The sequence below is a fragment of the Amborella trichopoda genome, chromosome 8 (genome assembly GCF_054954075.1).
Source record: "Amborella trichopoda isolate Santa Cruz 75 chromosome 8, AtrichopodaSantaCruz75HAP2 v2.0, whole genome shotgun sequence".
Lineage (NCBI taxonomy): Eukaryota > Viridiplantae > Streptophyta > Magnoliopsida > Amborellales > Amborellaceae > Amborella > Amborella trichopoda.
Window position 1 is genome coordinate 19647743 of NC_142343.1, and position 121896 is coordinate 19769638.

The window sequence follows — 121896 nt, forward strand, 5'->3', positions numbered from 1 at the left end:
TGCGCCTAAGTAGGCTCACTAGGGTGAAGAAGAGGGTACGTGCCCACAAATGGGTCAGTTAGGGAAAGCGTGCGCGAAGATGCACATGAAAGGGGTGTACGGTTAATGGGGGCATGTTTTAAGGTTGCACCTCCTAGACCTAGGTAAAGCAGTTTAATGTTATGCGTTCAGGATGCGCACTATGATTTAAGCTCATATAGCTTGGACCGTGGTTATGCAGTTTTAGGTCATGCAACCAGGACCGTGTAGTTTAAGATTGTGTAACTAGACCTCCACTATAGTTTAAGGTCATATAGTTTGGACCATGGCTATGTAGTTTAGGTTCATGCAGCATGGACCGAGTACGAATCGCCATGTTCGTAGGGCTGCATGGGAGGTTGGTACGTGGATAGTAATCTGACTCCTTGGGAATAAAGATAGTTAAGGCTATACACATGCGAAGAGATGTAGATGAAGGTGGTGACCCTACGAGGAGTAGTAAACGGGAGAGGCTTTAGTGGGGATTGGGAGGGCCAGTGTGACTCCATGGGGATAATGAATATAGGTGTGCATGGAACTCTGACAAGCCAGAGCACAGATGAACCGCAATGTGGGTTGTAGGGGTAAGAATGGCCTTAACTCTCTGGAGATGACAGGGTGAGTATGACCCTTGCATACACTAACTCCGCTAGGGGTCTAGTTGGAGTTATGCGTATGGACTATTTCTCGCACTGCGTGTTACAGTTTTAGGGTCTTCTAGCTCGGACCATGGCTATACAGTTTAAAGTCTTACAACTAGGACCATGCAGTTTGTGGTCGTGCAACTAGACCTCTGCTACAGTTTAGGGTCATGTAGTTTGGACCATGGTGTTGAGCCTTTTATCTTCATGCGGCTAGGACATGCATAATGGTTTAAGGTCACACATCTAGATCAAGGTTGTAAGTTTAAAGTCATGTGACAAGGACTTTGCAATTTAAGGTTGTGCAACTAGACCTTCGCTATAGTTTAAGGTCATATAGTTCGGACAATGATCGTATAGTTTTGAGTCATGCGACAAGGACTTTGCAGTTTAAGGTGGTGCAACTAGACCTCTGCTATAGTTTAAGGTCATATAGATCAGACCATGGTCGTACAGTTTTGAGTCATGTGACAAGGACTTTACAGTTTAAGTTCGTACAACTAGACCTCCATTAAGGTCATATAGTTCGGACCATAGTTGTACAGTTTTGCGTCATGTGACCAGGACTATGGCTGTGCAGTTTAGGGTCATGCAGCATGGACCATGGCAGTGCAGTTTAAGGTTATTCTGCACGGACCGTGGTAGTGCAGTTTAAAGTCATGCAGCACGGACCATGGCAGTGCAGTTGAAAGTCATGCAGCACGGACCGTGGCAGTGCCGTTTAAAGTCATGCAGCACGGATCGTGGTAGTAGCGGCGAGGGGATGTGACTCCATGAGGGGATAGAGCCTTCACCGGAGACTGGGCTCCCTGAGGAGTGAGATTGTGATGCAGGGAATGAAGTTCTTGAGGATGAGAGACGATGGTCTAAAGGGAAGTGTCAAGGCCAGTGCGTGGCACTAAGTGTGGAGTGGCACATTCATCAATAAGCCTAAGTGATGCGTTAAGTTCCTTGGTGAAGCACGTGGGAGTAGCCCTCTCTTGCGGTGGTGATCTGTGGACGAGTCGCACAACGATAATCTCTGGACGAGATGGGCGACGATAGTCTCTGGTCAAGGCGCTTGGTAAAAGCCTTGATTGAGCGCACGGCACTAGCCTTCTGATGAGGCACGCGACGCACGTCTTGACGAGGCATGCAACGATGATGCTTCGGGTCTCGGGCTTGGCCTGCCCTAGCCTGGTCTTATCGCCATCAAGAGTTAGGGACTAGAGCATCATTCCTTGTTTGTCGAGGGCAGTTCGTGGTACTGCAGGGTAGAAACCCTAGTTTACTATTTTACTGAAGGGTAAAATAGTAGAAAGAATTTTTAGAGAGAGAGAGAGAGCCAAAGCTTTATAGCAAGGGTTTTACTACGAGCACTTCCTGGCCAAAACTTGCAGAGATAGGTCCTTAGGAAGTTTTTTGGCGAGCTTCAGGAGGTGCGAAGCTTCGCAGCATGATTCCAAGGACTTTTCAGCAAGTGTTGAGGCTTTCTGAGCGAGGAAGAAGGTCTCTTGGAGCCTTAGTAGAATTTGCAGAGGTGCCACGCTGGGGTTCGAGTGCTGCTTCGGCTGTTCAGCTGCTAAAGTGGAGGTCGCAGAGAGTTCAGAGGGCTTTGTCTGCTCTCTGGCTGTCGAAGGAGAAGGAGAAGGGGCCAGCAGCCTAGGAAGCCATGGATAAGGAGTTAGGCCAGAAGTTACTGGACCTTGAGACCTCCTTGAGGGAGCAACTAGCTTTAGTGGACCATGAGGCCAACATGGTGGCTGGATTGAGGGCCGAGATTGAGAAGGTGAAGGCTTCAATCAAAGAATGTAGAGGGAGGGTCAATGAGATTATAGACTTCTTCTGATGGTGCCTTCTTTCCATTTTATTTTTGTAAAGAAAAGACACTTGTAATATTTTTTCTTGATGAATGAAATGACCCTTTTTCTTCCTTGTGCATGGCATGTCTTTTGTTCCCACTTTTTCTTCTTCATGTCATTACTTCCGCCCTTTCATGGTTTGAGACGAGAAAGAGTAGCCCACTCCTTGCTTCATCAGGTGGTAGCCTGCTGTGGCTTTAATGACCTCGAATGGGGGAGCAGTTGCTACCTCACCCCTGAGTGTTTGATTGGAGAGGGGCTCATAATTCATGGTCCTCATGATTTGATGAGCCTGCTCGTTGTAAATGCTCTAGTCTGGGGAAGCTCTAGCTTCGATTTGAGGTACATTGCTTTTGAGCTCGTCATAGGTCTTAGTTTTAGAGATAAACTCCTTTAAGTGTTTTGAAGAGACACGCATAGCCTTTAGCTGATTCTAGAGGTTACGCACCTTGCTTCTCAGCTCCACCATGGGGTCTTGTTCCTGAGAGCCAGAGGGTTGACTCTTGTCAGTTTGTACCTCCTCAACAACTCTAGAGAAGTGTAGAACCTTCTTTGGCTGTCGGTGATCTCCTTGTTCAAGGAGGACAGAATTTGGAGCACCTTCCATGGCGGTTGGTGAGCCAGTTCTGCCTCTAAGAGAGCGATGGGGACATGCAGAACCTTTTGCTGGTCTGATGTATAAGTGACCCTTAGTGTTAGAAGGTCCACTTCTGGGGCTTCCTCAAGCTCAAGGGCTACTTCTGACTCGTCGTTTTGTTTTGGTGAATTAGAAGTAGAGGAAGAAGCTTGGTCTTCGGGAGAGGATACCATGACCTTGGAGAGGTGGCAAGGCATATTTGGGCGAATGGGGGTCAAAGGGAGGATCTTGCCTTTTCTTTCCTCTTCTTTGAACATATTCGTGATCATTCGCCTAGATCCTCAACGTCGTCATGAGACGAAGGTCCTGTCTCTCTCACAGACATCTAATTATCATCTTTTGGCTTTTCTAATGCTGGAAGGTTTGTGAAATAGTATCAGCTATAGTGAGTTTCAGCTACGGGAAACCATCTTTTGTCAACATATACCATGTGTTTCCTTCCATCTCGGCTGTACTTGAAACATTGGTGGAGAGTGGAAGGAACCACTCCCTGATCGTGAAGCCAAGGATGACCAAGCAGAACATTGTAAGAGGTATCGGTGTCGATTACGTAGAGCTGAGCATAATCGTTGAGATCACCAATCTTGAGGTGAAGACGCACTGTGTCGGCTCTTTTCTCATGATTGGTTGAACCCTTGCACAGTGACGTGGGTAAGAGTGAGGTTGTCAGACCCTAATCCCAGAAGGGTGAGAATCCTTCTTGGGATTAAGTTAACTGCTGACCCTCCGCCCAGCATGATCCAATTGAGAGGGTAGGCGTGCAGTTCACCATTCACGAAGAGGGAATGATTGTGGAATTTGCCTCCCAACTGAAGGTCATCTTCGGAAAAGGATATTGCCAGGCACCCACTTAGAATGGTTGGGTCAACCTTAATAAGTTCCATCTCAGTCTCGTTCACCTCTGGGTTAGAAAGAGCTTAGACTAGAGCCATACAATAGTCTCTAGACAGCACGAGGGCATCATAGATACTTAAAAGGGCTAGAAGCTTTCTCAAATGCCCAATTACATCGGATTTTACTTTATCTTCATTCGTCTTCTGTGTTCCTGATCCGGTCACTAGTGTAGGTGCTAGGGTTAGCTTAGGAACAGGCTTTGGTTGAGTTCTAATTTGTGACACTGGCTGACTTTATTCAGCCGGTGCGGTCTGAGTTGGGCAGTAATATGAATTTATACTAGGGATGTAGAGGTATGAGGTTTAGGCTCAGAGGAAAGTGAAGGATCAAGAAATTTGAGGATCTTGATCTTTTGAGGTGTGGGCTGTAGCTTCTTTCTCGATCTTATGTTCATTTGCCATGTGCTAGCTGGTACTTCCAAGATATGCACCACGTGGGAGTCTTCTTTAGAAGAGGAGGTCGAGGATGACTCGGCTTTGGCTTGGGCTGTGAGGGCATCGGTGCCTATCAAGAATCCTGCATTTCTTTGAGGTGCTCTTGCTGCGACATGGTGAGGCTGGTGCCTCTGAACTCTTTGTTTAGAGTGTCGAAATATGGGCATCGTCGCGCAGTACCTGCAGAAGGAATAGAGGAGGGGATAGGAGAAGAAGAGTTATAACGTTTTGGGCAGCTTTTTATGTCATCACCAGAATTGGACGTTTGCAGGGGGTATTTAAGGTCATGCCCCAGCTTTGACCATTGTGGGGTGCTTTTAACGTTGTCACCCATTTTGGCCGACTCCTGAGATATTGATAACTCAGGGCCATCTGCCTGTTTGGACAATAAGATGGGCGAGCTACACCTGGGATGAAGTCTCGCAAGGTCGACAGTGGAGGAACCTGAGGAATTCTTCCTCGACTAGTGGCTGAGGAAGATGATTCCTTCGACGGGCTGACCTAGGTGCTCGTCGCCTCCTTTGGGATCCCTATGGGGGTGTTTAGACTGCCCTATCAGGCTGGTAAGTGGCCCTAGCTTGGTAGACTACCTCATGTTGCAGGGATTTGAGCCTTCTTCGCCCATGGTAGACTTCCCAGGGTTGAGAGGTCGAGGGCTCTGAAAGGTCCAGTGCATGCTCATGAGGGAGGCTTCCCCTTGAATGGGTGCGAGGGCTTGGACATGTTCTAAGAGAACTGCACCGACGATGTGGCCTTGTTGAACTTTCTCCGTGACTGTTGCCTCGAGCCCAGTGCACTCCTTGAGTTCGTGACCCCACACTCAGTGATAGGGGCACCAGAGTTTTTTCGTGCCCTGGGCAAGAAGCTTAGGCTATCTGGCTGACTTAGGGGTGATAAGACCCTGCTGGAGCATTGCCTCAAAGAGGGCCTGCAGAGGGTCTTGCTCAGTATTTTGCTGGGCTTGCGTCAGGGGGTCTTCTTACACAGGCGGAAGAGGGAGCTGAGGGTGTCTCGCCAGGTCACCCTGAACCTCCTGACACTGCTGCATCTTTTCTGCCAAGAGTTTGTGGAAGCCAATGCACTCGCTGATGTCATGACCTTGTATCTGTTCTCGGTCCCTGGAGGCAGGAACTTGGGCTGCCTTGTAGGCTTTGGGGTGGCGATCCCTTCTTCAAGCATTATAAAGAAAAATGCACAAAGGATAGCGGGTGCCCCGTCATCCTCTTGGATCGTGACTATGTGAGATGCCTCAGCTGTCCTGCATGCCTTTTTCAACTCTTCGAGCTTTATCTGACCCTTGTTGATAAGGGCCTCGATAATGTCGTTGAGCTTGTAGCAATCGTGACTGGGGTGAGCTACTCTCCTATGATAGGCACATTACTTCTCATTCGACTCCTGCCCCAGTGACTCTACAGTGGTGACCTTTAGCAGCTGGATAATGTTCTGTTCTAACAGCAGTTGGAGCAATGCAGGGGTCCACTAGGTGTCAAAGAGGTAAACCTTATTCTGGTGTTGGGTCCAGTAGTCATTTTGCTTACTGTTTTTAGGAGGTGGGACCGCATTGTAGGACTGCTGCTTGCCCTCGGTCTGAGGCTCCTATGCTTTAGAGAGGTCGAGAGTTTGGGGAGTCGTGCCTTTAGTGCCAGCCACGGTGAAGGTCACACTGATCACTGTCTTTTGATTGCCCCAACTGCTGGAGCAAGAGTTTGAGACGAAGGATTGCTGACGAGGGCTGCCGTGGTGCTTGAACAATCCCTTGATATGAACTACCTTAAAGATGAGCTCTTACATGGAGGGTGGATTGAATGCCTCAACATGTAGGGCGATCTCGAGAAGCATGTTTAGTATGGAGGTCTGGACTGCTTCTTTCCCAACTCTCTCCATCGAGTGATGAACTTATCAACCGGCTCACCAGGGTCTTGCATCAAGGTGAGGAGCTCGATGGTTTCCACGTTCCTTTGTACTTCGTAGAAGCGTTGGTAGAACAACTGCTCCATTTCTTGCCAAGTGTGCATCGAGTTTGGCGGCAGCCGAGCATACCACTAGAAGGCTGGTCCTTCGAGAGTCTCGACGAACTGGTGGAGGAGGAGACGTTTGTCAATTGTTGTCTCCTGGCAGGTCGCTTGGAAGTGGGTCGTATGCTGGTGAGGAAACGTGCTACCATTGAACAGGGGGAGTTTCCCTTTTTGGTAGTTCAAGAGAAACGGTACGAAGGATACGGCTTTTGGTAGAGTGGCGTCTCCTGCATGCCCGGAACCTTGTTCTTCAGGCTATGGGTCACCATAGCATCTATATCAGTTTGGGAGACCCCGCGAGAAGAGGAGCTATCTTAGGAGACTGAAGGGGGAGTCTGCCTTGGAGCTGTGTCCTCACTGGTTGGGGAATCAAACGAAGAAGGGGACCTGAAGGCCTCCAAGCGCTCCATCTTTCTGAGGATGGCTTGCATCATTTCTTCTATCACGACCCTGCCCCCTGACCCTTGTCGGAGGGCGACAAAGTGTGGGATTACGACCGGAGGTTGTGAACATTACTCAGGTGGGAGTGGCTCAACGTATGAAAACGTGGAATCAAGAGAAAACTATGAAGAAAATCTAGTATAAAACCATTCATCAAACATCTAACAACTCAAAAGTACCACCAACTCATTCATATCAGTGTTAAAAAGTCTTTACAATTCATTCAAGGCGCTACTGGCCCAAAATGCACAAAATGAGGTACACCACGCATTACTGAGACATCCAAAATATACAATGAAAGTCTTCAAAGGGAGGCTTTTCAAGCTCTCGGCTTCTAGCTCTAAATCCCCAATGATCACCCACCTTAAGCACAGGTGTCAACACTCTTCACTCTACAGTTATGAAATTAAGATGGAATGAGCTAACAACCCAGTAAGCAGATCTGCACCATTGCATTCCAACTAGCATGATAGTGATAACAAATATGCAACACACACATATGTACATATTCATATGTATCAAATAAAGTCCCTCGACATGCTTCTCAACACTCTAACAGAATTGTGAGAAAGGCAGTTCAATATATATATAATGCATAAGTCACAACCACCTTTCTTAAAGTAGATTAATAATGACAACATATCACAATTACATTAAAAGCTCGTGCAAAAAGTATAAATAAGTCCAGCAAACAGATTTATCTACTCCTGAAGTATAAGCCACATCGGTCAGGCTAAGCCAATCCTGAACTTGGGACTTCTACCCTCACTCAAGAGGGTGGACCATGACAAGTGGAAGACCCACTTTGTAAGGCCCTCACACACACACACATCCCCAATGCACTTTGGGGTTTTCAATAGGCAGAGGCCTTGCAAGATACTACCCTCTCCTTGCACCCTTTTGGTGAGAGGGCATTATACTACCATTAAGTGACTCAATGTGTAGTGCCCACATAGATCTGGGAGGTGCGACCCTTCCAACTACTCACATCCTGAGTCTCGTCCTATCATAGGAAGTTAGGGAAAAATCGCAGCACTATCCTTCACACAGTAGGTGTCGTTTCACATATAGCATAAGCATCATGATACCATCATTCACATAGTAGGTATCCATTCATATATAGCATAAGCATTATGATACCATTATTCAGACAATAGGTATCCATTCACATATAGCATAAGCATTACGATACCATCATTCACACAGTAGGTATCCATTCACATATAGCATAAGCATTATGTTACCATCATTCACATAGTAGGTATCCATTCACATATCACATAAGCATTATGATACTATTATTCACATAGTAGGTATATGTGAAAAGCATTATGATGCCATTATTCACACAATAGGTATCCATTCACATATAGCATAAGCATTATGATACCATCACTCACACAATAGGATTCCATTCACAATATAGCATAAGCATTATGATACCGTTATTCACACAGTAGGTATCCATTCACATATAGCATAAGCATTATGTTACCATCATTCACACAATAGGTATCCATTCACATATCGCATAAGCATTATGATACAATTATTCACACAGTAGGTATCCATTCACATATAGCATAAGCATCATTAAGATCATGCAATTCATATCGTAATAAGGCATTCATCATAATCATGCTTCCATGTCATAGCAAAGCATAACTTCATTATCATTCATGCATACGTGCACTCACAATTGGGTCCTAACTTTTGGACCATTTAGAGTTTAAAGATGATTCCAAAATCAATTTCGTACCAAACACACCTATCCCTCACTTGGGAGTGGTTTAAAGACAACAAGATTCCGTTTGACCTCTTAAAGGTTCAAGAAAACGAGGGTTAACTAACTGCGCCCTGCTGTGTACAGTGGATAGAAACGTGGCCTGCTTCAAATCATTATAGCATTCAAACCATAAAGCAACTTGTGACGATTTCAAAATAAAATTTTAAACCAATACGTATATATTTCTAACAAACCAAACTTTAAAGCATTTGGATTCCATGTGGTGGTTCAAAAATTAATGGAAAATAAGGCGTTAGTTCTGATTTTTATCAATACTGCCAACAATGACATACCTTCATAAAATAAAGCATAATTTTCAATCTAGGAAGCTTTTCAAAATAGTTTCTTCATAAAAATTTTAGCCTATTAAAATATGTTTCAAATGGCTATATCCTGGCCAAAAATGAACTTCGTTTGGCTAGCTAAAATTCGTGACCACAGTGGTATAAATGAAAAAGGGGGCTTAAGTACTCTTGGGTTGAGGTGGCTGGCCACGTGTCACCAAAATACTATAAAATCTAGACATGTGGCACTCAATCAGCATGCATTTGACAAGTGGCAAACACAACTCATGCTTGTTAGAAACACAGCCGGCGCTGGCTCTTCACCCGGCGCTGGCTCTTCCAACCAGCGTTGGCCTCTTCTTCAATTCACCCGGCGCTAGCTCTTCCAACCGGTGCTGTCCTCTTCACACAAATCCACTTGGCACTGACTCTTCTAACCGGCATTGGCCTCTTCTCCAACTCACTCGACGCTGGCCTCTTCTCCAACTCACTCGACGCTGGCCTCTTCTCCAACTCACCCGACGCTGGCCTCTTCTCCAACTCACCCAGCGTTTGTCTCTTCACCCGACGCTAACACTTCCAACCGGCGCTGGCCTCTTCTCTAACTCACCCGATGCTGGCCTCTTCTCCATCTCACCCGGTGCTGGCTCTCAACTTCAGCCTCCCTATCCCACCATACATTCTAACTAGCTGGGAAAATTTTGGGTCGTTACATCCTCGAACTTGTTCATTCGCTCCTCCTGAGCGTCATTCTAATCATTGATCACCATGACACTGACCGTTTCTCCTGGGAGGTTAGAGTCAGGTGATGCAACAGACTGTCAAGGCTGGCGAGTCGTGCGTGGCAAGTCAGTCTGGAGGGGCTCAGCTTGCCCCGACTAGACTCGGGCTTTGTATGCCGATCTTTTGAGGACCGGTTCTTGACGGTCTTTGGACCGTGACTTCTGGGTGGAGATCACCAAACAGTATTCTTGGACTTGCTCAGGCTCCGGCGTTTGAAGAGGGAAGACGGGATTACAAGGAAGGAGGTTTTCAGGGGTGGTGACCTCAACTGCCTTGGAGGTTTCCCTGGTCAGGATCTACATGCCTTTTTCTACTTGATCCTGAGGCAGCTGTGGACCTATTCCATAACTAAGCCTGAGACCTGGACTACCCTGTTTTCTTCGAACAAGCGAGGGCCATGTCTATGAGCTAGAGCAGGGAGTGGGACCCAATGATGGAGGGCAACTTGGGTTCTTGTCTTGGAGGCTGGAGGCCTCTGTTTGACATCAAGTAGTTGCCCCAAATTCCTTTGGGGTGTTCAGTTGACCCGGGGCTGGCTCAAGATGATACTCTTAGGGAAGATCATTGAGTACCAAGACTCGTGGTGCTTGCCTGGAGTCAGGGAAGCGGCAGAGGAAGAAGCTGGTTTGTGACTCCGCTCGAGTCTGAATCCAAGAGGGACCTGCAAAGATGGTGCGTGTGCACCTTTAGGGTTAGCCGTTCGGGTGACTTAGGGATGAGCCCGGGCTCAGTCAATGGGTTCGACCTGAGGAGGCTGAGACCCACGAGCTTGTGTTTGTGAGGGACGAGGTAGGAGCTTGTCTCTCACAAGGTGAAGCCGTGTATGCCTGGAGGGAAGACGGAACGGTCGACCCTCCTGTGCTCGAGGTGGCATAAAGCTAGCGCTGCCCCGAGCTGTGGAAAGCGAATGCATGGCGCATGTAAGGTTTGGCCCGAGAAGGCCTGGCCCTGGATGCGAGCTCAAGGCGACATGAGGGTTGCCCTGAGGTGTGGCTCGAGTGGATAAACCACGAGCCTTTCAGTGTGTGTGAGGGGTGAAGATCTCAAGACCTCCGCCTTTGTGTATGACCCTCCAGGTGTGGATGCTCGGAGTAGTGAAGGAGTACAGGGGGTTGCCTTGCAATGAACCTCAAGAGCAACGACAGTTTGCTTTCCTTTCACAAGGATGGATGAGGCAGCCTTTCACCGTACCACAATAGTATGACTGGCAAGAGATTTGCCAGTAGCAGGGTGCGCGGCAGCAAGAGTGCTACCCATGCAAGAGGCCTTGGTGAAAAGTTCACGAGGGCGAGAAAGCGAAGAGGCAAGGACCTTTAAGTACCCTCTCGCGTCGATCCAGGTGAGAACCTGGGAGCTGAATCGTGAGTCCTAACTTAGAAGGAGAGTAGGGAAGGAGGCTTGAGTGACTCGCTTCCTTGGGATAGCCAAGAGTGCAGGGATAAGGAATTCCCTGACCCAGATGAATGGGTTGAACAACCCAAGTGCCATAGAATATGTGCAAAAAGTAAAAAGGAAAGTGGTCAAACAAGAGCGAACCGACTAATGAGTTAAGTCCTCAGTGGAGTCGCCAAGCTGGTTAGGTGCCTCGATCTCGCCCTCCGAATCTAAGTCATCTGGCGGCATGTGTCTCGGGTTTCTGGTGAACTCGGGGATTTGAGATTGCTCTCTCAAAACCTTTCTCAAGGGCAAGGGCAGGTATACCAACCAATGAGAGAGAAATTTTAGGTGGGTTCGGGACTTACTCGGGCTGGCTCTCATGAGCGCCCTCTTAGATCACGAAGAAAGCCCCCTAGTTGCTTGAGTTGGTTCGGAATTGCCTCCCTTGACCTGTAATCCTCTTGTTTTTCCGCACAACATTTCTATGGTTAATTTGTAAGACAAGTTAGTCAAAGGGTGTCATGACCCTGCTCCCTGACCCCTGCCGGTGAGCGACAGAGCGTGGGATCGCGACCGAAGGTCGCGAATGTCACTTAGGTGGGAGTGGCCCAACATATGAAAACACAGAATCGAGAGCAAACCACAAAAGAAAACTAAAATAAATCCAACAATCATAATTCAAAAATACAACGAATATATTTCTTTCCAAATCAAAGTCTTTACAAGTTCGTTAAGGCCCTACTGGCCCAAAAATACATAAAATGAGGAATACATCATATCACTGAAATCACCAAAACATCCTACAGAGGTCTTGGAAGGCGGATTCTCAACTTCTTAACCTCAGGCTTCGGTCCCTCCATCTACCGCCCACCTCGAGCACAGCTGCTACCACCATTCACTCTACAATTATGAAATTAAGATGGAATGAGCTAAAGGCCCAGTAAGCAGATCACTACCCTTGCATTCTTGATTATTAGTACATGATAACATGCTCATAGTTCATCAAGAATCGCATTTCGTCTTACAGAGTAAGGTCACATATCAGAGTACACATGAAGGCCATAAAGAATCAAAATCAGTTAATAGATCATTACTTGCATATCACAGTTGCAGTCAGATAATCTTACAGAATATAGAATTCAGACAAGCATAACAGAGTAGTTAACTCTCGAAGTAGAAGCCACAGCGATAAGGCAAAGCCAATCCTGAGCTTGGGACTTCTACCCTCATTCAGGAGGGAGGACAATGACAAGTAGAGGCCCTACTTTGTAATGTCCTCACTCACGCACACATCCCAGTGCACTTTGTGGTTTTCGATAGGCTGAGGCCTTGCAAGACACTGCCCTCTTACTCTCTCACCACTAGAGGACATTAAACTACCAAAGGGGTCCCGATGGATAGTGCCCCTCCCAAGTATAATCAGAGCCTAACTCTCTTCCTATCATTGGGAGTCAGGAAAAGATCATCTGGCAAGTCCATGCTCACACTTACAGAGTCTGACAAAATATCACATATATAAATCATTGTGCCGCAAGTCCATGCTCACACGTACAAAATCAGAGGGATCACTAGCAATGGAGGATCCATTGTGTAGCAGACAAAATCAGAGTCCATTTAACAGAATCAAAGCTCATATAACAGATTCAGAGTTTATATAACAGTAGTCAGAGCTCTTATAACAGAATAAGAGTTCATATAACAAAATCATAGTTCATATAACAATAGTCAGAGCTCTTATAACAGAATCAGAGTTCATATAACAAAATCAGAGTTCATACAACAGAATCCGAGTTCATATAACAGAATCAAAGTTCATATAACAGAATCAGAGTTCATATAACAGAATCTGAGTTCATATAACATAATCAAAGTATCGATGTCAAGCGTTGTAAAAATTAAGGCAGTGACATCCAAGTCAAAACAAGGCTATAGCTTTCAGCTCATTTGAAATTTGAAGATAGCTCCAAAATTAAATTTATGTTAAACACAGCTATCTTTCAATTATGGGTGGTTTGAGCACAATTGGACCTTGTTTGCCCCCTCAAAACAACCCAAGAACAGAGACACTTAGTCTGAAATCTGTTGTGCAGGAAAGACAGTGACATATCTTTGAAATTCTGCTCATGTTTCAAAATCAAGAAGGAACCTTGAAAAGTGCCCAATATATGAATTAAAGAGGACTCATGACCGGTTCCAATGGCAAGGGTTTGGGCTAAAATGGATACTTTTGGTTTGTCATCAGAGGCATTAAATCTGTGCTTTCGCTAAAACTGTCCAAAGCGACATACCTTCATAAAACAAAGCGTAACTTTCAATCTAAAGAGAATTTCAAAACATTTTATCGTACAACTTTTAGCCCATTCAAATATCTTTAAAATGGCTGTGGTTTGGGCAAAAATGGATGTCGTTTGGTTAGCTAAAATCAATAAACACAATGGTATTAATGACAAGTCTAGGAAAACAGTCTATAGTGACCTACCCTCTCATTTCGAAATATAACTTCATTTTTGTAAAGAATTTTAACAGTGGGATAAAACAAAAATTTTACTAGGCTCATGTATCTCTCCAACTGTGGTAGTTTGAGGTCAATCGGACTCTATTTGACTGTTCAAAAGCCTCATTGAAGAACACACATATTCCTGAAATTTTATGGTTTCATTTAACATGTGTCAAGAATGCATTCCACAACCATCATTTCATAATGAAGAACATGATAACCTCCATTCTCTCACAATGTGAACACACATAACGTGCATTCTGCCTTTATTTTTTCCTAGCATTCTGACTTTGTAATACTAGCATTCTGACTTTGTAATACTAGCATTCTGACTTTGTAATACTAGCATTCTGACTTTATTTTGTTCTTATGCATTTTTCCCTTATGCATTATTCTTTGTATTTCATGTGTTACCTTCACCCAAATTCACTGGTATTTTTGGTTGTGTATTTGCTCAACATATCTAGACAGTGTGGAATATGTTCTCATTTCAATTCTATTTGGTAGGGTAGGTGTCGGACTTGAATGGCTAAAGTGGCAAATGCATATGACCTTCCTGCGAGGTAGCTATTTGAAGCTTGACATTTTATTTTAAATGGTTGAGTTACTTCCCTTATATCATTGTACTTAATTCTTGTTTCTCATGCAACTAATTGCTTTGAAAAAAAGATTCTAAATATTTTGAGTCATTGTTATGTGGATGTATTGGAAAATGAATTGCTTATATGCTCTTTGATTTGGCAGGAGGGTCATTCACACAGTAGGTCCTAAATTTGTTGTCAAATACCATACGGCTGTCGAAAATGCTCTCAACCATTGCTATCATTCTTGTCTCGAGCTTCTTATTGAGAACGGACTTCATAAGTGGTCATATTAGCTTTTGTAGTGGTTAGAGTGATGTATAATATTCTTTTCTTATGTTTTGTACTGGTTGGACTAACTTGAGAGTTTGGTCACGGTATTGCTTTGGTAGCAGTTTGTAATACTAGCATTCTGAATTTATTTGGGCAACATCCTAGCTGGTATGTATGTGTAAATGTTTAAAATTATGGGGTTCAACATTAGCCTAGAGACTCTTGTATGTGGTTCAACGTTAGCCAAACAATATTTTATGCCTCAATGAATTATGGTGATAGGTTGGTTAGTTTGGTATGGCTCCCGGTATTTAGCCATGTTGAGGGAACATGGCCTGTTGATTTTGATTTAGGAGGAAAGTGAGAGAGAGAGGGAGAGATTACTAAAAGTTGCAGTGAGAAAAATAGGTCTAAACACTTAACACTAACTCGAACTAGAAAGAGAAAGAGAAAGAAACATCATTCAAAAAAATTTTAGCAAGAAACCAAAGTTTGGAAAATGTAGGAAAATGAGGGGATTATCATGATGGTATACGCCAGATGTAGGGTCTAATACGATGGCATAGAGAGTGAGAGAGAGAGATGAGAATACAAAATAGAGTACAATCTCTCTTATCCATCTTTGACCCATCCCTCACCACCACCTCTTTTTTCTCCTCTCTCACTCTCTCTACAAGGTATTTTTTCGAAAATAAAAGGACTTAAGCTTATACCATTACAATAGAATTAACGACTGCTCTTCAAAAACATAACCATGACTGCAAAACAATCTCTCTTATCCATCTTTGACCCATCCCTCACCACCACCTCTTTTTTCTCTTCTCTTACTCTCTCTACAAGGTATTTTTTTGAAAATAAAAGGACTTAAGCTTATACCATTACAATGGAATTAACGACTGCTCTTCAAAAACATAACCATGACTGCAAACTCCAGTAAACTCAGTTGAACATAAACAAGCTTTAAACAATACAAAAAGTTGAAGCATCAATACAATACTTAATATGAGAATCCTACTTCAACACCTACTCATTCAGCTTTCACCATTCAAACCACAAAACCACAAATAATTAACACCAACTCATTCAACTTTCACCAAAACCACCAAACCACAAAACCACCAAAAAATCACTCACGATGTAATATAAGCAAGTAAAGTGTTCACCGTTCAAACCACAAAACCACCAAAAATTAATCTGCAAATATACTAAATTGAAAATTGTTATTCCATATAAAATAGATATCAATAAGTGAATACAATTATAAGTATATAGATACCATAAAATATATACCCATTCCTTTCACACAAAAAAGGAGGGCAAACATCAAAGTCATAAGTAAAATTACACATATGAGATAAATTTTTTGAACGTCTACTTTCTCAACGACCACAGCATCAGATTTGCGCTTGTCTTTCTCAGACAGAGATGCATAGGCTTCTTATCTTCACCTAGAATTTCATCACACCACTCTAAAAGGCCGCATCCAGTCTCATTGTGTGTTAGATATATGCTTATAATGGAAAACCAATATGCTTCTACATTATCTTAATGAAAGAATATTACATACGTTCCGGTTAGAGTATTTATAGAAATTCCTATTGTAGTTATCATGTGTATTTGCTATAAACGCATGCATCCGACCACATCCTGGTTTGCATTTACAAATCCTTTGAGGGAATTGGTTATCGAGATTCATTCAGTTAAAATTATCAGATGAGCTCAAATGCCTTATTCTCACTATATTACATCCATGGATTGCATCAGCCATTGAAGTGAACATATACAAACTACTTTATCAGATAGCAAAAGAAAAACCAAATACCAAAAAGTAAAGCATGACGGGGAATACAGTAAAGGAAAAAAGGTCACAATTTTATCATAGTCGATCTACATAAACTCATTTTAACTCATTTTTGTCATGCACAACCTTGCCTTGCCAGCCCTAACCTGAACAGCACGACTCCTCTCCCTCGCCACTTTGTTGACATGCAAGTCCACCTTTAGAGTTAAGCCTACCATCTCAGTGACCAAATTATCAGTTAAAGGATTTAGAACCCTCTAAAAGCAGAGCCAATAAAGGCTTGACATTAGAGGTGTACATAGGTCGCATTAGTAAGTGATGCACATGTTGGTGTGCCAATCTTAATTCAACTTTCTTGTTTTTCTTTCCTTATTCAGATAACAAGCAACTCATTAAAGAACACAAGACCTCGGCCAACTAAAAATACGTTTTAGGAGCATCAGATGATAAGCAACACAACCTCAGGAAAAAAAAAAGAGTATGTGAAGCTTAACAAGGACACTAATTGCATTAAGGTTCTAACCAACTTTGGTATTGAAGAATCCAATCAAATGCATGTTCCTGCCATGAAAAATAAAATGAAATCAATTGTGTTAGAGTATGGAGATTATGTGTTTGGATTGGACATGTACAAGATGGATCTTCCATAAAATAATACTCCTCCTAATTTATCCACTATAATAGGCACTCGCAGCAATTCTCACAGTGATAAACGCCCTCTTGATATAGTACCAGCATTACTTGAGAGTCCACCCTTGGCCACTCTCTCACCATCCATTTCACCTATACATCAAATAACCTACCCAGAACATAATACATCAACCCCAGCTTTTACACCGGCTCAATCTAGGCCATCTCAAAGGCCTAATTCAAATACTCCTCGTTCCACATTCATAGAAACAGCTTTTCTCATGGATATAACTGTCGAGGACCAACATGCCCATATGGACCCTACCAAACTTGCTCCTCGTTATTTGATCAACCATCTCAATCCCACAAACGGGGTTAAGACCCGAGAATATTATGAAGCCATACTAATAGAAACAGGGTCTGTCTCTGTGGTCCATTATTATAAACAAAATACAAGAGTTATTGCATACTCTAAAATGTAAATAAAAAAGCTTTTATCCTATGAAGAGTGGGGTTGCAACCCCACTCAGGGAAAAAAATTAAATAATTCAGATTTTTTCTATAATATTATAAGTATGAAGAGTATATTGATGCATGACATAAAATATTTTCTTCTCAAAATCCAAATAATTCTCATAGTTGGTATATCCAATTTCGGATGCCACTCTATGAGCGTTTTCCAAGTTGGTTCAAAAACTGGTTTCTTATATGGGGTTCTACAAGTACTATTCTACCTCCTGCTTTTAAGAAAGTACAGGAGCAATTTGAAATATTCAATAAGATTGATAGTAATATTGATCCACACTTATACTTTGTCACTTTATATCAACTCCCATGGATTATGAAATGGGAATACACTATGTCTTCTAATAATACAACCGATTATACCTATATCCCTCGCTTGGGAAAAACCATCTCTGTAAAATGGTGGGATATTTTCAATATGGATCCCAATAGTATTGTGCCCAAAAGAATACCACCAGAGAAACCTATTTATAATCTCAATCCTGTTGCTTATAATACTGCTACTGCAAACACTTCATTTGACTTCCCTACATATCTCGGAAATATGTTCCAAACTAACCCAAATGCTATCAAATAAACTCTGGAACAACAAATGAGAGAAATATTTGCTGAAGCAGGCCGCAAGCTAGTCTCTTCAGATGAAACAGTTTAGTCATCTCCCAATCATGCCAATAGATATTTTCCGTTAGAAGAAACAGACCTGGATGAAGAAGATGAAGAAGAAGACCCCAATGAGTTCAGCTAAAAGCCATAAAGGAGTCCGACCCGCTTAATGACCCGAGGAAAAAGGTTCTCACCGACATAAAGATTCTCAGCCGTACCATGTCACCATCAAGATATTGTACCAGGATACCCTCTGTACCAAATCATTGTGCTGTCGACATAAAAAACAAAAAAGTCACTATGCTGCCGACATAAAAGACAAAAGTTACTATTACAGATGCTTCTCTAAGTCAAATCAAGCATCTTTCTTTTTCCTTTATGTCTTTTCTTTCTTTTCTTTTTTCTTTAAGTCCCATCCATGTCTCTTCGGCATCTTCTCTGCCTTAGCCTCTAAGTCTTCCTTTGCCTATAAAAGGAGGCATACCTCCTCATTCTCTTCAGGTCTCGGAGCCCTCGAAAGCCTCTCTGCTCTCTTCTCCTCTCTACTTCTCTTCTCTGCTTTCTTCTCCTCTCTGCTTCTCCTCTCTGCTCTTCTCGCTTCAGTCTTTAAGGTCTTTCATCATAGACCTTCACTTCTGCTCAACTGCTCTACCTCTGCTATCCTGACCTCACAGCATTACTCTATCAGCTTGAACCAGTCTTATGTTTTCCAGGCCATTTACCTTCCCTTTGCCTCATCATAACCAAGTTCTCTCTTGTCCTCTCCTTTGATTTTCTCTGTTTTATTATGTGCGACTGTAACTTCCACACAGTCCCATCATATTGCCCTCACAAATGAAAGTTATTCTCCAGTTATTGTATATGTAAACTGTAAGTATTGTTTTCCGTCTTTCTTTTTGAAAAGTTTGTACTGTGTATAAAAGTGTGTACTATTTATACAGATGGTATTGTAATAAGTAATACAGTTGGTTTGGAATGCAATTTAAATTGATGTTCAATATTAAAATAGGAAATTATACACATACATCGTGGTTTGTAATTGATATATATGTTATTCCTTTTATTATAATCATTTTATTTTGTTTAAATTATTATCGCATTTTACAAGAATTAATTAAATATAATAGTATGATCTTTGCTTACCTTTTATAAAAAAAAAAAAAAAAAATTGAACGCATTATTGAACACTGAAGATCTTGGTGCGTTTGAAGTGTCTTCGGAGGAAGAGTCATCTGAAGAATCGGTCCATTCCAAATCATCTTCCTGTATATTTCCTAATGATCCATTTGAATTGATAGTAGATGAGGATGCACTATCATAATTGATAATCTTATATATTTTGTTTTTTAATGATTCATCCAATTGTAAAGCATCTATTTTTTTTTTTAGTTTACATTGATGCTTATAATGTTCATGTTTTCCACATTTATAACATACAGGTAGTTTCTTTTTATTTTTCTTATCAGTGTTAAATTTGTTGATATATTTATGTTTTTTAGAATTTTTATATTTGTGATGTGATTTGTCTGTCCTAAATATGTCTTTATGATATTTTTTCTTTTTCTTATACAATTTTTTTGGTTTATTCTTATTATCTATATGATAACCAAATTGTTCGCAAAAATCACCAAGCTCTTTTCCTTTAGTAATTTGTTGTTTGTCAAGTTGGCGTTTAAGCTTCAGGTCTGTATATAAGACTAAACCTTCAGCACATATTTCTGCTGATAATTCTCCTAATGTATAAGTAGAATAAATAATAACACCATTATGTTTCTTTCTTAATATTTCTTTGACTTTTTTAACAAATAAGTAGGGAAGACCAACAATAAACTTTTCCTTCGAATGATCAAGCAGACAGTCTTCTCTTATTAATAATCGTGAAAAGAATACATCTTTATACCATTTGTAATGGGATCAGGTAGGACATCGTAGGTTTGACAGCAAATCTTTTGATCTTGCTGCTAGTAAAGCTGTACTGCCTATAAAATGTGGGGTGATAGTATAAATTAAAGTATTTACAACATCACTTTCTGTATATATTATTTCTTAATTATGTTCATTTCGGGCCGTCCACTGTCTAGTGTTAGTGAGGATTTTATTTTTGGTTTCATCATCAATATAAAAATCCCATCAGCCTCTTAGCCATCCTGTGAATCCATTGATTATTGATTTGGTAACCTCTTGATCAGGATTGCCAGCCATTTTGTTTGTTGATGCAAACATAGTCATATGTCTCATGACATCCAATATTTTTAAATCAGATAAATCATCAATAGTCCAATTTACAATTGATCTGCCTGAATATGATACTGCCTGTTGTATGGCATCTTCTTCTAATTAGACATCAACAGGTGTAGGTCTTTTATAATATGGTAAGGCTGTAATTGGTTTCCATGATTTACCATATGCGATTCTATTGAGATCATTGGTTGTGGTATCCATAAAGGCTAATTCTCTATTATGCAGATTATCTACTATTGTTGGTTCTTCTTCTTGGAGCATTAGAGTCTCATGCTCAGGTATCTGTTGTTCACCTTTATCGGATGATTCTGGGATACTAGGTATAGGTACAGGGAGATTTATTTTAGGAGAGGGTATTCCTTTGATATCTAATTGAGCTAATTTAAAGATTAATTGATCCATTAATGTTTTGTTATCTTCTCCAATATGAAATTTAGTTTTATTAAGTTCTGGAGGAGGTTTGAAAAAGACAGCTTTAGGAATAAGAGGATTTACTATTTGTGGTTGAGGAGTGATTAATTTTTCTATGCGTTCTGCCTGTTTTCCTAAAGATTGCATAAATAAGTTTATATAATTATTTTGTTCCACAATATGCGGTATTAATTCATATTTTTTTACCCATATCCTTTGGTATAACTTTATAAGGTGTTGCAATAAACTCATATAAGGCTTGTGGTGGTTCGCCTTTTAATGGTGGAGTTTTTACTCCTTTGAGTACTATAACTTTCTCAGGAGGGTGAACACTTGCAGTACTTGTACCATTTTTACTTATATAAGTTTTTTCTTCTATTGTTTGAATATCAAATTGAGGAATTTGGATGTTATATTGAGCACAGATTTCTTGTAACCATATGAAAAATCCTTTAGTTTGTTTTTCTTTCTTTAAGAATTTATTATATTTTTTTATGAAATAATTCTATTAATCTGAGTTGAAACGCTTTGAGATACCATTCTCTAATTCCTTGGTTTTCTTTCGCCAAATAATCATTTTTCAGATATTCAATATTGACCTTTTTCTTTTTTGATGCTAGGAGGTAATCATCTATCTCCATGTCTTCTTTTTGTAGAGTTAATATCTGAAATTCAGCTATATCTGGTTCAAATCTATAAGTAGGTATAACTACATGATCTACTGTTCTCTTTGTTCCTTGTAATTGTAAATCTGAGAATCCTGTAGGTGTAGGTGTTGACGGAAGAGAAAGAATAATGATTTCAGGGGTTGTATGACAAGATTTTCTTGTTGGTAGTATTGGTTTTCTTATTCTTTTTCTATTTATGTCTAAGTCATCTTGTACTAATGGTTTATTGTTTTGAAATTTTATTTCTATATTACCATCCTGATGTTCAATTATTTGATTAGGGATGTTATTGATGGGTACCTCTTTTGGTTGGTTTTCATTTTGAATTGACCATAACTGAGGTAGAGTAATTTCTCACCAAGCTATAGTTCTTGGAATAATAGTATTTGATTTTTCTTTATTAGTTTGAAATAGTATAGTTTGTTCCTTTGTATCCGTTTGCATCATAATATTAGGACAAAGAGTGTTCATAACTTTGTAATATATACGATATACAATGATTAGATTTTGAGATCCAGGAGTCATACTGAATCCATGGGTTTTAAGATTTATTGTTAATATATCTAGGATATTAAGATCTGTTAATGAAACAAAAAAATTTGGAAAACAATTAAAATAAATGGGTCTACTACATAGGCTCGATTCAACCATGCCTAGGAGTGAGTTTGAAAACTTATTGTGCCTTGTATCTCTTCGGCATACAAGCACTGAGTTATTTAGACCCAACTGAGTTAAAGGTTTTATTGCAATTTGTATTAGTCCAATATGTAAATATTTATAGTTTTGCTCTTTATGTTTTTCTATTATTTTTCTGGATAACAGTTGGAAGTCTTCCTGATTTTGTGATACTGATAAACTTTCTTCCACTGTCTTAATTGCATATCCTAGTTTTAATTTGAATGAATCCTTTTGATAAATATCTGATATAGGTACCTTGGGAATATTCCAATTTTGTATATGTTTTTCAATATCATTTATTACTATTTCTTCTTTATTTTTTATTCTTAAAGTTTGACCAGTTTGAATTACTGTTTTACCTTTAAGAATCCTGATTAAATTTGCCATCTGTAGGTTGCGGATAATGACAATCTGGACGACCAAGGGTCCAGCATTTTCCCCTAAGCGGCTCTCCTGGCCTTGGCGGGTACTTTGCCTAGACTTCTTTCGTCTCTTGCCTTAACACTCGGACCAACTTTCTTAGATGGAAATTTAATTAGGTTTCTATGGTATTACTGTAACTTTCTATATTGTACACAGTACTACAATGATTGGCTCTGATAACAAAACGCACCAAGATCTTCAGTATTCAATAATTCGTTCAATTTTTTTTTTTTTTTATAAAAGGTAAGCAAAGATCATACTATTATATTTAATTAATTCTTGTAAAATGCGATAATAATTTAAACAAAATAAAATGATTATAATAAAAGGAATAACAGATATATCAATTACAAACCATGATGTATGTGTATAATTTCCTATTTTAATACTGAACATCAATTGAAATTGCATTCCAAACCAACTGTATTACTTATTACAATACCATCTGTATAAACAGTACACACTTTTATACACAGTACAAACTTTTCAAAAAGAAAGACGGAAAACAATACTTACAGTTTACATATACAATAATTGGAGAATAACTTCTATTTGTGAGGGCAATATGATGGGAGTGTGTCGAAGTTACAGTCGCACATAATAAAACAGAGAAAATCAAAGGAGAGGATAAGAGAGAACCTGGTTATGATGAGGCAAAGGGAAGGTCAATGACCTGGAAAACATAAGACTGGTTTAAGCTGATAGAGTAATGCTGTGAGGTCAGGACAACAGAGGTGGAGCAGTTGAGCAGAAGTGAAGGTCTATGATGAAAGACCTTAAAGACTGAAGCGAGAAGAGCAGAGAGGAGAAGCAGAGAGGACAAGAAAGCAGAGAAGAGAAGCAGAGAGGAGAAGAGAGCAGAGAGGATTTCGAGGGCTCTGAGACCTGAAGAGAATGAGGAGGTATGCCTCCTTTTATAGGCGAAGGAAGACTTAGAGGCTAAGGCAGAGAAGATGCCGAAGAGACATGGATGGGACTTAAAGAAAAAAGAAAAGACATAAAGGAAAAAGAAAGATGCTTGATTTGACTTAAAGAAGCATATGTAATAGTAACTTTTGTCTTTTATGTCGGCAGCATAGTGACTTTTTTGTTTTTTATGTCGGCAACACAGTGATTTGGTACAGAGGGTATCCTGATACAGTATCTTGATGGTGACATGAGGTGACATGGTACGGTTGAGAATCTTTATGTCGGTGAGAACCTTTTTCATCGGGTTGGACTCCTTTATGGACTCATTGGGGTCTTCTTCTTCATCTTCTTCATCCGGGTCTGTTTCTTCTAACGGAAAATATCTATTGGCACGATTGGGAGATGACTGAATTGTTTCATCTGAAGAGACTGGCTTGCGGCCTGCTTCAGCAAATATTACTCTCATTTGTTGTTCTAGAGTTTCTTTGGTAGCATTTGGGTTAGTTTGGAGCATATTTCTGAGATATGTAGGGACATCAAATGAAGTGTTTGCAGTAGCAGTATTATAAGCAGCAGGATTGGGATTATAAATAGGTTTCTCTGGTGGTATTCTTTTGGGCACAATAGTATTGGGATCCATATTGAAAATATCCCACTATTTTATAGAGATGGTTTTTCCCAAGCGAGAGATATAGGTATAATCAGCTGTATTATTAGAAGACATAGTGTATTCCCATTTCATAATCCATGGGAGTTGATATAAAGTGACAAAGTATAAGTGTGGATCAATATTACTATCAATCTTATTGAATATTTCAAATTGCCCCTGTGCTTTCTTAAAAGCAGGAGGTAGAATAGTACTTGTAGAACCCCGTATAAGAAACCAGTTTTTTAATCAACTTGGAAAACGTTCATAGAGTGGCATCTGAAATTGGATATACCAACTATGAGAATTATTTGGATTTTGATAAGAGAATATTAAGAAGCCATACTAATGGAAACATGGTCTGTCTCTGTGGTTCATTATTATCAACAAAATACAAGAGTTATTGCATACTCTAAAATGCAAATAAAAAATCTTTTATCCTATGAAGAGTGGGGTTGCAACCCCACCCAGGGAAAAAAATTAAATAATTCAGATTTTTCCTATAAATACTATATGTATGAAATGGATGGTGAGAGAGTGGCCAAGGGTGGACTCTCAAGTAATGCTAGTACTATATCAAGAGGGCGTTTATCGCTGTGAGAATTGATGTGAGTGCCCATTATAGTGGATAAATCAGGAGGAGTATTATTTTTATTAGCTTCAAAGAGCTATAGTGCTAATGAGAGTGGTGTATCGTCGTTGGTGTTAGTGTGGCCCCCCTGCAAAAATTCACGGGTAAGAAAATCAGGTAAGGAATTAGAAGAACCGTGCAAATGTTCAATAGTGAAATCAAAAGCAGAGAGAATCGCTTGCCAGCGAGCAAATATTTGTTTGAAAACAAGATTTTGAACATCTTTTTGCAGAATATCTTTAACTGCTTTGCAATCAGTGCGAATAAGAAATCTTTGATTGAGAAAATCGCTTTGAAATTTGGTGACACAATGAACAATGACAACGATTTCCTTTTTTACTGTAGAGTAATTTTGTTAAGTGGAATTCCAGGCTTTAGAACTATACCTGAGTAGTTGTTCATGATTATCAACTTGTTGTTTTAGGATTCCTCCGAAACCCAACTCTGAAGCATCACATTCAATTATTTTAAATGCAGTAGGGTTAGGAAGAGAAAGACAAGGTAAACATTTTACTTTTTGTTTAATGATTTGTACGGCCTTGGTATGAACAATTGTCCAAGGTGGAGGATTCTTTTTCAGGCGATCATGCAATGGTTTGGCATCAATAGCAAGGTCTTGATAAAAATCAATGACATAATTTAAACAACCTAAAAATCTTTGAAGCTCTTTTTTGTCTAGAATTTTATCTGGAAATTTATCAGCAAATTGAATTGAGCGATTTATGGGAATAATCGTACCATGATGAATATTATGTCCTAGAAATCTAATAGTAGTTTTGAGCAAAGTAATCTTTTTGGCCGATAATACTCCTCCTGATTTATCCACTATAATGGGCACTCGCAGCAATTCTCACAGCGATAAACGCCCTCTTGATATAGTACCACCATTACTTGAGAGTCCACCCTTGGCCACTCTCTCACCATCCATTTCACCTATACATCAAATAACCTACCCAGAACATTATAATACATCAACTCCAACATATATATATATATATATATATATATATATATATATATATATATATATATATATATATATATATATATGTGTTAATCACACGATCATAGATGTTTGATAATGTTTGACTTTTAATAATTTTTTTACAAATTTTAATGATCTGAAATTTTCTAGGCGTCTGTGGCTTAGTGAGATTCACATGAATAAAATATAAAACAATTAATTTGAATGATAAAAATTAAGAAAAATACCCCTATAAAGTTTCAGAGGTAATTTTATCATTTTATTTGTTTCTTAATTTTTTAATATTTTATTTCGATGCAAATTGGTCTCATGTACACACGTCCCAAATTTTAGATAAATCTGGTTAGTACAATAATTATAAAATTTCAAATACTACTTAACAATTGTGATCATGTGATGAACTTTGCAAAGTGCTAAGGCATAGATTAAGTACGGTAGAACTTCACTTATAGGCGTTTTGTAGATGCTTCCATACATATATATATATATATATATATATATATATATATATATATATATATAGGGAAAAGTTTATATAAAGCCAAGGCCTTAAACAATCAAATTTGAGCCTACACTAAAAAATTTATTAGAAAAAGTTGTTTTGATACCTAAATGTCCTCAAATTGATCATCTCGACGTCAAGATGCATAGATATGAAAACAAAAATGGATTTCAAGTTTTGGAAATAGTGTATTTTGTAACGCAGTTTTGGACCGTCAAGTTTCAAGATTTTCAAGATTTTCAAGTTTTCATATATCTATCAATCTACACTACTTTTGAAGCTTTAAAATTTATAAATAAAGATGAAAACATATATTAAGGCTATCACAAAGATTTTCAATATTGAAACCACATTTCTCGATACTATTTGAAGGTAGGCTCTAATTTGATTGTTTAGAGCCTAGGCTCTATACAATAGGTAAAAATGAACAGTGATTTCGTCTATCCTCATCACCGTCAAAATTTTATCGCTGTTTTAATTTTTATTTTGTTTCTACAAATCAGAATGACTTGAAATTTGGAGAGTGTATTCATCAAAAATTAGTTAATCTACAAAAATATCAAGAAAATATTTTACATGAAAAAATTGATCAAACTACCCCTGAAACATTTCAAGAGTATTTTGATCAATTTATTTTTCATGAATTAGTTTTTTATATTTTTATTATGTGTACCTCACTATGATGTACACACGCTCCAAAATTTAGATCATTTTTTTATTTATAGAAAAAAATGAAAAATGAAATACTATCAGACAATCGTAACCGTGCAATGAACTTTAGACGGTGATGAGAGCAGGCGAAATTACTGTTCATTTTCGCCTATAGACATTGGGAAGACTTTTTCATATATATATATATATATATATATATATGGGTCTAGAGTTAACAACTCCTCAAATACAAAAGTTAATGTTAAAAAGGGTTGTGATGGGTGTATTTATCAAAAAAATCATTACTTTTTATTTTAAAATAGGTAACTTAACTATTAAACAAGGAAAATTTTGAATTTTTTATAAAATTATAATGGCATTTTGGAAGATAGTGCCTTAGAACTTTATTTGTAGAGTACCCTTGCCTTTTAAAAAAATTTCAATTTTACCCCTAATAGAGATGACAAAAGTAACATTGTCTTGTAAAGATATTTACAAATTACATTTACTTAATGATCAAGATATCACAAAAAGTAACTTTTCTTAAAAAAAAATAAACCACAAAGTTAGTAGAACCACGCTTCACAACTTATTATATCATTAACCTTTGTAATTTGAAGGGTTATGAACTATATATATATATATATATATATATATATATATATATATATATATATATATATATATATATATATATATATATATATATATATATATATATATATATATATATATATATATATATATATATATATATATATATATATATATATATAAGGAAGATACTACAAAACACTTATAGGCGAAAATGAACAGTGATTTCGCCTATCATCATCACCGTCCAAAGTTCATTGCATGGTCACGATTATCTAGTAGTATTTTATTTTTCATTTTTTTTCTACAAATTGGAATTATTTGAAATTGGGAGCATGTATTCATCGAAAATAGTCGAATCTACAAAAAATAACCAAAACATATTTTACATGAAAGCATTGATCAAAATACCCCCAAAACTTTTTGGGGGTATTTTGGTCAATTTATTTTTTACAAATTATTTATTTTATATTTTTATTAGATGCGCCTCACTAAGATATACACACACTCCAAATTTCAAATTATTTTGATTTGTAGAAATGAATGAAAAATAAAACACTACTGGACAATCGTAACCGTGCGATGAACTTTGGACGGTGATGAGGGTAGGAGACATAACTGTTATTTTCATCTATAGGCGATGGGAATAATTTTCTTATGAGTAATGATCCTATGAGACCCTCTCACACCCATGTATGCAGGACCCCAAAGGATCACCATTAAATTTGGCACAGATATCTAGAAAAGTCAAGTCCCATACTCATGTGATAACTTTTCTAGAGATATTTGCCAATTTTAATGGTGATCTTTTGGGGTCCTACACACATTGGTATGGGAGGGTCTCATAGAATCATTACTATATATATATATATATATATATATATATATATATATATATATATATATATATATATATATATATATATATATATATATATATATATATATATATATGGAAAAAGTTCTTGTACGCGTACCCCTACAGTAGACGCCCAACGGCCCAGAATGAATCTGGACCGATTTGACGGTCATGATTGTTTGAGAGTGTTTGAATTTTATATATATATATATATATCTCATACCATAATATAATATATATTATCCACATTCATATAGTTAATTAGTTATTTCACATTTTATACTGAACCAAAACAATAAAATGCAAAGCAACAAGAATATAATAAACAACACAACATGAACAATAGAAGCAGGACTAATAAAACATAGGAACAGAAAACTTCAATAAGATAAGCTTGATACACCATCAGGGTAGTTCACTTTTGCTAAAGCCAATACACTCAATACATAGGTACTCAAACCAATACTGAAACTCTCATACTCAAACTTAATAAGCACTCAAAATCTTACTCGTACAAGCACTCAAACACTCAGACTCTTCCACGCCCTCTTTATATATATGGCTTCCTCCTTTATATATATGGGAAATAACCAGATTTGAATGGTTTAAAATCTGCACCGACCTCTTTAATAATGCATCGACACCTTTTGAAAAAGTAAAATTCCATTTGTATAGTGGAAAGGTATCACGTATTCTTACTACAGTAAAAAGTTTGTCTGTAGCTATAGTAATATGTCGATGGCTATAATACCCTTGTATTTTGTTGATGGTTTGAAGGACACGTGTCCTGAGTAAATTTGGAGTCGTACCGGAATTTATTTTAGGTCATTGGAGGAAAATTGATTCATGCACAGTCATCACCATTTAGAAGGCTATAATCCTCAGTCTCCTCTTCTTCTTTTGTTGAAGTAGACATTTTATCAACATCTTCTTCAAGTGCTAATAGTAGCTTCCTTTTAAGCTCTGCCTTTGATAATTTTGGATTCTTCTGTTGCATTATTGCAACGTATTCTATTACATCTATAATAGAATTTTGTGAGGAGGAAGGTACTAATTTCATATAAATATTTTCCAGATCCAGGGAGTTATTTTTATAGTTGTCCCACCATTTTACCGATATTTGTCGACTTAACTCTGAGATATAATCCCATTTGTCGATATCGTCTTCTGAGAGTTAATATGTCCATTTAAGAATCCAAGGGACCTAATATAAGGCCACGAAGTATAAATGATAGTCTCTTTTAAAACAATATTTATTGTAGTTAGAGAACTTTCTCTGTGATACTTGCATTTTTGAATGAAGTATCTGGCTGCATGATCCCTATAAAAAGAACCAATTTTTTAACCAGTTAGGGAATTCTACAAATTTAGTTATTTTAAACTGCACATACCGACTATGTAAATTCTTATTAGTTTGATAGGCAAATACTTCATCCCATGCTTTTATATATTAAAAATAATGATCGGATTTAATTTTAAATCCTCTGGTATTTAACATCATTGGTTTTAAAGGATCAAGTCCCTAGTCTCTATAAGAGATGATCTTATGAATTTGGAATTTTGAGTATACAATTTTTGCGTCATTATTTCTATAGTAGTGAACTATAGTCATCGATCCTGTTTCCATGAGTATGGCCTCATACCATTCTCTACATTTTTCTCCCATATTGGGATGCATGTGGTTTCGTAAATATATTGCTACTATTTAAGTATGATTTTTGTTTTGTGATCATTTTCAACGACTATGAGTGGTATATAAGTCGTCTCAAGAAATGGAGTTTTATTATCACTCTAACCATGACTATTAATGCTTAAAGGAGATTGCTGGGGAGAAATATCATTCTATTGAACTTGGTTTCTTATTAAAGCACTTGGAGATGTTGATGGTGTAGCCAGGCCTTTACCCAGACTGAGAATTATATCCATTGGGTGCTTTTGATTTTGCTTTCTCCTGCGTTTCCTGCAAAAATTATCGGGTCAAAAGTCAAGAAGATGGTTACTTTAACCATTAATTTGTTCAATTGTAAATTTAAATGCTAAAAGGAAACTTTGCCATCGAGCAAATATTTGTTTTGAGACTATATTTTTTACATCTTTTTCAAGAATATCTTTAGTTGCCTTACAATCAGTACAAATAAGAAAACATTGATTTAGTAGGTCGCACTGGAATTTAATTACACAATGAACAATGGCAAGAATTTTTTTTTTAACAATGGAATAGTTTTATCGAGCTGGGTTCCAGGTTTTTAAAGTATATCGGACCAATTGTTCTTCAACATGAAGTTTTTGTTTAAGTACGCCACCTAGCCCTTGTTCAAGGGCATGGTTTCAATAATTTTAAAAGATGTAGGATTAGATAATGCCAAGCAAAGTAGTTCTTTGCCTTTCAATTTTAGTTTTCAGACTGCTCTGGTATGTTCATCAGTCCAATCAAGAGGGTTTTTGTTTAACCGCTAAAACAAAGGTTTAGCGTCTATAACAAGGTCCTTATAAAAATCATAGAAATAATTTAGGCAACCAAGAAACCGTTGATGTTCGGTTTTGTCCTTAAAGATATCTAGGAATTTGACTCAAATTCAATTGCCCTATCGATGGGAATAATCCTTCCTTGATAAATCTTATGTCCAAGAAACCTTATTTTTGTTTGGAAAAATATTTATCTTTTTTGCTGATATCACCAACCTAGCATTTTTAGCAGCTTTTAAAAATGTGCTTAGATGTTTCCAATGTTGATCAATCGATTCGGAAAAAACAAGTACATCATCAATGTATACAATCATGAATTTGGTATAAGGATTGAATATATCATTCATAATGTTTTGAAATTCAGATGATGCATTTTTAAAACTAAAAGGTATAATGTTCCATTCATAATGCCCGAAAGGGACATTAAAAGTTGTTTTATACCTATCCTTTTCTATTATTTGGATTTGTCAATATCCAGATTTTAAGTCAAATTTTGAAAATGCGCAGGCAGTTACCAATCTATCTAAAAGATCTTTTTTATTTGGAGTTGGATACTGAATCCATCATAATGCTTTATTTAATAGTTTATAATTTATAACCAATCTAGGGGCTCCTCTTTCGATTTTAGAAGCTTTCTCAACATAAAAGGCTGAGCAGCTCCAGTGTGACGTACTTTTTCTGATAAGTTTTTTATCAAGTAATTCTTGTATTTCTTTTTTACAAATTTCAAGGAGCCTACTATTCATTTGAATAGGCCTTGCTTTTGTAGGTACTTTTGCTCATTGGAACTTGGTTAATAAGGAAGTTCAACTATATGTTGTTTTCTATTCCAAAACGTGCTAGGAACATCAAAGCATATTTCTTTTATAATAATCGTTTTGAAAGTGTTAATTGTATTTTGTATTTCTGGAGATAGTAATTTTTCTTCAATGGTTTTTTACTTGATTTCCTCTTTTAGATAAAAAAGGAATTTTTCCTTAATAGAGATTTTATTCTTAATGTTGTTTATTTCAAGAACTCTAGGCTTATCTATGAAGGTAAATTTTACCTCATGTCCCTCAATGTTAGCCTCAATACCGGTACCATCAATTTTGATAGGGTAAAGCATATTTAGGAATGGGGTTTCAAGAATAACCGGTTGGCTTAATCCTTTAACCATGATAAAAGGAAATTTAAACCATACTCCATTATTACAAACTTCCGAATTAGATAGTTTATAGTTTATTAATATTTTACTTCTGTTAGCCATGTTTAAAACTTGGGTAGTTTTACTAAAATATTTTATAGGGACTAAGCCCTCATTTATACAGTTTAGATCTGCTCTAGAGTCAATAAGAGCAGTGGTTTGGAAACTATATTTCTTTTGTACTACTATTTTAACGGTAGTAAATCATCGTTGAGTTATGACTTTGTCTAAAAAGTTGATATATTCACAGTTTTGAAGTTTGATTTTTTCTAGCATGTTACATCAGTTTGAAGTTTCAGGGTCATCATTTTCTAGAACTTTCGGAAGTATATCTTCCGCTTCAGGTGGTAGAAGATTATGGTGATATTCATACATCAAGTTGTTGAATTCTACTTCAGTATTTTCATCATGAATACCTTCTTTTTTATTAAAAGTTGCAAATGCCATTTCCAAGATTTGAACTCTAGTTTTCAAGGTTATCAATTCATTGCGAACTTCATTTATTTTATGTTTTAACTCAGGAATTGAAGATTCCCTGATTGTGAAACTGTATTCTTTTCATGTCGTGGAAACTGTATTCTTTTCTTGTTGGTACGAGAGAAGGTTTTGAAATAGTAGGTCTAGATGGATATTTTGCCATGTCGATATATTGAACCAAGGCTTCCTTTTTAGCCTCTAGGTTACTAATTTTATCAATCAGGTCAATGATTAAACTTTCCTCTTTTGTAAGAGTATTAAGCTTTAAACCATTCATATCAATGATAGCCTTGTAGAAAATTACATTGGCAAGCATTTCCAGGATTATCATCATCATCTGAATCAGAGTCAAAGCTTGTGAAGATCAAATCATCATCATTTATTTCTCTAGTTAAAATTTCTCTATCGGAATTAGAAGAACTATCAGAATCATCTCTATTCACTAGAAGAATATCAAATAATTTTTTTTGATATCTTTGTCGATTTCGAGTGCATTGATTTATTTTTTAACTATGCATTTATTCTTATAATGACCTACCTTCCTGCAGTTTTAACAAACAAGTATCTTTCTTTTTCCATTTTGTTTGAAAGAGTGATATTGCATATATCTTTTAGGAAATGTTTGTTTTCTTCCCTGCGATTGTTTAAATTTTTACTTTTGTAAATTCTTGTATTTTTCTTTGTGAGAGGGTTTAGAAGAGGATAAAGTATTATACTCAAACTGTTCACAAAAGTTTCATAGTTATTTCTTCCCCATCATTCTTTGTTTTTCTAATTGTATTCGGAGTTTCAGTTCTGTGCACAAAGTTAGGCCTTAGGTGCAGATTTCTGCTGATAATTCTCCAAGGGTATAAAGCGAATAGGGAATAATTCCTCCATGTTTATATTTCAGCCATGTTTTAACATTTTCAGCAAAAAGATGAGGAAGTCCAGCTATAAATTTTTCCTTCCAATCATCTGCCTTACTATCTTTCTTAAATAATAATCTAGTGTAGAAAACATATTTATACCATTTAAAATGAGAAAGTGTTGGGCAACGTAAATTTGAAAGCAGATCTTCTGATCTAGCTTTTAAGAGAGTCATACTTCCAACAAAGTGAAGGGTGATAGTGTAGATCGGTGTATTAACTGCATCACCTTCGTCAACTACATTTTCTTGGAACTGTCTAGGGCCGACTTCAGTTTTAATAATCCATTGTTTAATAGTATTTAAGATTTGATCTTTTGCAGTATCATCCATATGAAAATCCCACCATCCTCTAAGCCATCCTGTAAAGCCACATATGATAGCTTTGACAATTTCATTATATTTGTTTCCACTTGATTTACAAGTGGTGGCATACATTGTCATGTGTTTCATAAGATCAAGGATCTAATTTCAGATAAGCCATTTATATTCCAATTTACAATTGACCTTCCTGAATAGGACACAGAATTAGAAATAAAATCTTCTTCTATTTGGAGATCAACAGAGTGGGTCTAGTGTAATACATTCATGTTTGGGCAATTGGCATAGGTTTCTTCCCATAATCTATTCTGTTAAGATCGAAGCTTTCTGTTTTAAACGCATATTTTATCTCAAAAATTTCTTGGTTTGTATAATTTTGATCTTTTTGTAGGACTTGTAGCTCACCGATGAGAGGTTTTCCCATCTCATTAACATTCAGTTTTGCAAGTCTTTTGACTAACTCATCGACCAATTCTTTATTATCTTCATTTTTTTTTTATTCCTTGCAGGATGAATTTTCCTACTTCTATACTTAGTGGTGGTTTGAATAACATTGCTTCCTTTTGATTTTCTTCTTTCTTTTCTTACCGTACAGATTTCAAATTATTCAAGATATTTTCAATTCTAGTGGTTTGTTTTCCTATAGTTTGTAGAAAGAGATTTGTGTAATTATTTTGTTCTATGATGTATGGAATTCCCTTTAATTTTGCCATATGATTTTCAGATTCCTTAGGCCCCAACTTAAAGGGTGAAGCTTTAGTTTCAAGCTTCTCTCCTTTTAATTGTAAACTCATTTATGAGGGATGGATAGATTCGACCGTTTCACCTTTGATTGTGGGAAAGGTCTGAAAGTCCTGTTCAACCATATTTATTTTAAACTCTAGAAGCTTAATCCCTTCTTTTTTGAGGATATACTTAAATCATTTGAAGAATTTCACATTCCTTCCATGTTGTATCATAAATTTATTAAACTTTTTATGAAAAACATCGCTTAATTCTTCATTAAATTATTGGAAAAATCATTCCCTTATTTGTCTATTTTCTTCTGAAAGGAAATCTCTTTTAATCCATTCTTTATCAATGACAAACTCGTCTTAACTTTGATTGTATGGTATCAAAGCCACATTCTATTCAGTGGTGAACTGATTAACTATGCAAATTTAGATTTTTCAGTCAAATCTAAAGTCACTGTGACCCAAAGATCGTCGTTGAGCCAGAAGATAGGGAAGGTGTTGGGACTGTTTCCAGTTGACTCAGATTTAGACTGTAAAATCGAATATGGTAAATTTGTTCAGGACACTATCTAGTAGGACAGCTTCTACCAGCACACTTCGTGTAAATAATAAGGAAGAAGTTATTATTGATAATATCGAAAAACAAATCCAAAATCGGAACATCCCAAAAGTTCCTATAACGGATGTTCATAAAAAGGGGACTTTTGATTTCAAAAGTAGCTTCTCAATTAAAACTATTGAGAAAACTATTTCTGTCATGGAAACTCAAGATAGTTTCCAACTCCTATCCTCAGTGATGGTCAAAGAACATAAAAGAAAAGATTTTAACTATCTGCATATTGACCTAGTATAGAAAGTTGTTAAACCCTTACCAAGACAGGGTTAAACAACTTTGTTTTGTTTGGCTTAAGGGATAACAGACATAGAAGGTTCACCGATTCTTTAGTAGGCATCGTCGAATCAACCATTTGCAATGGTCTTATATATTTTAATTGCATTTCGAATTTTTTGGTGGCCTTATCTGATCCAAATCTTTTGAAGGTTTTAACTCTGAATCTAAAAACTCAAGGTTTTGATATGGATCCTGGATCTCAAAACTTAGATTTTGTTTATAGAATATGTTATAAAGTTATGAACACTCTATGTCCAAATGAGAGGCAAATTGATACAAAGGGTCAGACCATTTTCTTTCAAACAAATAAGGATAAATCTAATTAGGTTATACCTAAGTCTGTATCTTGGACACAGGTTAAATTACCAGAAAGATGGTCTCTTCAGTCTGAAAATCAGACTAAGATTCTTGAAAATAGAGAGCCTGAACAAATAATCGAATACCCGGATTGAGAAATTGAAATGCAATTTCCATCATCAAGAAATACTAAACTAAGTATTTCTAATACACTTCATAGAAATCCGCCAAGAACCTCAACCTCCTCTATTCCTCAATCAGATTATGAAAAAACCCATAATGAAAGAACAATCTTAAAAGGACTTAGAAAGGCTTCAAATCAAGTCCATCATCCAGTATATAGAGTTAACACTCCTAGTTCTTCTCAAACTGAACAAGAAGAGTCAACCCTATAAGAATTTGATACGTGGCTCTGATACCATAATATAATATATATTATAATCATTCATATAGTTAAGTAGTTATTTCACATTTTATACTGAACCAGAACAATAAAATGCAAAGCAACAAGAATATAATAAACAACGCAATATAGACAATAGAATCAGGACTAATAAAACATAAGAACAAAAAACTTACATAAGATAAGCTTGATACAGATAAGATAAGCTTGATACACCACCAAGGTAGTTCACTTCTACTCAAAAGCCAATATACAAGTACTCAGACCATTACTGAAACTCCCATACTCAAACTTAATAAGCACTCAAAATCTTACTCAAACATGCCCTCAAACACTCAGACTCTTCCACACCATCTTTATGTATGCGGCTTCCTCCTTTTTTATATGATAATATAATATATATTATCATCATTCATATAGTTAATTAGTTATTTCACACTTTATACTGAACCAAAACAATAAAATGCAAAGCAACAAAAATATAATAAACATCGAAACATGAACAATAGAACCAAGACTAATAAAACATAGGAACATAAAACTTACATAAGATAAGCTTGATACAGATAAGATAAGCTTGATACACCACCAAGGTAGTTCACTTCTGCTCAAGGCAATACAATCAATACACAAGTACTCAGACCAATACTAAAACTCTCATACTCAAACTTAATAAGCACTCAAACTCTTACTCAGACAAGCACTCAAACACTCAGACTCTTCCACGCCCTCTTTTTGTAATTGGCTTCCTCCTTTTATAGATGGAAAGTAGCCGGATTTGAAATGGTTTAAAATCCGCACTGACCTCTTTAATAATGCACCGACATCTTTTAGAAAAGTAAGATTCCATTTGCATAGTAGAAAGGTATCACGTATTCTTACTACAGTAAAAGGTTTATCGTTAACTATAGTAATCTGTCGGTGGCTATAATACCCTTGTATTTTGTTGATGGTTTTAGGGACACCTGTCTTGAGTAAATTTGGAGTCATACCGTCCTTACTTAAGAATTTATTTTAGTTCATTGGAGAAAAACTTATTCCTGCACAGTCATCATCATTTAAAGAGCTATAATCCTCACTCTCCTCTTCTTCTTTTGTTGAAGTAAATATTTTATCAACATTTTCTTCAAGTGCTAATAGTAGCTTCCTTTTAAGCTTTGCCTTTGATATTTTTGGATTCTTCTGTTCCATTATTGTAATGTATTCTGTTACATCCATATTAGAATTGTGTGAGGAGGAAGGTACTAATTTCGTATTAATTTTTTCCAGATCCAGGAAGTTATTTTTATAGTTGTCCCACTATTTTATCAATATTTGTCGACATAACTCCGGGATATAATCCCATCTGTCCATATTGTCTTCTGAGAGCTGATATGTCCATTTAGGAATCCAAGGGACCTGATATAAGGCCATAAAGTATAAATGATAGTCTTTTTTAAATAATGTTTATTGTAGTCAGAGAACTTTCTCTGTAATACTTGCATTTTTTAAGGAAGTATTTGGCTACATGATCCCCATAAAAAGAACTAATTTTTTAACCAGTTAGGGATTTCTACAAGTTCAGTTATTTTAAACTGCACATATCAACTATGTGAATTCTTGATATTTTGATAGGCAAATACTTCATCCCATGCTTTTATATATTCAATATAGTGGTAGGATTTAATTTTAATTCTTTTGATATTTAACATCCTTGCTATTAAATGATCCAGTCCCCAGTCTCTACAAGAAATGATCTTATGAATTTGGAATTTTGAGAACACAATTTCTACGTCCTTATTTCTATAGTGTTGAATTATAGTCACTGATCATGTTTCCATGAGTATGGCCTCATACCATTTTCTACATTTTTCTCCCATATTACGATGCATGTGGTTTCGTAAATATATTGCTCCTATTTCAGTATGATTTTTTGTTTTGTAACCATGCTTATGAGTGGTTTATAAGTCGTCTCAAGAAAAGGAGTTTTCTTATCACTCTGACCAGGACTATTAATGCTTAAAGGAGATTGTTGGGGAGATATGTCAATCTCTTGAACTTGCTTTCTTATTAAAGCACTTGGAGATGTTGATGGTGTAGCCAGGCATTTTCCCAAACTGAGAACTATATCCTTTGGGTGATTTTGATTTTGCTTTCTCCTGCCTTCCCTGCAAAAATTCTCAGGTCAAAAAGTCAGGAAGATGGTTACTTTTACCATTAATGTGTTCAATTGTAAATTCAAACGTTGAAAGGATACCTTGCCATCGAGCAAATCTTTGTTTTGAGACGAGATTTTTTGCTTCTTTTTCAAGGATATCTTTAGCTGCCTTACAATCAGTACGAGTAAGAAAACATTGATTTAGCAGGTCGCTTTGGAATTTAGTTACACAATGAACAATGGCAAAAATTTCGTTCTTAACAGTGGAACATATTTGTGGAGCTGGGTTTCAGGTTGTTTAAGTACCCCACGTAGCCCTTGTTCAGAGGCATCGATTTTCAATAATTTTAAAAGCTGTAGGATTAGATAATGTCAAACAAGGTAATTCTTTGGCTTCAATTTTAGTTTTCTGACTACTCTGGTATGTTTGTCAGTCCAATTAGGATATTTTTTAACCGTTGAAACAAAGGTTTAGCGTCTATATCAAGGTCCTTATATAAATCAGAGATATAATTTAGGCAACCAAGAAACTGTTGAAGTTCGGTTTTGTCCTTAATGATGTTTGAGAATTTTGGCACAAATTGAATTGCTCTATAAATGGGAATAATCCTTTATAAATATTAGGTCCAAGAAACCTTATTTTTGTTTGGAAAATATTTATCTTTTTTGTTGATACCACAAACCCATCATTTTTAACAGCTTTTAAAAATGTGCTTAGATGTTTCCAATGTTGATCAAAGGATTCGAAAAAAACAAGTACATCATCAATGTATACAATCATGAATTTGGTATAAAGATTGAATATATCATTCATAATGTTTTGAAATTCAGATGGTGCCTTTTTTAAACCAAAAGGCATAATGTTCCATTGAAAGGGATATTAAAGGCAATTTTATACCTAGACTTTTTTATTATTTGGATTTGTTAATATCCATATTTTAAGTCAAATTTTGAAAATACGTAAGCATTTACCAATCTATCTAAGAGATCTCTTTTATTTGGATATTGAATCCATCTTAATGTTTTATTTAATGGTTTATAATTTATAACCAATCTAGGGGCTCCTCTTTCGATTTCAGAAGCCTTTTCAACATAAAAGGCTCAGCAGCTTCAGAGGGAGGAACTTTTTCTGATAAGTTTTTTATTAAGTAATTCTTGTATTTTGTTTTTACAAATTTCAATGAGCCTACTATTCATTTGAATAGGCCTTGCTTTTTTAGGTATTTTTCGCTCATCGAAACCTTATTTATAAGGAAGTTCAACTATATGTTGTTTTCTATTCCAAAAAGCGTTAGGAGCATAAGAGCATATTTCTTTTTCTAGAATTATTTTGAAAGTACTAATTTTATTTTGAATTTCTGGAGATGGAATTTTTTCTTCAATGGTTTTATACTTGATTTTCTCTTTTAGATAAAAAAAAGGAATTTTTCCTTAGTAAAGATTTTATTCTTAATGTTGTTTATTTCATGAGCTCTAGGCTTATCTATGAAGGTAAATTTTACTTCATGTCCCTCAATGTTAGCCTCAATACCAGTACCATCAATTTTGATAGGGTAAAGCATATTTAGGATTGGGGTTTCAAGAATAACCGGTTGGCGTAATCCTTTAACCATGATAAAAGAAAATTTAAAACATGCTTCATTATTGCAAACTGCCGCATCAGATAGTTTATAGTTTATTAACATTTTACTTCCGTCAACAGTGTTTAAAACTTGGGTAGTTTTACTAAAGTACTTTATAGGGACTAATCCCTCATTTATATAGTTTTGATCTGCTCTAGAGTCAATAAGAGAAGTGGTTTGGAAACTATATTTCTTTTGTACTACTATTTTAACGATAGTAAACCATCATTGAGTTATGACTTTGTTTAAAAGGTTGACATATTCACAGTTTTGTAGTTTGATTTTTCTAGCATGTTACATCAGTTTGAAGTTTCAGGGTCATCATTTTCTAGAACTTTCGGAAGTGTATCTTCCGCTTCAGGTGGTAGAAGATTATGGTGATATTCATTCATCAAGTTGTCGTTCAGTATTTTCATCACGAATACCTTCTTTTCTATTAAAAGTAGCTGATGCCATTTCCAATATTTGAACTCTAGTTTTCAAGGTTATCAATTCATTGCGAACTTTATTTGTTTCGTGTTTTAACTCAGGAATTGAACGTTACCTGATTGTTTGAGTTTTGTTTTGAACCATTTTTAGGATGCATCGTGGAAACTGTACTCTTCTCTAGATGGATATTTTGCCATGTCGATATATTAAACCAAGGTTTCCTTTTTGCCTCTGGGTTACTAATTTTATCAATCAGATCAATGATTAAACTTTCCTCTTTCGTAAGAATATTTAGGTTTCAACCATTCATATCAATGATAGCCTTGTAAAAATTACATTGGCAGGCATTTACAGGATTATCATCATCATCTGAATCAGAGTCAGAGCTAATGAGGATCAAATCCTCATCATTTATTTCTCCAATTAAAATTTCGCCATCAGAGTTAGAAGAACTATCAGAATCATCTCTATTCACTAAAAGAATATCAACTAATTGTGTTTTGATATCATCATCGATTTCGAGTGCATTGATTTTCTTTTTAACTATGTATTTATTTTTATAATGACCTACCTTCCCACAGTTATAACAAACATGTATCTTTCTTTTTCCTTTTTGTTGAAAGAGTGATCTTGCATATATCTTTTAAGAAATGTTTGTTTTCTTCCCTTTGATTATTTAAATTTTGATTTTTGAAAATTCTTGTATTTTTTTTGTGAGAGGGTTTAGAAGAGGGTAAAGCATTATACCCAAACTGTTCACAAAAGTCTCCTAGTTCTTTCTTCCCTATCATTCTTTGTTTTTCTAATTGTCTTCGGAGTTTCAAGTATGTGCACAAAGCAAGGCCTTCAGCGCAGATTTCCACTGATAATTCTCTAAGGCTATAAAGGGAATAGGGAATAATTACTCCATGTTTATTTTTTTGCCGTGTTTTAACCTTTTCAACAAAAAGATGGGGAAGTTAGCTATGGATTTTTCCTTCCAATGATCTACGTAACTATATTATCTAGATAGTAATCTAGATTAGAAAACATCTTTATACCATTTAAATTGAGAAAGTATTGAGCAACGTAAATTTGAAAGCAGATCTTCTGATCTAGCGGCTAAGAGAGTCGTACTTCCAATAAAGTGAAGGTTGATAGTGTAGATCAATGTATTAACTGCATCACCTTCGTCAACTATATTTTCTTGGACCTGTCTAGGGCCGACTTTTGTTTTAATAATCCATTGTTTAGTAGCATTTAGGATTTGATCTTTTGTAGTCTCAACCATATGAAAATCTCATCATCCTCTAAGCCATCCTGTAAAGCCACATATGATAGTTTTGGCAATTTCATGATCTTTGTTTCCACTTGCTTTACAAGCGGTGGCATACATTGTCATGTGTTTCATAAGATCAAGGATCTGTTTTTTAGACAAGCCATCTATATTCCAATTTACAATTGACCTTCCTAAATAGGACACAGAACTAGAAATAAGATCTTATTCTATTTGGAGATCAATAGGAGTAGGTCCAGGATAATACATTCTAGTTTGGGCAAGTGGCGTAGTTTTCATCCCATAATCTATTCTTTTAAGATCGAAGCTTTCTGTTTTAAAAACATTTTCTACCTCAAAATTTTTTTGGTTTGTATAATTATGATCTTTTGTAGGACTTGTAGCTCACCAATGAGAGGTTTTCCCTTCTCATTAATATTCAGTTTTGTAAGTCTTTTGACTAACTCATCAACCAATTCTTTATTATCTTCATTTGTTTTTTATTCCTTGGAGGATGAATTTTCCTGCTTCTATACTTAGTGGTGGTTTGAATATCACTGCTTCCTTTTGATTTTCTTCTTTCTTTTCTTACAGTACAGATTTCAAATTATTCAAGATATTTACAATTCTAGTGGTTTGTTTTCCTATAGTTTGAAGGAAGAGATTTGTGTAATTATGTTGTTCTATGATGTGTGGTATTCCCTCTAATTTTGCCATATGATTTTCATATTTCTTATGCCCCAACATAAAGGGCAAAGCTTTAGTTTCAAGCTTCTCTTCTTTTATGTAAACTCGTTTCTGGGGGATAAATAGATTCGATCGTTTCACCTTTGATAGTGTGAAAGGTCTAAAAGGCCTTTTCAGCCATATTTATTTTAAACTCTAAAAGCTTAATCCCTTCTTTTTTGAGGATATATTTAAGCCATTTGAAGAATTTCATGTTCTTTCCATGTTTGATCATAAATGTATTAAACTTTTTCTGAAAAGCATCCCTTAATTCTTCTTTAAATTCTTGGAAAAATCATTGTCTTATTTGTCTATTTTCTTCTGAAATGAAATCTCTTTTAATCCATTCTTTATTAATGAAAAACTCGTCTTCTATTTTGTATCAATGACAAACTTGTCTTGACTCTGGATTGTTAGTAGATCAAAGTCAAATTTTGATAGGGTTGGCTCTTCTAGTTCAGTTTGATAAGAACTAGGAGTGTTAACTCTTTATACTAGATGTTGGACGTGATTTGAAGCATTTCTAAGTCCTTATAGAATTATTCTTTCATTATGAGCTTTTTCATAATTTGATTGAGGAATAGAGGAGGTTGAGGTTCTTGACGGATTTTTAGGAAGTGTATTGGAAATACTTTGTCTAGTTTTTCTAGACGATGGAAATTGTATTTCAATCTTTCCATCCGGGTAATTGATTATTTGTTCAGGATCTCTATTTTCAAAAAATCTTAGTCTGATTTTCAGACTGAAGAGACCATCTATCCGATAATTTAACCTGTGTCTAAGATACAGACTTAGATATAACCAGATTAGATTTATCCATATTCGTTTAAAAGAAAATGGTCTGACCCGTTGTATGTTTGCCTAACATTTGGACATAGAGTGTTCATAACTTCATAACAGATTCTATAAACAAAAGCTAAGTTTTGAGATCCAGGATCTATATTAAAACCTTGAATTTTTAGATTCAGAGTTAAAACCTTTAAAAGATTTGGATCAGATAAGGCCACCGAAAAATTCAGAAAGCAATTAAAATATATAAAACCATTGTAAAGGGTTGATTCGATGATTTCTAATAAAAAATCTGTGAACCTTCTATGTATGTTATCCCTTAAGCAAAGCAAAACAAAGTTATTTAACCATGTCCTGGTTAAGGGTTTAACAATTATCTGGACTAAGCCAATATGCAGATAGTTAAAATCTTTTCTTTTATGTTCTTCAACCATCCTTGAGGATAGGAGTTGGAAACTATCTTGAGTTTCCATGACAGAAATAGTTTTTTCATTAGTTTTAATTGAGAAGCTACTTTTGAGATCAAAAGTCCCCTTTTCGTAAACATCTGTTATAGGATCTTTGGGGATGTTCCAATTTTAGATTTGTTTTTCGATATTATAGATAATAACTTCTTCCATATTATTTACACGAAGTGTACGGGTAAAAGTTGTCCTAGTAGATAGTGTCTTGAACAAATTTGCCATATTCAATTTTATAGTATTTAATTTGAGTCAACGGGAAACAGACCCTACACCTTCCCTACCTTCTGGATCAACGGCGATCTTTGGGTCATAGTGACTTTAGATTTGACTAAAAAAACTAAATTTCCACAGTTAATCAATTCACCACTGAATAGAACTTGGCTCTGATACCATATTTTTATATGGCTTTGATACGATAATATAATATATATTATCATCATTCATATAGTTAATTAGTTATTTCACATTTTATACTGAACCAGAACAATAAAATGCAAAGCAACAAGAATATAATAAACAGCGCAACATGAACAATAGAACCAGGACTAATAAAACATATGAATAGAAAACTTATATAAGATAAGCTTGATATAGATAAGAAAAGCTTGACACACCACCAGGGTTGTTCACTTCTGCTCAAGCCAATACAGTCAATACACAAGTACTCAGACTAATACTGAAACTCTCATACTCAAACTTAATAAGCACTCAAAATCTTACTCAGATAAGCATTCAAACACTCACACTCTCCCACTCCCTCTTTATAGATGGGAAGTAGTCGGATTTGAAATGGTTTAAAATCCGCACCGACCTTTTTAATAATGCACCGACACCTTTTGGAAAAGTAGGATTCCATTTGCATAGTGGAAAGGTGCCACATATTCTTACTATAGTAAAACGTTTGTCGATAGCTATAGTAATCTGTCGGTGGCTATAATACCCTTGTATTTTGTTGGTGGTTTTAGGGACATGTATCTTAGGTAAATTTGGAGTCGTATCGTCCCTACTTAAGAATTTATTTTAGTTCATTAGAGGAAAACTGATTTATGCACAGTCATCACCATTTAGAGGGCTATAATCCTTAGTCTCCTCTTCTTCTTTTGTTGAAGTGGACATTTTATCAATAACTTATTCAAGTGCTAACAGTAGCTTCCTTTTAAGCTCTGCCTTTGATAATTTTGGATTCTTCTATGGCATTATTGAAATGCATTATGTTACATCCATATTAGAATTTTTGTGATGAGGAAGGTATTAATTTCATGTAATTTTTTTCCGAATCTAGGGAGTTATTTTTATAGTTGTCCCATCATTTTACCGATATTTGTCGGCATAACTCTGGGATATAATCTCATCTGTCCATATCGTCTTCTGAGAGCTAATATGTCTATTTAAGAATTCAATGGACCTAATATAAGGCCATGAAGGATAAAAGATAGTCTCTTTCTAAACAATGTTTATTATAGTCAGAGAACTTTCCCTATGATACTTGCATTTTTTAAAGAAGTATCTGGCTGCATGATCCCCATAAAAAGAACCACTTTTTTAACTAGTTAGGGAATTCACAAGTTCTGTTATTTTAAACTGCACATACCAACTGTATGAATTCTTAGTATTTTGATAGGAAAATACTTCATCCTATGCTTTTATATATTCAAAATACTTCATCCTATGCTTTTGAAAGTACTAATTTTATTTTGTATTTCTGGAGATAGTAATTTTTCTTCAATGGTTTTATACTTAATTTCCTCTTTTAGATAAAAAATTATTTTTTCCTTAGTAGAGATTTTATTCTTAATGTTATTTATTTCATGAACTCTAGGCTTCTCTATGAAAGTAAATTTTACCTCATGTCCCTCAATGTTAGCCTCAATACCAGTACCATCAATTTTGATAGGGTAAAGCATATTTAGGAATGGGGTTCCAAAAAAAACTGGTTGGCTTAATCCTTTAACCATGATAAAAGGAAATTTAAAACATGCTCCATTATTGCAAACTGCCGCATCAGATAGTTTATAGTTTATTAACATTTTACTTCCGTCAGCGATGTTTAAAACTTACGTAGTTTATCCTAAAGTATTTTGTAGGGACTAAGGTCTAATTTATACACTTTAGATATGCTCCAGAGTCAATAAGAGCAGTGGTTTGGAAACTATATTCCTTTTGTACTACTATTTTAACGATAGTGAACCATCATTGAGCTATGACTTTGTCCAAAACGTTGACATATTCACAGTTTTGAAGTTCTAGCATGTTACATCTGTTTGAAGTGTTAGGGTCATCATTTTCTAAAACTTTCGGAAGTGTATCTTCCACTTCAAGTGGTAGGAGATCATGGCGATATTCATTCATTAAGTTGTTGAATTCTACTTCAGTATTTTCATCATGAATACCTTCTTTTATATTAAAAGTAGCAGTTGCCATTTCCAAGATTTGAACTCTAGTTTTCAAGGTTATCAATTCATTGCGAACTTCATTTATCTCGGGTTTTAACTCAAGAATTGAAGGTTGCCTGATAGTTTGAGTTTTGTTTTGAACCCTTTTGAGGATGTCGTGGAAACTGTATTCTTCTCTTATTGGTACGAGAGAAGGTTTTGAAGTAGTAGGTCTAGATGGATCTTTTGCCATGTCGATATATTGAACCAAGGCTTCCTTTTTAGCCTCTGGGTTACTAATTTTATCAATCAAGTCAATGATTAAACTTTCCTCTTTTGTAAGAGTATTTAGGTTTAAACCATTCATATTAATGATGGCCTTGTAAAAATTACATTGGCAAGCATTTCCAGGATTATCATCATCATCTGAATCAGAGTCAGAGATAGTGAGGATCAAATCCTCATCATTTATTTCTCCAATTAAAATTTTTCCATCAGAGTTACAAGAACTATCTGATATAATCCCATATGATATATATATATATATATATATATATATATATATATATATATATATATATATATATATAGGAAAGCACTACAAAATGCCTATGTAATTTTGTAGGTGTGTGTGCCTTAGTGAGACACACATGAATAAAATAGAAAACCAATATTTTGAACGATAAAAATTACGTAAAATACCCCTATAAAGTTTCAGGGGTAATTTTATTATTTTAGTTTATGACTATTTATTTTTTAATATTTTATTTTGGTGTGACTTGGTCATATGTACACACCGTCCCTTATTTTAGGTAATCTGATTAGTAAAAAATTATAAAAATTTAAATACTACCGAAAATTATGACCGTGTGATGAACTTTGGACAATAATGAGGTATAGGTGAGGTACTATAAAACTTCACCTATAGGTATTTTGTAGATGCTTCCATACTTATATATATATATATATATATATATATATATATATATATATATATATATATATATATATACACACACACACACGCACACACACACACTAGTTGTATTACGTGTGTTGCACGTAAGATTGAAATAATCAATTTTATAAATAGTGTAAAGCACATCCTTTGTGGAAAATCAATATATATCTATAAATGTACAAGGTATTTAAGTTCTAGAGTAAGTTGAAAAATTTTAAAAATAATAATAATCATTGGGGTGATTCAGCAAAATAAAGCTAAATAAAGCTAAACAATATAGAATATGATATAAAAAATACGATATATATATTTCAACATCAAACATGCAAATTTCATCAATTTCAATAAGAAACATTCATCGAACTAAACATCAACAAATAAAAGGGCCGTAACTCAATGCTGGATTTGCCTAAGGAGGGTCCCGGGAGGGTAGGCCGGAAATGATCCCAGCCTTTGGCTTATGCACAAAGTGGCTGCTCTTAAGACTCGAACATGTGCTCTTGCACTGGCTACCCAAGCCTTTTACCATCACACCAACAAATATGGAAGTAAATTTTGAATTCATGAAAATAAGAAATTCAAAAGATTAGTTTTGTGAAGGATGCCAAAAACTCACCTATGCAATATAATAACATACACGACATAAAAAAATTAACAAATAAGCATAATTCAAAACTCTCTAATCGAACTGATTCAGCACAATGGACATAATGTACCTAAAACTAGAAAATGAAAGTAAAAGAAAAGAATAAAAAAGAATAAAAAAGAGCAAAAAATGGACCTAGAAGGTGGATATAATGGAGCACAACAAATGATACATTTATCGTAGGATTTCCTTGCCTTTCCAAGGCAAGATAAGATAGAGTAGTACGAAAGGTAAGATAAGATAGAGTAGTATGAGTTCGTTATCGCTCCGTTTTCTTCACCCAAGGTAACATAAGAGAAAGATGGGTAACATGAACTCTACCCAATAAAGGAATTGAGAAATAAAAAATAGTGATTGAAAAATCGGCGACCGAGTTACTTGTGCACAGTTACTTGCTTAGCCCTAGTTGTCCCGAGTTGGGTGTCCAACTTGGACGACATTAAAAAAATTCACAAAAAAAAATAAAATAAAATAAAAGTCTAAAAAACGTGAAATTATATTGGGTATTATTTCAAAAAATACCCCCAGTCAAAAGTTGATTTTTTAAAATCTATACTTTTACTATTTTTAGTATTATTTTGAAGTGTTTTGTGTAATCTTACTTTAAACACATTTATTTATTTTCTTACTTTTTTATTTTTTATAATTTTTTAACCTTTATTTTGCTTCTACAGTAGTCGGCACTAATCGTGCCGAGTTACTCAAACTCACCCCGAATAATCTCCTCGGTCCATCACCAATTACTTAGTCTAAGTTGCACTGTCAAACTTTACAAAGTGCTAGTGTTATTAATACGTCATATATAAGGCAACAATAAATATTTTTTAAAATTATGAAATCTATTTGTCAATGCAAAAACCATACAAAGTGCTAGTCTTAATACTCAAACAATGATCAACAATATATATAGGAGAAATGAAACTAAATGATCTACATTGGCCATTAATCATATTTATGAACCATAGATCTCATCCAGCAACATGAATTGTACGAAATTGAATGAAAAAAAAAGAAAAAGAAAGAAATGATGTACATCTTTAGAGTTGAGAGAAAGTAATCTAACGATAGAAAAGTAGAGATATTGAATCTAGAAAAGCAAAAGAAAGAAGGACATGCTACTCTCACTGGTGCTGCTGGATTATATAACCTCATATAAAATCATGGTTATGTGTCACAGTAGTGGTTCTTTTGAAGCAATAAAAATAAGAAAGGAAAAGAGATCTACATGGCTCAAATTATATATAGGAAAATCACCAGTAAGATTAAAATGTCTTAGTTTTTTTTAAAAAAAAAAATTATTTTCAAGATTGCTTTATACTTTTAAATTCCATTTTTAACGTTTTCTTATGCTTTAAAAACTTTTTATATCCAAACGTCATATTTCTAATACCTTTAATATTATTTATAACTTTTAATTCACTAAATAAATTAGTTAGTTTTTGCTTTTCAATATAAATCTTTTTTAAATTTTTTATATTTATAAATTTTATATTTTAATTATTTTGAATTATAATTTTATTAAACTTTATTAATTATACCATTTTTTTCATTAATTTTATAATAATTAAATTTTTCTTACTCTTTATCATGGGTTCCATATTTAAATGTTATCAACTGCAAAACTTCGTCCTAATTTTTAGGTACACATAAATATTAACAGATTTATCTAGCACCCTAGAGTTAACAATGTATTTTTAATTTCTACTACTTTTAAATTTTTTATTATTTTTCTATATTTATTAATTACTTTTTATATTTGTGATAAATGATAAAATCAATCTTTAGGACTTAAAATTTTTAAAAAAGGAAGATGTGTGTAAGAAGGTTTAAAGCATTAAAAATATAAAATGACTAAAGCTGGTTTCTACATTATAGAATATATTTTATTTGGGATCCGTTATAACTCAAAATTTTAAATTTAACATCTATCTAGCAAAATATTGTACTTAATATTTATAAATTATCCACAAAATACAATATTCATAAATTATTTTAAAAGAATACAAAATATAGAGTTGGTTTCCTTTTCTTTTTTTTTTCTAGAATGTACTTTCAAATACTTGAAAAATTGTAAAAAAAATGAATTTTTTAAAATTTTAGAAAGCATGGAAACACAAAAAACAAATTTACAATTTAAGAAAATTTACAAAAATAAAAATTACTATTTAAGAAAATTTAAATTACTAAATTAGAAAAATAAAAATATATTATTTAAAAGTGATCATTAATTGATAACTTTAGAATTGTTTAAAAAATTAGCCATACATAAAATTAATAAGTGCAAAATTCATAAAATGTTTAAAATAAATATATTATTTGAAAGTGATCATAAAAAATAATTTATTGTAAAAACATGAAATTATTTTGTTGATAACTTTAAAATTATTTGAATGATTAGCCATACATGAAATCGAAAAGCACATAATTTTGTTTTTTAGTAGTGAGTCTTATATCAAATTTAACAGATAGTAAAAATCTTTAAAATGGTATAATAAAATCATAATTTTCGATATATATAACAATTTTATATGGTAATAATCCTACTATCATAGTTATAATTATGCATTAAATCCTCAAACACAAAAAAGAAATAAAGAAAATAGACGACCAATAACACACAAAATTAAATCATACATATATGTTCATATCTACAATAAATTGAACATTACTCATTAGCCAAAAATCCATAAAGAATGAGGTAAGAGAAAGGTTGTAGAGAGAAACAGTGAACATCACTCATTAGCCAAAAATCCATAAAGAATGAGGTAAGAGAAAGGTTGTAGAGAGAAACAGTGCACATCACTCATTAGCCAAAAATCCATAAAGAATGAGGTAAGAGAAAGGTTGTAGAGAGAAACAGGGTTGTGGAGAAGAGAGAAAAAGAGCATCATAAGAGGAGGGGGAAAACAGAGAGATAGGGGGAGGGGGGAGTCGTGGAGAGAGAGAAGTGAGAAGACATAGAGAGAGAGATGGGTAGTGGAGAAGAAATAGAGAGAGCGAAAGGATGTCATGGAAAGAGAGAGAGGAGGGGGAGAAGAGATAGAGATAGGGGGAGAGAGGGAGAGGGAGAGGGAGGGGGAGTCGTGGAGAGAGAGAAGAGAGAAGACATTGAGAGAGAGAGAAAAAGATGGGTAGTGGAGAAGAAATAGAGAGAGAGGATGTCATGGAAAGAAAGAGAGCGCGAAATTTGTGAAGGAAAATTGCTTCTAAAAATTATCAATCTCTATCAATTGATAAATCTCCATCGCATCTTTCTCCTAAAATATCTCAATTTTCATAATATCTCTAATTCCAAATATCTCAATTTCCATAATATCTCTAATCCCTTTGATTTTCTCTACCTATTAAGTTATTTGCTTCCCTTGATTTTCTTCGGATAATGTTAGATACTTTTATGAGTCTCTCCTTTTCTCCTAAAATATTTAAATTTCCATATTAATTCAAATCTCTTTGATTTTCTCTATATATTGTGTGATTTGTTTTGCTCAGAAAATGGCAAGACAATCAAATTCACCTCTCTCTCTCAAGGATGAGTACAAAATCTCTCTCTTTCTCTCTCCTCTCCTAAAGATAGGGAATGTGATTTGCACAATAGAGCTAGCTACCCTATGATCTCTATAGTATTAGGGTTACTTCTTATTCTTGTGACATGTGTCCACCCCTTAATTCTTGCTTAATAATGTATTATAGATATATACTAGTGTTATACATATGCATTGCACTTGATCTAATTTAGTTATAATTGAAAAAAAAATTTATTTTTAAATAACATTTTCATAAAGGCATCATTTGATTATTAAGTTGTTTTTAATTGAATATGAATGATTAATTATATTCATGTTAACAATTTTTTGACAAATGCTATTAATTGATATAAAATATAAAAATATAAAAGTTTCATTATTTATCACTAAATTTATACATTTATCATTATACGATCAAAATAGAATAAGTAATATTTAATTCAAATACTGATAAGTAATTGATAAATCAAACCAAAACCCTTCATTTTTCACTGTAATTGCAAAATCTTGATACTCTAGTATATAGGGATCTAAAATTGCTAAAAAGTCTACATGTAAAAAATTAAAATTGATTTCTCTGTCAATTGTTAGTCACATTTACCCAATTATTCATGCCATCCAAAAACAAAGAAAAAAAAATAGTGAGCTCTTTTTTCCCAATAAAAGGTAAATGTCACAAATTATTCAAGCCCAACAATATAATACATCAAAGTAAATCTCCTAGATCCAATATTCAAAATCCCTATTAAAATAATGTAAAAAAAGAATTAAAATTTGTATAAAAGAATCAAAGACGACTGCAAAAACTTTAATTTCTTAAGCAATAAGAGAAATCATACCTCATACGACAATACATGACATCATGAATATTCTTCTTCCCCTTAAACCCTGGATGTTTTCTCTTCTTCTATGCTGAAGAGAAAGGTAGCATACTAGCTTTCTCGCCATGGCATTTCACTCTCCAAAAACTCCTAGTGACAATAGATCACTTTTCAAATTTCATATTGTATGTATGTAAATGTGATCTAAACTTAAGAAAAAGAAAGAAAGCCGTCTTCCATGATCAAAACCGTAACTTGTACATCAATGGATCAGAAGTATCATGTGTCTAACCCACAAAAATAATAAGCACGGAAGAAGACAGAGTATGTAAGTACTTGTTCCTCTTAAAGGCTTTCGAAATTCCAGGAGAAAGATAAAGGTACAACTAACAAGACCAATTCAGAACAAAGAGAATAAGAAACATGATAACCAAATAGAAGATAGAAAATAGAAACAAAGAGAACCCATCAATTCTTAAATATTTTACCTCGTTTATGCGCGGGATGTCATATATATCAAGCAAAAACTTCATGAATCCTAAAAACAAATACATGAACAAAAAGAAAAAAAAGACACCAGATCATTACCAAGCTAAATGTTAGGGTTAAGGCAACTCTAACATATCGACAGAGAGAGAGTTAAAAGGAAAAAAAACCTCACATACGTCTAGATTGAGAAACTATCCATTAAGAGCTCAAAGAAATGGCCAAAAAGTTCAAGTGCTTCACGCCTAGACGACATTATTATAAGTTATTCTCTAATTTTCTAACATACTCTCTCTCTCTCTCTCTCTCCTTAAAGCACACACCTCTCTAAATTTCTTTCTCACTAATTTCTAACTTTCTATCTCTCTTTCTTCCCTAAACTATGCACCTCTCTTTCTAAATTTCAAACTTCTACATATCATCTCTCTCAGTAATTTTTAACTAAAAAGGAAACTTCCTATCTCTCTCTCTAACAAACCTTTGTGCTCTCTCTAACTTTCTAACTTTATACATAACATCTCTTTTTAGAAATATGCAGTGGTTTAAAAAACATATTGGTGCTCCGGATCGGGCACTCTAAAAACCCATCCGAATCAATGAATCAGCGATTCGGATTGGAAATCGGCCTAATCGGTCTGATTAAGCTTTAAAAAAAATCCAAAAAAATTATTAAATTTCATTATAAATATTGGTTTTTAAGAATCTAGTAAAAAATGGGGGTATTGCATTATTAACTTTCATTTTTTTCATCAATTTGTGAATATTGAGATGTTATTTCCTTATATGAACTTATGTTAACCATTAAATTTACATCATACAAAAGAAAAATAATAGAATTATCATGGATAAAATATCTAATCATACATGGATTATAATAAATAGTGAAGTAAATCGATGAAAAAAGCGCCGCTAAAATCTCGAATCGGCGAAAAACTCTAATCCGCTAAAAAAAACCCCAAATTATTGCAACCTAATTAACTATAATATTATATACTGAAATTGAAATTAACTATAATATTATATACTGAAATTGAAATTGTATTACCTTTCATTTTCGTTTAACTACAAAATAAGAAAATGATGCTACCAATGTACCTTTTATTTTTTTATACTTTTTATTTCATTTTTTGGCAATAAATACTTTTTATATTACCTTTTAATTCTTGTTATATAGTATTTTCTTTTTTTGACAAGAAAATAAAATATATATATATATTGGATTACATTTTTTTTTAAATTCCTTTTATTTTTTATTTTTTCCTTTTAATTTATTTTCTTCCTTTTACACTTTTTTTACAAAAACCTTATATTTTTTATTTTTTTCCTTTTATTTTATTTTTTTCTTGTAGAGGATAAAAAAGGAGTTTTCTTTTTGAAAAACCTTTTATTTTTTTATTTTTTTCTTTTACTTTTGCTTTATTTTGTTTACAAATTTCTTGTAGAGGACAAAAAAAAAAGGACTCGAAGTCGAGACGTACAAGTAGATTTTAAAAGTCATAGCTACCAGCCCCAATTAATAGCAATGTACTTCAAATAGCCATATAAATATTATAATCATTTTATCTGCATGTGGGAATTATCCCACATCAAAGCTTTAATTTAAGTCTACATCCTATAAATGCTTCTGGCGGGACATCAGACAATGCGTTGGGTGCGTAGTAAGTTGCCAAGATGTGTGATAATTAATATATTTTTTATTTTTAAATAAATTATTGACTTTGCCCTCAGTTGACTCGTCGATGCCTTTGAATTTTAAATAAATTACAGACGGCGAGTGTTGTGTAGACATGTGGTATTTAAATAAATTACAGACGGTGAGGCGAGTGTTGTGTAGACGTGTGGTAATAGAATTTTAAATAAATTACAAACGGCGAGGCGAGTGTTGTGTAGACGTGTGGTAATAAATATTCCTTTGAATTGGCGAGTGTTGTGTAGACGTGTGGTGATAAATATGCTTTTGAATTTTAAATAAATTACGGACTTTGCCCCAAGTTGAAATCGCATGTGTCATTGTAGTGACTCGGCAAGTTTAGCGAGTTATCGCTACAAATCGTCTGGTTCTCTCTAGACTCGGGAGGTTCTTTGTATTTTAGTGGAATCAACAAATATGCCTTTGAATTTTAAATAAGTTACAGACTTTTGCCCCCAGTTGAAATCACCCATGTCACTGTAGTGACTCGGCGAGTTTAGCGAGTTATTGCTATGAACCGCCCGGTTCTCTGTAGATATAGGCGGTTCTTTGTGTTTTGGTAGAACTGGCATCGGGGTACCGATTTCCGTGTCGAATCGGGCGAGTTCCGTTCAACTAAGTGACTTTTCAAAGGTGTTCTTCGTGTTTTTGTGGAATCGGCACCTCCATGCTGGTTCCCGTGTCGAATCAAGCGAGTTCGGTTCGACTCGACGACTTTTCAAATATATCTAGAGAGATAGAAAGGCTCTGAAAGAGAGAGATATGTTTTTTAGGAAAGAGAGAAAGCGAGAGAGAGAGTAAGAGACAGACAAATAGGGTGGAGAGATTTAAACAAAGAGATAGATTTGATTTTGGAGGAAGAGATTTGAGGAAAGAGGTATAGAGCGTGAATGGGAAAGAATAAATATGTGGAGAGAGATTTAAAGAAAGAGAAAGATGGTGTTGGAGAGAGAGGATGGAGAGAGAGAGAGGACAATTATAGAAAACAAAAAGATACGTGGCGCAAGAATAGCGAGTGTGTTGCTCTCGCTTAATATATACTAGTTGGATTACATGCAATGCACGTATAACAAAATGACCATTAATCATATAAATATGTAATGTTAACATGCATTGCTACGTTGCTCTTTGTTCAAAAAACTCTTACGAATTGAGTGGTTCTAAAGTTATGACCCATTTCTTGTGATTACATAATCGCCACAAATTTTGAATATACATCAAACACTAATTCAATAAATCATTACAACAAAAAAAGACATGAGTGAGTTCTAGAGTTATGATCTATTTCCTATTACATAATATCATTACAAATTTTGAACAATTATATGCGACAAATATGATGTGTCTTGAGGGCTGCCTAACATATTTTGACAGATATTTACATGAATATAACCATAATTCTTATAATAGTGATTTTCTACATTAAGGCAATCTTTTAAAAAACAATTTGACAATAGATCAAAGCAATTACTATCGCAGATAAATACTGTTATACATAATAGTGAGCATATGTTATTTGATTTCATGAAAGTGCAACATGCATGACGATAAATTTGTTTTTTTTAAAAAATGCGTTCATAGGGCCAACTCCATTGATATCGATAAATATTACACGACATAAAAATGAACATATGTTTTTGATTTCATGGAAGCACAACATGCATGATAACAAAAAAAAAGAGAAAAAAAAAATTAGGATGCATGCATGGGGCCAATTCCATTGATTTTTTGTAGTTTTATGGGTGCATGAATAGACCATTATAAATTAAGTAATTAGCCAATGGTTTTATCAACAATTTATTAAATATTATAGCAAATAATGAAAAAACAAAGAAATGACCGTTTTTTGTTCATGTGATATCAAATGAAATTTAAAAATATAAAAATCCTAAAAAAATAAGAAATCTATTTGTAATATGTTTTTTTATGTTTTCTGTCATTTTAGCAAAGATTGAAAAATATTTTGGCCCAACTTGGGGATATTTAAAAACATTAAAAAATATAAAAAATCCCAAAAAATAAGATATCTATTTGTAATATGTTTTTTATATTTTTTATATTTTTTATATTTTGACAAAGATTAAAAAATAGTTTGGCTATGAATATTTCATCATCATCATCATCGTAACCTTTTCCCAATTAATTGACATCAGCTACACAAATTCGAGTCCCCCGTTCTGCTCTATTAGAGGTCATACATATTAATGAGGCCATAAGTCCCCATATCTTTTCGGACTCCTTCCAACCACGTTCTTTTATTTTTATGTTTTTGTAAATATAAACTCTCAATCTTAAAACATCCCATGCAATGAAAAGCATAATAGAGAATCACAATAAAACTAATGAATTGTGCGATATAGAGAAAACACTAGTAACTAAGTTGCCACAAATATTGATACCGTGAAAAAAGCCAAAGATACGTACCTGATTGAGATTAAGAATGACCTATGTAGTAGAGAGAGAGATAGAGATAGAGAGAGAGAGAGAGCAAAAGATAAGTAGAAGTTAATATAGTTTATATGAGCACATGGTTTGGGCGTGCCCCCCTATAGGATTTCTAACTTCTATAAAATCAAAACCCTAACTAATGGGCAAGAGAGATAGAAAGAGAGTCGGGCATGCATGTGTGCATGCATTGAGAGGGATTTTCTTTAAAAAAATTAAAAAATCTCAAAAAATAAAAATCTATTTGTAATTTGTTTTTTTATATTTTTTTATCTTTTTGGAAAATATTAAATATTATTTTGGCCATGAATATTTATTTTTACATTTTTGTTAACATAGACCAGACTTGCTTCAATCCATAACATAAAACATCTCATGCAATAAAAATTATAATACATAATTACACTAAAACTAATGAATCGTGCGATATGGAGAAAACACCAATAACTAAATTGCCACAAATATTTATGTCATAGAAAATGCAAAAGACACGTACCTGATTGAGAGTAAGCAAGACCTATGCAACAAAGACAGAGAGAAAGATAACAAAAGATAGATAGAAGCTAATATAGTTTATATGAGCAAATGGCTTGGGCGTTCCCCCCTTTATGGTTGTTTAACTTCTACAATCATCAAAACAGAGAGAGAGAGAGAGAGATAGAGAGAGAGAGAAAGAGAAGCATGCATGTATTGAGAGGGGTTATTTAAAAAAAAATTTAAAGATACGTAAAAAATCTCAAAAAATAAGAAATCTATTTGTAATGATGTAACAATCCTAAACTTTAAAAAATATATACATATAATAATAATAATAATATTAATGTTGTTAACAGAAATAAATACAAACAATAATAAATAAATAAATAAATAAATAAATAAGTATATATTAGTAATGATAATAATAATAATAATACTAATATACCGTTAGCATATTGTTGCTTTTATATTAACAATAAATAAAAGATATTATTGTTAATATATTTGAAGGTCCAATTTTACTTGGGTGGACCTTAGGTCCACCAGCTTAAAGGTTTATAAGAACACTCATTTAAACGACACCTTGAGGTGTTTCTTTTTTATACGTCTTTTTCTCTCTCTCTCCTATGCACATCTCTTTTAACAAATTTGTTCCCACCCTCTCTCTAAATACAAAAGGGGCTAGGATCAATAGTGATTGATGGCGGCAAGAACCTGTGAATAGCGTTAATGGCGTTCCATCCTACAAATTGAAATCAGTGGATAGAAAATCATTTGGGTTCTTTCCTTTTTCTTTGAATTTGAAATATGATCAATCGTAGAAAAGCCCCATTCAAAAAAAAAAACAGAAGACTGGTTTTCTTAGTTCTATCTGCTTCCTCAGTTTCGAAGTTAAGGTAAGTGACATCGTCTTTCTGAAAAATAGTCTGTTTTTAATAAATAGTGATATTTCCGTCTAGGATCTTTATTTTATAATTTTTGTGTGTAAGTGACCTCATTGTCTCGAAAAATAATCCACTCTTTTTAAAAATAAAATGAAATAATTATTTCTGCTTATTATCATGAATTTTAGGCACGATAAATTTTATGCGCACGTGACCTCATTATCTTGAAAAATAATCTTTTTAATAAAACTTGTGATATTTTATCTATGTTAGAAATTTTGAATGCTGTAAATTAGAAAAATAAATTTATTTATTTTTCTTGTCTATTGTTAGAAATAAATGTGTTATTTCTGCTTTTAGTAAAATTGTGATATTTCTTTCTACTGTTTTGAATATTTAGACATTGTAAAATTCATGTGCAAATGACTGCCTTATTATTTAAAAATTGACATTTTTGCAATTGATTATAGTATTGTTGTGAAATGTTTATTTGTGGATTGATATCCCATAAATTGTGATAATTCCGTATTCTTGAATTTCTATAAGAGTTTTTCTATATATATTAAATTGACAATTATGCTAGAATGCCTTTACAAACTGCTACCTTTCTAAATTTGAGCCCAAAATATTTGATTGGTTATTTTTGAAATGTTATAGAGAGTGACTGTTATTAATGGTTTAAGTGAAATTCATATTAATGATTTCAGTGATATGTTGAGTACATGATATTGCTGCTTTCGAATGTTTAAAGAGATTTAGAAATAATTTAAGTATGCAAGTGGACTCATCCGGTTCGCCGGTGAGGTATAAGTGGACCTATCTGGGACGTCGGTAGGGATTAAGTGGACTCATCCGGTACGCCGGTGAGGTATAAGTGGACCTACAGGGATTAAGTGGACCTATCTGGGACGCCGATAGGGATTAAGTGGACCCATCAAGATGCTGATGGGGTATATAGGTGACCTACTTGGGACGTCACTAGGGTATTTTGTGAAATCCTTTGAATTATGCACTGCCGTAAAAGGTGTTATAAGCATTTCAATTACTCGGATTATACTTAATTATGCATTCATTGAAAGTGAAGCTGTTGATGCATTTCTGTTAATAGATCTCATTTTGGAAAATATTGATATCTTTCAATCATGATTCTTTTTAGGATATGATGATCACTTACTTAGTAGCCAAACTCATCAAACTATGGTAAATATTTTTTCAGGATAACTGCGGATTCATTTTGAGTGCTAGTCAAGATCAACCTTGGAAGATACTGTTGTTGTGCTAGCTTTCTTTATTTACTTTGTAAGACCTCGCCACTATAAATTTGTCCTATCAATAGATGTATATATGTTTTGTCTGTCACATCTCAGGAATAACAGTTTTGTAAATTCTTGGGGTGTGACAATTATGGTATCAGAGCAATTGGTTTAAGATTCTTAGGAAATTTAGAAAGAATGTACTTAAAATCACATTTATTGTGTGTACAGACCGGGATAAAGTCAAATCCAGAATAGCTGAAGCTAATATGGAAGGAATTCACAAAGCCTTGGAAAATATGGTTGCTCTAATGCAACATCAGATGGAAAACAACAATCCACCCAGGCAGTCAGTTACAGGAAATGGTGGGAGTAATATCGAACAATTTAAGAAATTAAACCCACCTTATTTTAAGGGTGCTGTAAACCCACTGGAAGCCGAGGGATGGATTATGCAATTGGAAAAAATATTCGAAGTTATGGAATGTCCTGATGATAGGAAGGTGGCCTTGGCAGTTTTTATGTTAGAAGGTGAGGCACAACACTGGTGGTGAATGGCAAAAGGAGTATTGGTCAAAGAAAATAAAACCTTGACTTGGGAAGTATTTCTAGAGGCATTTAATGAAAAGTATTTTCCAGATTTTATTCGAGACCAAAAAGAAATGGAATTTCTAGAATTAATCCAAGGAAATAGGACAGTAGCACAATACGAGGCCAAGTTTACTGAATTGGCCAGGTTTGCACCACATATGATTAACAATGAGGCAAGAATGGTGAAGAAATTTGAAAGGGGTCTCAGGCCAGCTATTAGAAGCAGAATATCAGTCTTGAAATTAAGAACTTATGCTGAAATAGTGGATCGTGCCCAAATTGTCGAAAAAGATTTTGAAGATTACCAAAAGACGAAAAATCAGAACAGTCATGTTAGACCTACATCATCTAATCGACAACAGTTTGAAAGGCCAAACAAGAAGCCAAGGCCCTCACCATTTCAAAACCCAATAGAACCATATAGAAAATGTGGGAAAATCATGGATCAAGCCCTTGTTATTGGAATACCGGAGCCTGTTTTAAGTGTGGAAAATTGGGACACCAGATTAGACAATGTCCTAGCTTACAGACACAACAGCTTCCAAAGCAGGGAGAGATAGCTCCAAAGCCTCAGATGAAGGGAAGAGTATTTGCGATTATCGAGCAAGACGCTCAGGCCTCAAAATCAGTGATCCAAGGTACTCTTACTATCTTCCAAAAAGTAGCTCATGTTTTGATTGATCCTGGATCTACTCATTCATTTGTGTCACAACACTTTGCATGCCACTTAAAGGTAGAACAAGAACAATTAGAATACATTCTAGAGGTAGCCACACCAATGGGAGATTCAATTAATACCAATATAGTGTACAAATCATGTGTAATAAAGATAGAAGAAAAGGAACTGTTGGTTGATTTAATACTCCTGGAAATTCAAGATTTTGATGTAATCTTAGGCATGGATTGGCTTTCTGCATACTATGCAAGTATTGATTGTTATAAGAGAATTGTTACCTTTAGTATTCCGAATCAACCAGTATTTTACTTCAATGGTGTCAAAGAAGACTCCCCATCATATTTAATCTCTTGTATTCGAGCTAATCGCCTCCTTCGAAAAGGGTGTCAAGGCTTTCTTGCTTATATCAAAGAAGATAGGAAGGAAGAAATAAATTTGGATACCACTCCGGTTATTCGAGAATTTCCCGACATTTTTCCAGAAGAATTGCCAGGATTACCGCTTGACAAGGAAATTGAATTCTCCATTGAATTATTGCCAGGGGTAGCACCAATTTCTAAGGCACCTTACAGAATGGCTCCTGCAGAACTTAAAGAAATGAAACAACAATTGGAAGAATTATTAGATAAAGGTTTTATCAGGCCCAGTGTGTCACCTTGGGGTGCTCCAGTACTGTTTGTCAAAAAGAAAGATGGGACTATGAGATTGTGTATTGATTATGACAGTTGAACCAAGTGACAGTGAAAAATAAGTATCCATTACCTAGAATTGATGATTTATTTGATCAATTACAAGGATCACAAGTGTTTTCAAAAATTGATCTTAGATCTGGATACCATCAGCTTAAGATTAAAAGTGAAGATGTTCCCAAGACAGCTTTCAGAACAAGGTATGGCCATTATGAATTTTTAGTCATGCCTTTTGGATTAACCAATGCACCGGCTGCATTTATGGATTTGATGAATCGAATCTTTAGGCCCTTTTTGGATAAATTTATTGTGGTATTCATCGATGATATTTTAATTTATTCCAAGAATCAGAAGGAACATGAGCAGTATGTAAGAATGGTATTGCAAATATTAAGAGAAAAGAAATTGTATGCCAAACTTAGTAAATGTGAATTTTGGCTTGAACAAGTGACATTTTTAGGACATGTCATATCAAAGGAAGGTCTATCAGTTGATCCTTCAAAAGTTGAAGCCGTTGTTAATTGGAAACAACCAAGTAATGTGACTGAAGTTCGAAGCTTTTTGGGATTGGCAGGATATTACAGAAAATTTGTAGAAGGATTTTCTCGAATCGCAACTCCATTGACTCGATTGACACAGAAAAATGTCAAATTTAAGTGGACAAGTGAATGTGAGGAGAGTTTTCAAGAACTAAAAGTTCGATTAACTTCAGCACCTATTTTAACTATTCTTGAGGGGAGTGAGGGATTTGTGATTTATAGTGATGCTTCACATAAAGGTTTGGGCTGTGTATTAATGCAATATGGGAAAGTAGTGGCATACGCATCCAGACAGTTGAAAGAATATGAGAAAAAATATCCAATTCATGATTTGGAGCTAGCTGCAATAGTATTCGCTTTGAAAATATGGAGGCATTATCTATATGGTGAGCAATTCGTAATACACACGGATCATAAGAGTTTAAAATACGTTTTCTCTCAGAAGGATTTAAATATGCGGCAGATAAGATGGATGGATTTCTTAAAAGATTATGATTGTACAATCCATTATCATTCAGGAAAAGCTAACGTTGTGGCCGACGCTCTAAGTAGAAAATCTACGGGAGTCTTAGCTCATCTAATGATCCAATAAATGCGATTGTTAGAGGAAATAGTGGATTGGCATCCAACTCCATCCATTAATGGTGTGGTAAGTATGATTGCCAATATTAAGGCGGAACCTCAATTAATCCAACAGATTCGATTGGCACAAAAGAAAGACCCTCAGCTTATAATAATTATAGAAGAGGTGAGGCAAGGAAAGAGAGATGAATTCTCTATATGTAGTGAGGATTTGCTAAGATTCAAAGGTCGGGTTTGTGTCCCGAATGATAAGAGTGTAAAGAAAGCTATCTTAGAAGAAGCACATCATTTTCGTTATACGATACATCTCGGAAGTATTAAAATGTATCAGGACCTGAAGAAATCCTTTTGGTGGAATAATATGAAAAAAGAGGTAGCACTATTTGTGTCTAAATGCCTAACATGCCAGCAAGTAAAAGCTGAACATCAAAGGCCCGCTGGGTTGTTGCAGCCTTTACCCGTGCCAGAATGGAAGTGGGAGCACATCTCTATGGATTTTGTCTCTGGCTTGCCTAGAACAAATTCAGGACATGATAGCATTTGGGTCATTGTGGACCGGTTGACCAAACCTGCCCACTTTCTACCAATTCGCACGACGTACACTTTGGATCGACTGACTCAGCTGTACATTAAGGAAATAGTGCAGTTGCATGGAGTTCCTATCAATATTGTATCGGACAGGGATACTCGGTTTACTTCTAAATTTTGGGCTAGACTACAGTCAGCCATGGGGACGAGACTCACCTTTAGTACTGCCTTTCACCCCCAAACTGATGGACAATCGGAGAGGACCATCCAAACCTTGGAAGATATGCTGAGGGCCTGTGTTATTGACCTTACAGGAAGCTGGGATGACCATTTACCCCTGATCGAGTTTGCTTATAATAATAGCTTCCAAGCCAGTATTCAGATGGCACCATATGAAGCCTTGTATGGAAGGAAATGCAGGTCACCCATATGTTGGGACGAGGTTGGTGAAAGAAAGCTTTTGGGGCCAGAAATTGTCCAGATAACCACAGATAAAATAGCATTAATTCGTGAAAGGCTCAAAACAGCTCAGTGTCGGCAAAAGAGTTATGCCGATAACCGAAGGAGAGATCTTGAATTTGAGGAAGGTGATCGAGTTTTCCTAAAAATCTCACCAATAAAGGGCATTATGAGATTCGGCAAGAAAGGAAAGTTGAGCCCACGTTACATCGGACCATTTGAAATCCTGGAAAGAATCGGAGGTGTCGCTTATAGACTTACCTTACCACCCGAATTGGCAAACGTCCATAATGTCTTTCATGTATCTTCACTACGAAAATATCAGCCCGACCCATCCCATATCTTAAAATATGGACCTTTACCGATCAGGAAGGACCTATCCTTCATTGAGCAGCCAATTTTGATACTGGATAGAAGGGTGTAAGTGGTGCGTAACAAGGAGATTCCTTTGGTCCGTGTATTATGGCAGTACCATTCAAGAGAAGAGTCGACTTGGGAACGAGAAGACGAAATCAGAGAAGAATACCCCTATCTTTTTCAGTAATCAGGTATACAAATTTAGATGACTAAATTTCTTAAAGGGGGGAAGAATGTAACAATCCTAAACTTTCAAAAATATATATAATAATAATAATAATAATAATATTAATGTTGTTAACAGAAATAAATACAAAAAAAAATAATAAAAAATAAAAATAAAAATAAATAAATAAACAAAATAATAAGTATATATTAGTAATGATAATAATAATAATAATATTAATATACCGTTAGGATATTGTTGCTTTTATATTAACAATAAATAAAAGATATTATTGTTAATATATTTGAAGGTCCAATTTTACTTGGGTGGACCTTAGGTCCACCACCTTAAAGGTTTATAAGAACACTCATTTAAACGACACCTTGCATTGAGGTGTTTCTTTTTTATACGTCTTTTTCTCTCTCTCTCCTATGCACATCTCTTTTAACAAATTTGTTCCCACCCTCTCTCTAAATACAAAAGGGGCTAGGATCAATAGTGATTGATGGCGGCAAGAACCTGTGAATAGCGTTCATGGCGTTCCATCCTACAAATTGAAATCAGTGGATAGAAAATCATTTGGGTTCTTTCCTTTTTCTTTGAATTTGAAATATGATCAATCGTAGAAAAGACCCATTCAAAAAAAAAAACAGAAGACTGGTTTTCTTAGTTCTATCTGCTTCCCCAGTTTCGAAGTTAAGGTAAGTGACATCGTCTTCCTGAAAAATAGTTTGTTTTTAATAAATAGTGATATTTCCGTCTAGGATCTTTATTTTATAAGTTTTGTGTGTAAGTGACCTCATTGTCTCGAAAAATAATCCATTCTTTTTAAAAATAAAATGAAATAATTATTTCTGCTTATTATCATGAATTTTAGGCACGATAAATTTTATGCGCACGTGACCTCATTATCTTGAAAAATAATCTTTTTAATAAAAATTGTGATATTTTATCTATGTTAGAAATTTTGAATGCTGTAAATTAGAAAAATAAATTTATTTATTTTTCTTGTCTATTGTTAGAAATAAATGTGTTATTTCTGCTTTTAGTAAAATTGTGATATTTCTTTCTACTGTTTTGAATATTTAGACATTGTAAAATTCATGTGCAAATGACTGCCTTATTATTTAAAAATTGATATTTTTGCAATTGATTATAGTATTGTTGTGAAATGTTTATTTGTGGATTGATATCCCATAAATTGTGATAATTCCGTATTCTTGAATTTCTATAAGAGTTTTTCTATACGTATTAATTTGGCAATTATGCTAGAATGCCTTTACAAACTGCTACCTTTCTAAATTTGAGCCCAAAATATTTGATTGGTTATTTTTGAAATGTTATAGAGAGTGACTGTTATTAATGGTTTAAGTGAAATTCATATTAATGATTTCAATGATATGTTGAGTACATGATATTGCTGCTTTCGAATGTTTAAAGATATTTAGAAATAATTTAAGTATGCAAGTGGACTCGTCTGGTTCGCTGGTGAGGTACAAGTGGACCTATTTGGGACACCGGTAGAGATTAAGTAGACTCATTCGGTATGCCGGTGAGGTATAAGTGAACCTACAGGGATTAAGTGGACCTATCTGGGACGCCGATAGGGATTAAGTGGACCCATCAGGACGCTGATGGGGTATATAGGTGACCTACTTGGGACGCCAGTAGGGTATTTTGTGAAATCCTTTGAATTATGCACTGCCGTTAAAAGTGTTATAAGCATTTCAATTACTCGGATTATACTTAGTTATGCATTTATTGAAAGTGAAGCGGTTGATGCATTTCTGTTAATAGATCTCATTTTGGAAAATATTGATATCTTTCAATCATGATTATTTTTAGGATTATGATGATCACTTACTGAGTAGCCAAACTCATCAAACTATGGTAAATATTTTTTCAGGATAACTGCGGATTCATTTTGAGTGCTAGTCAAGATCAACCTAGGAAAATACTGTTGTTGTGCTAGCTTTCTTTATTTACTTTGTAAGACCTCGCCACTGTAAATTTGTCCTATCAATAGATGTATATATGTTTTGTCTGTCACATCTCAGGAATAACAGTATTGTAAATTCTTGGGGTTTGACAAATATATTTTTCCATAATTTTTATTATTTTGACAAAGATTTAAAAAAAAATTTTGTTGAAGAATACTTATTGTAACATTTTTGTAAACATAGATTCTCACTTGCTTCAATCCATAACTACAACATCCCATGCAATGAAAAGTGTAATAGAGAATCACACTAAAACTAATGAATCATGCAATATGGAAAAGACACTAATAAATAAATTGCCACAAATATTAATACCATGGAAAAAACAAAAGTCAAGTATCTAATTGAGAGTTAGGATGACCTATGCAGCAAAGGGAGAGAGAGAAAGAGAGTGAGAGATAACAAAAACTAGGTAGAAGCTAATATAGTTTTTATAACATCAAAACCTTAACTAATGAGAGAGAGAGAGCGGAAAAATATTACCGAACCCAGATCTAAACTTGGACCAGAATAGTGTTCGGGTCCAAGATTTGGCCCCAGACCTGACCCACCGGGTTAAATTTTTGGATCTATACTTGGACACGGATCAGGTCTAGCCCACGGGTCCCGAGTCGGGGTCCATTGTCGCCTTTACTAAGGGTGGGGCCTGTAACGACCTAGATTTTTCTCGGCCGAATGGTTTGCACGGCGGGAAAAGGAGGGAAGGAAAGGGGCACCCGTGGCAGTGGAAGGCACACGACAGAGTGCGCACGGCAGTGAAGAGAGAGAAGAGAAGACGAGTGCACAGCGATAGGAAGGAGAAGCGCGCAGCGATAGGAAAGAGAAGCGTGCAGCGATAGGAAGGAGAAGCGCGCGACAGCGAGAGCGTAACACTGCGAGTGAACGTGGGGCATCGCCGTGTGCGTAACACCATGTGCAGCACAGACGTGCATGGGTAGTGTTCACCACTTATCAGACTACATGAGAGTTGGGCTGCCACTTGCCTACTTAAGCCCTTTCCTCTCCCTCACGTCCCTCACTCTTCACTCCTCCACATCTCACTCTCTCTCTCTCTCTCTATGACAAGTTTTGGGAAGCTCAATCCCGCACTTTGGAGCAGCCACTGTTGGATTTGAAGGACTGAGAAAGAAAGGTTGGAGGGCATCATTGTTGGTTGAGTAAGTGGATTTCTACCTTATAGGCCTTTGTGTGTAAGGTTGGCTGTGATTTCAATATATTTGTGCGTGCTAATAGTAGTATGAATGATGTTATGCTCACTGTTATGTTGTAAATTTTCCAACCATGCGACTTGCAATTGCATGACCATAATAAGCATCAAAATCTATCTTGTGTTTCATTGAGAGTATGTAACTTTGTATTTTTAAGTATCCTTTTGAAAGTGGAAGGGGTATAGGCCATTTGGCTATCATATGAAGTAGTATTGTGACTGTACCGTAAATTTTTAAGAAGTTTTCATGTTTTTGCAATCCACTTTTGACCTATCAAACGAGGTCCTTTTGACCTCAAACTATCGCCATTGGAAAGATTCATGAGTCTCAATATTCATGTTCACATCTTTCTCTGATTATTTATGTATGTAAAGCTATACTTAGAAATATGCCAGTAGATCACTGTAGACAGTTTTGGTAAAAACATAGAACTGATGTCTCTGATGTTACAAGCTTTAATCGACCAAACGAGGTCCATTTTCTTCCAAATCACCATTATTTGAAATATTTATGAATAAGCTTAAAATCACATGTTTAGCACTTTTTGAAATCCTCATTAATTTGAGAGTTATATGATTAATTGTGACAATATGTTACTATGGACAACTTTCTATAAAACTTAGAATTGATGCCTCTGTCACCACGGATTTTGGCAAACCAAAAGGGATCCATTTTCTTCCAAACTACCGTCGTTTGAACGTTCATGAGTAAGCTTAAATTCACATGTTGAGCACGTTTTGAAATTTCTTCTTGATCGTGAGTTATGGAGTAAATTTTAAAGATATGTCACTGTTTTTACTGTATAACAGATTTCTGACGGAATGTCTCCATTTTCTCGAACTTTTAAAGGGTTAACAAGGTCCAATTGCTTTCAAACATCCCCCATTTGAAAGATAGTTGTGTTTAGAGTAAAATTGGTTTTGGAACCATCTTTAAATTTCAAACGAATTGAAAGTTAAGACCCCATTTTTTATCGGATGTCACTGCCTGAAATTGCAAGAAATGTGACCTCGACAGTGAGATTCTGTGACTCTCATAATGTGACCATATAATATTGATATTGTTATAACATGATACAGATATTGTTATTCTGTAACATTAACATTGTCATTCTGTAATACTAATGTTGTTAAAAGGCGATACTCTGTTAAAAGGAGATACTGATATTGTTATTCGGTGACATTAACACTATCATTCTGTAATATTGATGATGTTAAAAGGTGATACTGATATTGTTATTATGTGACATTAATACTGTCATTTTGTAACTGATATTATTATTCAGTGACATTAACATTGTCATTCTGTAATACTGATGTTGTTAAAAGGTGATACTGATATTGTTATTCTGTGACATTAATAATGTCATTCTATAATATTGATATTGTTATTATGTGATATTGATACTATCATTCTGTGATATTGACATTGTCATTATGTGATACTGATACTGTCATACTACGATACTGTGAATATGACACTGGGATTCTGTTATTGATATGTGTCATGAACGCTATACAATGGGTCCTCCATTGGTAGTGAGCTTTCTGATTCTGGTATATAAATACTGATATCTGACCGCTATGCAATGGGTCATCCATTGGTAATGGATACTGTGATTCTGTTATATTGGTATTGTTTTGTCATGACCGCTACGCAATGGGCCCTCCATTGGTACTGAATATTCTAACCCTATTTTATGAAAACTGATATTATGGGGTATGACCACTACGTAATGGGTCCCCTATTGATAGTTGAGTATACTGTACCTCGACTCCTATGATAGGAGTGGAGTCAAGATGTGACTGTAAATAACTGGGAGGGTCGCGCCCCCCAATTGTCATAGGCACTACGTATTAGGTCCTCCAATAGTAGTGTAACGCCCTCTCACTTGAGGGCGTAAGGAGAGGGTCGTGTCTTGCAAGGCCGCAGCCTATCGAAAATCCCAAAGCGCGCTGGGGATTGTGTGTGTGAGTGAGGGCAATACGAAGCGGGGTCCCTACTTGTCATTGTCTTCCCTCTCGAAGGTAGAAATGGGGTCCCTACTTGTCATTGTCTTCCCTCCTGAATGAAGGTAGAAATCCCAAGTTCAGGAATGACTTAACTTGATCGATGTGGATCTACTTCGGGAGTAATTTAATCTGTTCTGCTTGTCTGAATTCAGTATTCTATATGAACATCTAACTATAACTGTGATATGCATAAAGGTAGATGTCATCTTGAGAACAAGTAATGCTCCATTAACTAAATCTTACCCTCTTTATACAGCATTCATATGTCCTATGATGTGTGATCTTACTCTGTGAGGCAAATGTGATTTCTGACGACCATGGACATGTTATTATGTATACATATAGGTGGGAATGCAAGGGCAGTGATCTACTTACTGAGCTTATAGCTCACTCTATCCATTTTATGTGTAGAGTGATAGTGCTTGCTCGCCATAGCTCACTCCATTCATTTTCTGTGAAGAGTGATAGTGCTTGTTCACGGGTGGCGAGCGGCAGACCGGTGATAGCAGACACGTGGAGTTCAGATCTGTCAGGGATTTTCCTTCCTGCTTAGTAGGTGTTTTTGGCGAGGCGATTATAATGTTTTGATATATGAGACAACTATTAGACTTATAAGCCTCAAACTATATTGTAAAGACTTTTGGGAGTAGAATGAAAGTTAAATGGTTTTAATTTATTCAGTTTCAGTGCTTGATGGTTGAGTTTTTATTTATTTCTTGTGGTTTGCTTTGATTCTGTACTCCAAACACGTGTTGATGTCACTCCCACCTGAGTGACGTACGCAACCTCTGGTCACGATCTCGCATTCATTCATCGTCCGGTATAGGAGGCCAGGGGTCAGGGGGTGAGGTCGTGACATAGCTTCCTAAAGCTGAGATGTGAGCTAAAACCCAAATTGCAAAAACAAATATAGTGAAGAGTATATAACACAAAAAAAAAAAAAAAAAAACCCACAAAATTTTAAAAATATAAATGTTTCCACTCCATCGAAAATAAAATATGGAAGAATTGTTGACAAATAATAATAGACAAATTAAATTAATTCATATAAAAAATAGAAAGCCAGAAAACAAAGACGAATAATATCAAATAATGAAGAAAAAATATGGTGAAAATCGAAAATATAACCTCTTGACCAAATTCAATGGCAATTTACATTAAAAAAAAGGTGAAAAAATCACATTTTTATCAAACATCAAACATCCAACGAATGAAATCAACATCTAGGAAAATATTAGAAAATAAAAATTACACAAATAAATTAATATGTCATATGTAACTTGCATTATCAAGGTAAAAAAATACATATATTGGAAAAAATATCATGCTCATCCACACAAAAATTGAGACATTCAATTTCATAGTTAAATAATAGAATAAAATAAAATAAAATTCCATATAATTCATTAAAAATCAAAACTTATAAAGAAACCAAAACAAAAATCTTCATACTAGTAATGCTTTCATATGTCTCTCTTAGCTAAACTCTAGAATGATAAAAGAACATCTTTTGATCATATAAACAATACACAAATATTTAAATTTGTACACATTATAAAGAAAAAAAAAACAAATACAAACTTGCTTTACCTTAAGCAGTCACAATCACGGTTGCTTCAATAATAGTTGTCTTAATAGTCTTGACTTGGGTAATATACATAGTCTTGAATCGATAAGTAACATAGATACGAACTTTGTTAGGTATAGAAGTAGGTAATCGTTATGTTATTAAAAGAAAAAAATGTTGAAAAATAAATCAAGGGTTATTTTATAAGATTTTTGCATAATTTTAACTAAAACAAGAATAAAAAATTGTATCAATAACCACGAAAGAATCTAAACCATGAAATTCAAACTAAATAAAAACTCATAAAACTAAACCGAAACGAATGAAAACTAAATGAAAAATCATAAAACTAAACCGAAACGAATGAAGGTTAACCAAGAGAGAAATATAACTAAAAACAAAGGGGAGAGAGAAAGTAAACCAAGGGAGAATGTACCTGAAATTTTGGGAAGAGAGAACATGGGAACTAAAAAATTGTTGGAGTTTTTATAGATCTTGAGAAAGGTAGAGAAAATATGCATTATTTAAAAGGATAATTACATCTTCTACTTTCTTTTTATCACCCTACAAAAATCTTGGTCTCTTAAAAAAATCTTAGTTTTGTTAGGTGCGTCTCTGTCCTCGCTCTCTTAAATTTCTCTCTTAAACTTTGTTTAGGTGCGTATTGTCTATCTCTCTCTCTTCCCTTAAGGATCACATGCACCACTTTTTTTTAAGATGGATTTAGGGTATGTTTTAGGATAGGTACATAATTATCTTTTAAAATTCTAGGAGATATCTCCTTAGTATTTCTTTTTTAGTATAAAAATATTGGTCTCCTAAAAAAATCAGTTTTGTTAGGGGGCAAGCTTTATATACTTTCCCTAGAACATAAAAGTTATATACTTGCCCTTATCCAACCGTACAACTTAAAACTTATATACTTCCCCCTATCCAACCCTCCATTCTGAATGGAGGGCTAATATTGCCTCAATCACAATGCCACATATCTATACTATTTTATTTTTAATTTTTTTCTACAAACTATTTTGACGTCAAATTTTGTATGTCCAATCCTCTATTAAACTTGCACTAGTGAAAAATATAAAAACAATATTTCCATTAAAATAAAATAACCAAATACTCATGAAAGATTTCAGGGGTATTTTGATCATTATATTTTATCAAAAAATTATTTTTAATATTTTTAACAGTGCACCCCGATGATAAGATGGCACGTACCAAATTTCATATTCATACAATTTGTATAAACAACACTAAAAATAAAATACTTTGAGACGTCGTATCTAAGATCAAACGGTGAGTGGCTCTCTTAATCAAATTGGATGGCAAGATAGTAGGGGAAGCATAGATCTTCTATGCTGTAGAGGGGGTATAGAAACCTTTGCTTAGGACGTCTCTCTCTACTCCCTCTCTCAAATTTCTCTCTCTTAAACTTTGTTCTACTCTCTCTCTCTCTTAAACTTTGTTCTACTCTCTCTCTTAAATTTTGTTTTAGTGCGTACTATGTATTTCTCTTTCCCCTAAAGATCATATGCTCCTCTTTTTTTGGAGATGGATTTAGGGTATGTTTTAAGATAGGTATATAATTATCTTTTTAAATTTTAGGAGATATATCCTTAATATTTCTTTTTGAGTGTTGATATCTTCGCTCTATTATCTCTCAAGATTTTACGAGATTCTAATAAAATTAGCTCGCTCTCCTCAAGTAACCCCCTTTCTCTCTCTCCCCTTATGTTTAGGAGGCGCACTCTCCTCTCTCTTTTCTCTATACATTAAAATTTAGGGACCCATTATTTTTACGGGTCTAATAAAATTAACTCTCTCTCTCCACGTAACCCCCTATGGTTTAGGAGGCACACTCTCCTCTCTTTTCTCTATACATTGAAATTTAGGGACCCATTATTTTTAGGGGTCTATTATGAGAGTATGTACCCCACAATCTTTCTATATATAGGGTCTCTTTTTATTCTCTCTTTTATCTATACATTAAAATTTAGGGACCCATTATTTTTAGGGGTCTATTATGAGAGCATGTATCCCACAATCTTTCTATATATAAGGTCCCTTCTTATTCTTCTGACACATGTCTACCCTTAACTCTCCTCTCTCTCTCTTAAATTTCTCTCTCTCTCTTAAACTTTAACTCTCCTCTCTCTCTCTTTTAAATTTCTCTCTCTTAAACTTTGTTTAGGTGTGTACTCTCTATCTCTCTCTTCCCCTAAAGATCCCATGCTCCTCTTTTTTTGGAGATGTATTTAAGGTATGTTTTAAGATAGATACATAATTATCTTTTTAAATTTTAGGAGATATCTCTTTAATATTTCTTTTTGAGTATCAATATTTATTTTATATTGAAGAAATTATCACAAATATACCTTAATTTTTTTTCTATTTAGAAAAAAAAACTTTAATTTTCATAAACCTTGTCCACACCATTTTTTTGTCAATTTTGAGAGTTTATTTTTACCAAAATAACCGTGAAGCACAATTACTTTAAGTACCGTAATATACGGCATTTTAAGTACAATAAAAACGTCAATTTTGAGAGTTTTTTTTTTTACCAAAATAACCATGAAGCACAATTACGGTAAGTACAGTATACAATATTTTAAGTACAATAAAAACTAACTCTTCCCAGTTATATGACATTTTAAGTATTGTAAAAACTAACTCATATTATACAGCATTTTAAATACTGTAAAAACTAATCCATATTATACGGCACTATAATGCCGTAAACCTTTTTATCATGTTTATATTTATCTCTTTCATCTTGTTTATATTCATCTCTTTATTCTTTTTATGTTTATCTCTTCTTTATCTAATTCTTTTTAATATTTGTCTCTTCTTTCTCTCTCTAATTCTTTTTTATCTCTCTCTAAACTTTTTATCTTTCTAACTCTTTCTCTCTCCAAGGAGATTTGTATAACAACATGTGTGCACCTTACCATCCCCTATAAAAACTCCCTTCAACCCCATCCCTGTACCATCCCCTATAAAAACTCCCTTCAACCCCATCCCTATGAAAATTACACGCGTTAGATTTGTTTCGCCTTGGAATCTTTGTTGAGTTTCGCCTTAGAATCTTTGTTGAGTTGATGAAGTAAGTAGAGAGAGAAAGAGAGTTAGTGAGAGAAAACATTTAGAGAGGGAAAGAAGAGATAAAAAAAAGAGTTGATGAAGAAAATAGAGAGAGAAAGAGAGTTAGTGAGAGAAAATATTTAGAGAGAGAAAGAAGAGATAAAAAAATGAGAGAGAGAAGAGAAAAAAATTAGAGAGACTGAAAGAAAAGATAAACATAAAAAAATTAGAGAGAAAAAGAAGAGATAAACATAAAAAAATTAGAGAGAAAAAGAAGGGATAAACATAAAAAATATTTAGAGAGAGAAAGAAGAGATAAAAAAAATAAGTTGATGAAGTAAGTAGTGAGAGAAAGAGAGTTAGTGAGAGAAAATATTTAGAGAGAGAAAGAAGAGATAAAAAAAATGAGAGAGAGAGAAGAGAAAAAAAATTAGAGAGAGTGAAAGAAAAGATAAACATAAAAAAATTAGAGAGAAAAAGAAGAGATAAACATAAAAAATTAGAGAGAGAAAGAAGAGATAAACATAAAAAAAATTTAGAGAGAGATAAATATGAACAGGAGAAAAGGGTTTATGGCAGTTTGAGTACCGTATAACATGGGCTAGTTTTTACGATAATTAAAATGTTGTATAACATGGGTTAGTTTTTACAGTAATTAAAACGTTGTATAACATGAGTTAGATTTTACGGTACTTGAAATGCCATTGAGAGAAAATATTTAGAGAGAGAAAGAAGAGATAAAAAAATGAGAGAGAGAAGAGAAAGATAAACATAAAAAAAATTTATAGAGAGATAAATATGAACAGGAGAAAAAGGTTTACAGCATTTTGAGTGCCGTATAACATGGGTTAGTTTTTACAGTAATTAAAATATTGTATATCATGAGTTAGTTTTTACGGTACTTAAAATGCCATATAACATGGTAATTAAAATGTCGTATAACATGAGTTAATTTTTACGGTACTTAAAATACCGTATAACATGGATTAGTATTTACGATAATTAAAGTATTGTAATTGGCTTCACGGTAATATGAATACCGTCAAGGTTATTTTGGTAAAAAAATGTCCAAAATTAAAAAAAAAGATGTGGGCAAGATTTATGAAAAGTTGGGAGTTTTTTTTCTAAGTAGACAAAAATTAAAATATATTTGTGATAATTTCTCTTTTTTTTTTTCTAAATAGACAAGATTTTAAAATAGACTCCCTCTCCCCACGTAACCCCTTTTCTCTCTCTCACCTAAGGTTCAAGAGACGCACACCCCGCTCTCTCTCTTCTCTATACATTAAAATTTAGGGACCCATTATTTTTAGGGGCCTACTATGAGAGCATGTACCGACATTCTTTCTATATATAAGATATTCTTTTGACACGTGTCTACCTTTTAACTGTTGCTTAATAATGTAGTATAAATATATATATATATATATATATATATATATATATATATATATATATATTGGTTAAACTATAACCACAGTTGTATCAGCCTGGGTTAAGCTTTTACTACAATTGATAAACGAGCGATTAGGCATCTCATACAATCCACCGCCTTCAAGGAGGGCAAGTGTCTTGTATAATCTAATGGGAAAATAGTTAATAATCCGTATGACCATAGAAGAGCAATTGTTACTGGATGGTGTGGAGAGAGTAGGACCTATTACATGCGTCATGTCATGTTATCGGTCTCACCATTCATCGCTCGATAAATTACCTAGATCGTCATATAACACTTGTGAGCAGCGCTAAATAAAACACTGATTGGGCCGATTCAAATCCAATTCTGCAGGGGACAGACTCAGTTCCTTCACAAAACTAGGAATCTGCCCGACTCGATGGGAATTGCCCACATTTGTCAACTGACCATGCAATACAGTCAATGGAATTGGCAATCATCGTTACGAGATCAGTGGCCATTCCTATTTTATGTAAGTTTTAATCTTTCAATGTTATTTTGATCAAAGAGACTCGTCAATCATGATCAGGAATCGCCAACTCTAGATTTGGTACAGTGGAGAGCCAATTGAATACCTTACAGGGGGTTTACAAATTCTACATAGGACCACTACTTTTCTAATATGCCTGTGCGATATGGTACCATAAGAATTTCATATGGTTCTAGGACACCTCCCCAAATGCTAGTATAGAATACTTTCTCTTCCTACTAGGCTTTTGTGTTACAATTTTCCTCTTATTTTGATTGGCTTCTAACAAGCAAGAACGAATTTATATTATCCACAAAAAATGCTGCTCGTTGGAGACAATGATACTAACACGAAGAAAATGGTGCAATAATTACTTTTGTCTAACTATCAATCAGCATTTAAAAATACTCTAGAAAGGAATCAAATCTTCTGGTAACTGAAAGCACTCCATCATCAAGCAATTTTCACAGTGAACACTCTTACGGTATGGTCTGCCCCACAAGAAGCCAACTCGAGAGAATGGCAATCTTCACTCTCACCCAAGCTCCTCCATGAGAGACGATGCACTGTAGCAACATGACACTGAAAAGGGTCTAGTCTCAAGGCCGGCAATGCACTAGAAGGGCAGTTCACGCTCCACAATTCGATCAATCCATGCTCCATGCCAATGGCCAAGAACCCAACTCCATTGCTTGCTGGAGTGTACCATGACAGAGCAGTGATGCTGCTCTTAAATGGAGGCAACCTCATCACTTGTTTTACACAAAAAGCTTCTTCTGAAGAGCTTTTCGTGAGTCCCCATATCTTCACGGTCTTGTCCCTCGAACCAGTCGCAAATTCATGGCCAATGGGGTTCCATGAACACGCCCAAATTATTCTTTTGTGGGCCTCATGCTTTGCAAGAAGCTGATGAGTTACCCGATCTTCTCCTACAGGGTTTTGAAATCCAAAAACCAATAAATGGTGGTTGAAATGCTGGGAAAGATGTAACCAGTAGAATGAAGCATGGGAGTGATGACAAAATTTTCTGGCTGAATTTCAAACGGAATGAACCTTCTTTTTTAGTGGGTCTCCTGTAATCCATCCCCGGCTTTGGGAGGCCATCTTTTGTATAGTGTAGCTTTTCTTTTAATACAAAGTTAATTGCTTCAAAAAAAAGGAAAAGAGAGAATTTCAAACAGAATCTTTGGTTTTTCACTTTTGGCCAAATGTGCCCCAGAAAGTAGGAAGGCTGAAACCAAATCGAATGTTGGATAAAAAGAAATTTTTTGAAATACCACGGTTCTTTTTAGGGAGAAAAAGGCACATGTTTGGGGTAGAATAAATTTTCATAGTTACTAGTATTTTTCCTAGAAAGAAAACAGAATGCTTGGGTAACTCATGCTTAACGCATGGTTTGGTCTAGTACCAGTCGAAAAGCTTTTTGGGACAGTTCTTTTAGGGGAGGGGATAGTGTGAACTTCACAAAACCGTGCTCCAAAAAAACTTGGGACACATTCTCTTTTACCACTAATTGCAACTTCCTTCCTGAAGCTTGAATAAAATTTCAGCCAATAGTTAGCCTAAACTCCAAAATAAGGTTTTCTCCTAAAATGGAGTACCACCTCTGAAGAAGGAATTTAGGCAGAAATTTGCCAGAAAAAAGGTAAAACTGGTTCCAACCCACCCAAAACAGGTCTCAGCAAAGTCCCCAAATTTGGACATTGATGAGAAAAACAAAGATAAATATATCCACTTCATAGATGGTATACATACCTAAATTCTCAATGGAGAACACAGAGAAATGTCGATCTCGCGAGACAGCCAAAAGGAAGCGGTCGTCATGTGAAAATTCAATCTGTGTCACAGTCAAGTTGTGGGAATGCAGGCGGCCCATCACCTTCCATGATCCAACCTCCCAAAGCCATATTTCTGCGACATGGGCAGATTGGGCCTGCAAAATACAAACTATGTCAACACATTGAGTAACATATATCAATGCATCTAGAGGCAATATGACCGCATGGAGTATGGCATATGGCAATATTATCATGTTCACTTAGCTTCAGCCGAAGAGACCAACTTCAGGTTCTTCATAGACAGAAGAGAAGCAAAGCAGAACAACCTTTCTTCAGTTCGATTCCAGCCCCTTCGGCCTACTTCAACCAAAGAAGTGTGCTTCCACAAAATCTAGGAGTAAATTTGGCATTTTTACTGTGTTGAGAACAATTTCGGTAGAGCAAGATCGAATTTTTTTTAATATATATTTTAACTGGAAAAGGAAATGGTAGAATATCCAAATGATAGCCCAGAAAACATTATAAATACCAAAAAATCCACCATATCTTAAAGGGAAAAAAGCCCCTCTTTTAGCTACAAGTTAGCCGGTGAACCCCAATTTCAGTCTTGAGATTTGGGTTGAGATCAACGGTGATCTTTAGTGTACCCATACCATTGTGTGGGAGAGTCCTATAGGATCATTACTCTGATATAATATAGTGTATGTCATATTTATTTTTAATATATAATAAAATATCTTATATTACATAAATATATGATATATATATAACATAATATAATATATAATAAAATATATTATAATACATAAATATATAATATATGTAATATAATGTAATATATAACATAGTGTATTTTATATTTATTTTATTATATAATATATAATAAAGATATTATATACATAAATATATAAACCATATATAATAAAATCTATTATATATTATACAATAAAATATAAAACATATATTATATAATGTAATATAATCAGTGTTTCAAAAAACGCTAGGCAGCACCTAGGCGGTCGGAGGGTTCCAGGCCGTCCAGCGCCTAGGCGGATGCTCAGACGGGTGCCCAGAACTTGGGCGGCCAAGTAAAAAAATATTTGTTTTTGGGTTTTCTCTCTCTAAAATAGCCTCTAATGGGTTTTAGGTTTTAAATGAACCTAAAACCCACAATTTTTCCCTTTTAGCATTAAAAAATAATCCAAAAATACCCGCAAGGAGCTGCATTTCCACCCCTGGGTGGGGTGCTGGCCTTGGGCAGCCGCCTAGGCGGGTTCAGGCGGGCACTCAGGGATATCCGCCTAGGCAGCCGCCCAGGCGCTGGGCGGTCCGCTTTTTGAAAAAGTGAATATAATATATAATAAAATAAATTACTTTATTAATATTTATTTGTATCATATAATATATATATATATATATATATATATATATATAAAATAAGATAATATAACATAATACAAATACAAATATAAATATAAGGAGGGAGGCAAAATAGGGTTTGAAGAACCAAGTTCCTATTTTAAGTTCCATCATTTTAGATGGAACCTTCTTTACTGTATAAGTTTCGTGCATCAAACACGGAACTTGTAAAGTAATGTGGAAGTTTCTTCTGCCTCCCTTAACTTCTTGTTATCAAACACACTCTAAATCAGTCCAACGTGGAAGCTTTTCGATTTCCCAGCCAAACCAAAGAAGCCTCCAAAGCCAATCTGATAACATTGGTTTATGTAACTCCATAGTTGTTGGGAGCGGGAGGAGGAGCAGGAGCAGGTCCAGGTGCGGGTGTGAGTGCAAGAGCCCGGATCGGCACTTGGCTAAAGCTCCCTACCTTTGGAGCGCTTGGGAGCGTTGCTCAGGGAGCGATCTCGTATATATGAACTACATGTATATGGGAGCGCAGGGGAAGCGCCCCAAATGTGTGTGTGTCTGTGTAAACAACTTTGATTGTTTAGGGCCTCAGCCTTATAGAAACCACACCCTTCAAAAATAAAGTATGAACACAAGATAGACAAAAGTGAGGCACAAAGTCCAAAAGAGTACATTTTCTATTACTAATAACATGATTTATACGAAAGTAAAGAGCGATGTGTTAAAATATATACTATAGTAAAAACTTAACAATTAAAATAATCAAGGAATAGATTCAAGAAAGATTTGAAATGAGATGTATTAAATGCTAGAAATGATACAAAATAAATTTTTAAAGAATTGAAAGACATAAAGCTAAGTACAAAATCCAATAAAAGATTTTGTACTATCATCCAAAATTTTGATATGAAATAATGAGAATAAAATAAATTAAATGAAAAGAAATCATTACTTTCAAACACATTTAAATAATATACAAAATTCTTCAATTAAAGAAAAAATGAATAGATTGATATGACATCTTGTTTAAAAAAAATAGAATCTATGAATTCTTAATAATTTAAATATCAAGAAATTGATTTAAGGAAGAATTGAAGTGAGATGCATTAAATGCTTGACATGACATTTAATTAATTATTTAGGAAACGAAAGACATAAAGGTAAGCGCAAAATCGAATAAAAGACTTTGTACTATCTTAAATATCAAGAAATTGATTTAAGGAAGAATTGAAGTGAGATGCATTAAATGCTTCACATGACATTTAACTAACTTTTTAGGAAATGAAAGACAGGTAAGCACGAAATCCAATAAAAGATTTTGTACTATCATCCAAAATTTTGACATGAAAATTAAGAGAATAAAATTAAATGAAAAATAACACTACTTTAAAACATTGAATGATATAAAAAAAACATCAATTGTAAAAAATATAAATAGCTAAATAAGACATTTTGTTCAAAAAATTATTTCTATGAAATATTAATAATTAAAAATTCAAGAAATATATTTCAGAAAGCTTTGAAGTAAGATGCATTAAATGCTTAAATGATATTAAATTAAATTTTCAGAGATGAAAGACATAAATGCAATTACGAAATCCGTAAAACGTTTTGCGCTATAGACAAAATTTTAATCCTGATAGTTATGAGAATAAATAAATAAATGAAAATTTTCATTACTTTCAAACACTTTTAAATAATATAAAATAAAAGAAACCAGCAATTGTATGGCATCCATAAATGATATATAAGACATTTTGTTTAAAAAAATTAATTCATGAAATCTTAATAATTAAAAAGCCATATACTTAGTATTCTTTATATTAAGGTACATTGGTTTAGTAGAATTAAATTAGTGTTGATGTTATTACTATAAGATTTCTCATGGACTATGCTACATATTTGAAATAAGATTACTCATGGACTATGCTACATATTTGAAATGAGTTCACGGATTGTGTACTCATTAGCATATACTTAGTATTTTATGTAATAAAGTACATTGCTATAGTTGATTTAAATTAAGGACCTGGTTTCTATGCAGCCAAGCCCGCATATGTAGAAATGCAAGCCTCTTAATAAATCTATTTTTGAGATGGATTTTAAGAATTAGTTTTTAAGGACATGTAATCTCTAACATGCAGATCATGAATATGAAAAAATAAATAAATTTAAAAACTAAAAATAATAATTCTAGTAAGAAAATATTTGAACTGTTAGTCCATTATTTTTAGATGGAACATCTACTTGCATCCATCATTAAGATGGATGCTTTACACTTTCTGAACCGCATATGTAGAAATGCAATCCAACCCGCATGAAACAATTCTCCTTAAATTAATGTTGATAGTCAAATAGTATTATATTAGAAGATTTCTCATGGATATGTTACATAATTGAAATGAGTACATGGACTATAAACTCATCAACATCAGTATTACTAAAAGATTTCTCATGGACTATAACTCGATACCATCAGGGGTAACAAGCACATGCATACAAGCCCTTAAAATTGACTCGTCATATTCGAAATGCGACCCATCTTTTGAGGAGTCGTGATCCCCCATTGATAGGGATCAGGGTCCTTTATAGTCAAGGATCGAGATCCCTTTAGATTAGGAATCGAAATCCCTTTCGATTAGGAACGGAGATCCTAATACGTACGGATCGAGATCCCCTTATGCGAGGAAGAGAGTACCACTCGAGGGGAACACCACCCCTTCACCAAGATCCCCGCAACTATGTGTAACTCCCAAGGGGCTTCTACCATCCCTCCAGATGAAAGACAATAAAGATTAACTGCAGAGGAAGCATGATGTACCAATACATTCACGCATGTACAATTAATCACACAATGGAAATGGAAAGTAGATGGCCATAACATACTCCATTGAACTCTAGTATTGTTTCCCATCTATCAAACCACAAGCAATGGCTCGTTCTCTAAACTTTTAGGTGATTCTCTGTTTTTGCGATGATATTGGGTAGCCATCAGAGCATAAACCTTCCCAGAAGACGAAAAGGAAGAAGATTTGGCATTCAATACTCTTGAATGACATTTGCCTCTTTCCCTTCATAATGTTTTTTAAAATGACCAAGAAACTAAGCATATATGTTGTTTGTGGATGACAATTTTGATTGATGAGACTAGAGACAGAGTAAACACAAAGTTAGAACATTCGAAGGACGTTTTAGAAGCTAAAGGTTTTAAAATTAGCCGGACTAAGACAGAATATATTGAATGCAAGTTAGTAATAAGCGGAGCAAAAACGAGGAATTAGTCAAGATTGATAACCAAGAAGTAACTAAAAGAGATTATTTTTGGTGCCTCAGGTAGATAATCCATGAGAAAGGGGAGATTAAGGAAGATGTTACTCATAGAATTAGAGTTGGGTGGACAAAGTGGAGTGCTTCTGGAGTCTTATGTGATTGTCACATACCAATGAAACTAAAAGGGAAGCTCTATGGGATGGATATACGATCAGTCATGCTTTATATGACGGAATGTCAGGCGGTCATAAGAACGACATATCTATAGAACAAGTGCAGTTGAGATAAGGAAGTTGAAATGGATGAGTAGCAAGACAAGATAAAATTTGGAATGAATACATTCGAGGGATTCTAGGGGTAGCTCTAATAGGCGATAAAATGAGAAAAAGTAGACTTAGGTGGTCTAGTCATGTGCAGCGTCAACCTAGAACAATACCGTTTAGGAAGGGTAATTTGGTTCAAGTGATAGGCTCCAAAAGGGTAAAGGGAAGGCCTCAAAGGACATAGATGGAAGTAGTAACGAAACATAATGGTGATTCATGGTCTGTGGCCCTTCATAGAGCAGAATGGTGGAACAGGATTTGCATAGCCAACCTCAGATAGTTGGTATAAGAATCGGATGATGATGATGATTTACCACCTAGTGATTTCTTTATATGAGTTATAAATAGAACTTTGATACATAAAATATGGCCTTATTTTACTATTTGTAATAAATTTAAACATATTGTCTTCAATTTCTTCTTTTCCAAATGTGTTTCCTAAAAGGTCATCTCTTTAATAGACTTTTGGTTCTTCATGCAGTCCACATTGTAGAGACCCATATTATATGCCTATCCTGTAGCATAATTGAGGAGGCAATAGCTGGCATGTATATCAGAAACTCGCACATTAATCCAATGCATGCAAATGCATAACACCAATTGGTCAGGATTTAATATATAGGAGCTTACTAAAGGTTTTCCAATGCAAAAAGTTGATTGAGCAATTATGCTTCTCGGTCAATTCTAAACCAGAGAAATGACCAAACTGGAAATATGGGTAGAATTCACCAGCGAGTGCATCATCTTGGGAATCTAGATTTTTATAAAATCATCATCGACTTTTTCAGGTTCTTCTGCAACAGGTTGAATTGGTATTTTTGTGCTGTGATTTTGCCGAATGGCTGAAACAACAGGATTGTAATATTCTCCACTATTGCCAATCTCCAATCACCCAGATCAGAAAACCTAAAGCCTTGAAATAGATTTTGTGATGTTAAATGGGAATAATTTATGTCATGACAGAGAAATCATAACCAAGGATTATTTTTGATGTCTCATGTTTCAATAACAACTACGACCAAACGCAGTGAAGGTGATACTACAAACCTTGCATGCTGAAGCTATTAGCTTTCCTCCATGATCACAGCATAAAGAATACAGTTCATTCCCATGACCATAAAGCTTGTGCGATTCAGGCCATAGTGTATGCCAAGCTAGTTGTTCCTCAATAGGAGGTGATGTCAGGGCAATCGGAACTGCATCCAAAATGGTCTCTAGTTTATCTGCTCCATTGGCAGTGGATTTGTCCACAGCAGTATTTGCAGCTATGCAAAATCAAAAGCTTTAAGTTAAAAGAGAATTCAAATAACGAGGACAAAAGTAGATCACTGAAAAAAAATCCAGGTAGATGAAAAGCCATTATAATAATGCATAACGCAAAAATTTATGTAATTCTAGACTACAGTTCTGATAGATAGAGCCTTCTATATAGCACTGCTGATAGATACCTCCCTCTTTATGCTTTCCCTCCCGTCTTTCTGACTCGTTCATTTTGGATGCAGAAATCTTAAGGGAGAAAGCATCCAATCATCTCCTTATCGAATGGCTTTGTCTATGTTTTGTTTTCCTTTTCTTTTTCTTCTGTTTTTCCTTTTTTTTTTATTGTTCTAGTGCAGTGATATTAAAACCTATATTACTCGAACTAGAAACATGCATATCAGACACTTAAGAGTGTTTAGCATTTCTTTATTATAACCTAAACCCCATTAACTAAGAAGTGGGGTATGGATTATATATATCAGCAGGGCCATATAAAGGGCTCTATCTAAGAAGCGAGGAACGGGATCTATCCCCATAGACGCAGAATTGGGGTTAATATCTATGAGCAGGTTATGGGCTATAAGATGAGGAGCATGGGCTATGCCCCACTTCTTAGACACAGAATTGGGGTATGGGCTATATCAGTTACTGCTGATGGATATACCTTATAGACAAGGAAGACTTGAGCTGTAAACAAGAAAACCTCATTTTTTGGTTGAGCATTTTTCTTTATTCTAAAATATTATCTCATACCCCACTCCTTAATTACTGGGATCTCCCAACTTGGTGTTGGTCCCGACGATCCCATGCTCCAGAAGCAGGATCTTGGGTGGATTCCACTTCCATATGAGGGGAACACAATCCCATATCTTACGGATCGGCCAACATAATTGACACCCACGTTAGGTAGATCTTTAAGTAACAAGTCTTAAATGCATACTGATCAAAGGGAAAATCATAATCCACATGCTTTCGAAGAAAAAGAGCAGATCCAATAGTCAAGATTAATAGGAACTTTAAAAACAAAAGCAGATTTAATCCCTGTTTTTCCAAAGAAAAAGAAAAGTCTTTAATGCATGTAAATAAAAATGAAAGAAAAATTCATGGCAATCACATATCATTTTTTCTTTTAACGGGAAAAATGTTCACAGGCAGATCCATTAAAAAAGAAAAGATAATTATAAATACAATGGCTTTATAAACACATTAAAGTTTGGCAACTCTGGACCGAAAGTCAGCTCTTATCTCTCCCTACATTTATTCTCTTTCTATCTATGCTTTAGTTTCTTTCTACTGACGATCCCTCACTCCTGCATCTACTACCACTTTCAACAACAATTCCCCGCTTCATATGAGATAATTAGCATGTTATAAGCATACCATCTTATTGTGTTCCATCACTAATGCATAGAGGTAGATCGTCATACTAAGGAGCAACAGTTATTTGAAGGCATCATCAATCCACCCAACATCTCCACTTCAGAGCACACTGTTGACCACTTTACCAAAGCTTCAACCAGAGGCAAAGATAACATACTCAGTGATATTGTAATGTAAAGGTCTGAGTCTCATCTCATTTGATGATTATAATTAGAGAACAAAGTCAGGTATTGTTGAGTACCAATATTCATTACTGGAGTCAAGGGCATTGTTGTTTTACTATCATAATTGTTTAAATATCGCACTAGGATCCTTTTTGCCATTTTAGAGTCATGCAATCTAGATTAAATGATAACAACAGTTATTTAAATTAGAATAGTTTGTTTAACTTTGCAGCATATAAGAATGTATATGTTGGTATATATACATCTAGAAGTTTATATGCATGTATTAGACACGTCTGTGAAACGATTTGCTTGACAAACAGCTTCATAAATGCACACTTTATATCTGGGGCCAATGTGAAGCAATTAAAATATCTAGGTGTAAATCCTTCTTCAATGGGACATTTCTTGTATGCCATGTAGGAGTTTGTAGTACAAAAAAATTATATCTGTGATTTTGTAACTCCGTCGTGTCGTAGGATCAGAATTACATATAGGCCGAACAAGAATATTTGATAAAACTGAATTAAATACCCTAAACAATTTCATAGACTAATCCATTCAACAACCAAGAAAGCGAAGAAACAAAAACAAGTCAGCCTAGCTAGTTCTCATTGACAAGAAGATTCCTACACTAAGGAAATCTAACAACCAGACAAACTTTCTTGGAAAATTGTTTGGTGCATCCAAGCCCGCACCTTTTACTATGTGGGCTTGGAGATCTACACTGTCCACCAAAACTGGGTCCCATAAATAATAATCCTCCAAAGAAGAAGTAAAATCAACGTTTCAAATATTTTCTCCACAAAATATCATTTCTAGTTTTTAAAATTTATTTATTTTTTGGAGATTGATAATCTCCATGTTAAAGATTATATATTCCCTAAATATTAGGACCAAATTCTAATTCAAAAATAAATTATAAAGAGGCCCGTATTTCTACATGTGAGTCAATGGACTCATAGAAACCGTGTCCAACTTTCTTTCCATTTTCACTTTTAATATATGTATATATAAACACCTAAATTTTCAAGGAGTAAAATTTAAACCCACACATCACCTTTTTAGAGGGGTGCAAGGGATAAGGGCAGTGGGTGGTCTCTTTCAGCTCCAGAACCATTTTTATAGAGAGAACAGGAAAGCTTTGGGTTTTGCCCTTTTATGGCCATGGATATCCAAAACTATTGAGCATAGTGAAGGCCTTCTTTTTAATGGTAGCTCACATGAAGGCCCTCTTGTGCATTCCCATCAATGACCTACGTGTGTATAACCAAGTGTATAAAACTGTGATCTAAAAGCATTAAATTGATATATGTAATCATGGGCCGCTTGGCCAGCTATATAAATCATATTTTCATGTTTTGAGTCTCCTGATTTCCCTAGGTTGTATTTTAATTCATCTTCTATACTTTCTTTTGGCATGTACTCTCATGAGAAAATAGCCAATGGTAGTAGTTGAATAGGATATATGGATTGGTGGGTATATATCAGAACTAAAACATTACCTCGCTCTGCTGAGGATGTTATGCCAATACAGCCAACCCAAAACACTATACGCATCACAATAACTACTGGACTACAAAAAGAAAAACACAAAAGATCAACAGAAAAGCTAAGCACGGAGAACAAAAACCACAAAAACAAACCGAGATGAACCTCACAACTGAGATCTCTTGATGTAACGATGGGATCAATAATTGGTAGCGAAAGATTTGATAAACAATAATGAAGGTTCCACAAAGTGAAAAGTTGGTTAGAGACTACCTTGAATCATATTTATGATCAGAATTGGAGAACACCTCTCATACAACCAGACAAAACTGATGCTAATATAATAACATGAGCTACATAACCCTAACAATATATGAATGGGGGCAAAAAGAAAATACAATTTTACATGCAATATGAAGTATTTTTCATTCTCCACTTCTATATCAGTTTTTGGTTGCAATATTGAACACCTTATGTGTCCAGGCAACCAATCCATGCTATACGACATAAAGGTCGAGAGCAGAAACATCATCATCATCATCATCGAAGCCTTTTGGGGTCGGCTACATGTATCCTGGTCCGTCATTCTACTCTATCAAAGTCATACTCTCAATGAGGCCATAAGTCCCAATATCTTTTCTCACTACTTCCAACCATGTCCTTTTGGGCCTACCCCTTACCCTTTTTTAGCCTTCCACTTGAACTAACTCGCACCTCTTAACAGGTGTTGGACTGGTTCTACACCACACATAGCCAACCCATCTAAGTCTACTTTCTCTCAGCTTATCGCTTATTGGTGTCACACCTAAATTTTGCCAAATGTCTTCCTTTGAAATTCTATCCCTTCTTGTCTTTTCACTCATCCATCTCAACATCCTCAGCTCAGCTACACTAATTATATGGGCATATTGTTTCTTGATCGCCCAACATTCCACGGCATAAAGTAAAGCTGGTCTCACAATTACCCTATAGAACGTGTCCTTCAGCTTCAGTGGTATGTGGCAATCACATAAAACTCCGGTTGCACATCTCCACTTCGCCCACTCAGTTCTAATTCTATGTGCGACATCTTCCTCAATCTCTCTGGTTTCCTAGATCATCGACTCAAGATAATGAAAGTGGGATTTTTTTGGTATTTCTTGGCCGTTAACCTTAACTACTTCCTCATCTCTACTTCTATTATTATTAAACCTGCATTTCATATACTCTGTCTTAGTCCGGCTAATTTTAAAACCTTTAGATTCTATATCATCCCTCCAAAATTTTAACTGTGTAGATGTTGTTTCCAGTTTCATCGATCAAAACTATGTCATCCGCGAACAACATTGTCACACCTCAAGAATTTACAATACTGATATTCCTGAGATGTGATAGTCAAAACATATATACATCTCGTGGCAGGATAAATTTACAATGGCGAATTCTTACAAAGTAACAAAAGAAAGTTTAAGCACAATTACAATATCTTCCAAAGTTGATCCTGACGAGCACTCAATATGAAACCACAGTTATCCTGAAAAAATGTTTACCATAGTTTGATGAGTTTGGCTACTTGGTAATTGATCATCATAATCCTAAAAATAGTCATGGTTGAAAGATATCAATATTTTCAAAAAGGAGATCTATTAACAGAAATGCATCAACAGTTTCACTTTCAAAAATGCATAATTAAGTATAATCCGAATAATTGAAATGCATATAACATTTTAACGGCAGTGCATAATTCAAAGGATTTCACAAATTACCCTACTGGCATCCCAAGTAGGTCACCTAAATACCCCATCAGCATCTTGAAGGGTCTACTTAATCCCTATCGGCATCCCAGATAGGTCAACTTAATCCCTACAGGTCCACTTATACCTCACCGGCATACCGGATGAGTCCACTTAATCCCTACCAACGTACCGAATAGGTCCACTTATATCTTATCGGCGAACCGGATGAGTCCACTTGCATACTTAAAGTATTTCTACATCTCTTTAAACATTCGAAAGCAACAATATCGTGTACTCAACATATCACTGAAATTATTAACATGAATTTCACTGAAACCATTAATAACTGTCACTTTCAATAACATTTCAAAAATAGCCAGTCAAATATTTTGGGCTCAAATTTAGAAAGGTAGCAGTTCATAAAGACATTCTAACATAATTGCCAATCTAATATGTATAGAAAAACTCTTATAGAAATTCAAGAATACGGAATTATCACAATTTATGGGATGTCAATTCGCAAATAAACATTTCACAGACAATGATATAATCAATTGCAAAATATCAGTTTTCAAATAATAAGGCAGTCATTTGCACATGAATTTTACAATGTCTAAATATTCAAAAACAGTAGAAAGAAATCTCACAATTTTACTAAAAGCAGAAATATCACATTTATTTCTAATAATTTTACAGTATCTAAACTTTTCTAGAAAAGAAAAATAAATAAATTTATTTCTAAGAATTTATAGCATTTAAAATTTCTAACATAGATAAATTATCACAATTTTATTAAAAAGATTATTTTTCGAGACAATGAGGTCGCGCATCAAATTTACCATGCCTAAAATTCGTGATAATAGACAGAAATAATTATTTCATTTTAAAAAAAAACGAATTATTCTTCAAGACAATGAAGTCACTTACGCATAATATTTGAGAGGCAGCTTTCGATAAAAAAATTCGGCCAAGGAGAGGAGCTCACTGCCTTTGTAAGAGGGAGAGTGAGCAAGGAGTTGTTAGGCGACGTCTTACCTTTCATCCTATTTAAATTCTTTAAAACACCTCCACCTCATACATGAGGTGTAGCATTAATAATAAGCTTCTAATGTTTACAACCCTCGTCCACTAAAGTACGTGGCAAATGATAAGAAAAGTGAAGGGTAAAAAGATATAAAAGTAGTGATGGTCCCTAAGGACCATAATGCCTATATGGACCCTCATACTATAAAGAGATTTTTTTTTTTTTTTTTGAAAGTTTAGGATTGTTACAAACATGCACCATGGTACCTCATCATGGAGGTGCCTAGTTAAGTCGTTTATAACTAAGACAGAGATATGGGCTCAATGCTAACCCCTGATGTAGACCTATTGTCACTAAAAAATCACTCGTCTCTCCACTAGTTGGCACTCCCTCGTACATAATACATGTGAAAGTTGGACAAGGTGAACTAATATGTAGTTCAAATTCTTCTTTTCGCTACATGCTAGAACACTTACAGAGGTCCAAACAATACAAAATACACTCAAAACCAAAAAAAGAAGAAACACAAAATGGATTCTCACTTGCTGCCAGTTAATACAATTTTTTTATTTCAAGAATAAAAATTACATAACATTGACTTGGGAACAAGAAACACAAACTTCATAAATAAAAATTAAAGTACCAAAAGATTAACACAATTGAACTTGATACACCCCACTAGGGTCTCCTCCTCCGATGGCGCATGGGATCAAAGTCTTTCTCAGATCTTACTATGGGAAGCCTTGGCTAGAAACCCTTCAATGGAGAAGCAATGTGGAACAAAAGCTAGGGCTCAAAGATTGTGTATGGGGCGTGCCCCTTTAAGCTCTCTATGGTGGGGGCATGGCCCTCTTTTCTTTCTTTATCAATACTTTTATAAGTCTTAGAGAGAGACTAGAGAGATGAGAGAGATCAAAGAGAGAGTGGCATGGGGCTCTTAGAGGAGAGAGAGAGATGTAACTTTGGGTGTGGAGAATGAGACCCCCATATGAGACGTTATATAAAAAACATGGTTAGGGTTAGGGTTTATAGGGTTAACCATCCATATGGAGATTAGATCTAGACCATTGATCATAGGAGACCTTACAGGTGAGAGATCTTAGCCTCACAATTCAAAGATCAGCCATCATGATCTAATGGAAGGTGCTAGAACCTTATCTTTCAGCTTCCTTAACCTAAGCCTATCAAATATTTTATTCAAGGAAAAGATATTTCTCTTTCCTTTTATTTTCTTCATTGTCTTACACATGCCTCTTTGAAATGTCAAAATATCTTTCATTGCAAAACTTTATTTACTTGAATTGATTGAATGGCCAACTTCCATGCCACAAAATAGGAACGAGATGCACTATGTGGGGCATGCCACTACGCACTTCCCCATATGCTATAATTTCATGGGGCCCATTTAGTATAATGGGCTCCCATTTGTATTAATAATTTTAAAATTAATAAAACGATATTTGGAAATCATTTACTACTTTATTTTTCTCTCTGAATAATTAAATACTAAAAATTCAGTTTAAACTCATTTATGAATCTGTTTGAGAAAATAAAATATCCGAGACTTTTAAAAATTTGTTTTATCAATCTAAAGATCATTTAGAGTCAAATTAATTATTCCTAAATTAATTTGATGGGATTCGTATCCAACTATGTTAAGGAAAAATGCAAAATTATTGAAGCACTCCATCTTCTACTAAAGACCATGAACCACACCCACTTTCTCAAACTGACCCGACAGTTCCCATAACCCACAGTCCATCACAAGGGGTTCATGATTGAGCTACCAAAATCAGCCAATAGATGAGAGGACACAATCCTAGTCTATGGATTACATATTCCCCCTAGGGGTAGGGGAAGGGGCAAGGGCAAGCCTAGGTCATACAGACCTATGCACAAATCGCAGTTTGGTGCATAGGGCTTTATCTCTCGTACATGCACACACAACACCCTCAATGGTGCTTGCTTCCTGATATGGCTATCATGTTATATATGAAGTGTGATGGTCTATGATGAGGATTTCGCCCTCGTTCCTTCAAGCCTATCAATCACACACAAAAGTCACACAGCCCCTTGGCAAACTACCCTGGGCAACTCCGACCTCATCAAGGGGCAACCTTGCTAACCCTTTACGGTTGTACTATTTGCCCAGCAGCCCAGGTAACTTAGGGCATTAGAACTCAACTGGCCTAGCTCGTCAAGCCTAGTTTGAGTCTCAGCATCAATATTCCCAACCTCGGTCCCTCTGAACCATACTCCCGCTGGAGTTCATTGATCCACTATAGTAAAACTGGTTACATGCTCTCATAGGCCTTTAAACGGTCACAAAATTCCAACAACATGTTGGTGGCCTTTAAAGGCTTAAAGAGCTTGTAAATATGACATTTTATAGTAGAATATGCCCTTCAGTGGGTCATCCCTTTTTCAGGTCGGAGAGATATCCAAGGATGATGTTTGTAGGCCAAGAGAATTGTGTGGTCTCCTGTGTGTTGTTGTAGGCCTGTGAGAGCAAGGGTCAAGCCTCAATAAACTTCTGCACAACATGTACACATGATAGCCACATTAATAAGAAGCAGTCCTATAGAGGGACACATGTACATATGCATAGAAAGAGCCTCCTTTGAACTGTGGTGACAAGTGCTAGACTTGCTTTTAAAAGGGGAAACTAAAATCCACATTCCAGGATCATGATCCTATTGTTTATTGTCCAACTTTGATAAGCTAATCAAAGGCCCCTGAAATAAGACTGTGGGTCATGGGCCTTTGTTGGGTTGGATAAAAAAACAATAGTGGATCATGGTTTCTGGGGCGAGAAGAATGCCCTTATTGTCATTATTTCTTACCCGTTGGTACTAACCCACTCTTAGTATATTCTATTTTGATATTATAAAATTTTTTTATGATGGTTTTAGCAAAATTTTACGTTGGCTTCCTACCAAATACAACCATGCCCCCTTACTGGCCATGGGATGGGTTATGGGAAAATTTAAGGTCATCACCCTTCTTAGACCAATTATTTTTTTTTTTATGAGCCGACCCTAACTAATTGGGAAAAGGCTAAAATGATGATGATGAAAAAATTTTATGATTTTTAAATATTTTTCAGATTTTAAAATATTATTTTTATTTTAATATTTATCAAAAGGATATTTATGAAATTTTCAAAACATAAAATAACAAAAGTGGGACCAAGGATCCAACACCATGTGTCTGTGTGTTTTTTTTCAGAGTGGGGAGCAAGTGCCACCCCTAATGGACCACCTGTCCTAAGAAGAAACACTTATGAAAGTCAGTTCATAAGAGATGCATATGCTTTGTAGGAGCACAAAAACATTCGAGCAAAGCATGTCCTACTTATGGCCATGGATAACACCCATGCTCTTGAGTATGAGCACCTGAAGACTGCAAAGGAGATTCATGAACGACTTGAGACCGATTATACCTCACCCTCTCTCACTAGGAAAACAATGGCTATGAAACAATATTCAGATTTGAAGATGAAGGAAGGAGGCAAGCTATCCGAGCATATACAACATTTCAGAGCTTTAGTTCGTGAACTCAAGGCTACACAAGTTAAGCCGGAAGAAAATATGCAAATGCGCTAGTTGCTGAATTCTATGCCAAGCTCATGGGAAACATTCATTTCGGGCCTTAAGCATGCTGAAGTGTGACGAGATCATCACCAAACTTAAAGCTGAAGAAGAAAGGAGATTGTCTCGTGATACTTCAGCCTTGAATGACTCCATAAATCTGGTAAACCTTTAACCCAACTCCGGTTCATTCAAGAAGAAGAAGGGCAAAGAAAAGAGAACAAAACAAATTAGAATCAAAAGGGGAATAATGGGCCAAAGAAGAAGAAGGATTTTAAGAATACTTAGTGCTATAACTGCAACAAATTTGGGCACATTGCGAAGTATTACAAACCACTTAAGAATACGAATCCCAAGGGCCATAGGGAGCATGCTTGTGTGGTCCTTGAGACCATGCTAGCTGACCCTAAAATGGGGTCATGATGTTTTGACTCAGGGTCCACTGCTCATGTGTCAAACACCAAAGATGGGTATAGAAATTTCAAGCTTGGGGATCAATCCATCTATAAGGGTGGGATGAAAAGGCTGAAATTTGGGGATTGGAGATGTTGTCCTATAACTTGAGAATGGCAAAAGTATGGTCCTAAAGCAAACTCTTTATGCTCCTGAGACGAGGAAGAGTTTGGTTTCGGTCGCTAAATTGGCTAAGACATGCTACTCCACCATTTTTACTGGTAATAAGGTGGAGGTGAAATATGGAAATGAAATAGTCATGAATGGTCACCATGTAGATGGTTTCTTTTCAGTTGCAATAAAGAATTACATTTTTTATGTCTTGTACTATAATGATAATGATTTTTTTTTTGTTTTTTTTTTTTGGGGTAAGTCAGTGGAGGAGAAGGCCCCCGCCCGTTACTATAACCATAATGATGATGCGTACATATGGCACATGAGACTAGGGCACATAAATCCTACCTTGATGGAGAGATTAAAGAGATAGGAATTACTAAGTCTTGAATCATGTGTTGAAGGAAAGCTGGTTAAGAAATCTTTTGCGAAAGCTCAAAGAGCTACTAGCATATTAGAGGTTATCCATAGTGATATTATGGACCTATGAATGTGGCCACTAAGGGCCGCAAGAGGTACCTTATCACCTTTATACATGATCACTCTTGTTTTGGCCATGTCTATCTGTTAAGTGAAAAGTCTGAGGCTCTAGTCTGGTTCAAAGAGTATAAAGCTGAGGTAGAAACCGAAACAAACCAAAAAATTAAAGTCTGGTAGGGGTGGAGAATATTCCTCACGACTATTTAAAGAATTATGTACTAAACATGGTATTATACATCAGTATACTATGTCGTACACTCCTCGACAAAATGGGTAGCTGAAAGCCGGAATAAAACCCTAATGGCAATGGTGAGGAGTATGATGGGACATGTTAAACTCTCCCTAGATTTTTGGGGAGAAGTTTTGACAGCCAGCTATATCCTTAATTGGACTCCCACAAAAGCTGTCTTACGAACTCCTCATGAGATTTTCACTGATCGTGCTTCATCCCTTGATCACCTCCGAGTGTGGGGATGCTTTGCCCATGTCCTAATACCTCATCAAAATATGACAAAATTAGATCCCAAAACTATTAAGTCCATCTTCAAAGGATACCCACCACATGGTAAGGGATACCCTTTTTACAATCCTAACACAGTTGTCCTTGAGAGTAAGGATGCTCATTTCCTTGAGGAAGAACTCCTCGAGGGCCGTGCCACTCTGAAACAAGCCAAGTTTCATATGATTGAAAATGACACAAGTCAGGCCATCGATCCTAAACTACCTCATCCTAGGAGAAATAACCAAATTAGGAGAAAACCTGACTTCTTGATGGAGGGAAAAATTATATTTATTTTTAATATCTATTCCATTTTAAAGGATGTATATTTTGATTTTAGTTTTAGAATTTAACTCTAAGGTCTTTTAGTTTCTAGGAATTCTAGGAACTTTTTGGATATTTTAATTAAAGTTACGGACTTTAGTTTCAAGTTATACTTAAGTTAGGACCTTTTGGTCAAAAGTTAATTGTATGGACAAATATTGTCCAAAACATTAACTTTTCATTATAAATAAGGGCATGGATGGGTTGGAGAGTCATTCATGTATTCCTCTTTAAGAAAAGAAAGACTTTGTCTTGTAAACGAAGCTTAAGGCTTGAGCCCTAGATGGAGAAAACCTAGGGTTTCTCCAAAATTGTGTGCTTCTTGCTGATTTTTCTAGGTTTCTTCAAGTTCTCCTACATCAAGTGGTATCAGAGCCCGCGATCTACACGAAGTTACTGAAGCAAGTACAAAAGTTATCGTAGCAAGTACGGAGTTACGGTAGCACCACTCTTTATGGTACCCTAGGTCAACAACAAAGAGGAGAAGTCACAGTGAGGTCTAGGGTTTGCTGATTTTGGCTGAAGTTTTGCCAAAACAACCTAGATCTTGTTGATTTCAGCAGTTTTTTTGTTGATTATTTGCCTAGGGTTTCTGATTTTGCAAACCCATGGCAGCGAGAAGGGGCAATAGAAGGGGGATATAGATGATAGAATTGAAGAACTTGAAAGGCAAGTACAATAGCTGACGCAGCAATTCGCGAACCTCAATAATGGGCAAGACGGTGATCTTTCAGCCCAAGAAGATCATGAGTACAAGTCTTTTCACTTTTGCACTCCGCATGTGGATTCGGGTGATGAGAATAGTGACAGATGACCTAGATGTGAGGAACATCACTCTAGGGTTTTTGATTTGAAGGATGATATTTTTTGTTTTGACATAGATTGCATGGAAAGTCAACGAGTTGTTGATTGGAATTCACCACCAATCTTCGACATGTACTCAGATAAAGAACAAGATTTCTTAGGAGATGTTATCTATGATAAGGATCAAGATGATGATGAAGATATTTTAGAAGAGGGGGGAAAATATGGAAAGAAAGTAGCAGGAGGACTTATTAAAATCATGCCCTTTGAAGATCTCATCAATATTGAAGAGGAGGAGCGTTCAACAAATTTAGGGCAATGGAATTAGAATGGCACAGTGAAAATGTGGTCTTTTCAACTGTAAATTATGACCATGATGTCAGAAAGTGATCAAATAGATTTTGAGAAAACCTCTAAAGGCCAGAAATTTGAGTTTAGAGTATCTTACATGATTTCCAATGGGAGTTCATGAATAACTGAATTTGATAAATTTGCATGGATTCCTCAATATGCATATCAGGACCCATTTCTTGAGGAATTTTTTTTTACCTCGAATAATATTTGAGCGAACAAAAAAAAGAAGGTTAAAGAATGTGGTTTTGATGCTGAATTCATTTTAAAACACTTCAAAACTTGAAGACGAGTTTTCTCCAACAAGGGGAGAATGATGGAGGGAAAAATTATACTTATTTTTAATTTCTTTTTTTTTTTTTTTTTTTGGTAAACGTGAACTTTTGTATTGCTTTAGAGAAAGAGGGTACAATTTTGGGTTAATCCGAGAGTGCCCTCTAGACTGAAATCTCGGAAAAAAATAATAGGTCAACAGACCCTGTACAAAAGATAGGGTTATAAGATTGTCCCCTTACAAAATTTACAGTGAGTTTACAAAAATTGGCCCCTTACAAAGTTTACAGTGAGCTTACAAAAATGGGCTAAAAAAGGTTGCCCGGGCACAGTAAAGTGTTCTTCTAAGTGTATCCTTTGCGGTCTAGATCTGAAAAGGACCGGGTCTGGTCTTCGTCATGAGCCATAGCCCCGTCTTTCGCCAGATACCAAGGAGGCGTAGATCTCTACAGGTATCTAGAAGACAGCCATATCCCTGCAAGTGTATACAATCTCATCATAAATCATTGCAAGATACCAAGGAGGTGTAGATCTCCCGGTTGAAGCATCACCCTCCACTATTAGGTTTTGCCCCCAAGATCGATCAAAGCTTTGCAGGCCCTTGAGAAGGGCCATTGATTCGGCATACTGGGAATCTTGAAAGCCAAGATATTGGAGTAGGTGAAGAGGATATTATATTGGTGATCTCTGAAGACACCACCTACTCCTGCATGGCCAGGTTCCCCAAAGAGCACCCATCGAAGTTTAGTTTAATGGCTCCGTCAAGCGGTGGCTTCCAGATGGTTGATCTTTTCTCCTTCCTTGGTCAGTGAACAAGAATATTCTTTCAATGACTTAGGAAGGAATTCGTTAGGATACCCTTGAAAAGGTGTTGGTTAGATGCCCAGAAGGTTATTGAGGATGTAACCTTGTGAAAGAGGGTTGGGACCAAGATCCGTCCTTGAAAAACTCTGGCATTTATTTCTGTTCAGATCACCCAAATGGCTGCTGCCACCGCAGCCTTCCATAGGATTTTCCCTGCCTTCGGCCATTGAGAAGCAAAATCGAAAGCTATAAGGTCTTTGACCATCAGTGGTGTTACCCAATGGACACCAAACAGTTGTAGCAAAAGGTTCCAGAGGTCGTAGGCAAGGTTACAATGGATGAAAAGGTGGGGATTGGATTCCTCCTCACACAAACACATGATGCATCTGTTGGGGATTGGGATCCCTTTCTTTTGTAGGTGATCGACTGTAAGTGCCTTTTGGGAGCACGCTATCCAATTGAATGTTTGCATCTTGGAAGGTGCTATAGTAAGCCAAACCTAAGAAAGAATCGAAGGGGGATTAAGTAGGAAAGTGGGAGGTTGGATGAGTTTCTTGTAGAAAGAGGCCACTGAGAAGATCCCTGAAGAAGCGAGGGACCATACTAGCTGATCCCTTCCTTGTGTAGGGAGGAAAGAACGGTGCAATAGTGCCGACAAGGAGAGGAAGTGGTTTGTTTCCTCCTCAGAGAGGTTTCTTCTGAATGAGTGGTTCCACGTTCTTCGACCTCCCTCCAATACCATTTCCTCCTCTATTGTGGCATCTCTGCTCGTTACAATAGAGTAAAGGGATGAAAAGAGGTCCCTCAGTGGTGCGTGTCCAAGCCAGAGGTCTGACCAGAAACGCACTCTTGTTCCTTCTCTTGGATGAAGCCTAATGTATTTTTTGAACAACGCGAGAGAGGAGGTGAAAGATTTCCATGCTTCCGATACATTGGTCCAAGGTCTCCTCTATGGCACCCAAGTGTTTTCAAGAATCTCGTAATTACTCCGTAGTACCTGAGCCCAGAGAGAGTCCATTTGAGTGGCCAAACGCCACCACCATTTCCCTAAGAGGGCCAATTTGTGTTTTCTTAAGAGCCTGATCCCCAACCCCCCCTGTTGTTTGGGTAAGCAGACTTTAACCCCCAAGAAATTAAATGGAATTTAGTTTTCTGGGCCTGCCCAAACCAGTGAAAGTTCCTCATAAGTTGATCAAGCCGATGAGCCACTGAAGCTGGCATTTGAAAAATTTACATAATGTATACTGGTGCATTGGCCAAGGTTGCTTTGATTACAGTGATTCTTCCATCTTGAGAGAGGAATCTCCCTTTCCACCCCGCCAAGCGTCTATTAACCTTGTCAATCACTTGTGAGCAACGTCTCTTTTTTGGTTTACCCAGCCCCAGGGGTAGGCCCAAATAGGTTGTTGGGAGGTCCTCAACTTTGCATTCCCAATTTGCAATGAGCTCTCTGATTTGGGTATTGGCAATAGCTATACCCATCATTTTTTATTTTTCCATGTTGACCTTGAAGCCTGTTGCCAATTGAAAACATTTCAAAAAGAGCCTCAAGTTAGCCACTTCTTGGGGAGATGCATCAAGGAATACCAGAGTGTCGTCTGCATATTGCAGATACGGCACAATGGGCCCACGGTGAGAAGTTTTGAAACCTGTGAAGAGACCAGCCCGGTAAACACGAGACAAGGACCGGCTAAAGACTTCGGCTGAGATGGCAAAGAGGAAAGGGGAAAGGGGGTCCCCGTGGCGTAAACCCCTCGAGGAAGAGAAGAATCCTTTTGGGAATCTATTGATGAGTATCGAAAGGTGTGGATGAGAGTAGCAACCTCTCATCTACTTTCTCCAACGATCTCGGAAACCCATCCTTGCCATCGTCCCATCCAAAACGGACCAATCAACGTGGTCGTACGCTTTTTCCCAGTCAATCTTAAAGATGAAGCCAGGCTTTTTTGCCAAATGCCTAGAGAGGATACACTCGTGGGCAATTAGCGCACCGTCCAAGATCTGCCCATCTTTAATGAAGGCCGACTATGAAGATGAGATAGCTAAGGGAAGGACCTGTTGTAGTCTTGAGGCCAGTACCTTAGCTAGGATTTTATAAGAGGAGTTGAGTAAACTGATAGGACGAAAGTCCTCTAGTTCCTCAGCCCCTTCCATCTTAGGGACCAAGGCTATGAAAGTGGCATTAATGGCTTTATGTAGTATTCCCCGGTGGAAGAATTCTGTGAAGAAACTCAAGAAGTTAGGGCGGAAAGTCAGGGCCTGAAGCTTTATCTTTGGCTAGGTCATCTAAAAGACTTCCTCTTCTAAGAAGGGACGCTCCAGCCATTGAGCTTGTTCTTCCGACAAAGTATGGAAGTCAAGGTCCGCCATGGCAGGTCTAGGACCCCGTGGAGCAGCATAAAGGTTTTGGAAAAAAGAAAGAATAGCCGACTTGATTTCTCCCGGCTAAATCAGATATCTATTATTGGATTTGATAATCGAGATTGAATTCTCTCCCCTGCGACAATTCGCTATCTTGTGAAAAAAGCGAATATTATGGTCCCCTTCGTTGAGCCAATTGACTCTAGATCTCTGGAACTAGTAGAACTCTTCTTTTTCTAAGGTAGAAAAGTAATCAAGTTTGGTTTGGGTTCTTAGGTCAGCGTCAGTGGTTGTCAGAGGACGGGACTCCTAAAGGCGGTCAAGTTCTTGGATGGACAAAAGAAGAGAGGACTTAACTTGGAAGTAATTCCCAGGGATGGATCGACTCCAAGTTTTTAGGGAAGCTTTAAGGAGTTGAATTTTAGATTGAAGTTTGAAACCGCTACCTGGCCAGATAATGAGTTCGAATCAATGAATGAAGAAATTTTTCTTCTAACTACGCCAACTCAAATCTGAAAGGTTTTGGACCTCTATTCAGGGCTTGAATGCAGAGAACGATGGGGCAATGGTCAGAAGTAGGTTCAGGCTGTGCCATGGCGTGGGATCCCGAAAAACGTTCCTCCCAATTCAGGGCTAGGAGGAACTTGTCGAGTTTTGAGAGAGTAGGTTGGGGGGAGTGGTTGGACCAGGTGAAGCAGTTTCCTTGAAGAGGAATATCTAGGAGATCATTCCTCAAAATGAAGTCCGAGAATTCTGTCATACCATGAGAGATGTGGGAGCAAGAGTTTCTCTCATGAACCAACGGGTTATAATGAAGTCTCCACCCAAGCACCAGACTAAGTGAAGAAGGGAAGCCATAAAGTCCAGTTCAGTCCAGAGGCAAGACCGCAGGGATGAAGCGCAGGGGCCATAAATGGCCGAGAATTTCCATTCTAAGCCATATGAGATGCGAGACAGGAGAATAGCAACAGAAAAATACCCAATATGTGAGGATTGTAGGTGTTCTGTGGAGGCCCAGATCACCCAAATTCCCCCTGAAGCCCCTACCGCAGGTAGGAGGGCCCACTGGCAAGGCCCACTAACAAGGCCCACTGGCAAGGCCCCCTACCCCATACTTGGCGAATGAGGTGAAGAGAAGGCTCAGGTAGCTTGGTTTCAGTGAGGCCAAGAATAGTGGGACGGTGTTTCAAGGCCAAGTCCTTGACGGCCTCCCTTTTGGAGGGGTGTCCCAAGCTTCCAATATTCCATGTGAGAAGCTTCATGGTGGTGGAGAACGAGAGGAGATAGAGGCTAATCTAGCAGACCGCCTCAAAGGGGGGCAGGAGAAAGTGATCGAGGGGCCTACAGAAGAGGGGCCACGATAAGAGAGAAGAGAAGCGGTTAAGGAACTCCCTTTTTCCTTTAAAGCTCACCTCCTGTCGAGTCTGAGCATCTATGAGGAAGACCGGTGGAGGGACCTTCAGGGCCATCATGATGAAAGCCCATAATGCGAAACAGTTCCTTCATTCTTTCCAAGTCGCGGTCGTGCCCGTCCCAGTCGACCCCCTCGTCGTTGTCACTCGCAGACGGGGGAGAGACAGGGGAGAGACGGGCGAGTGCCCGTCCCCATCGACCCCGTCGTCATTATCTCTCGCAGGGGAGGGAGAGACGGGCGTGCCAAGGACTTCAGGCGAGCCTGAGGCCAGCTCCGGAGGAAGGGGGGAGGAAAAAATGAGGGGTAGAGGTCAGAGGAAAGGGAGGGAAAAGGTTGGTAGGGGGAGGAAGGGTGGGGGGGACAGGGAAGGGTAGAGCAGGGGGGAGCAAGGGGAGGATCAGGCCGTAACAGAGGAGAAGGGGGGAGGGGAGAGGGGGGAGGTAGAAGAAAGGGCAAAGGAGGTGTGTTCAGGTCCCCAGGGGGAAGAAGAGGAGGAGGAGAAACGTCGAGACGGGTGGGGTAGAGGGGGGGAGAGGGGTAAGAGAGGTAAGGAGAAGCAAGGTAGGAGAAGAAGTGGAAGTAAGAAACGGAGTGGTGGGACAGACAGAGAGAACCAAAGAAAAAGTGGGAGGATTGAATCCTGCTAACCCAGATCAAAAAGGGGGAAGGGGACGAAAGTGGGGCCAAAGAGGAGGGGAAGCAGACAGAAGCAAGGGAAGAAGGATCTAGGGCGTGCGGAGCCTCGAAGCCGGAGAGAAAAGGGGGGCGGTCCATCAAAAGAGAACGGGGAGAAGACAGGGCAGGTTCAAGGGGAAGAGTGGAAAGGGACGCCGAGCCCAAAAGGGCACAGGACATAGAAGGAATGAGGCGAAGAAGTGATGGCAGGGTAGAGAAGCGCAGGGAAGGGGAAAAGGCCGAGAAACCCCCAAAGATGAAGGGGCAGCAAAAGAAGCAAGAGAAAAAAGGGGATCAGGAGGCAAGGAGGAAGTTGAAGAGGCAACCGCAAGAGGAGGGGAGAGAAAAGGAGGCTCATCAAGAGGCAGGGAAAGGGAGGTAGGTGAGGAGGTGGAGGTGCAGGTGCTAAGGGAGTGGTCCGCCGGTGAGGGTAGTAATGCAGGTGCGATAGGTGGGCGGCTAAGGGCTGCATTATAGAAGACGAGGCATCCAACGACAGGTGGGCGGCTGAGGGCTGCACGACAAAAGATGTGGCACCCGAGATGAGTAAGGGGGCAAGGGGAGTTAAAGCGAGGCCAGTGGACGTGGCACCTGAAGAGAGAAAGGGGGCTGGGGTAGTAAATGCGGGGCCTGAAAAAAGCTGCACGCCAAGAGACGTGGCATTCAAAGGAGGGGGAGAGTCGGCGAGAGGGAAAACAAAGACAAACAATGAGAAAGGGCCGGGTCCGAGGGTGGAACCCGACAACGAAGCAGACTAGCCAGGCACAAGTTCGAGGACGGGTTCTTTACCGGGTTGACTAGGGGGGGTAGAGGCTCGAATGGGATCGTCGAGAACGGTACTGGAAGAGGACAGGATATCGGTCCTAGCAAGAGCTGACTCCGTTCCTGGCGACTGGACACTTGTAGTCTGCAGGGCCGGGTTAATGAGTCTAGGGCCGTACCCCAGCCATTCCCGATGCTGGCGACGAGCCTGCCAGGAGGCCGAAAGTGGAGGTTTGGGAGCCTTGCTCCGGAGTCGCACCGAGAGGTTCGGAAAAGGAGCTAAGGCCTGTCGGTGGCGTCTCCTGGAACAGCGGTTGTTGCACTCCACAGTGGTCCAGGGATGAGGATCAGTGGGTGGCGGGGAGGCGGACTAATAGAAGAAGGAAGAGGACGGTGGCGAAGCTCCCAACCACGAGAGAGGTACACGACAGAAGAGAGAGTCAACTTCAAGCGAAATGCTAGAGGGGATAAGGCTGATATCCAACACCTCCAGAAGAAGGCGAATGGAGCTAAAAGGTAGGGACTCTATCGACTTCCAGTGAATGGAAACTAGGTCGCCGCAAGCTTCCGCTACTTTCCTGAAGGTCGCGGGGGACCAAGCATGGAGAGGGACGTGGTCTAGGGTAAGCCAGACACGTTGTTTTCTGAAGGACCCGTGACAGGGGGCCCATGCCCGAAGCGAGCAAGAAGGGCTTTGGAAGGTGGCTGAAGAGGGTGCATTAAGGGCACACAAAGCAAACTCAAGGAATGGGAAGAAGAAGAGGAAATCTCCACCAGAGATGCGTCTGCAAGTGAGAGAAGGTTCACGCCAGTTACGTTTTGCCCATCGTTCTATGCCTCGCACATCGTCGCGCGTAAGATGAAACCTGGCCACTAAACAGGAGGCGAGTTTAAGCTTAAGTTGGGCAGAAACATCAGTGGGGGTAGGGATGATGCAAGGTAGAAAAGGGGTGGGAGAGCATATTAGGAGGGTCAGTCGGAGCTGAGGTAGGAGGAGCAAAGGTAACCACCTGAGAGAAGGTTGCCTTGTAAGGTTGCTTAGACGCCTCACCTGGCGGATCAGGACCCCAAGGAAGCGGGGGAAGGGCTTTGGTGGCTAGATGCTGGGGTCTAGGAAGAGGGGGAAAGGTTTTGGGGTAAAGGGCGTAGATCTGGTCCCAACTGAGAGGAGGGGGGTGAGGAGGACAACGACGTTTCATGAAGTTGATTTCAAAAAACTCACCACGTGAGTTTTGAAACAGTGATGGTTACCAATTTATGGAACTTTCAAGTAGAACATGAATTACGGGGAGAACCTAAAAGGGTTGGTGCAAAAGAAGTGCATAATGCTACAAGCATGAATTCTCAGCACACAGTCTCATATATCAATTTCTATTCTATTTTAAAGGATGTATATTTTGATTTTAGTTTTACGGTTTAATTTTAGGGTTTTTTAGTTTCTAGGAATTCTGGGGACTTTTTAGATATTTTAATTAAAGTTACAGACTTTAGTTTCAAGTTATACTTAAGTTAGAATATTTTGGTCAAAAGTTAGTTGTATGGACAAATATTATCTAAAACAATAATTTTTCAATATAAATAAGGGCATGGATGGGCCGAAGAGTCATTCATGTATTCCTCTTTAAGAAAAAAATACTGTCTTGTAAAAGAAACCTAAGGCTTGAGCCCTAAGTGGGAAAAAACCCTAGGGTTTCTCCAAAATTGTGTGCTTCTTGCTAATTTTTCTGGGTTTCTTCAAGTTCTTCTACATCACTTCTTCACCTACCTGAGAGAATATTATGAGAGAATTGAAGAAGAATCCCTACATGAACTGTTCCTACCAAGAAGTCACAACTTGTAATGAAAAGGCACAATGGGAAGACGCCATGATTGATGAATTTAACTCGATCAAACAAAACAATGTTTGGGAACTAGTTAAACTACCTCCTTATGGAAATCCCATAAGCTGTAAGTAGATTTATAAGAAGAAATTAAACTCAAAAGGGAAGTTGGAGAAATACAAATCCAAATTAGTTGATAAAGGCTTGACCCAGAACGAAGGAATTATTCATGATGAGACCTTCTCCCTTGCAGCAAAATTCCCTTCCATTAGAATCCTAATAGCTATAGCAGTCCATTTCGCCTTCGAAATCCACCAGATAGTTGTTAAGACTGCATTTATGAATGGGGAGTGAGAAGAAGAAATTTATATGAGACAACTAAAGGGCTTCATAGAAAATGAAAAGGAAAACCTAGAGTGTAAACTCAATAAGTCCCTTTATCGCCTTAAAAGAGTTTGATTAGCAGGTTCCGAAGTAATCTAAGCATGGAGCACTGAAAGGCCATCAAAAGAGTACTACGATATTTGAAGGGAATATGCACTCACTTATGGAGGCGGCACGGATATACAGATACAAGGATATTCAAATGCCAACTATTAGGGCGATTCAGATGAGATGAGGTCATCATCCGGATATATCATCGTGTTTGCAGATGACGTTGTTTGTTGGTGCTCAAAGAAATAGGATATTACTACACTCTCAACTATGGAGTTAGAGTATGTACCCTGTTTTTTAGTTGTGAAGTTCCTGAATCAACTCAAATTTGATTCAATGAAGTGCACGAGTGTCAGAACTATTTATATGATAAAGAGTCGAGGTTTCCCAAGAAATCAAGGCATATAAAGCCGTGCTACTACCACATTCGCAACGAGATCCGAGCAGGAGACATTCAAATGGCATATCTCCCGACAGAGGCTATGTTAGCATATCCTTCGACGAAAGGATTGGTGGCAAAGGTTTTTGGATGGGCTTGAGAGAAATTAAGAGGGAGTGATTTGTATGGCCTTCAAAGGCTAAGTAGGAGGTTTTGTAGCCTTTAAAAGCCTAGAGAGCTTGTAAATATGATATTTCATTGTGGAATATACACTTTAGTGGGAGTGTGTGTTAACTGACCAAGGGTTTGGTGGCCCAAGTCATGTCCAAAACCCTTATCCCTGGGCATGTGGCACTACCGAGAAGGGTTTGCAGTGGATCATCCCTTGTTCAGGTCGAAGAGATGCCCAGGGATGATATTTGTAGGTCAGGATAACTGTGTGGTCTCCTTTGTGCAGTTGTAAGCCTATGAGAGCAAGGGTAAAAGCCTCAACAAACTTTATCATGGCATGTACATATGACAGCTGCATTACTGGGAAGCAGTCTTATAAAGGGACACGTGTACATGTATATTGAGAGAGCTTCTTTTGCACTCTAGTGACAAGTGCTAAGCATGCTCTTCAAAGAGAGAACTGAAATCCACATTCCACGATCATGATCCCACTACTTATTGTCCAACTTTGATAAGCCAATCATGAGCCCCTGAAATAAAACTGTGGGTCATGAGTCTTTATTGGGTTGAATAAAAAAACAATAGTCGATCATGGTTTCTAAGGCAAGTGGAGTTCCCTTTATTGTCGTTATTTTTGACCTATTGGTATCAGTCCACTCCTAATATATTTTATTTAGGTATTATAAAAAAAATTATAATTTTAAATCTTTTTTCGAAATTTTAAAATATTATTTCTTCTGTAATATTCATCAAAAGGATAGTTTTGAAATTTGCAGAACTTAAAATAACATATGTGGTACCAGGGATCCAGCCCCACGTGTGTGTTTTTTTTTTAAGAATGGGGACCACATACACCCCTAGTGGACCACACGCCAATTTTTTTTTATAGGAAAAAGTGGGCGTGCCACTTTTTTGGGGAAAAGGGGGCACAACGTATATTTTCATAGTGTTGTTTAAATTTTAAATTGGTTAAGAATAGGAAATCTATTTAATTTTAAATTGGATTTTGTTTCCTATCCTAGTGAGTTTTTAAAATATAGATTATCCTAGATTATAGGAAATCTAGATAATGATAAGATTGGTTATATTTTAAATTTGAAAAAGAGTTGGACTTGGGTCAAAATTAAAAGGGATAAGGTTTCTATCCTTCGACCTAAAATCATGATGGTTGATTTGTAGGGATGGATGGCTCTGATTAAATCTCTCACCCCACATTCCTAATTATTCTAAACGTCTAACTAAAAATTGGATGAGGCATACTTAGATTGGAATCATATTCAAAATAGAAAATAAATCTTGTTTCTATTTAAACAAGATTTCAACCCCCTCTCTTGTTACAAAAGATTTCTCTCTCATGCCCTAAGATCTCTCTCCCTTTCTCTCTCTCTCTCTCTCTCTCTCTCTCTCTCTCACACACACACACACACACCACAATTCTCTCCTCTATTTTTTCTTCACGCACCTAAAAGAAGGGGAGAGGCTCCTCTTATTATTCATGCCACCCTCTCTCTCTTCTATTTTTTATCATGCCAGTCTCTCTCCAATTATCGGAGTAAATTCTATCAAAAGAAAATAAAAAGACAAAAGATGGGACATGAAACCCTAAGTGGGGTTTCTTATATTTTGATGAAAGATGGGAGAAGCTCAGCCTAGAGAGAGATCAACTCACGAGTTTGGTCCTATTTTCTTCCCATAGGATTTCAATAAACCATTGTTGGTTTTTTAGCTTTCTAAAAACCGTAGGAAAAGAAGTATTGTCTATAAATCTTCTCTATCTCAGAATTTTTAAAAACACCTAAAAGAGTAAAAGTGCGCCATCGGTCAGGGAATTGGGTGTGGGGTGTACCAAGACCTGTACAGGTAACTCCAGGCATCCTCCAGTATGTCTTCCAAGTAGTTTTAATTAATTTTCAGAATTATTTCTTATTTTCTGTAAATCTCAGTTTTGTATTTAAAAACTATAGTGGAAGTTTGTTTAAGGCTCTTGAATAGTTTCTATTTTTTTTGCAGTAAAAATAACGATCCTAAGTTGTATCTAGGGTATTAATTTGATTTACAGCAATATTTAGTGGCCTTTGTATGTGGAATTCAAGTATACTGAATAAAAGTAAAATAAAATTTTTAATTTAATACCTTGAGTTCTACATAGTCACACCTTTCACAACATGTATGTACCAAGAAAAATTATACATTCCGCCATAAGAGCCACACACACACGTACCAACATCATCATCCATAGAATAGAAAATAACCTTGAGAAAGTAAGCGAAACTAGATAACCAATATAAAATAAATAAATAAATAAAGGCAACTTGATAACCAGCAGCATTACACAAGTGAAGATTTAAGAGATGCAAAAACACAAGCAAATCCTAACGTCTCCTTTTATAGAATACAACCTAAAGAATGTAAGGTTCCAATTAGCAAAGCGAAAACAGCCGTATAAACCAAAACAAAAATAGTAGCTGAAACTTCATTATCACACACCTTGAATATAAACGGGCTTTTGAGACAGCCCAAGAGCAGACATATTTGCACCTAGAATTTGGATTTCTTCATTTGTATCTTCCATGCAGACTGAGCTGCCCAAAAGCCCATGGTGTAATGTCTTCAAAAAGGACAGAGGAGCTTCGAACACTCTTGCAACTTTTTCATCTGCTCCACTAACAAATAGATGATTACCTTTTCCTTGAACAATAGTAACACAGTTAATATCATGACCATGAACTTGTGGACGAGCTATTTCATGCCATAAAGCTCGTTTTCCGAGACATTTCTCTCTTTCCCATGGACCAAAAATACGAGCTGTCTGTCATTTCCCATTTTTAGGGTTAGCTTAGAAGTTGTTTAGCTAAAGTTGCTACCAAAATTTCAAGCAAAAACACATGAACTATATCAATTTACAATAGAAGAAAATAGCTTACATGCATAATAGCAAAAGGTGACTGAGGCTCTTGGATACATATTCAATTACATGAGGGCAACTTAAAAACTGTATTTAGAAATAATTTTGCAAGATTCACTAGTCTATCACGCCATGAATCAATAGGAACTCGTCAAAGTTCTCCTTAATACCGACAAGAAAAATATATAGGAAAAATAATATTGTAATGAACTAATATACTTCAACAAAGGTTCACTGGGACACGAGAGTTATTATGATGAGAACAAAGAATACCATGCTATAAGAAGAAAACAGACTAGTACTTGTTGCTAATTGTTATATAAAATAGACTAGTAAAGGCTGGAAACTGTGAAGTTTATTACGCGGTGTATATCAGGATAAGTATGATCTTTAAGTCATGTAGATTTTCATATTCCCTCTATATGCTATCATTGGAATCAGCAACAGCTATCATACACATGCAGAACACGATAGAGCCAGACAAAAACATACACACTTGATTTCTAGTTTTAGAAATATTTGCACTTTATTTCTAGTTTCCTCTTCCATTGATTAAAATTAGTAGTGCCAGCTATTACAGGTAAGACGTCAACTCAAAATAAAACCTGATGAACAGCAAAGAGAATTGCACCATCTGCTTTAAGTCAGAAATCTAAGTGTTCAGTACTATAGAAGCAATATGCAGCCTGATATAGAACGCCTGAAAAAATGTCAACAAAGATATGAATTTCAGTTTCCTGAGACTGTAACATTAGCATTAGCATTCAACTATGTACCTGATCATGACTAACCGACAGCAAAAACTTGGCAGATTTAGACCATCTAAGGTCGGTCACTGCTGCACTGTGGCCAGATGGAACCAGTTGAGGCTGCCAATCTTCAGATTCCCCCCCAACATTCACCCATAGATGGAAAGACCCACCATATCCATGTGCAAGAATAGACTCTCCTTTAGGGCCCCATTGACCTCCATAAAACCCTAAAGCAGAATGGCTCAATTCACCAACGGTAACCTCATTCATCCAAAGCCCAGAGGTGCGTTCAGGCCTCCATATCATCATTGTTTTGTCCATAGATGCAGATAACAGGCTCAGAGGCTGACACCACTCACAATTTTCTGGTAAAGACACATGCAGAGGAGGTTGCCATGCCACTGAGTATACCCAATCTTCATGACCGATGAGAAGGGATTCAAGAGAAATTTGAAACCTGATAAGACCAGACCTAAAAATTGGACCTTCAATGTAAGATTGTAAGCCCAGCCCATTCTCCTTTTTATTGGCAGAAGCTCTATGCAAAGCTATCTTCCATATTCGTATACTTCTGTCCTGAGAGGAACTTGCCAAAAGGAGGCTTTCCTCACCACCAATACAAACAGGTAATGAAATATCCAAACCTCTGATCCAATCGGTGTGCCCCTTCAACTCACAAGCAAGGGAAAACTGTATGAAGAAAGGAAAGGGAAATAAAGAACTTGATTAACATTAAGTAGGATAAGTCAACGGATAAATCCACAGAAGGAAAATCCCAAACCTTTCTGGAACTTTCTCCACAATAAATATGAATCTTGTTATCAAGACCCCCCATTGCCAAAACTACATTTCCGCTGTTTCCTGGCAGCTCTGCCATAGACAAGGCAACCATTGGCCTTGGGCTCATGTTTATATTGCTGAGACATGTTAACTTACAATCACCTGCAAAATCCACAAGATAAATGAGAAGCCTCTTTTAGAGAACGTGCTAGGAAATGATCGAGCAACATAGAATCACTGACTCTACTAAGCACATTTATCAATCTCATAATTGACACAATCATAACAACTGAGCCAAAGGGAGAAGCACCACCTGCATGGTCAACCACACTAACAATATCAATACCTTCCACAAACTGACTAAAGAAAATTTAAGCCAGCCTTTGTTATTTTAAGTTCCAGCCAGCCAAGGATCGAGGCTTATAAGGAAATTTATTGATAACCCGAGGAATGCAGAAAATTTTATTAGAAAAAAAGAAAAAGCCTAATCTCAAAGTTACTTTCGAAACGTTGGTTAATCAAAAAAGAATTTATGCAAAATGCACCGCACAGATATTAGAGGCATGGCAAATACTGGGAACAGCCCATTAGGGAAAACAATCATTGTCAGCATTTCCAAGTTTGTTTTTTGTGGTTAAGCAATCAAATTTATATATTATAGGTAATTTATAGTAACTTTTACACAAACCGATCATGAATCCGAAACCAACGTTATATGCTCATGCTAGGGCATTCCATGTACTGAAGGTATGGCCCTTGATAGAGCAGAATGACATAATAAGATTCACGTAGGCGACCACAAATATTTGGGATGAGGCTTGGATGACAATGATAGTACGTAACCCATAGTAACTCAAGGGATAAAGAGTGTCCACATGCGGCTACACACCTTAGTTAACTGAAGAATGATAAGGGACCAAGAGCAGGTAATAATTTTCAAATGGTCCATCACTGCAATACACCTAACAAGCATATAAAACAAAGAACTATACAATTCTTTTTTCAAATAATAATGATGCACAAATATATAACAAAAGGAAACCCATAAGCATTAAAACCATTCTAAAGGAAAATATTATTAATAGAAGATTCAACTAACAGAATGATGACCTTGAGGACTAGTTTATAAGCCAAATGATGGAAATTTTGCAGACCCCACAAAGCAAAATTGGACAAACAGAGATTTTCCCAGATTTTGTCTTTGAGAATGGATTTTCCCAGATTTTTTCCCCTTTCGTTCTTCCTTTTTCCATTGTCACTTTTTGCTTTGTCCCTAGGTAAACCCAAGGAAGTTGACATATTCCACTGCTTTACCTATTTGTTATCTATCAAAATAAAACATAAAAAATAAAATAAAATCCAAATTGGAAGAGCTCATTAAGTCAGCTCAAACAGGGTTGCACATATTGATTCCATGGATGGGTAAGCAGTTATGTGAACCTTTGGACCAAGAAATCTAATGAAAAGAAATTTCTTAGTTTGGAGATGAACCAGGCGAGAGATCCTTTGGATAGCTAATACATAAAGCCTGTGGTTTGTGCAAACCAAAGCGAAGGGATGACATGGTAGGAATTAAACAGTATAAGATATAGTCGAGGCCGTCTCTGGGTACTGAGTTTGCTTCTTTTCCCTTTTAACTATTTTTCTTTCTTTTCAAAGGTGTAAAGTAGTACTGGTTTGGAGCTCCCACAAGCAGTTAAAAAATGAACATGACACACCAGTGTTCCACATGCATCTAAGCTATGAGAAACTTCGGTCCAAAACTAAGTACGGCTTGATAAGTTGGCACATTTATTTTGATCTAGCAAAACCACGAAGCATTTGTTTAAATAGCAGAAGTTTGACAAAAAGTCATATACGCAAACTCATGGCTTACATGATAGAATAAATAAGTGAACAATCTCCCTTCAAAGGGTTGCAACTTCAAGCCCTGCTCAAGTCATTTCCTATGCTCAAATTACTCTCCCGTGCAAAAGAGTGTTGACAAGCACCGAACTGTTGACACGTGGAAATCCGACACCAGGCCAAGTATCACAGTAACACTACCAACAAGAAGGCCGCCTACTGTATCACGATTCATGAATATGACACTACAAAAAGTTTTTGAGTTCAACAAATAAGACAGTTTATCGATTGTCCACCAGGTGGATCTTGGTTTCTCCATATCGACATCTGTCTTGTTCTTACTGAGTTAAACTAGGTGAAGCTTTGGACTCTGGAATTTTCTCATATAGATGTTTTTTAAATAATTTTCCCCTATTGATGTTGTTTATTGTCTTGTTATTCAAGTAGTTTATGGCCTTGTTATTCAAATCTTCTATGGTCCTTGTAAATAATCGTAGAAGCATCATATTCAAATAGACAGCCTAAGTTTGATGTTTATTAATTTTCCCGCATTTTCACATCATAGTCATTAAGAAACTCAAAGGCAAACACATTTCCTCTTTCCACAGCTACCTTGGGACAGCTGAATCCACCAAGGCTTAGGCGAATGCACTGCTCAAAGGATTAAAGAGGTTTAACCCAGCTTGGAGTGAAAATCTTATAGTGGATGAGGACTCTGAGTACGTCATCTTGTGAGCCAATAGGAGAAGCCAATACCCATGGAGACAGTTCCTATAGTTGATCAGGTCGTTCATCTTTGCAGTCATCCTCAAGCCATCTTCCGTCATATTTGGCAGGAAGCCAATTCAGGCAGCCGATGCTCTGTCTAAGGAAGGGCACTGCAGAAGGTGGTGCCCACACCACTTGAAGTTTGTTGTCTCATTTTCTTTTAACCCATTTATCCCCTCTCTGTCTTTATGGTGGCTCTCTCTCTCTCTCTCTCTCTCTCTCTCACCACCCAAAAATAAAAAATAAGAAAAATAAAGGGGAATAGGCCTCTCTGCCTCCCACCATGTTATAGGCCTCCTTCCTGCCTATGTTTCTTATTCCTCTCTTCCCCTCCCAACTTTCTACTTCCTTTCCACCCCAACATCTCTACACTATCCTTTTTCTTATCCTCACCCCAATGCCTATTTTTTCTCTTCAATCCTTCCTTCTCTTCTTCCCTCCTCTCTCTCTTTTCTTTCTATCTTTAGCAACTCTTGAAGTTAATATTTTTCTCTAATTTGTGATAGAAAAATTAAGACCGCTTGAGCCCCCAAAATGTGGGATGCCTACACTTCCTTTATTGGACTATTTTTTGGATTTCTACCTTTGGTGACATGTGGCCTGCCACTACCTCACTTCTCATGAGATCTTTTGTAACTATTATCACAGTATTACATCGTCACCCACATCAACAAACATTAAGAGATTTCATATGTTTAGCTCTTATGTACTTGTACTTAAATCAAAGCCACAAAAATGTAAAGAATGCAACATAAACACATATCCCTAAATAGAAGTCTCCTGGGGATGATATTCCAGTCACACAGGAAATTTCAGTAATGAATTAGCATCCAATTTTCATAAGTTTATACAGTTCTGATAAAACAAAGAAAAACCTTTAAATCTCAGCCATCCAAGATTTATCATCCTGGTCACTCAAAAATTAATAATAATAATAATAATAAAGTCACAGCACTAGCTTAAGAGGAAAAGACCAAACAGCCCAAATGCTGGACGAAAATGACAATAAAATCTTAGTGCTAAAAAATCCCAAAATGCCCTAAAAAACATAGTCTAAACATCCTCAAAAAATCACCAAAATTTAGGAACATCCATGTGGCCAGAATGGGGACTTTTTACCCTACAAAATGTTGCCGGCATTGCTGACATCTGTATGAGAAAGAGGCAGCTTTCTGACATCCTAGTTTATGATGTTATGAAGTTATGGAAAGAGGCAGCTTTCTGACATCCTAGTTTATGGAACTAGCATGACATCATTGCGACATTCTAGAATAGTGTTTCGGGTAGAATCATGCCAAGAACAATGGACAAGAATCGAAGTCACATAGGGGAACCAACCCTAAACCAATCAAGAATGTGATTATCAAGAAACTTAACCAACATATCACAAGCATGTCTACTATGTAGCATGTTGAACAATATATCAAACAACTTTCAAAAGCATACACAACCTAACTCTTTCCATAACAACTCGGAATGCCTCAAGATTTGGCAATAGCAGGTGCGAAGTAAGAGTTCTGTGCTTAAATATTGTATAATGTCAGCATTCAATTCCTTAATACCACAAAAGAAGGACAATAAAATTTTGTGCATCACCCAGCAACTACAATATGGAAGTAACTGACAGCCATGGAGTGTAACCTAAAGTTAATCAAACTCCAGTAAGCTAGTTGTTCAACTTACCACCAGCAGTAGATGGAAGGACAATTTCCCATACACAAACAGTACAATCTGATGATGTAGAAGCAAATAAAGCAAGAGATGGGGAAAGTGTGAGCCCAGCAATGCATGTCACCCCTCTTTGGTGTGGTTTCTCTATTTGTAAGACTTGCCTCCACTGTGAAGAAAGACAAATATAAACATATAGCAGCAAAATTGGTAAAACAATCATATTACTAGCGAATTTGTCAATTTGAGGAAACTAGACAAACTTTTCAACCATAAAATTAAGTACCTTTCTTTCTTTAAGGAGGACTGCCCATAGGATGATACTTGCATCAGCACTTCCAGAAAGAAGAAAATGCTCATCGGCATGCCAAACTATGAACATTATTATGAACCAATCCATTTATTAAATAAATTAGTTTCCTGAATAATAGGAATTACTCAAATCTAAGAAGCCATAAAGTAAATCTGTTGATGAATGAAAAAATGGACACTACAGAAGTTTGTTACTGCTAGAAAGATAATAACAATAATAGTTACTAAGTCTTTGAATTAATGATATTTGGAATATTCATCCTGCAGAAATTGGTGTGGATGGTAGTCTTCAGATTTTGAAAGATTCATTGAACAAATTATTATCAACACTATCAAATGCATTGAGTTAGGCTGCATTACTAAAAGAGAGCAAGGCCCTGCCAAGGCACCCAACCATGCCTACGCACTTAATCAAACTAGCCTGGGCAGGTGCCCACCTACGAGAGCAAGGCCCTGCCAAGGCACCCAACCATGCCTAGGCACCTATGCAGGCACCTTGATGCCCTGAGACGAGGAAAGAAGAAAACCTTCGGCCAACAGAAAAATGGTTTTTTTTATTCCATAAAGGAGGGAAAAGGATTTTGGGGAGATATTTACAGTGAATTTGAAAGAGAAAAACCAATGTTGTCACTTCATTTTTCTTCTCTCCCATCTTTTGCTTTATCTTCCGTGCATTTATTATTCCTTACCTTATGATTACCTCACCTCCCCTCTTCCCTCTCCTGTGCAACAACGGGCCCATACACGTGGCACCTCACTCTCTCCACTTGCCCCTCATGCTCATCCTCTTCTTGACACTTGTCATGTGTCCTAATAAACTATATTATTTCTCTTATATTAGGCTTTTGGGATGAAAGAGAAAGAGGGAGAGGAATGAGAGGTACGAATGAGAAAGGGGAGGCTTAACAAAACCAGGGAGCTCATGGGAAGTAAGGTGTGAGGTTTTTACGGATTTAGTGAGCATTCTCTCTCTAGTTAGAGACAGTGAAGCACTAGTCTCGCGTAAATTTCAAGTAACATGTTATGTTATATTTAATGATATATTTTGGCGCGGGATGATCATGTATATGCTTCATTTTTTCCCAATCGATGTTTTAATGTAGTATACCGATTGGATGATGTTTTTGTAGTGAGAGAGATGTTTATTTTCAATAGATGTTTATAGTATCATACCAGTTGGAAAGACATATCAGTATTTTATAGCTGTGATTTTGTACAGTTCACATGAGTGAGCAACTCAGGGACTCAAGAATAATTTTTCGATCTGGCTATATCCTGAGAGTGTATTCGCCAGAACCCGTTTGCACCGAATTTTACCAAGATGGGGGGGTTTAACAGTTTGAAATTGGGCGTCTCACCATGGTTTACCAAAAATCACAGTGGACATGAACTCCCAAACACAGAACCTAAAAACAGGGGATCTGGAGGCACGAGAGGAGCTCGAGAAGTCTTTGGACCACCACTTTTATTCTCCCATCTTTTTGCTTTTGTCCTATTTGCTTTTAATGGTGTTTTGCACATGATGACCTCACCATCCTTCTCCCTCTCCTTCCAAAGGCCACGTGCCTTAACACATGGCAAGTCTCTCTCTCCAAGTGTCTCTCTCCCTCTTGCATGTATTGACAATTCTCTACCTTCCAATATAATATTAGTTTTTTAGTATTTAAGCTTTGGGGAAGAGAGAGAAAGCACAAGGGAGAAGTACGAGCTTGGGAGTGTGAGGGGTGTGAGACTAAAGGCAAAAACCAGCAACCATTAAAGTGGGGCATGAGGTGTTTCAAATGCACAATGAACTCATAGAAGTTATTTCTTGATGTTTCATCTTTCATTGAGTGAGATCAATCTTGTTGTTGTGAATTTTGAGAGTTTTTGAGCATGCAACTCAGTAACTCTGATAGATTTTGATCTGGCAGTAGCCTAGGGGTGTATTTACCAAATACCCTATTGCATCTCGGTTTTGTACCGGGTAGGGGGTGATCAACACTTCGAAGAAAGCGAGCTCCTCTCGTTCTTTCGAATCTCAGAGTTTTATTGCCACTTCATTTAACCTCGGAATCCTACTCTGATTCCTACAGGAATCCGCCTAGTACTAGAAGTGTTTCAATTTCCTGATATAACCTCTGAATCCAAATCTGATTCCTACGAGAGTCCGACTGGTACTGGGAGCGTTCTAGTTCTATTCAGGCTTTATCCCAGTCTAGGCGAGGTGGTGTCTAATTTTTTCCAAGATGTGAAATAGTGAAAGGCTTATCGAGCGTACATTAGACTTATCGATCATAAGTTACACTTATCGAGTGACAGTCAGATTTATCGGGTATCAGTTAGACTTATCGGGTGTGCGTTAAGCTATCAACTGTGTGTTAAGCTATCGACTGTTCATTAAAGCTATCGCATGTGCGTTAAAGCTATCGACTGTGAGTTAAAGCTATCGACTGTGCGTTAAAGCTATCAATTGTGCATTAAAGCTATCAACTGTGCGTTAGGTTATCAACTGTGCATCAACTATCACCACAACAGAGCTAACACGCCAAACATTAGAGGTAAGTTAAAGTATCTAAAATATTTCGCTTTCAACTAAAAAAGATAGAATGAAACAAATACATTACAGTTATTGAACAATCATTTTATCTCCTTACCTAACATTAATTGGGTAATACTTGAAAAAACCACATAAGACCCTTAGTATAGGATTGTAGTTCACTAAAACACAAAAACTCAAAAATGTATTCACCCAAAAAAAAATCAAATATGTAAAATAGTGGCCCATCCAAAATGTGTTGTTTTACACCAATAAAAAAAATTGAAAAAGGTGAAATTAATCAAATTTTTATACATAGAAAGAAAGCAACAAAATGCTTAAGAAAATCTAAATATTCGATTCTCACCCTGAATTCCTAGCTCCCTAAGTTTTTAGTTGTCACTGATCTCTCTTGCTCTCCATATTGATGCTTTAGTTTAGAGAGAGAAGATTTTTAGTTGGGTTATTCTTACTCGAAATCTGCCTATTATTTTAAGATTGATAGATTATTTTTTGGGAATATATTGCTCATATTTAAGAAAATTTATTACGGAATTTTTTATCAAATCAAGATTCTCAATTTAGTCCCACTTTTAATGTGTGAAGATATTAAGTCAATGAAGAGAAAAGAAGTTTCAATAAATCTATACAAAAGAAGACTTTTTAGTCCCACTTTTAATGTGTGAAGATATTAAGTCAATGAAGAGAAAAGAAGTTTTAATAAATCTATACAAAAGAAGACTTTTTGAAAAGTTATTTCTTTTAAAAAAGTATATATCAAATACGGATTTATATCGGTTCCATTAAAAAGAGTGATTTTTTTAAGATCTTTAGAAAACTCGGAGTTCTTAACAGATTTCAATTTTTTTTAAAAAAAATCGCGTTTTAATTGGAGACTTGCTAACTATGAGGCATACTATGGGTACCAAAGTTCAACTAGGTGAGGGCTTGAAATAGGCTTCCATGATGTGAACTTCAGAAGAACATGAAAATCCAAGGGCCAGCTAAAATTCCATAAGCAAAAACCTCGAGTGCCCCAATGGAAAATGAAAATCTTGATTAAAAGAATTTGGAGATTAATCAAATCCCCTAGGTCTCATATCCGTAAAGAGATGGCTGAACTATGCTGTATATGATATTTATTTAATAGGAAGTAATCCCCCAAAAAAACCACCCATATGTGCTATTCATTCAAGAAGGTCAAATATGAGTAGGCATCCCAAAGATTCTACGCCAGACTCTTTGTGGTAAGTGGTAAAATACACTACTGGCCTTTATCACCTTAACAGTACTTCTGTTATTTCTTTAAGAGCCTTAATTTCAATGAGCAAGTACACAATTTCCTCCAATAAATTTTATAAATCGCACTAAAACTGTCAAGTTCTCTTTGAAAATTGTCAACAGAATCAGTCCAAAGTTGAAGGTTAGTATCCAAAGCAATTAATATTTATCAATGCAAGCAACCACAAAAAAGAATAAAAGTAACAATAATCAATGATAAACGGTAATACCTAATAGAATGCGAAATAAGGGCAGAGAGAGGTGAGAGAAGAGGGGGGGTTGAAAGGAAAAAACACAGATTTCACCTATCAAAAGACGTGCTTCCCTTATCTCACAAATTAACTCACAGCATTGAATTTCAAACAAGAAAAGGCCATACCTTTAGAAACATCATAATTACAAGGTATCCATTCAGTACAATTTACAACTGCATTGTGTCCTGGAAGTGTAGTCACAATTTGTGCACTCTGTCGAACAACATTAAAGTTACACCATACAATGAGAACAACTTCAAATGGAATTTTGAGCGAACAACTTCTAGAAAATAAAAGACAGTACACATATAAAACCTTTGGGCACAAGATAGCAACTGCATTTTGAGCACCAAAAGCGACTAAGTCACATGCACCCCAAGCAACAGTGTTGACAAGTCTGTTGCATCCAGCTCCAATGAACACACACTCCACCTCAACATGATTGATTTTGTTCAGCTCATCAACACTCTTTAACCTAAAATTAAAGCCCATATTCAAATGTCAGAAATTCAAATAAAATAATTCAGAATTCAGCATTGTTATGTTCTCATGTTGTCATTGTCATCGTACATTGTCATTGTTGTTCTCGTGTTATTGTTGTTGGTGTTGTTTTTGTTGTTATCGTCCATGTTGTAGTTTGTCATTATTGTTGCTGCTGTTGTTGTCGCCATCATTGTTGTGCATGTTCTTGCGGTTGTTGAAGTTGCATTTTACAAAATTGAAACTGCCATTCATTTGTCAACACCAAACTCCATTTGCTTCAAGTAATGAAATCTATTTTGTTCAAACAACTTCTTTGGCAAAATATGAAGACAGTAAGATCCCATTTAGAAGTTGTAATATATGTGTGTGCAATAGTGACAACAAAATTGGCAACAACAAGACAAATAAGCCCAAAATGAGGTGGGTTAATATTTTGAAGTTTGAGAGCTTCAAATGGCAAATGTGAATATAAAATCCTAAAACACCTAATAAATCAAACTCAGAAAAACAGGTAGGCACTACCGTCCATCCAAATTTAGCCATGGTTAGATAGTTCATCCATAGAGGGGCTACTTATAATCACAATACGGAAAACAGCAATTACTATTGATGGAGGAACATCCAAGTGGTCTCATCTTCAGTGAAGCAAGAGAGGAAAGAAAGGCCAAACTAGTCCAAAGTCCCTACTTCGGTCAAGTTCGGTGGTAGGAGCAGTTTGGGCCCTGCAACTTCCTAAAAGCATAATTTTGTGCTCGTGATTTGTTGAGATTAGAGGAATCGGTGCATGGAGTTGTGCGCATGTTAATCAAGTTTCAATTTCTTCAGGGAATCAACGAATTCAAGTTGGCAGAGCAAGAACCTTTCTGTAACCATGAAAGGGATGACGTTTTGCTCTTTAAACAGGGGAGGAACAAGGAACCGAAAAGGGAGGACAAACTCATAAATTGGTTCATGTAAGAGTTGCAGTTAAAAATAGGATAATTAACAAAGAAATTAAAGATGGGTAACTTAAGGCAGTAGTTACAGTTGAAGCAATAGTTCCAAAGAAAACGAAATTACAATCCATAAAAAAAAAAAAAAAAAACACAGCAGGGAGAGAAGAGACCAGCGAGAAATTGATCGTACTTATACAAAGTTCTGTATTAAATATAAAGGATAAGAAAGAGGAAGGATAGTAAACTTACATTATGTGAGCATATAAGGGGCGGTGAAGAATCTCCAATATATGTATGCCACAGTTTCTATGAGAGAGACACAGAAATCACAGTTTCCATGAGAGAGACAGAGATCAGCGAGGAATGGGGAAAAGCTTGCAATTTGAATAGGGTGGAACAGTGGCAACAAGCTACTTTGTTCTTCTACGAGTATGTTTTCTACGGGCCTAACCCCTCAAAATAAGTGAAGTTCTTTACCTTGTAAACTTTTAAATCGATATGGTTGCAAAAAAATATTTAAGATTTCAAGCCCTGTGGGGTATCTATACTAGGGCTGCCAATAGGAAGGGCCCAGACCGGACCGGGTGGAGGCCCGGTCAAGACCAGAACTGTTCCGGGCTGGACCGGCAAGGAACTGTTCCAGACCGGACCGAAGTCCGATGAAGCACGGAACTGTTCCGGGCCATCCCGACCAACCCTAGGCTCGATGAAGGCCATAATTGTTCCGGGCTGGACCAGTAACGGTCCGGACGTGTAGACCCGAAAACATACGTGGACGCCCGACACGGATAAAATGTGTAAGACCCTGACCCAATAAAAGTTCCGTTAGGCCAATTGGGCCTCGCCCTTTGGTTTTTTTTTTATTCCGAATCTCTTCACAATTTTCTTCCAGTACTTTTTAGAATTGAAAAATAAAAGAAAATTAAAATTCTGTAAACTCTCTGTGCCCACAGCTCTGTCAATATTAGTTAAAAAAACCTCCTTTGTTTTCCCAATCCAGACCGTTCCCCTTTTCTTCAATTCTTAACAGACCAAAAACTTTAGGATTTGGATCTCAACAAAAAACCAAAAACTACAAAAAGATAGAAATAAAACAAAAAAATATGCAATTCCCCAACAAGAGAGAGTAGCAGGAGAGTTAAGATTTTTGAATGAATAACCCATCTGAGTGGGCGTGGTGGGAAGGTTTTGGAGAGGGGGTGGGAGTGGTAGAACGGTTTTAGAGAGAGAAAGCAAACAGTAGGAAAGAGACGAGATTTTTAGGATGTACAGAGAGAGAACCCTGCAGAGAGGTGGCATTGGTTAGTTTTTAGTTTACAGTTTAAAGAGAGAGATGGGTTTTGGGGTTTTCAGCTCTGAACTTTCAGTGTTGAAGCTTAAAGAGAAAGATGGATGGTTTTTACAGAGATGGGATTTGGGATGCTTGGTTTTTTGTGACTCGAGTTTTAAAGAGAGAAAGTACTGGCGTTTAGAGGGATGGGGTTTGGGTTTTGGGCGTTTCTGTTGTTCATGGCGGATTGGAATTGGAATTGTGGCATGTTTTCTCTCATGCGGTTCGTTGCTCTGAGTCGTCTCTTACCGTGCGCACCTTTTTTTTCACCCCTGCCACAAGCGTCCACCCATTGAAACGGCGAAGGCCGTGTCGTAAAGCTCTCTCTCTAAACTGCCGGTATTGTTTAGAGGGTCAGGTAGTTTTAGGTGAGGGTCAGGTAGTTTTAGTTGAGGGCGGGGAGAAGTGGAGAGGATGCTTTTATTTTTGGAAAAGTTATCAACAAAAAAAAAGAAAAAAAATCAAGACGACATTTTTTACATAACTTACCCAGATCTAACTTTTTCTCTCACTTATATTTTCAAAATATATTTTCTATGCAAAAACCCCAACCACATAAAAAATAAAAAAATACCTAAACTACTCTCCCTTATTTTGACCTTACCTACGCTTCTCTCTCCTCTCCCACCAAAATAAGGGGCTTCGTCACGGTGTAAGTGCGGTCTGGCAGTAGCGCTCCAACACTGTTGTCACGCCCCAAGATTTTTAATATTCCCGAGGTGTGACAGACTATTCTTATGTTAAGAAAAATTCAAATTCCTATTAATATATATTGTAATAAAGCAAATTTTTCTATTAATTAAAATTTGTACAAAGTTTGCTTACAACTGGTATTAACATGAAGGCTAGGTATACATCTGTTGATAGAACAAAAATTTATAGTGGTGAAGTTAAACAAAAGTTACAAAGGCGAATTTAGTTATTACATGACTGCATCTTCTTCACAAGCTGGTCCTGATGTGCATTTAACTATGAGACTATTATTACCCTGAAAAATACTTACCATAGTTTGGTGAGTTTGGCTACTCAGTAAGTGATCATCATGGTCCTAAAAATAATCATGATTGGAAGATATAAACATTTTCTGAAGAATGTATGTAAAAAAAAAACAACCTGAGAAAGAATTTCGAGCAAAAGCATTTAACAATTGCACTTTCACAAATCCACAGCTAAACATAATCCAAATGATGGAAATGCATATAAACATTTTAACAGAGATACATTTTCAAATGATTTCATAAAATACCCTACTGGCGTCCCAAGTAGATCACCTATAT

At 36.3% G+C, this 121896-nt stretch overlaps 1 protein-coding gene and 1 long non-coding RNA gene across 7 annotated transcripts; both read right to left on the reverse strand.

The window, feature by feature from the left end:
* Positions 1-51713: 51713 nt before the first annotated feature.
* Positions 51714-52413, reverse strand: LOC148780941 (uncharacterized). Its single transcript, XR_016060657.1, has 3 exons — positions 52354-52413; positions 52177-52226; positions 51714-51838 (listed from the first exon to the last, which is right to left on the reverse strand). It is a non-coding gene; the product is annotated as an uncharacterized LOC148780941 (long non-coding RNA).
* A 23138-nt stretch (positions 52414-75551) lies between these two features.
* On the reverse strand, positions 75552-121062 carry ELP2 (elongator protein 2). 6 transcript variants are annotated; one of them, XR_016061002.1, is made up of 12 exons: positions 120878-121062; positions 119539-119595; positions 118442-118595; positions 118187-118346; positions 117997-118084; positions 113793-113878; positions 113522-113675; positions 109227-109387; positions 108470-109135; positions 107276-107597; positions 77062-77239; positions 75552-76235 (listed from the first exon to the last, which is right to left on the reverse strand). XR_016061002.1 is itself a non-coding variant. In XM_020671040.2 (12 exons), exons 2-12 carry the CDS (start codon positions 118543-118545, stop codon positions 75760-75762), a joined length of 2613 nt encoding a protein of 870 aa, XP_020526699.1. In that variant the 5' UTR covers positions 118546-118595; positions 119539-119667; the 3' UTR covers positions 75552-75759. The 6 variants fall into 6 exon arrangements, 2 of the variants coding, with proteins under 2 accessions (XP_020526699.1, XP_088730277.1); XM_020671040.2 differs by lacking the exon at positions 120878-121062 and adding an exon at positions 83093-83310 and having other exon boundaries at positions 119539-119667; XR_016061003.1 differs by lacking the exon at positions 119539-119595.
* Positions 121063-121896: the final 834 nt, after the last annotated feature.

Coding starts and splice junctions, on each gene's coding strand:
- ELP2 (XM_020671040.2), bottom strand. CDS start 118,545: ATGATGGCGACAACAACAGCAGCAACAATAATGACAAACTACAACATG. Junction 113,676..113,792: donor TCCTCCTTAAAGAAAGAAAG/GTACTTAATTTT, acceptor CTTTCTTCACAG/TGGAGGCAAGTCTTACAAAT. Junction 109,388..113,521: donor CCTTCCATCTACTGCTGGTG/GTAAGTTGAACA, acceptor TGGATTTTGCAG/GTGATTGTAAGTTAACATGT.